General features: G+C 39.5%; 1 protein-coding gene across 1 annotated transcript; it reads right to left on the bottom strand.

Annotated features, from left to right (window-relative positions):
* Nucleotides 1-59022: 59022 nt before the first annotated feature.
* On the bottom strand, nucleotides 59023-111313 carry pudp (pseudouridine 5'-phosphatase). The gene is made up of 4 exons (XM_084103864.1): nucleotides 111028-111313; nucleotides 110440-110658; nucleotides 109682-109911; nucleotides 59023-61642 (listed from the first exon to the last, which is right to left on the bottom strand). The coding sequence occupies exons 1-4, from the start codon at nucleotides 111080-111082 to the stop codon at nucleotides 61466-61468; spliced, it is 681 nt and encodes a 226-aa protein (XP_083959990.1). The 5' UTR covers nucleotides 111083-111313; the 3' UTR covers nucleotides 59023-61465.
* Nucleotides 111314-144179: the final 32866 nt, after the last annotated feature.

A 144179-nucleotide genomic window follows, 5' to 3' on the forward strand; every position in this document is an offset into this window, starting at 1 on the left:
TTAGCTGCATAAAGACACCTGTCCACCCCATACAATCAGTAAGAATCCAACTACTAACATGGCCAAGACCAAAGAGCTGTCCAAAGACACTAGAGACAAAATTGTACACCTCCACAAGGCTGGAAAGGGCTACGGGGAAATTGCCAAGCAGCTTGGTGAAAAAAGGTCCACTGTTGGAGCAATCATTAGAAAATGGAAGAAGCTAAACATGACTGTCAATCTCCCTCGGACTGGGGCTCCATGCAAGATCTCACCTCGTGGGGTCTCAATGATCCTAAGAAAGGTGAGAAATCAGCCCAGAACTACACGGGAGGAGCTGTTCAATGACCTGAAAAGAGCTGGGACCACCGTTTCCAAGGTTACTGTTGGTAATACACTAAGACGTCATGGTTTGAAATCATGCATGGCACGGAAGGTTCCCCTGCTTAAACCAGCACATGTCAAGGCCCGTCTTAAGTTTGCCAATGACCATTTGGATGATCCAGAGGAGTCATGGGAGAAAGTCATGTGGTCAGATGACTCCAAAATAGAACTTTTTGGTCATAATTCCACTAAACGTGTTTGGAGGAAGAAGAATGATGAGTACCATCCCAAGAACACCGTCCCAACTGTGAAGCATGGGGGTGGTAGCATCATGCTTTGGGGGTGTTTTTCTGCACATGGGACAGGGCGACTGCACTGTATTAAGGAGAGGATGACCGGGGCCATGTATTGCGAGATTTTGGGGAACAACCTCCTTCCCTCAGTTAGAGCATTGAAGATGGGTCGAGGCTGGGTCTTCCAACATGACAATGACCCGAAGCACACAGCCAGGATAACCAAGGAGTGGCTCTGTAAGAAGCATATCAAGGTTCTGGCGTGGCCTAGCCAGTCTCCAGACCTAAACCCAATAGAGAATCTTTGGAGGGAGCTCAAACTCCATGTTTCTCAGCGACAGCCCAGAAACCTGACTGATCTAGAGAAGATCTGTGTGGAGGAGTGGGCCAAAATCCCTCCTGCAGTGTGTGCAAACCTGGTGAAAAACTACAGGAAACGTTTGACCTCTGTAATTGCAAACAAAGGCTACTGTACCAAATATTAACATTGATTTTCTCAGGTGTTCAAATACTTATTTGCAGCTGTATCATACAAATAAATAGTTAAAAAATCATACATTGTGATTTCTGGATTTTTTTTTTTTTTAGATTATGTCTCTCACAGTGGACATGCACCTACGATGACAATTTCAGACCCCTCCATGATTTCCAAGTGGGAGAACTTGCAAAATAGCAGGGTGTTCAAATACTTATTTTCCTCACTGTATATAGGTGAAACTCGAAGAAAAGTTATAATTTTGATGATTATGGCTTACAGTTTATGAAAACCCCAAATTCAAAATCGCAGAAAATTAGAATATTACATGAAATCAATAATAAATAAAAAAAAAGATTTTAAATACATAAATGTCAGCCCTCTGAAAAGTATAATCATGCATATGTATATAGTTATATATACTAAATATATTAGTTTCACCTTTTAATTTGAATGACTGAAATACATTAACTTTTGCACGATTTTCTAATTTTTCGAGTTTCACCTGTACACAGAGTTTGTGGTTTTGGTTCTTGGCATGTTTAAATAAAGTAGTTTTTCTTCATAGACATTTACTGTTAAATGCACACCTGACATTCCATTTTTTATTAAGGCTGTTCATAGAAAACCTCAGAATTGTTGGCAGGCACTTTCCATGGACAAGGGTACAAAATAGGGCCTGATACTCTTACAAAGAGTTACCCCCATTTTTGCACAGCAAAGTTGTTTACTAAAATTAATAGAATATATATTCAACAAAGAATGCAAGAACTGTGACATTGTATGATTTTATTTGTTGGGTACTGTATGGTCATCATGACCTTGTTGGTGGGACAGGCCAAAATCATTATTTAAAAAAAAAAAACTAAAAACATTCATGCTCTCTTAATTTAATTTTATCTTTGAGTTTATACATATTTATCATTTACATAGTTCTCAGAACAGGATAAAAACATGGAATGTATGCCTCTAATGCTTTTAACAAATGTCAGTGGTCAACAAAATGTGCTCTATTCTTAGGATATGTACTTTGCAGACTGCTGAGGGAGCACAATCCACAGCAGTCAAACGTCTTTCCATTAGTGAGAAGAAAAACAGGAATATTTGGGATTATTTTAGTTCACAAAATAAAAATCGTTGTCCACTGCATAGACACATCATGGTGACCTCCAAAATAAACCTATCAAATGCATTACTTTGGTGTTGTGCCATAATCTACTGTTAAACATAGAGAAACAGACTAAATTCTATATCAATTCTACACCCCATAAAAACCTGTACATTTTCAATACTGCCATGGTTAACTAAGCTGTATGTACTGCAATGAAATCTAATTGGAACTTGATTGCTGTTGATCATGTGCCACCCTGTAGTTTGAAAATTAATTCCTGCAGCTTGCATGCAGCCTTCAGCCAGCACCCCTCAATTTACATAAACTAACAACCATATTTGTTTGGTGTAGCATTAACACTTCAATTCAATTACAAAAACAATCTGCTTTATGAAGTGAAACTGTCTCATGTGCCCCCTGACATCACTGTGGTTTTAGTCCACCATCATGCCTTCTCTCCTCATAAATCTGACTTATCAGCTTAGTGTAAACAACATCTTCAAACAAAGACTTAGTCTGTAGAACAGGGATTCGTAGACTTGAAGCTTCATGGTGGCAACTGCATCTTTGATAATAAAACTCTATAGTATATCTGAACTTAAGAAGTGGTTGCCTTGAGTTGGAATTTAAAGTGGAATGACAGGAATTGGAATTTACCTAATTGCAATTCAAAGTATCTTTTATAAAAAAAAAAAAAAACAACAATAAATAAATAAATGGATACTTCACTGCTGGAAAAATGGGCTTTCAATAAAACTTGAACTTCAACAAAAAAAAACACTTAAATCAGTGGTACTTGACTAGAGAAAATAGAGCAAAAAGGCCTTCCCTTTTGCCAAATATGTAGGACAACTTCAACACCCATAATGCACTAAGCATGTTGCCATCCAAGACCGTCACATCACTCTGCTATGGATACACTTAACCAGAGTCAAGTACCACCTTGATTTAGTAGGAAACTTCATAGCAAATTCTTAACCACAATAGCGTCGACTTGTATTGTTCCTGGGTGCAAGAATTCAAAGAGAAAACACCATCACTAACAAGTAAGAGAGTTGTTGGCATAGTGTTCAATGTTTATCATTATACTAATACAAGTTCTGTTAATAACCCTCTGTTGATCTGACTGTCCTTGGGGGGAAATTTAAAAATGTGAAAGTATAATCTGATATTTTCACAAAAGACCTGAAGCTGTCAAAAGTCCTCCAGATGACGCTGTCACAAACTGCTCTGAGACACAAAGGTTGAGGATCCAAATGCAGTATTTACTGAACAGGGTAATCCAAAAATGTAATCCAAAGTACAGGCAAGGTCAAACACAGGCAGGCAGTCCGTACAAACAAACACAACAAGGCAGGGAACACGGGCAAAAGAGTAATCCACGGAACAGGCAAGAAATCCAAAAACCAAGAGACATGAAACCAGGGAGAATGCTCAGAATTGCAGTGTAACACTAAACAAGACTTTGCAGATAATAAATGAGAAAACCAGGCTTATATGGGGTGAGCTAAACAAGATAATGAGACACAGGTGAATGTGATAATGGATGAAGAGTCCGGGCAGTGAGTTATGGGAAATGTAGTTTGTGAGGGAATGACAATAGTCTGATGTGTAGAGCCCTCTGGTGGCTCTCAACTAGTAAACATTGTTCATTTACATACTACCAAGATTTTAACAATACAAAGCGGGTTAAAAGTTGTCTTAATAAATAATAAAAACTACACTTACAGCAGTTGAATGAATGAATTCCATTCCTAATTCCACTTTAATTCTACTTCCTAAAATCAGATTACAATTGAAATTCTGCATCCTGTTTACTACCTCAATTAAAATTGAAGAACTCAACTGTAATTGAAGATTCAAGTTCAGTTTAAATGGCTGTCCACCACCACACACTGATTTATGACATCAGACACCTCCGATGCATATTGGTCCAAAAGTAGTTAGAAATGTACTGTAATGTGGCCAGTTATGGAGAGCAAGTGTATGTGTGTGACTGAGAGAGAGAGAGAGAGAGAGAGAGAGAGAGAGAGAGGGTGTATTACATTCATAAAGCACCATGTCATTTTCAATCCCCTGCTCCATTTTTGGTAATACCACAGCAACATGTCCTTGGCTTTGCAAGGTGCTGATAAAATGTTGCGTTCTGGAACAAAGGCTTTGCCATGGTGACGCATCAGAGTCATATCTGAGGATGTGAATGACATTTTAAAGGCTCCGCAAGAGATGTCACTGGTACAGCAGCTCTCGCTACATCCTTCAACTCCAACGACAATAGACTGACAGGGATCTCTGTGCTTTGCAGAAGTAATTTAGTTCAGGACCATACACATGCCTTGGTATAATTGCTGTCCGTGCCTCTTTGGACTAAGTATTGATGAATTACGCACATTGCTGGGATTGCAGAGGCTGCTAACAAGGCGTGACAGTGAAGAAATGAGTTATTGCGACACTGTAGTAACAGCATATTGTTTAAGCACTTTTCACTTGTATGTAGTTTCCACTGGAGGAATAGTGGTCGACAAGTGCAGTTTTCTATTTGCAAATCTAAAAATCCAATCTTTAAATAAACTCAATTTTGGACTAAAAGCCCTAATGGATGTTGTTCACTCTGTAACCATTCTAATCATAAATAATGGTCAAATATCAAAGCTACAGTCCTAAATTCATCTACTGATACAAATACAACAATCTGTAGCCACCCTTTCTTAGTTTTTTTGTTTTGTTTTGTTTTGTTTTTTTGGTTACACTTTATTTTAAGGTGTCATTGTTACAGTGTAATTATATATTTAAATACTGAGTAATATTAATTAATTACATGTACTTACTATAGGGTTAGGGTAGGATTAGGATTTGGTTGAGGGTTAGTTGCAGCAATTATGCATGATTTACTGTTATTACTATGGTAAGTACATGTAACATATGTAACAAGGACACTGTAAAATAAAGTGTTACCTGTTTTTTTTTTTTTTATTATTTTTATTGATGTTGGTTTTGTTGTTGTTATTCTGTATACCATTTATACCGTTTACACTATTTTTTTTTTTGGGAAGGTTTCAATGTAATGGCTCTAAAAATTCAGATCTTAGCGTAGCCATGATGATCAGGGGTCCTCTTTCTTCCTCTCTTTGTAAGAAACAATAATAAAACATAATTTGTGTATAATAAAAAAGCTTTCTTTCAAAGCATACATTTTTATGAAGTTTTTTATTTTACTTTATTTTCTTCATTATGCTATCGGTATAGGTGTATCACCATGACACTTTTGACCCTACACTGAAATTTCAAAATATAAATATTATACAGATCAGATCCCCAAGTGCTGGATAATGCACATTACAACTTAGTGCTAATACTAAAAGCATGTTAGGCTAATTGATGCTGCACAAGCAGGCCTGCTGTAATGGGGCGGGACACTATGCCATGTTCAAGCACAGCGCTCATCGAGACTGGTCCTTCACAAATAGTGCAGAAACTATTATTAATAATAATTTAAAAAAAAACATTCTCCCAAAAAGAGCTAAATTCAGCTAGAACCACCCTGTTCTTCCCTATTCCAATGTTGCACTTGCAATTTAATAATCCAGCAGAGAGTGTCAAGCAAAGCTATTCTCTGTCAGGCTTAATGAACACCAATGGGCTTTCTGTTTTACACTCTGAGAATTCCCAGTGGAAATGTATCTTAACAAATCTCTGCACACAGGGATGAGTTTTGTGGGCCACAAATGTCTGCATTTTAATGTGTACATTCCTACAGCTCTAGCTCCATTTTTAAATGAACACTTACACAGCAATACAAAAAAAAAAAAGAGTAGTTACTGTAGCCCCTAGCATTTGCATCAAACGTGTTTTCATGCATGCAGAAAGAAAGAAAAGTTACAGATTCAGTGGCTTGTATGGACTTTAGTGTTCTTGATCCCAGCTGTCTTCCCATTGTGATGGCTATTTATTTTCAACCTTATTTTCACAGTCATACAAAATCAGGTTGGTGCTCTGGCTGCACATGAAATAAGTTGGTTGAAGTTTCCTATTCATGCTGCCTCTGATCCAAAACCTGTTGTTCTTGTTCTCCTCTCACCATGAAGGTAAGATTTACTCAGGGGAAGCCGTTCCTAAATCAGCTTGAAAGGACAAGCTCTACCCAGAGGAACAGACAGCATGATATGCCTCTCAGAGACGCCGCTCCCATTCCCTCACAATCCTGCTGACCTTTAGAGAGGTATACAGTATTCAGACTTCACTGCATTCATCTGCAAATCATTCCACTACTAAAGCCGTTACAAAACACCCATATATATGGCTCAAAGAGCTTGACAGAACTTTACTGTAAAAAATATGGTTGCACCATTTTAGGTTCTAAATAACATATATTTAATTAACTGATACTTATATTCCATCCTACAGAAGTACTCAAATCTAAGGGTGCTCCGATTAGGATTTTTGTGGCCAATCACTGATAACCGATCACTGGAAGCAGTATTGGCCGATATCACCGATACCATTCACCACAATAAATAACTGATCTTAACAACAATGCATTTTAAGTATAAAAAAAAAGTGATGGGAAAGTATCATGAATTGACAACTCTTTATTTATCGGCAAGCAACATATGTAACAAATCCCATTTCCTCTATTAGAGGTAATTTGGAACAACTTTAAATGGTTTAAATATTTAAAAACAGGTTTAAATATTCCGGTGTGATCGTAATTTCAAAGGTTTAATAGGCATGGTGGTATCATTGTCATTTAGGAATAAGATTGTGTGTGTTTGAATCAAGATCGCAATCTTTTAATGATTAATTGTGCATACACACGCCCCAGGTTTCACAGACAAGGCTTAAGCTAGTCCCAGACTAAAATGCCTGTTTGAGCTGTTTTAACTGAAAGCAACATGCACTGACATATCTTAAAATATGTGACCCGTGCTGGCAAAATGAGTTGCAATGAGCAAATTTTATTTTATTTTTATGATCTCATTCTCTGAAACCTTCAAAATGGTGTATGCTTTTTTGGAATCAGACCAGTCTACACCTGTTTGAGTCAACAAAGTCAATTTTGAGAAAACATTGAGTAAAAAATGTTTCTGAAAGGTTCCAAAACAAAATCACCAAGCAACCATACTTTAAAATCCCTGGCAATAACAAAAGCAAATATATATAGGAAAATAAATTCAGCTTTTTTTCCATGAAACCACAATTGTTTGATTAACATTAATGAAACAGACAGCCTAGATATTAAGACCTACTGTACCGCACGGATCTAATGTTAACTAAACGTTCACATACGACATAACAGATAATGTTTGCGTGAATACTCAACCAAGACAGATATTTTGAAATACTGTAATTCTGTGTATGTGTGTATATCCGGAACGTGTAAGATCATTTTGTTCACATCAGCATGAGTTTGAAAATCACATTTCATTGGTTCAGACCCATGCCATAGGGAATTCGCTACGAATATTCACAAAGTTGGAATGCTGCACTTTAAAACGATACCAAACTTGTGCTGAGGGGAATTAAACGCCAGTTGTAAAGAAGCGAGCAGAGAAAAACGCCATTTTTCATGGGAGGTACTGGGTAACTTTTCAAAAGAAAGGTAAGCTACTCCTCTCAGAAAACATACAAATAAATATACTTTTAGATGTTTAATTTCTATTTGGAGCATTGGGATTGCTAGATGAGGGCTTAATTAACTCATTTTTTTTGGTGAAAACCTATTCGACCAAAATGGACATATTTTACTTGTCTGTAGCTCGTAATTAGCCTGTGCGCATTCCGACTCATCTTGCCAGCACGGGTAACATCAGTGCCATAGTTTGGTCTCAAGATGCACACCAGTCATTTTTTTATTAAGGTATTTTTATAAAAGCTACTTAAATGTCCTAATTGAACTAAGGCCTGATTGTAATGAGGAAGTCACATGTAGAATTAAAGATAATCACAAGTAGCTTTTCAACATGCTGAGGTAAATACTAGAAGCTGCACAGTGTAATGCATACAAATACAAAACATGGTAACACACATGACATTAAAATAATGCAATGAACATTCATTTAACAACATAAGATGTAACATAAAACCCTAATGTTCAAGTGATAAAAATAAATAAAATAAAAAAATAAATAAAAAAAAAACATCAAATGTGAGCTATCACACAGATATTTACGGAAGAGGATTAGGGCCAGGCAATAATAAAAAAATAAAACCATCTCGAGATTAAAGTCATTATAATGCGAGATTAAACTTGTTAAATTTCGAGAAAAAAAGTCGAAATACAATCTTGAGAATAAACTCATTACATTTCGAGAATAAAGTCTTGTGTTTCGAGAAAAAAATCGTTAAATTTCGAGAAAAAAACTCGAAATACAATTTTGAGAATAAACCCATTAAATTTTGAGAATAAAGTCGTTGTGTTTCGAGAAAAAACTCGTTGTGTTTCGAGAAAAAACTCGTTAAATTTCGAGAAAAAAAAGTCGAAGTAATCGTGAGAATAAACTCATTAAATTTCGAGAATAAAGTCAATTGTGTTTCGAGAAAAAAAGTCGAAATGAAATGTAGAGAATAACGCATTCGATCAGTGTTCATTGCATAGCCTACTGATATCAACCTCATCGAGGTTTCATGGTTTCCCTGGATACCATAAGACGCATTATTAACCGTTGTTGGTTGTGTACGCCTTCATCCACAGAATGTAACGACTGTAACCATCTATACAGCCATTAATGGCAATGCCGTACGGTTTTAATTTATCATAGCTGTCCATATGCCAGAGTGCATTTGGGCCAGCGCAAGTGTAGGCTACTGGCGTCTTCTCAAGCGTCTCCTTCGTCGAAATTCCACACCTTGAGGATCAACAAGTTTAATAATGCGTCTTATGGTATCCTGGGAAACCACGAAACCTCGATGAATTTCATGTTGGACAAAAGCGAGTAGGCCTACATCGCGCAAATTGGACTGATTTTTTCTTCTAAAAAGACCTAGCCGACCTAGACCTAAGAATGTTTTATTCTTTGTTACTGAAAGAAAGTCTAAAATATAGCTTGACTAGGTGATCCAACAATGCCATGTCCTCGATCAGTAGGCTATGCAATGAACACTGATGCATTATTTGCGTTATATGCGTTACAAATGCGTTATTCTCTACATTTCATTTCGACTTTTTTTCTCGAAACACAACGACTTTATTCTCGAAATTTAACGAGTTTATTCTCACGATTACTTCGACTTTTTTTCTCGAAATTTAACGAGTTTTTTCTCGAAACACAACGACTTTATTCTCAAAATTTAATGAATTTATTCTCAAGATTGTATTTCGAGTTTTTTTTCTCGAAATTTAACGAGTTTTTTCTCGAAACACAACGACTTTATTCTCGAAATTTAACGAGGTTATTCTCACGATTACTTCAACTTTTTTTCTCGAAATTTAACGAGTTTTTTTTGAAACACAACGACTTTATTCTCGAAATTTAATGAATTTATTCTCAAGATTGTATTTCGACTTTTTTCTCGAAATTTAACGAGTTTTTTCTCGAAACACAACGACTTTATTCTTGATATTTAATGAGTTTATTCTCAAGATTGTATTTCGACTTTTTTTCTCGAAATTTAACGAGTTTAATCTCGCATTATAATGACTTTAATCTCGAGATGGTATTATTTTTTTATTATTGCCTGGCCCTAATCCTCTTCCGTAGATATTTCTAGGAACTCAATTTATGTTTTTTTTGTTTGTTTGTTTGTTTGTTTGTTTGTTTTTTTTTGCTGTAAATTATGAAACGCTTGTACTTTTTCACTGTAAGTTTAACAGTATTTAATTTTAATGAAATGTCCTATTATTACAGTTTTTATTACAGTTGTCCACTGTATATATAAGAGAACTTACTGTCAACCAATAAAAAATTTTACCATTTACCATTTTATCTTTTACCATTAAAATTACACACATTATTTGAAGTGTTTTTGATATCAGGAACTAGTGAGGCTGCTTCACTGTTTCACCACTCTTTAGTCTTGTATTATCTAGTGGCAAGGCTACTTAGGAGCATTTTATTTGATTAGTGACAGTTAACAGAGGTCTTTTACGGTTTTATATGGTTGTTGAGTGGACTAGCAAACATGGGGACACAGAATCACATGCAATCTTTTTGCTGAGGCTGTAAATGCTCCAGCCGCTGCAAGAACATGTCCTCGAGTTATTTTTGGCCTTCAATCTTTTCCGCAACCAGAAATCTGATTTGCACAGTAGGCAGAATGGGTTTACGCTGCAGAAACTGCAACAAGGATGGAAAAAGACATTTAAAACTTAAGTGTCTTAATGTTGGTCATTTAGAACGAAACATTTGTTCTTCTGAAAGATCAGACTTGCAGAGAATGTTTTGTTCTGCCACTGTTTAGTCTGATATCAATTCGTCCAATCAGACATAACCAGACATAAGGCATTTCCATTGAGGCAAATCTGAATAATTCTTATTTTCTTGAGTAAGGCTGATGTGGCATCACATAAATTATAATATAGACTCAAACCTCTGGCTATTCCTGTGCATGACATGGTGGTTAGATCAGCATTGCTTCGCCATTGGCACAAATCAGCACATTCTGACATTCCGAGCTCTTATGTAATGTGTTGTGGATAGGCTCTGTAAGGGCAGTGTGATAATGGGGTGTTTCTCAATATTATTCTCCTCTTCTTCCCTCAACATTTCTTTTTTAAATGTATCTTTATGTTCGTTTTACAAGGGGTAAATGAGCTATGTATCAATTAAGAAGTCTCCATCCTTTGGCTTTCACTCTTTTTTCTCCAGATGAAGAAAGAAAACATGGCAATTGGAGACATTAAACAGCAGGAGATCACAGAATCAGTCACAAGCCTCGACCTAAACGCCAAGGGTGGTATCAGTTCAAGACAGTCTAACAGAGCAAGAATTCTTACTAATAATACTCTGCTTTGTTTCTTGTTCAAATGTCCAGACAGGATTATTTAAATTTACATGACAATTACACTTTACATAAATGTCCACATTTGAAATGTCATGTAATTTTTACATTACATTTTACATGACAAATTTAAGATGTGAGTTCTGAAACTGATGATACCACAATAAAAAAAGAAATAAAAAAGTATGAACCACAAAATGGTAGCTCATTCCAGGAATGACGCTAAAGTGACTGGTTGTTCTATTTTATATATAAATATTTTATTCTCATTCAGCAACTCCATGTAGCAGCATGGTTATCGCAACTTTATGTTCCAGCAGACTGATAAAAAATGTATGTATTTCGATTCTGGAAAAGCTAAGTTAAAAAATAAAGAAAAGAATCAGATATAGTCAAGACATTTATATAAATTGCTAGATTGAAGGTAATTTACTTTGGAAAGTTGGCCTTTAATTTTCCCACAATCAATGAGAATTGCATTCCTTATCATAATCCATAATTAGAAACTGAATCGCAGTGCATCATTGATCAAACCATTTGCCCCCTTCTCCAGTTCATGCTCTTACGGCTTTTAGTTTTCATAAAGCAGCATATTTTTAGTACTTTCACAATCCTCTATCCTCTATCCAAGACTCATGATTTGCTGTTGTTATGAAGTCTGTCTTATCTCTAGCTCAGGGGCTCAGAGGGAAACTCTAGGGTCGACCAGCCGAGGCTTTGATGCTTCCCGAGCCTGCAGGATCTGATCCTCTCTCTATGGAGCACATCGCCTTGCCTGACCTAACAGGCCACATGTGGTGAGATGCTGCAAGCAGACTTACTAGATAATAAATGCACCTAAGTCATGTACATGTCTGTAACTCTAGATGAGAGCAAATAATGTATGATAGTAAGAATTCATGTCATGTTTCAAACTAGCAGAGAGATTGCTCTTTACAGACAAAAAGGAAGCCATTGATTTGTGCATATGGATGAAAAAAACTGTGTGAACAGGAACGTGGGGAGATGTTTGCTATCACACAGTGGGTAGCCATTACTCCCCACTGGACTCTATCTGCAAATAACTGTGCAAATAGGCTGCTGGCGAAAACATAACTTTTTGATGTGTATATTTATTCATGTCTTTAAAGGGATTTAAATTGGTTTGTTAAATCTTATTAAATTGTTAAATTGATTTGCTTAGATATTTAAACAATGAATTGGATGTTTTATTTTAATCCTATGATACATGGTGTTAACTAGGAAATATCTTTAAAAGCTGTTTTTGACTTATTTTTTTTTAGATTTTTTATCTTTCTTTCTTTTCTGATAACAAATTCAACATGTATGATGAGTAAATAAATATTTATTTTATTTTATTTATTTATTTTAGTAAAAAAAATATCTAAGCATCTGTAAAACAAGAAGCATTTATTTAAGAAGAAAAAATATTTTTCACAAAATATAGAGGGGCTTAAAACAATTTTGCCAATGGGAAAAGTCAAATAAACACATTTTACATTTAGCATTATTTTTTTTTATTTATTTAACATTCATTTTTCTTACCATTTTTGTAGGTTATATATATATATTATCTAATTTCACTGAAATGGCAATGCAAATTACCTATGAATTGTCATTTAAGTGAAATTACTGAACTTAAATATACGAGCTTGATAAAAATGATCATTCTAGAAGAAAATTTCAGATGGCACTTAGAGGCTTTTGCATAATAAAAGGATGAGGATGATAAAATCATCTTTATACTTTTTACAATGCATACATTAATTAATGTAACATTTTCCACTCAGTGAGAGAACATAATTTATTTCAGTGTGCTATTTTATAAGTTCATTACAATTGTTGTTAATGGATTTAAAAGTGTATATTCTTTGCTTACTAACACCAACTAATTGTCTTTGTGTGACTCCCATTAAAAATGTAGTCATTACAAATAATTTATTTTAATAATTAATACCACAGTGTTTTTATTAGAAGCATTTACAGTCCCAGCCAAGATGAGAAAATGCTTGTGCATTTAGCATCCACACACATACATTTAATCATGTAACCAGTGGTTGAATGAAAATTACTCTTGGGGCTTTATTCTGGCTGCTGCCACTAGGACGGACAGAAATCAAAGGGAGCAAATGTTTAGGAAAAAAAACAATAATAAAATGAAATGACAAAGTCTTTCTGATTTCTTTGGTGTGATTATTTGGTATGAAAGACAATTGATAAAACAAATTGAATGAAGTCAAATTAAATTAAATTAAATGCATTGGAATAATTAAACACTCCAATTGAATATAGTACAAATACGGCAATGAAATACGGTAGAGGATAATACACTGTAAAATCCAATTAGTAAACCTTACTTAAAAAAAAAGCATGCAAACTGATTGCCTTGAAAAAAAAAAAAAACGAGTAAAGTGAAATAGGAATAGTATGTAGTACTAACAAGTGCCTGTCTAGTAGTGTAAACTTACTTCCAGTAACTTAAAACTAATTTGTATAGTATACTTGATCATTTACTTTAGATGTACTTGTCTTAGTATAGACTACTCAGAATTAGTATTTTTAACAACTAAATCATTTCAAGTCATACTTCAAAAGCAATCCAGTTTACTTGTTAAAACCATGCAAACCGATTGCCTTAAAAAGAGCAAGTAAGCATTACTCCAATAATTTAAGTTCTATCAATCATCTATTATAAACCATTAAGAATAGTTTCACAATTTTACAAAGATAACATTTCCAACTGGACAAATACATTTAAGGCAATGATACAGTTCAAAGGTAAATTTGAGTAAACCTGAGAAAGACAAAGACCCTCCCCTAATGGCCCTATCAGGTGCTATCAGGCCCTATCGTTCTGAGCAACCTTGCACAAAGAATGAGGAGATTTAAAAAAGAATGGCTTTTTGATTGTTTGGATTTATTTACAACACAACATAATCCAAAGATACACAACAAATGACAAAAAAGCACATTATTTAACACACTGATCTAAAGACACAGACTTGAACAGTCAAACATTTGTGCCATTCCTGAAACGTACATACCTGTCATTTCCAAGGTGTTTGATTTTTCACTTTACCATGTTCATGTACAGAGACTCATGTGAATGTTGAAGTCAGCAGGACTCATCAGTGGCACCTGGTCCCTGTAAAAACAACAACAACAACAACAGCAACAACAACAACAAAACAGCTGTGAACATGCTGATATCAAGAGAAACTATAGGGCTGCACGATTTTGGGAATACATTTTTGATTTTTCTGGTTAAAATTGCTTTTTAAAAATCACAAAACACACACACACACACACACACACACACACACACACACATATATATATATATATATATATATATATATATATATATATATAATGAACACCAGGTTTGTTGTGCCTTGTAGGCATAGGCTGCAGTGCTGCATAAAATAATAACAACAATAGCCTATAGCAGGCGGCTTATACATCGTTAAAAAGGAACATCAGTAACACTACACTAGATACAAATATATTGATTATCATATGTCAATTCAAATGTTTCCATTCATTATGACATTATGAAATGAGATTGGAGTAAAACATGAAGCCCTCATGTTTGGTGCGTTTTGCTTTTCAAACGCACAGCGCGTTATTTACTGAAGCGATCGAGCCGCTCCAAACTATGAAACATTATAGTTACCATATTATACATATCTACGTTTGAGCAGATATCCACAAACACAGTATTTAACAGTGAACACGGGTCTTAACATTATAATATTCAGCATATATCTAGCAACAGTTCAACTGCAATGTGAAGTTTATGCAACAATAACATTAACTATTAATTCAGAATACATTTCTTACCTTACATCTTTCTTGTCTTCAAATTGCGTTCTTCTTCTTCTGAGGTAAATCCAATGTAAGCTGACTAAGCTCACAGCGTGTCTTCCAAACTCGATGAAAAGCATAGACTGATGAAGTTTGGTGCTTTGTTTTTGAGGTAATGAGCTTGTTTGCGTTCCTTAATGTGGAGATTTGCATGTCAATCTCTTATGCGCGTGGGCGTGGTCACATTAAAAATAATGAGCAAGGGTTTGAGAAACTGAACATCTTGTTGGTTTTATACAAATTACTTAAACAGAGAATATTTGTTTTCATTTTGAATCCGATCATTTAAAAGTACACACTTAAATGTTTATAAAGATATATGGCTCATAAATGTGTGACAAGTATTCGCTGAGTTTTGTTTCAGTTTATAGATGTGCTCAAGAAAAAAAAGTTCACCGAGACGGAGAGGCAGAAAGCACACCCTGTTTATTTTCTTTATTTTACAAAAGCACAATGTTTTGTTTTGATTGTAAGTGGACACACACAAAAGTAGACATCTCACAGATTCTTTTTCCATACTTCTTTTTTCTGTATGACCATAAATGACGGAGTAATTAAAGTTTATTGTGCTACTATGTGAAGAAAATCCAGCAAAACGCGCCGGCGCGTTTGCCGACCCCAGAGGGTTTATCATGAAGGGGCCTAGCAATCCTAGAAAAACCCTCAATTAACTTTCTGTAGTAGCTACAAAACCCTAAGAACGAGCGTAGTTCCTTCGCTGTGTTGGGGACTTTCCATTGCTTTACCGCCTCAATTTTCTCTGGATCGGTAGCAACACTTTTTGCTGAGATTCGATGACCTAAAAAGGTTACTTCTTGCTGCAGGAAGTGGCACTTTTCAGGCTTGACATTAAGACCTGTTTCCTTCCACCTCTTAAAGACTATTTCCAATCTCTGCAAGTGCTCTGGAAAAGTGGCAGAGTACACCAGTATATCATCCAAATACACTAGCATGATCTGAAAGATTAGGTCACCCATTGTAGTCTGCATCTGGCATTGAAACATTGATGGCCCATTACACACCCCAAAAGGCACACGGGAGTACTCAAAGATCCCAAATGGAGTTGTAAAAGCAGTCTTATGCCTGTCATGCTCGTGAACTGCAACCTGATGGTATCCGCTTGCCAGGTCAATTGAAGAGAAGAATGTGACCCAACACTGGGACATCATCAGCCACATGGATTTCATGTTTCACCTTATCGGTAAAACCAAGGTCTTCATCCTCGAGCGTGAACACATCAGAATACTGCATTAACAAATCACTCAGCGCTTCGTGCTGTTCTCCAATACCTGACTGCATTTGGCATTAACCGTGATCTCCTCCATATTAGCTGAAACACGCTGGAATTTCACCTCATACATCTCATAACTTCATACTCTCAACATGCGTTAAAGTCCCAAGCCTGGTTTGGGCCTGTAACCAGATGTCTTCTGGGGTAAGATTCACCACTTGCACAGGAAACAACGATGTCTCTGACGATACCAGAGAAGGAACAACAATGAGTCCACTCGGTAATGGTGTGTTCATGGGCTCCAACAGGTAATCAGATTAACCATCATGAAGCACATCTTTCACACTTTTGGCCATCACCATGGCAACTGAAGCAGCAGGTATGTGGACCACGTCTTTTCCAGCTACCCGTACTGCTATTCTCTTCTCTTGGCTATGGGCACTGTGCAACTGATTGCAATTTCCCGCCAAGCGTGGTATCAAACTCTGCATGGACCAGTTGCCTGCATCTGCTGATAACGTTCATGCCAATTAGCGCTGGTACTGGAGAGGAGTTCTGTGTGTCTCTGACAACAAGGAAGCCACATTCTGGAAGGACAATATCCATGGTTTTGACTTCCAGCTCCAGGTAACCAAGATAAGGTATGTCCAAACCATTAGCTGCGGTCAGCTTCAACCAGCCAGTTGTTTAAAGTATATCTTCATCTTCACTGGACAGGTGTTCCCTGAAGAACTCTCAGAAATAGTGCTGACTTGGCTCCCTGTATCCAGTAGACAAGCGACACTCACTCCACTGATACTGAGGTTAGCAACAGGACATTTTCCCTCAGCACGCTCAAGTAGTCTGTCACGGCTAGTATCCATGTTAGTTGAGCCAATGGATTGCCCCTGAACTGCCTGGCTCACAGCAACCGATGGTGGGCGTTTCCCGGCGGTACAGAGGTAGTAGCATTCTCTGTGACAGCCTGTCTGTTTTTCCTTACGCACCTCCTAGCAATGTGTCCTACAGCATTGCAACGGAAACATGGGTTGCACCTTGGGTCTGGTTTGGTTTATAGGTTCTGACTTGCTGCCCTGTGCTGTGAGTTTCTCAACTGCTCTTGTAAGCTCCCCTATAACCTTTCCTTGTTCTGCTACAATTTTCAAAACGTCTTCCAGATTAACTGGTTTCGTTTCAGGTACATTAACAGCAGCACACTGAGCTTCAGCGGTCTCAGAAACGACATTTAGACTGCTGACCACTTTTGTGACCGAGGCTTAGGATCTTCTAAAGACCACGAGGGCTTTGTCACACACTTCAATAAGTGTGAACTCTGGCTTGTCTCTAACAAGCTTCTGAAGTTCTCTTCTGAGGCTGGCATCTCTAATGCCCTCAATGAATTGGTCCCGAATGGCCAAACTCACGTTTACCATATGGTGACTGTTTCAGGATGGAGTTCTGAATCTGACAACGCATGCGAGCATGTGCGGATATCCTCACCTTCCATTTGTTTACAACTATAGAATGTCTGCAATAGCTGAGATATGCTACGCTTTTCCCGAAAAGCTGCTCTCAGATCCTCAAAAAGTTCACGTTTGGTTTGACTCATTCCCCATTCGTAATCCGGCCTCCTCTAAAGCTGCACCTCTTAGGAGTGACAGGACAGTCTAACTGATCCTCTGTTCTCTGATTTCTGACCAGTAGCACCCTCTCTACTTCTTCAATAAACTCGTCAACATTCCTCCCATCTTTGTTTAAATCGCACTAAATGGTTGTATATTACGTTCTCTTGGTACATAAATATAAGACCTGGATGGCTTTCTGCTCAAATTAGCAAGTGATGCTCTAGTCTCTTCATGTTTGTAGCTAAGTTGTTTAATTTGTCCCTGCATGTCATTCATACTACTTCCTGCACCCTGTGCATCATTATGCTCATGTGTAATTGAAGCATCATCATCTGACTGTGACATTTTTTAAATTTACAAATTATCTCAGCTCCACACAACAAAAATGGCTGACTGAGAGCAAAACCAGTCTCTTAATCACTTTGTCACTATTTTGGAAGCAAAAGGATAGGTTTCAGTTCTTTGGATAATACTTCTGTATCTCTTTTAGACAGTCTCTTGATAGGTGTCTCCGCACACAGCACTCTGTGGATTCCGGTGGGAATAAAGCACTCTTCCTCTCTCTTCCAGCAGTATCGTCACCACCAGGTCACCTCCAGCCGACTTCTGTTCACTGGACTACTGCCTGGTCCTCGGAAGACAGCCTCCACTCCGTGTTCCACAGACACCTATCCTCACCTCTACCGTACTTCAAACCGAATTAAAAAAATTTACCTATAAGCACCCAACAGCCAGACACCCCACTCCTGGTACCAAATTATGTAACAAGTAGATGAATGAAACAACACAGAATACAACAATTACTCTTGGGGCTTTATTCTGGCTGCTGCCTCTAGGATGGACAGCGATCGAAGGGAGCAAATATTTAGAAAAAAAAAAAAAAAGTCTTTCTGATTTCTTTGGTGTGCTCATTTGGTATGAAAGACAATTGATAAAACAAATTGAATGAAGTCAAATGAAATAAAATACATTGGAATAATGAAATACTCCAATTGAATATAGTACAAATACGGCAATGAAATACGGTAGAGGCTAATAGTCAAATGAAAGAAAAACAATACATTAGTCTTCCAATCAAACTTCACAGTTATCTACATACACTTTAAATAAAGATAAATGAATACACTGTTCAAACAGCATTCAATAATTTGCAATAGTTCTTAACCAGATATTAAATGTTTTAAAAACTCACTGTTTTTAACATGCACATTAAATTTAAACATTCACAAACACTGGGCTTTGAATAAGGCGAACAAAATTGAATTAACATCTATTCCAACACATATGCCCAGTCTTTGCACGTGTCCCACGTGTGATCAAACCAGATCCAGCTCACACATACACCCACAGTCTATGGGGCGCCGTTTGTAAAGCGGCTCACGCTGAAAATAACAGCAACATTTTGTCACATTTAGCTTCAAACAATGTTTAAAAAACTGGTATGAATTTTTGACGGTCACAATATTTGTCAACTTAGAGATATTTTAAATAGTTAAATCTAAATATTAAATGTTACACCTAAATGTTAAATGTTAAATCTAAATGCTAAATCTAAATCTAAATGTTAAATCTAAATCTAAATCTAAATGTTAAATCTAAATATTAAATCTAAATGTTAAATCTAAATATTAAATCTAAATGTTAAATCTAAATGTTAAATCTAAATCTTAAATCTAAATCTAAATGTTGAATCTAAATGTTTCGGCTGAAACTAAATATTTAACTAATATGCAAATTCAAAATGCCGGTAACCGGATTTAGATTCAACATTTAGATTTAGATTTAACATTTAGATTCAACATTTAGATTTAGATTTAACATTTAGATTTAACATTTAGATTTAGATTTAACATTTAGATTTAACATTTACATTTAGATTTAACATTTAGATTTAACATTTAGATTTAATATTTAGATTTAACATTTAGATTTAGATTTAACATTTAGATTTAACATTTAGATTTAGATTTAACATTTAGATTTAACATTTAGATTTATATTTAGATTTAACATTTAACATTTAGGTGTAACATTTAATATTTAAAATATCTCTAAGTTGACAAATATTGTTGTAAATGTGCTAAAAAGTGACCGTCAAAAATTCATACCAGTTTTTTAAACATTGTTTGAAGCTAAATGTGACAAGATGTTGCTGTTATTTTCAGCGTGAGCCGCTTTACAAATGGCGCCCCATAACAGTCGTCCTTATTAGACGATCTATAAAACATTTCCCATTAAACACACATATGTAATAAATATAACATTCAAACATTTTGTTTACTGGTATGAGAATGTATATTTACCACCTCACCAAACCTTAAATAGGTGTATATGACCAAAACCAGGAGTTTCTTCACTGAAACTACCATATGGCAAGCGTCGCAACACCATCTCTTAAAGGACCAACGACCAATTTATGCTTAGTGTAATTTTTGTTATACTCATCCCACTTGGCTACATAATAATTTAGCAGACACTTTTATCCAAATCGACTTACAAATGAAGAGAGTAATAGAATTAGTCAAATCAACAATTGGGCAACAATATTAAAATGTCGTGACCAGTTTCAGCTAGACCAGCTGTAGTAATGATTTTTTTCAATATAATAGATATAATAGTATGTGTTAGTATTACTGAGTCAAATGTTGGCGAAAGAGATGCGTCTTTAGTAGATTCTTGAAGATGGCTAAAGACTTAGCAGCTTGGGTTGAGATAGGCAGATCATTCCACCAGCTTTGAACAGTCAAGGTAAATGTCTGTAAAAGTGATTTTGTGCCTCTTTGGGATGGTATCACAAGGTGCCGTTCACTAGCTGAACGCAAGTTTCTGGATGGCACGTAGGTCTGAAGTAATGACTTAAGATATAGGGGTGCAGAGCCAGTGTTTGCTCTGTAGGCAAACATCAGTGCTTTGAATTTGATGCGAGCGGCAGTTGGCAACACACAACTCATCAATCTGTCCTTGCCAAACTGAAATACTAGCCTGAGACCAGTGTAGTGCTTTTCATTGTTTGGCTTGATAAATTATATGATATTCAGGTAAAGTTAAACCTGAAACAGTTTTCATGAAGGACATCCATCAGAAGCACCTCAAGGCAGACTCAGCCTTCAAAGATGCACAACGGGTTGCTTTACACAAAAATACATCCTTTCATTGTACAAAACGGAGGATTTAAAATTTAATAAGGTTTTCAATTAAATATTACCAGGAGCAGGAATTCGGAAATGTACCGTATGAGTGGGTGAAATGGAGACCAGCGTTCCGAAGCTGAGACAGATAACTTATTTTCTGTGTTGGTGAAAAAAAAAAGAAAAAAAAAAAAGTTGTCACATTATGATTGTTTAGGGACGTGGGAAGAATTTGATTATTTATGAAAGGGTCTGATTCAATAAGTGTCTCACAGGTTCATATAGTTATTAGTGTAAATATTAAAGGGTCATGAAACCCTAAACCACATTTTCTGAGATTTTAAAAGAGGTATGTGTGTTGAACACCATTGAAGACAATGCAGCATCTGTTAGATTTAATAGTAGGGAGAAAATGGTTAAATTTTAGTTTTTTTTCCACTATTTTCATCTTCCGGGTTTAAAATCTTCATTGTGTCCACGTCACAGGCTGTGACGTGGCAGAGCACTATACTTTGATGTCTCATCGGTGGCTCATAATTATTCATGAGACTGAGTTTTCTTATCCAATGAGAATACACTTTCTCTTAATTATTCACGTGGACCTTTCCAATGACAGACATGTCAAACTGTGATATCGCGTAGTAGATGAGAGAGGCAATGATGGGATGCGCGTTTGTGGTGCAAAAGTTCCAGTGCATCTTCCCCGCGATGCTGCCAGGGCTAGACTCTGGCTGTGGGTGGTTGGCTGGCCATCAACCACGGACACATCTAAACTATGTGTGTGTAGCAACCATTCAACTGGAGAATGGTGGACTTCGGCCTTGTACAGCAATGCAGGTTGCGTCTTGCGAGTGATGCGGTCCCGAGGACTTTTCTACCGCTTCAGAGGTGTGTGTGTGTCTAAAATGTAACCCTGACCGTTTTACTTGCCTTTTGTTAAATAATCACTCGTTATTAAGATTTAGATATTTCGATAATACTTCAATTGTATGAAACGTATGCTTAATTTGTACAAATTTCTATGTCACTGTCCATCTTTATTATGTGGGTTTAGGGGGCGAGTAGATCTAGGCTATGTACGTTACGGAAAGTTTTTTATTTATTTATTTTTTTAGTCTGCGTGAACCGGAAGTTGCAAACGACCTTTCTCCAGTGTTGTGACGTATTTCCCAGTGAAACGGAATATTGAACAGAGGGCAGGGTTTTTCACAGCAGACAGCAGACTAACGGTTTGAGGGTAGTGGTTAAGCGTTTCCCAACCCAAGCCGTCAAACCTACATCATCAGAGAAGGAACGCCATTCCAGACCAGAAGTAACTTTTCAGACTTTGATTAAAGATTACGACGGCAAACAATTTTTTTCTGTGTATTAACTTGCACGGATTCATTTTTCACCACAAGACTAGTAATATGCGCTAACAAAGTAAATTGATTTCAGTTGGACTTTAAGCGGAAAATTTATTATTTTCAAATACATGTGTTTATAGTGTGTATATAAAAAAAATATATATTTTATAATGACATAATTATACATATGCATGCGCATTTATATGTTTTAAATACAATTATGATTACTGTAGGCTAATATGTAGCAGGGCATTCAGTTACTTTTGAAAGGACAAAAATAAGGTGTCAGTGTATTTCATTAGACTTTAACTTTGTCAGCTATAAAAAAAATCTAGCATTTCCTCACGTTTTACCACTGATTTTTAGTGACAGTCGATATGCATGGGCCACTTGCGATGACAGCCCCCTCCCCTCTCCCCTGCCCTGCCATACCACACCCACTCCCCTCTTCTCACAGCCATCCACGCCCATTTAAGTTGCATTTTTCAAAAAGATTGTGAGCTAGACTTGAGCTGAAAGAGGGGGGTTTCATGACCCTTTAAGATCAAAATTAGCTCTCCAATATTTTTTTTTTTTTTCACCAGAATGGTGCTGGCTTATTCAGTCGGGGTGGTCTGTGAACCTATTGCAAACCAGGTCACATTTCCACTGACATGAGAACCAAACAGCATTGAAACCTTATGTGATCCCTGTACATGGTGGTTTTCCAGTCCACAAAACAGCTGTTATTGAATTATAGACACACACACTATCAGTTTGGTCAATAGGTGTCATTTTTTTCAGTGACAGTTAGGCCTATATCATTACAATAATAGATGGCAGCAAGTTAATCTTACGAGTGAGTCATTGAATCATTCATTCAAGCAAACTGTTCAAAAACACTTGCTGCATCCCAATTCACCTACTTGTAAAAGTATGTATTCTTTTTGTGAAGAAAATTATATATTTTTGAATGTGTAGAGGGATAAAAGTCAAGTATCTTTATAAAAGTTCACATTGTTGTTGCAGATGAAATATAACATGGATAGCTTTAAATAAATATTTTTTTATTAGGTTAATTGTAAATTATTGTTAGTCACTCAGACCCCTTTATCTAAACCTCTCTACTTGACTGTTGGTACACTTTTTATTCATGTTTGTAGTATTAAACCAAATCCTTCTCCAAAGCACAGTGGGTTGTGGGCAATATTAGACGTTAGAGTGTGCACAGATCTACACTTGTACATTGGGATGCAGGGAATGATTAAATCAGAAAAAAAAGAAAAAAAAACAAGAAAAAAAAAAACAAGTAACAAATCATTGAACCATTCAATCAAAAAAAAAAATGTTTTTCAAAATGCTGATTCATACAGGAATGAAACAAGTAATGAGTCAAATAATTATTAATTTAAACAATTAGCTCAAAACCCTGTTTCATTCAGGAACTAAATAAATGACTTTGTCTTTATGAATGAGTCATTGAATAATTATCTCAATCAAGTTGTTCAAAAATACAATCATTCATGAACAAAACACCACTACTGTGTGTTGCTTGGTATTGAAATGGTTCTGATGTGACCTTGTTAAAAAAAAAAATTGTTCCAGTAACAGGAAATATACTCTTTCCAAAATGTAAGTTACTAAATTTTGACTTAAACTGTTGTATAAAACTCTTGCTCACGTGATATTGATTCAGGAGATTTATATTAATACTGTGCAACAAGATTATACCTACTTGCAACACAAGCCATTTGCTGTGAACATGTTCACGATATGACAAAATTTAGCCAGTCCGCATCCTGAAATGGGCGATTATTTTATCGGCCCTAACAAGCCACTGCTCGATTCCGGACATGTCTGATTAGGGGCTGGATAAAGCAAACTAGTGTTGTAAAGTTTTGATGGATGACGATTGTAAACAAGGTAAAGAGTAATAACAGTGACATATAGGAGTCATACATTGGGCACACATGAGTCCGTTATTATTAATGTGAAACAAACCGTATATGTGCCCTCTCTGCATGCTGATACTTGCACGAGCACATTTCTGTGTGGTTGCATGTCGGGGGAGTGTTTTAGATTCGCTGAAGAAGCGTATTTTTCTATAGGATTTTTAATTTTAAAAGTTTTGTGAGGATCATCCTCAAACTTAATCCTGTATTTAAAACAATTTATCTTTATTTAAAGTATGTTTCAAGCCTCTCAAATTCTAGTCTTAACCCTGTAAGGCCCACTGTTGTAATATTACAACATAAATTTTAGGTCTACTAAAATAAACCTGCATTATTTTTATTTTCTCTCTCAAAGACCACATTTACACAACTAATAGATCATATTGTTCTGTCTTGCAATGCTGTTGCATTAAAATTACCACAGCTATACAACAGCAGTTTAATCTTCTGACGATTGCTTCTCAAATCTCCTAAATGGTCTAAATGGGATTTACAAAATGCTTATCCATTAAAGATGGGTCAGTACCCACTTTATTTGGTTACTAATGGTTATTAAGGACTTTGCTGCTTGCACCCAAAAATGAAAATCTGTCATTAATTACTATGAAATCTGAGAGCTGTCTGTACTCTCCATTGACAGCTATGCAACAACCACTTTGATGCTAAAAAAGTTCAGAAAGAGATCGTAAAAATAATCCATATGAATTGAGCAGTTTAGTCCAAATTTACTGCAGAGACTTGATCGCTTTAGCCCTTAAACTCATACCTTGGGTCTTTAGTGACCCAGGACATCATTCACTACCCTCCTCCTTCTCAGCATACGCACCTAAAGGCCAGCTTTAGCTTATGTGACAATCAAGCCTCCAGATGGTTTGTAATATATTGTAATGTATGCCATTTGTGTCCAACTGATTGTGATTAAAATAGACAGAGGAAAGCTGAACCTAGATTAGACCCCTGATGCTAAATATATATATATATATATATATATATATATATAGACACAGTCCTACTCTTTGCCTAAATATAGCTGTACAACAATATTTACTCCAAAATGTGAGAGCCAACATGGCCTACAGAGGTGAGCCGACATTGAAAAATACCACCAGTCTAGGAGCTGAGAGAGCTCTTACTCCTGCTGAGGAATTTCTATTTGTGGTGCGCTTTGGACATGAATTAATTCATGCTGATTTAGAATTCATGAGGAAAGGTTGGCAACATATTTCAGCAAGTCAACAAGGCCTGTCGCTTGCTCTTCTGATTGCTCTCTTCTGCTTGTGTTTTACCTGCCTGACAAATGAAAGCGCTAATTCATGCAGATGCAATAGAAGCCTGCTGGTGTGTGTCGGTTTGCTTCCATTACCACAAAAGTTCAATAAGATAGATGTATTAACACACAGCTAGAGTTGAGTTTTAAGGGCAAATTGTTCTGTACTGAGATGAAATGGATTATTCTTCTTCTTATTATTATTCTTATTATTATATTTACTTATTTTTATTATTATATTGACTTATTTTATTTATTTTGGAAGAGGAAGACTTTGAGAAGGACGGACTCTATATTGTTGCTCGGTCTCCTAACAGTATTTCCTAACAGAAATCTGATCAGTGTTGCACTATAGCAGATTTATTTTCTTTTTTTTGTCTCATTCTAAGTGAATGTTTTCTTGTCAAATCTTCGATCACCCTGAGTCAGTCTAGCCTTAACAGAGCACTTGTGGTCTTTTCAGTTTTAGCTGAATTGCATTTTTGCGGTGGTGTCAGAAATGTGCCATAAACATTTCCTCCAGTATTGTAAGTGCATCATTGTCTAAACATCCCCCCATTAAAGACCTGCATTACAACCATTGTTTTGGTTCTTCCAACCTTTCAGTGATTTGTTCTCAAAAGATTTTTTTTTTTCCTTAGTGTGAATAATATTTTAATTTCCACTATAAAGAACCTTTTTTGGTTTTATGGATGTTAAAGGTTCTTCAGGAAACCATCAATGCCAAATAACCTTTATTTTTAAGAGTGTCTGTCTTTATTTACGATTCCTGAATCACAATCATTATTCAAGCAAGTTCAATTACATAGTGCTTGGAAGTAACAGATTATATGTAATCTGGATTACATAATCAGATTCCAAAAATTAAGTACTTGTAATAAGACTATTTTATGTTTTAAAATGCTCATAAGCAGTTACTTTTTACTGATTACACGATTAAATATTATTCACATTAATGGTCACATGACATGTTATAAATATGTTTTAGTAAGTGTTTTTGATTGTTTTTATTTATTTATTAAGCTTTTATGATTAAATGAATTATTAGCTATTCATTGACTCACAACCCCAGCAGTTCCTACACAGACCCCAGTTTGGGAAACCCTGATGTTGTTGATAAAGAATGTTCTTTTATCAAGTTAGTACAAAATAATCCTGTGATAAACAAGTTAGATCAAATGTAATCTAACAGTAATCAAAAAGTAGATATTACCTACAATTTATAATCTAATAGATTATGTAAGGTTACTAATGTAACCCCTGTTCCCTGAAGGAGGGAACAGAGACGTAATGTCAGAAGAGACCTGATGAATTGGGATCTCGTCTGAGAGCCCAATCACCATTGAGTGTAAACTAAACGAGCCAATGCACACTGGCGTGCGAGATTTGCATCACACGCCCCCAGGGAAGCGGGTATATATAAGGACACGCGTGTGCGATCACACTTCAAGTTTTGCGTGGTGTCCAGGCCATTCAACGATGGTACAGCAATTGTGGAGACAGGATGTAATGTTACATTAGTAACCACAAAGTTCCCTATCAGTCAGTCACATTCAACGTTACATCAGAACTGACCTGACGAATTGGGATCCCTACCAAAACGCCACAGTTGCTGCCCCTTCCAGCGCCCTGTGTAAACCACCTTATCCCCCCGCACCTGCCGGGGCAGAGAAAGGACAGGGCTTCAACAAATGTCTGCTAGCGAGGGGCTGTGCACCAACGCCCAGGAGGAGGACACACTCCGAGTGGAATGAGTCCTCACCCCCAGGGAGCATGACAGTGGGCCATATGAATTCAAAAAAGAAATAGAGCGCACATCCAAAAAAATGTTTGGAGTTTGATACAGTGGGCCAGCCTATACTTGGAGACAGCCTTTCCCTTCTGCTGTCCCCCATAACAGACAAAGAGCTGTTCTGAGGTCCCGATGCTCTGTGTCCGGTCCACGTACAGGCGCAAAGCGCGGACGGGACAGAGCAGAGCAAGGGCTGGGTTTGCCTTCTCCAGGTTCAGCGCTTGCAGGTTCACCACCTGGTCCCTGAAGGAAGTGGTTGGAACCTTGGGCACGTATCCGGGCCAGTGTCTCAGGATTACGTCAGAGTTGGCCGGTCCGAATTCCAGGCACGATTCGTTGACCAAAAATGCTGCACCCGGCGGCGGGGTGGAGACAGCAGCGGGTCGCCATGGCAGGATGTGCTTGATTGCCGAGAACTGTTGGGCGAAGTTCTCTACTACGTCGCCGAAGAGGCCAGCCTGGGAGATTGGGGAGTCTCCTTCAACCAGGTTCAGCTATAGATGACGTTCCTGGACCACAACGTTCCTGGACCACAAGTGTGGACATCGTCTGACCCAGGGACCGCACAATGACTTTCGTCGCACGTAAGGTAAGGCCTGTCACTGTGAGCAGTTCCTGCATCAAACCTGGGTCAGAACTACCCTGGGGTGTAGGACGGAGACAGTTAGTCCAGCGGCACTGTAAACCTTGGCCGTAAGCATGGATGAGAACTTACAGGCCTTGGATGGGATATGCATCGCAACTGCATACTCCACCAGGGGGATCTCCACGTACCCCTTGGCCACCCCACCATAGAGGGTAATGAGGGCAGAGGAGAAACCAGCTCGATTTCGAGCTGAAATAGGTGCCTTCCACGTTCTGGTAACCTCTTCATGCACTTCCGGGAAGAAGGACACTGGGGTGGGATACTGTCAGCGTCGGCCGCCCTGAGACACCAATCATCCAGCCTCTAACGTTCGGGACACGGTGGTGGCCTCCACTCCAGCCCAGCGCTCTCAGTGGCCCGGGAAAGCATAGTGGTCAGCTCTGGGTCAGACTCGAACAACGCTACTCTCCCCGAAAGGGGCAAAACAGCCGAGTCTTCATCCGCGGAGGACTGCAGCTCACCCTCCGATGCAGCGATAGACATCTGGTAGACACAAATCTCGCACACCAATGTGCATTGGCTCGTTTAGTTTACACTCGAAGGTGATTGGGCTGTCAGATGAGATAATTCGTCAGGTCATTTCTGACGTAACTTCGAATGTGACTGACTGATAGGGAACTACAATTTTGCCATGTTAGTAATCAGTAACATACTGTCAAGGACTCAGCGGTACCATCAGCGCCAGATCCTGCAAGTTCAGATCTATTAATAAAAAAATAAATAAAAAAAATTAAAATCAAATCCATACATACGAGTTTAATCCACCTCTTTAATTATGATATTTTTAAATTAAAATTCAATTTGATATGTTTTGGTGGATGTCAAAAATAGGATGATACGACTGTCCTGATAATGAATAAAAAAGTATGCAATTCTTAAAAAGGAAAACCTTATTAAGTAGTTCATCATTTTTATTATTATAACAATATTTAAATGAAAATGCTTCACTGCTTATTAATATTTAAAAAAATAAATCATGTGCTACCAGGCAAAAAAAGGGATAAATCGCCATCATCATCTTCATCAGTGTATTATAGTACACTAGAATACACTAAAATAACAACAATAATGTATTTATTTATTCTTTTTTGGGAGCCTCATGACTGTGTTGAGGCCATTCATTCTCTCAATAAGTCAGATAATTTGACCTTTTTAGGACAAGGCAAGGTTAGTTCAAGGTGTAAAATATCATGTGGTTTGACTATGATAATGATATAGATGATATACATTTAACCTTGAAACCATATTTAAAACATTTTGAAAATAATCATTTAATACACAGTAAGATGCAAGGAAAATATGTCATTAAATTTAAACTTTTCTTGAAAATGGAATAACGTTGTTCACTATTTGAAACCAACATGAATACATAGAGTATGGCACATGCTAGATGTTCCTTTTCTGTAAGACCTTTTCTTTTTTATCAAGGATACTCTCCTGCCATAAACTGTGTTTTCTTTCAAGACATGCCAGAAGGTATTCACACTCAAAGAAGGGCTTCAGTTTCCTGATGTCCTGCTACTACAACAAGAGACACTCACACTTAGTACACACTTGCCAAAGTAGATAACACAAAACAACAATGTCCTATTTCTTCAGCCCTGCGAGAGCATGGAAACCTGGTATGCCTGTTAGAAAGTGTGTCACCTGCCCTCAAAACTAAAAAAGAATTGTGCATCTGTTACTATTCAATATGCTAACATACAGTAATGTCAAATAAACTATTTATAGGCTTGGTACACATATTTCTTTACCTGTTCACTTTTTATAAGGAAATTGGCCTCTTTATTTGGTGCATTAGGCCTATATAAGCTCAGAGGAAATTCTATTTTTCTAATTCTATTTCCTGGAGATGTAACTGAATGCTATTACATCAGGCCCCAAGCATTCACAACCTGTCTGTCCGTCCTCTGCTCTTCCTCCTCCTGTATCTCCCTCTTTCTTCTCATGTGTGGGGAATAGAATATGTCCCAGGGGGAATTTTGAAGTGCCCTGGAACCAAATCTCCTCTTTCCCCATTTCACCGTTCCCACCATGAGGAGGCTCCCCGGCTGCCTTTGATGAGTCTGAATTCCGTCTAATTAATGAAGGGAAATTAAAGGATATGGCTCTTTTTTTTTCAGTCTTAATATGTCTGATGGTTCATTAAAAAACGTTCTGTCCATGGCCTGTGATTCGATAGCTGCTTCTACTGGGAGAAGAGAGAATCAGCGTGGAGAGTCTCTAATCTCCCTCCCCTCCTCCTCATCCCTTGTTAGCAGCATGCGCATGTATTCTGATGGGGGAAATGAAGGAGAGTGGATCCACATGGCTTCTTTTGACTTTCTGCAGAACAAAGGGTCTCTGTAAAAATGCCACTCTTTTTGCTTTGAGCCACATGGGACATTGCTATTTTATCCCTTTGATAGTTCCGTTTTGTCTGGGTCCCTGCGAGTGCTCCCATACCGGATCTGGAAGCTGTGAGGTCAAGAATGGAACAAAATCAATGGTGCTGAGCTTCCTTGGAGACTTTCAAAGTACTTTCCGTGTGTTTTTGTTCCTTCAAATCGCTATACGACTAACAACTTGAGGGACTTTGGGGACTGTCACAGCAACAGAGCATGCATTTATTTACCAAAGCCTTCCTGTTGCCTGTTTAAACTTTTCAACTTTTAGCACAAGCGATGGCATCTCCTACACAGTTTTTAATTCAGACAAACCAATTTATGGAAAGGTGCTACGAGAACTGTTTTCCTGCTTTTACAAAATGTTCTGAAATAGAACAGAAAAGTACATTTGTACCTTCACTGAACCCAAGTTGTTTTTGTGAAGAAGGCTTGACTGCCTATTTATAAATGGCAAGCAAGAGCAATGTGGGTAGATATGCATCATCCACTCGCAATTCCTTTGTTACCAAGCATAATAAAAATGTGGATCAATGACAGATTAAGGTGCATGCAAGTGTAATATTAGTGTTCATGTTGGTTTCATATTTGTCTAAAAACATTTGCAAGAAAGGTTTAACTTTAATGGCTCAAAAATATCATGTACAAAGTACATATTTTCCATATACCATGAATACCTGTTAGGGCATCCCAAACTTTTCTGCCAGCCAACTAATTAATATTTCAATATTTCAATTGAGACATTCATATGTCCACGGTTCTCTGATGTTGATATTATTATTATTATTATTATTTTTATAAAAAATGTTGATGATGATAATAATGATTATTATTAGTTGTAGTTAAAGTTGTTTTTAGTCTAATTATAAAAATGAAGACAAATATTTTATATTAATTTTCCCTCCATGTAACTTGCACCGCCTTTTTTGATTTATCAAACAAAAGTCATTCTAAAGTCACTGCTTCTTCTTCTTCTTTTCTTTTTTTTTTCTCACCTAAGAAATAATAAAAGATGATGCCACTAATAAGGTTCTCTTTTCAAGCATTTCTTTCATGTATTACCTTGACACTTGACCCTAAAAAATAACTAAATGGATTTATATTCAAAAATTAAAAAAAACATATTCATCATATAAGCTAAGAGGTTTGTTTAAATCATTGTATGTATGAATTGCATTTTTAGTATATTTCTGCTTAAATTCAAAGATCCAAACAAGAGAATGAGCATGTCATTGACCCATGAATGAAACAAATCTCTGTCAATGACAATATTCTTTTCAGTGTATGTCGCTTCATCCTTTATTCATTTGAAATGGATTAAAAGTATGTCTCTACCCTGATAAACGTTGAAAGGGTGATTGTTGCTACTGAATTAGAGTCAGTCGACATACTGTAGGGGGAATGAAAGGATTTGCGGTTTTTAGATAACTGTTGAAATACCTTCCTCACCAGATGCTCTGGTTGACTGTGACATGACAGAGCTTAATTGTGACTCATGCATGTAAAAGCTACTCATGGCAGTGCTTCCTTTTCTGTCTCTGCCCCATCACATTCCCCACTTCCTGTCTGCATTCACCCTTAAGAGACACTTAATATTTCCACCTTCTTGTATTCTCAATTCTGTGTTTATCAATAGCTTGTAGATGGAATAGTTTGCCTCTGTGCTCCTGATGTAATTGATTCTTTTATCCTGCAAATATGTAAGGCCGCTTGCTGAAAAACTTCCACAAGAGGACTGGGTGTTCACAAAAGCAAAGCAATAACTCGACAAAACAAGCAAAATAGCTCCCCACCTTGTAAATGATTTCATTGGGGTTTTTTTTCTTCCCACTTCTACTTCTTCTCCTTTGTTTATCCACTCATTTTGGGCTGACTGATAAATAACAGTTATTATATGCGTTTTGCAGGTGTAACTGAATGAATAGGACATAAATAGAAACAGATGCATTCCCATTTTCACTAATGTAGCCTAAATTTCACCTCACTCTTGACAACAAAACCAAATAATACACAACATTATGGCAGTTTCAGGATCACCAGTCACCATGCCTGTTTCCTTTACACACTACATTTCTCAAAACAGCATCAATACAGGATAAGGACCAGACTGAAACTGAGGTCTTAGGCAAACAAAGGAGCAAACAAGATAATTAAAGAGGTGATGGACAAGGCACAGGTGAATGGGATTAATGAATGAAACTCATGGGGAAAACTGGTTCAAAGGAATAACACAGAAGACAAAAATTCAAAAACACAAAGGAAAAACAAACATAACCCTGACATTACTCCCCCCTCCCTGAAGGCGCGACCAGAGAGGGAGTCCTGTAGGTCACGGGCAGGTGAGAAGGGTGTACAGGGAGGATTATGGGAAATGTATTGTGTAAAGGAAACAGGCATAGTGACTGGTGATACTGACAGGCAGACTGGGATTTTTTTTTTTTTTTTTTTTTGCTCATTCATCAGACACTGAAACCTGTTTTGTAGAACAGCTCATTGGATCTGTCAGAAGTTCTCCAGTGCAATGAAAACAAAACTTCTAAGGATTTCAAAATGGTGTGTCTATAATGGATAAGACATGCTTGTAGAGCATTTTTTTAGTAAAACTTCCTTTGATCTATTATATACTTCCTATGCAAGCCTGTTTTGGATAATATAAAGGTACAGTAATTGTGACTTCACACAATCCACAGTCTCACCTTTTATCTTGTAATTGTGACTTTATACTGTATCTCCAATGTGACTTTATACTGTATGTTGCCATATCACTTTATATCTTATTACTCATAAAGTGACTAAGTATCTAATTAATGTGACATTATATCTCACACAAATACCTTCTATCTTGTACTTGAGACTTTATATTTCACAGTGTGACTTTACACAGTTACCAGAAACTGGGAAAAAAAAAAACAGTATCTCTTTGCATCTCCCAGCTGTGACTTTATATCTTGCAAATGCAACTTTATTACTCACAAAGGGATCAAGTATCTCTATAATGTGGCATTATATCTCACAATGAGTTTTTATGTCTCATACTTGCAAATTTACTGTATATTTCTCAGTGTGACTATTTATTTTTTCAAACTATATATCACAGTGATCTCTAATCTGCCCGTAGAAAGTTTCTAACAGCATTTAATGTATAGGGGTATTGCAGTATACCGGTATAGATGATAATCATAAAAAAAAAAAAATAATAATAAAAAATAATAAAAAAAAATAAAAAAATCATTGATAACGTTATTACTACACACAAGGTAATAACGTAAAATCAAGATGGTTGACACTCCAACACAGTAGGTGGCAGTATTGCACCTTAATGTTGACTACCACCCATGATAAAAAAGAAGAGGAAACCACAATGGCTGCATCCGAAATCACACACTCTCTTGAGTTGGTACTTATTTTGAATAAGTAATTTCTTCGTGTCCACTAAAAACAGACGCACTACATTCACCATGTTGTGATTATCATGTGACCTACCAGTGTCAGTTGTGTCGCTTCACTGCCATTCCTCTCCCGTGGCCTCATGGCTTTATATTAGGGAAGTATGCGATTTCAGATGCAGCCAGTGTGTAGCTAGTGCCGCACAAAAAATACAAAAGCGAGATACTCTACCCGCACCTGAAAAAAGATACCAGCAGAAAAGTTCGCTCACCAGTGTGAACGTTTTTTGCATTTTATAAAAAAAGACGGGAATCTATAAGTCTGCAGGAAGTGCTGATTGACAGTAGGTTATTTTTTATGCTTTTGTACAGTTATACAAACTCTTTCTCCATTTCCTTACACTCGTATGAGTTGAAGACACATTTGACTGTTAGCATTGTTTTAATTTATTTATAGACATTACATTAATATCGTTATTGTTCATTATTTTGGCCATGATGATCATGTAGTGAAAATCCGATATTGTGACAGCCCTAGATACAACAACTGAAACTACACAGACCAAGGCTCCAATGCCCATTTGGTGGAGTGCAATGTTCGTGCAGCATTTGGACAGAGCCAGAGGACCATCATTCACAATGAGCTGTTTCAGCACCTCGGACAGTGACTCAACTCAATACCTCCTTTAGACTATAGATTTCTCTCTATAACCTGTAGTGTTTTTTTTTTGTTGTTGTTGTTTTTCAAAAAAAAAATATAATAATAAATTGGTTACATCCTCTCTTAGTGAGGAGAAATTGTCCGTTTTAACCTTTTACTCATTTATTCCAGTCGATTCAAAGCATTCACATGGCCAACACCTCATCCAAATGGGGTGTAATTGTAGCATTGGGCTTGATTGGCCATGTGTGATATATTTGTAAACAGAGATGCAAATGTTTCCAGAAATTCTGAATCAGTTTAGCATTCTGCGTTGTTGATGTCTGTGTGCATATGTGTGATTGACAGAAAAGCTCTCTAAAACAAATTCTCCCTTAAATTGTTGTCTGAAATAAACTTTAATTAGGCTATACATAATGTTTGCTGGTACAATAACTTAGTGTGCAAACTAAAAACGGTATGCTTTTGAACCCTGAATGGCATCAATTAATTATTTGACTGTGTGCAGGTGTGCGTGTCTGTGTGTTCGTCCATCATCGTTCCACCACATCCGTTTCCTGCTCTCTTTTTCATGACATTGATTAACAGGCTAGTTTAAATTCATTTCTCAAGCATGAGTGCTGATATACATTCATAACACACCCCCGTTGTAAACACCCCCACTGATTAGCCTTGACATCACCCTTGCTCGCATACACACAATCATATTTTTTAAGTGTCTTTAAGACAAGGATTTTCAAATAACATTTTCTGCATGAAAATCAAATCCCCTTCATCAAGATATTCCCTTTGAGAAACACAATGTGTACCGTGGCTTTGATGACAGCAAAAAAAATAAAAAATGGTTCCAATCCAAGATACTAATGTGCTTTATCAGTGCTATTAGTTGAAAAGTATAAATAAGAGAATCACATGAATAGGTTGCACACACACAACACACGCACACACACACACACACACACACACACACACACACATAGAGGGATAGAAAAACATGCACACACAAACTTGTAAAATGGCTGTCAGCAAGAAGGACCATTATTTTAAAAGCCTAGACAGTTTGCCAACCCTGTTCAACAACACTCTCATGGTCGACAATCTATTGATATCTCAGCAGGCAACAAGACCCAACAGCAACAAAGCCATCGACCTGCCCCTACCCCCTCCTGAGCCAGGAGGCAGCGGGACGAGGAGAACAAACGTGGATGGAGAGGAAGGGATCATTTTTGAATAGTCACAAGGGAAAATACTGAACTAATTGGGCATCATTTTACTGGAGAATGAACACTGCTGGGAAAAGAGTAAAGACATTTAAAGGATGGAGGAATGGGCAAACATTTCTCTTACTGAGACTGTGACAATTATAAGAAATGCCTACAAGAAGTTATTTCTGCCAAAGGGTCAATACCAGCAAAGTCTAAGGGTGCACTTATTATTATATGTTTTTTTCTTCAGAGATTATTCAATTCCTTCAGATATTTTTGTTGAATAAAATATTTTTAAAGTCAAATTTAATATAAATATTGTCCAAATATTGTGCAAATGTGCTGAGAAAGGACAAATGTACACTACTGTTCAAAAGTTTGGTGTTAGTAGATTTAAAAAAAAAAGAAAAGAAGAATTTTGTTCAGCAAGGGTGCATTAAATTGACTAAAAATTCATAATGTTTTCTGTTTCAAATAAATGCTGTTCTTTCTAACTTTCTATTCATCAAAGAATCCTGAAAACAATTATAATCCGTTTATAATATATATATATATATATATATATATATATATACACACACATAGGCAGCACAACTGTTTTCAACTGGGATGATAATAAATGTTTCTTGAGCATCAAATGAGCATATCAGAATGATTTTTGAAGGATCATGTGACACTTAAAGCTACACTGTGTAAGATTTTCTCCCATCTAGCGGTAAAATTGTATATGACTTCCAACTGAATATTACTTTCTAGCCCCTCCCATTCCGAGGGCGTTTTAACTCCTACAGTGGCCGTATTATTCCAAGATTAACATGGCTTCCAGTTCGACTTCGTCCATGAGTGTTACAAAGTAAAAGCAATGAAAAATACAGTGAGGAAAATAAGTATTTGAACACCCTGCTATTTTGCAAGTTCTCCCACTTAGAAATCATGGAGGGGTCTGAAATTGTCATCGTAGGTGCATGTCCACTGTGAGAGACATAATCTAAAAAAAAGAAAATCCAGAAATCACAATGTATGATTTTTTAACTATTTATTTGTATGATACAGCTGCAAATAAGTATTTGAACACCTGAGAAAATCAATGTTAATATTTGGTACAGTAGCCTTTGTTTGCAATTACAGAGGTCAAACGTTTCCTGTAGTTCCCTTTCGTTGTCACTCCGAGTTACGTCGGATGACGACGAATGGGGTTTCGCTTAGAAATCCTATCATCTTCGAGTATTAAAACACGAGCCAATGGCAAAGAAATGCCATGGGTCTGCGGAATTTGCATAGCGTAACTCCGCCCCACCCTGGGGGTATATAAGGAAGTCGCGAGCAACATGCAGATATGTTTTCGCTTCGGAGCCAAGTTGATGTACTTCACTCCACAGCCAAATCCTGAGTTTATCTCTTCATCTCTTCGAGACGAGCCTCTCTCCAGGTGTTGGTGTGACAGCGAGTTCCAGCGAGTGCACATTCCCTGCTGATCTGTGCAGTGATTTGCCAGAGTTTGTGTGTTCTCTCCCTGGTCGCTTCAACACTCTGCGGAGAAATCTCCTTTCACAAAAGAGCATTGCACGTGGCACGTCTTTTTAAAGATGCCTCGCCCGTGCACTTCTGTTTGCGGTCTATTCGTGTCTGACTCTGATGGGCACAATCGCTGTCTTGTGTGTCTGGGTGTTGAGCACGCTAAGGCAGCGTTTGTGGATGAGTCATGTTCCCACTGCGGGAACATGCCCATCGCACGGTTGAGATCGAGACTCAATGATCTTCATGTGAGAGTCCCCTCATCCGCACCCCGATCTACTGGTCCCGAGAGGGCTGGTACTTCGGCTGGCGGCCAGGGTGATCTGAGGGTTACAGTGTGGAACAAAGCGCCGACTATTCCACGCTCCACACTTCCCTCTGTTCCCGTGCAACCCGCGAGTGTCCGCGTGGAAACCGCTGTACAGTCTTCTGACTTGCCGCGAGTTTCATTCGGCGCTCCAGAGGAGGACGTGATGTCGATCGCTGCATCACAAGGTGGGCAGGAGTCCTCGGGAAGTGAGGATTCGGCTGTGCTGCCACCCTCGGGTGTCCCAGCATTGTCCGAGTCTGATCCCGAGATGACGGCCATGCTTTCCCGGGCAGCCGCGGCGATCGGTCTTGAGTGGTCCCCGCCACCTGGGCCGGTTCGTTCGCGGCTGGACGATTGGTTTTTGGGTGCGGCTGCTGATCCGCGTCGGCGGCCAACCCCAATGCCTTTTTTCCCGGATGTGCATGAGGAGGTCACGAGGTCCTGGAAGGCACCATTGTCTTCCCGTGATCGCTCGGCGACCGCCTCCGCCTTGCCTCCCCTTGATCAGGCAGCCGCCAAAGGGTACACTGGGGTTCCCCAGGTTGAACGCTCTGTTGCGATGCAGCTGTGTCCTCAGAGTGCTTCTTCCCGCGGGGACCCAAAGCACCCCTCCAAGGCCTGTAGGTTCTCCTCCACCCTTGTGGCGAAGGCCTATAGAGCTGCGGGGACGGCGGCCTCCTCACTGCATGCCATGGCGACTCTGCAGGTCTACCAGGCCCAGATGTTGCGTGATATGCACGAGGGGAGGTCTGACCCAGCACTCTTTGATGAGTTGCGTGCCGCCACCGACCTTGCTCTCCGAGCAACGAAGGTGACCGCACGCTCGCTGGGTCAGGTGATGGCCACTTCGGTGGTCCAGGAGCGACACCTATGGCTAAACCTGGCTGATATGCGGGAGGCCGAGCGGACCCGGTTCCTCGACACCCCCATATCCCAGGCTGGCCTATTCGGCGGTGCAGTCGAGGACTTTGCCCAGCAGTTCTCGACTGCCCAGAAGCAGACTGAGGCTTTAAAACATGTCCTGCCCCGGCGGCCCGCTGCTTCGGCGGCGCAGCCGTCGGCACAGGTGCCTCAGCCCGCTCGCCGCCGAGGGCGCCCTCCTGCGGTTCCCGCCCCTCCCGATCGGCCCCAGCAGTCCGCTGCTCCCGGGTCGCGTCGTCGAGGAAGCCGTAGGAAGGCGCCACAGCCCTCTCCCGCCCCGCGCCCCGCTAAACGCCAGGCTAAGCGGCGCTCCTGAGACGGGCTGCTCAGAGATGGCGATGAGTTCTGCACAGGAGCCGGTAGCAGGGCCGCTCCTTCCCCCGGTGGAGGGCCGGGGGAGAATCCTTGGTTTTCCCATCCCCGCTGCTCGTCCCACGACGGGCAGCACCCTAAAATGGTTAAAGAAAGAACTCACTATCCCATCTCTGAGCACACGGAGTGTGCGGATGAGAGCATGCGCCGCCCACGGGCCACGCTCCTCTCATCCCCCTCTGTCGCCAGACCCCTGCCAGAGCACGCCCCCGTGGGACGCTGGTCCTCCCCTGGCCTCCTCTGGCAGGACGCGGCTAATGACCGTGCCCCCGCACCGGGCCGCTATGCCACCCACGCCTGGGCCGGTCATTCCGCCTCGCTGCACCCCCGACGGTACGTCTGTGGTTCGTATGACCCCGCTGGTGCACTTTCTGGAAGCCTGGCTTCCCAGACTGTCCCGCTGGGTCGCGAGAACCATCAGGCTCGGCTACGCGATTCAGTTCGCGCGATCTCCTCCCCGCTACAGCGGAGTCCGCTTCACTATGGTCGGTGGCAATGCCCCGGTCATGAGAGCGGAGGTCGCCACCCTACTGGCGAAGGGTGCGATCGAGATTGTCCCTCCAGCCGAAATGAGGTCCGGCTTCTACAGCCCTTACTTCATTGTTCCGAAGAAATCGGGTGGGTTACGACCGATCTTGGACCTGCGCGTCCTGAACCGCTCCCTTCACAGGCTGCCGTTCAGGATGCTCACGGCCAAACGCATTTTCGAGTGTGTGCGGCCACAGGATTGGTTTGCAGCGATCGACCTGAAGGACGCCTACTTCCATGTCTCCATTTTACCTCGACACAGACCGTTTCTACGGTTTGCTTTCGAGGGGCAGGCATACCAGTACGCGGTTCTCCCTTTCGGGCTAGCCCTGTCTCCTCGCGTCTTCACGAAGGTCGTCGAGGCAGCCCTTGTTCCCCTCCGGGAACACGGGGTTCGCATCCTGAACTATCTCGACGACTGGCTGATCCTAGCTCACTCTCGAGACCGGGTTTGCGAACACAGGGATCTGGTGCTCCAACACTTAGCCCGTCTGGGCCTTCGGGTCAACTGGGAAAAGAGCAAACTTTGCCCCGTGCAGAGGATCTCTTTTCTCGGTATGGAGATCGACTCGGTCGCCATGTGCGCGCAGCTTACGAGCGAGCGCGCGCAGTCACTGCTGACTTGTCTTCGCCAATTCGAGGGCAAGAGTGCGGTTCCACTGAAATTATTTCAGAGGCTCCTGGGGCATATGGCATCCGCAGCCGCAGTAACGCCGCTTGGATTGCTTCATATGAGACCGCTTCAGCTTTGGCTTCGCGATCGAGTCCCGAGGTGGGCATGGCAACACGGCAAGCTCCGGGTCCCAGTGACTCCGACCTGCCGTCAGACCTTCACCCCGTGGTCGAACCTCAGCTTTCTACGGGCCGGAGTGCCCCTGGAACGAGTTTCCCGGCATGTTGTTGTCTCAACAGATGCCTCCACCACGGGCTGGGGCGCCATGTGCAATGGACATGCTGCCGCGGGCTCCTGGACAGGACCCCAGCGCCTATGGCATGTCAATTGCCTTGAGTTGCTGGCTGTACGTCTCGCCCTGCACCGCTTCCATGCGCTGCTCAGGGGTCAGCACGTATTAGTCCGATCAGACAATACCGCGACAGTAGCGTACATCAACCATCAAGGTGGTCTGCGCTCCCGCCGTATGTCACAACTCGCCCGCCACCTCCTCATATGGAGTCAGAAGCATCTGAGGTCGCTTCGAGCCATTTATATCCCGGGACACCTGAACCAGGCGGCCGACGAGCTGTCTCGAGTTCGGCCTCTCTCTGGAGAATGGCGACTCCATCCCCAGACGGTCCAGCTGATTTGGGATCAGTTCGGCGACGCACAGGTAGACCTGTTTGCCTCCCACGTCTCGTCCCATTGCGACCTGTTTTATTCACTGACCGAGGGCACGCTCGGCACGGATGCACTGGCGCACAGCTGGCCGCGGGGCCTCCGCAAGTATGCGTTTCCCCCAGTGAGCCTTCTTGCGCGGACCCTGCGCAAGATCAGGGAGGACGAGGAGCAGGTCATATTGGTTGCCCCATACTGGCCCAACCACACCTGGTTCTCAGAACTCATACTCCTTGCGACAGCACCTCCCTGGCCAATTCCTCTGAGGAAGGAACTCCTTTCTCAGGGACGGGGCACCCTGTGGCACCCTCGTCCCGGTCTTTGGAACCTCCACGTGTGGCTCCTGGACGGGACGAGGCAGGTTTGAGTACCCTACCACCAGCGGTGGTGGCTACCATCACTTCCGCTAGAGCATCGTCCACGAGACATGTCTATGCGTTGAAGTGGAACCTCTTCGTCAACTGGTGTTCTTCTAAACATCAAGAACCCACAAAATGCCCCATCAGTGTCGTGCTTTCCTTCCTGCAAGAAGGGTTGGAGCGAAGGCTGTCTCCCTCCACCCTGAAAGTGTATGTTGCCGCCATTGCCGCACATCACGACGCAGTTGATGGTAAGTCCTTGGGAAAGCACGACCTGATCGTCAGGTTCCTGAGGGGAGCCAGGAGATGAAATCCTCCTCGTCCTCCCCTCGTACCCTCTTGGGACCTCTCAGTGGTTTTAACTGCCCTGCAGAGTGCTCCCTTTGAGCCTCTGCAATCAGTGGAGCTTAAGTTCCTGTCTATGAAGACAGCGCTCCTGGTTGCATTGGCCTCCATCAAGAGGGTAGGGGACCTGCAGGCATTTTCGGTTGACGAAGCGTGCCTGGAATTCGGGCCGGCTAACTCTCACGTGATCCTGAGACCCCGGCTTGGATACGTGCCCAAGGTTCCTACCACACCCTTTCGAGACCAGGTAGTGAACCTGCAAGCGCTGCCCTTGGAGGAGGCAGACCCAGCCTTGGCACTGCTCTGTCCAGTACGCGCCCTTCGTGCTTACGTAGACAGAACGCGGTGTTTCAGGACCTCAGACCAGCTCTTTGTCTGTTATGGTGGGAAGCTGAAGGGAAAGGCTCTCTCCAAGCAAAGGTTGTCTCACTGGATAGTGGTCGCCATTGCTTTGGCTTACCAGCAGCAAGGTCGACCGTGCCCCCTTGGTGTGACGGCCCACTCCACTCGGAGTGTGGCATCCTCTTGGGCTCTAGCGCATGGCGCCTCGCTAACAGACATCTGCAGAGCTGCAGGCTGGGCGACACCTAACACATTCGCGAGATTCTACAATCTCCGAGTAGAGCCAGTTTCTGCTCATGTACTCGCTTCAACTAGCCGGTACTAGATTCTGCTCAGGTGTCTTCGCTTGCTCGCCATTCCTCTCTACGGACGGGATACGTGCGATATTCTCCTCAGGTGAGCCTAATAAGCCCTGAGTCTCCTCCAGCACTGACGACGTCAACGCCAGAGTTATGCCACTGGCAGCTTCGCGCTTGGCTAGGTGCCTCCATGTGCATGGTTCCCTTCGGGCGACCCCCACATGTGTATTCCACTGTAAGCCTCTTTTGAGCATGTGTCTTTCCCTTGGCAAGCCACCTTGCCACCCCTGGGGTTGAAATATTCCACCTGTGGCTGGACACCCCAGTGTTGCTCTGTATGCAGCCCTTCGGGGTCATATGTGTATTCCAAGTCCCCCCCTTCGGGTTGGGCATGATTGCATATTTCCACTGGATATGCTTCCCAGTGTACCTTGGTATTCCTGTGTTAAGTAGGACTCCTTCGTCCGTGCTAGTCTCACGACAGGGAGCTCAGACTTACGCAGGGCACTGGAAGACAGTCGAGAGGTGGCGTGATTATACGGGAACCCCATTCGTCGTCATCCGACGTAACTCGGAGTGACAACGAAAGGGAACGTCTCGGTTACGTATGTAACCCTCGTTCCCTGAGTAGGGAACGGAGACGTTACGTCTCCCTGCCACTTCCGCTGTACCGCTGGAACGCCTGAGTTCAGTCTCGGCTCCTCAGCGAAGACATATCTGCATGTTGCTCGCGACTTCCTTATATACCCCCAGGGTGGGGCGGAGTTACGCTATGCAAATTCCGCAGACCCATGGCATTTCTTTGCCATTGGCTCGTGTTTTAATACTCGAAGATGATAGGATTTCTAAGCGAAACCCCATTCGTCGTCATCCGACGTAACGTCTCCGTTCCCTACTCAGGGAACGAGGGTTACATACGTAACCGAGACGTTTTTCACCAGGTTTGCACACACTGCAGGAGGGATTTTGGCCCACTCCTCCACACAGATCTTCTCTAGATCAGTCAGGTTTCTGGGCTGTCGCTGAGAAACACAGAGTTTGAGCTCCCTCCAAAGATTCTCTATTGGGTTTAGGTCTGGAGACTGGCTAGGCCACGCCAGAACCTTGATATGCTTCTTACAAAGCCACTCCTTGGTTATCCTGGCTGTGTGCTTCGGGTCATTGTCATGTTGGAAGACCCAGCCTCAACCTATCTTCAATGCTCTAACTGAGGGAAGGAGGTTGTTCCCCAAAATCTTGCAATACATGGCCCCGGTCATCCTCTCCTTAATACAGTGCAGTCGCCCTGTCCCATGTGCAGAAAAACACCCCCAAAGCATGATGCTACCACCCCCATGCTTCACAGTAGGGATGGTGTTCTTGGGATGGTACTCATCATTCTTCTTCCTCCAAACACGTTTAGTGGAATTATGACCAAAAAGTTCTATTTTGGTCTCATCTGACCACATGACTTTCTCCCATGACTCCTCTGGATCATCCAAATGGTCATTGGCAAACTTAAGACGGGCCTTGACATGTGCTGGTTTAAGCAGGGGAACCTTCCGTGCCATGCATGATTTCAAACCATGACGTCTTAGTGTATTACCAACAGTAACCTTGGAAACGGTGGTCCCAGCTCTTTTCAGGTCATTGACCAGCTCCTCCCGTGTAGTTCTGGGCTGATTTCTCACCTTTCTTAGGATCATTGAGACCCCACGAGGTGAGATCTTGCATGGAGCCCCAGTCCGAGGGAGATTGACAGTCATGTTTAGCTTCTTCCATTTTCTAATGATTGCTCCAACAGTGGACCTTTTTTCACCAAGCTGCTTGGCAATTTCCCCGTAGCCCTTTCCAGCCTTGTGGAGGTGTACAATTTTGTCTCTAGTGTCTTTGGACAGCTCTTTGGTCTTGGCCATGTTAGTAGTTGGATTCTTACTGATTGTATGGGGTGGACAGGTGTCTTTATGCAGCTAACGACCTCAAACAGGTGCATCTAATTTAGGATAATAAATGGAGTGGAGGTGGACATTTTAAAGGCAGACTAACAGGTCTTTGAGGGTCAGAATTCTAGCTGATAGACAGGTGTTCAAATACTTATTTGCAGCTGTATCATACAGAAAAATTGTTAAAAAATCATATATTGTGATTTCTGGATTTTTTTTTTTAGATTATGTCTCTCACAGTGGACATGCACCTACGATGACAATTTTAGACCCCTCCATGATTTCCAAGTGGGAGAACTTGCAAAATAGCAGGGTGTTCAAATACTTATTTTCCTCACTGTAACTAAAATCTACAGTGCCCTTTGATATAGCCTACAAATGGTGCCAGTAAAACTATTCATCGCCTGTGATCCGTTGCAGCACACATATTTATGTTACAAGGTAAACAATCCTTTTTCATCACTGACGCGAGGAAAAATATCCTAGACGTCGGTCTGGCGTTATGCACAACCATGCTATAGTTAGCCAAGCAACTATAAAACTTCGGATTTACACAAATAGGCTGAATTACCTGTAGAGAAGAAAAGCAGGCAACTTTGGCTCCTTTTTTAAAATCCTCTTTCCATCTTGGAAAAGCCACTCCAATATTGACTTTGGTCTTGTTGATTTGCCTGTCACGTTGTTGCTTTACTTCTCTCTTTTGCTTCCTTGGCGACTCTGTTACATGTCCTCGAGAATAGGCGTGATCCTCCATCTTCAACAGGCTTTCAAATCTGCCGGCAGTCGCGAGTAATCTCCCCCTCACATTCGTCACGGTGCCACTGAGTGTAAAAGGGCGAAAGGCGAAGCTTGAATTTCCAGGTATGTCCCTCTTTGGCTAATGTATTTTCAAGATGGAGGTGCAACATGGCTGCTGCCATTCGAGCGACTCGCTCGTATGTATTCTGAATGGCAGATTCTACTCTTACGAGAATACTTGATTAGTTGATGGAAGTAATGTAGTACACATGAATGAGCACATATAATTTTGAAAGAACAAAGTGTTTTTTTTGCTAAGAATCAACTTAAAAAATTACACAGTGTAGCTTTAAGACTGTAATGATGCTGAAAATTCAGCTTTGCATCACAGGAATAAAAAAAAAAAAAATATTAAAACAGAAAACAGTCTGTTTAAAATGTGTAATAATATTTTACAATACTACTGTTTTTACTGTATTTTTATTAAATAAATGCAGCCTTGGTAAGCATAAGAGTTTGTTCAAAAACATAAAAAATCATATTGATCATAATATATATTTATATATTAAAATTAATAGGATAAGCATATGTTTCTAGAGGAATGTTGTAGTGAATTGGTTAATTTAAAGATAAGTTTTGATAAAATGAATACATTGTAGTAAAATAATGCTTTATATGAACTATGTGAAATCATTTTGTCATACATACTTTATACAATTAAAGCCCCCTGCAGAATTACATATTTAAAAGTTTAAATACATTAGTGTTTTTTTCTTTTTCTTTCTTTCCTGTGAATAACTTCTTCATGCCTTAAAATAGCTTAAATGTAACTGCAGCCTTGCTTCATTTAATACATGGATCCATGAATATGCTAATTAGCCCCGCCTTCACTCAAACACACCAGCCCGGCCGGGACTACCTGATCCACTTACTCAACTGTAGTAAACGCTACATGATGGCAAATATAAATATTTATTTAATTCAGCCATACATGTTTGAACCAGGAACTGATTCAGAAGAAAAGGAAGATCAATTTATACAGGGTCGTCTACAAGTCAATGTATCCGAATGGTAATGTGTTTTATCGCTTTCTGCAATGTCGGACACATAATGATAATTTATATGATTAGCCTTTGGCTTGACTACGTTATCAAACAACTATCAACAAGAAGTGATTAATATGAAGCACAAACCAGCAGAGCAGTTCTGACCTGCTCACATGTACAGTAAGAGAAGGAAGGCAGGCTTGCAGACCCAAATATACATCTGTATTTTTAAGAGCACCACCAGCTCTTTTGCTGGCTGAGCAAGAAAAAGTGTCATCTCTTAGACAGGCTTTCTGGTGATGGAGAGAAAGTTATTTAGGTTTTATGTCGTGTAGTGGAAGAGAGACAGAGACAGAAAAACTGTGTGTGAAAGAAATGGAGAGTAAGTAACTGCTTATACCAACCACATGCATGTTTCTCATTCATATGGCAAATTCCATATAAGCCTATACTTAATAGTTTTAGAAGCACAAACCTCAAGGACATTAAATGGCATCAAACTTGTGTTGTGACACCAGTACATGCCTACAAGCAATGTGATGCTAAAGAAACAGCAATACCGATCACCCTTTTTTGTGTAAAACTAACTTAAGATTGTATTATTCAGCTCTCAATAAGCAAAAATAACTTCATAAAATACTGATTTTAACCTTTATAGAGATTCTGCTTTCTCTTCATAGGAGAAATAACTAATTCGCTAGAAACAATAGTTCAATCTTAGGCAGCAGGATTGTTGCTGAAATCTTCCTGCATATCTAAATGCGTCTTTTTTATCTCTTCCCCATCATTTCTGCTTCACCACCTGCAGTTGTAATAGAATTTATAATAGAATTCATTCTCTCATCAAGCCTGTATGAATAAAGGATGCTGCAACCTCATGTCTGATTTCTCTGGCTGCTTTTCACTTCCAGAAAAATTGCAAAGCAATATATTTATTTTTTTCATAAGTAAAGGCAGATCATCCAAAGCCTGTGAGCATTTTCTTTCCTTCCATATTGCATGATGCTTTGTGACACAATATTGTGGGACAAAATATATGATCAGTTGAGAATTGTTGCAATCTGATCTTGGTGATCTCAAGTTTTTGCTTGCAATATTTCATATACAAGTCTGTTTATGAGAGATATGAGGCTTGTGTAAGTATATGTCATCATTCCTTCTGGATGATTATTCAAAGTGGGTTGGAGACCACATTGAAAATGGATTCGAAGTGAAATTTAAACCTGGAAACAAACATTCAAACATGTTCTCTGTTTCAAAACAAAACAAAACAAAACAAAATGTAATTCTTATTATAATATATTAAAATAAGATAAATATTGTGTTATACTATTAATATTTATCATACCCTATTTTTGCTGATATATTAAATTAAATTTCCTTATATTTATAATTTTCTAAACTGACTATTTTCTTCAAGTCATATACTGGCATAATAACACTATTTTTGGATACTATAGCATGGAGTTCATTTAACTATAATTAACCCCCATGCTAAATGAGAAACATCACCTATGAAATACATTTCAATTAATGGGGTACACTGAGAGGCCTTTAAATCTCAAGAGCCCCTATAGTTTTATTTCATAGTAGAACATATACCCCTGGTTTCACAGACAAGGTTTAAGCCTAGTCCCAGACTAAAATGCATGTTTGAGCTGTTTTAATTGAAGCTTTAGATCAGTTTTAGATCATCAAGGACTGTCAGTCTTATCCGTTTTATTTTTTTATTGTAGAGTTTATTGTCCAATAGGGCTTGACAGTCTCTAAGAGGATACAAAAGGCTTTCATATTTGCAATGAGGTCATCTATACCAAGAATCTCTTGGAAGAGCATGTTCTGCTGGTCTACGTAAGAGCCGGTTCCCTGAGTGTTGATAAAATCCTGACAAAGACTGACATTGAGGATGAATGTAGCCACGCACTCTGCCCCTCTGGCATTGCAGTGAATAGATGAAGAGAACGTGTGAAAAGAGCCATCTCTCCTGGTTTCTGCTCCTTGCTCTTTTTCCTATATATCACTGTCACCTATCCTGCATTCTTTCCAGCTCCATTCCCTCTTTCCTTTCCTTATCATTTTGCTTTTGCCATCTTCTCTTTCAGCTTTCCTTTTCCATATCTTTACTAATCATGTATTCTCTCTCTCTCTCTCTCTCTCTCCAACTCTGTCATTTTGCTTTGACCCCTTGTTTCCCTGGCCATTTAAACCAGCCTCAAATAATGCAGACTGACCTCCCTACAGACCTGAATATTATACTCTGCCTACAGGCGGTCAGGTGACAGCCATATTCCTGACCAATCAAAGTATTCCCAGGATGGATTTTCCAGTGCTCCGGTCAGGCAGATGTGGCTCATTTTTACATAAACTGAGGATATGGCCGATGGCCAGCTTAAGGCATCTCCCCCTCTCCGTCTGTTATGCTGTGCATAGACAAATGCAACAGCTTCTACACCAGTGCACAGTGGCACTATGGATTTATATTATTACGTAATGTGAATATTTTGATTTTTGGGGGGTTTTCATTTCAAGTTCCAGTCAGACATAAAATAACTCCTCGAAGCACTGACTTTGTAGGTCAATTAAATTATGAAGTGTTGTGAGGAGTGTGAGGGGCCTGTTAATAAAAATAAAAATACAAACGGTTTGCCCATAGGAAAAACACTAGCCTATAATTTAAAGTATGTTCTTATACTATTCAAAATTACATGGAAATCATTCCACACAAGGTCTATGCATTGGGGAGGACACTCCTGAGTGCTTTTTCAGTCCCAGGTGCTTCCGTCCTGGTTTGTATTGGTTCAGCACTGCCATCATATAGAGTCATGTGGTTTTCATATAAACAATTTAATCTGAGATACCAAAAGAAAAGAGCAAGACACTTGCATAAATGTATGATGTTTGTCATGCTTGCGATGTTTCTCATGATGTCTTTTCAAATAAAAGCACCTGCTAAATGAATAAATGTAGATGTAAATGTAAGTATTCCCATGTAAGACAGTTTCTACGCAACATTTTATAAATGAGGTCGGCATTTTAAAGCCTGCAAGGTCCAGTCTGCACATGAAGAAACACTGCATATGCAGGTTGTTGCAGTGTTTATGCATGTACAGTGCTTTTTTTCTTTTTTCTAATCACAGTTGAACGCAAGGTATATCATGAATGTTTAAGGGAAGACAGTAAGAATTTTTAGGACATTTTAATGCAAATTAAATGAGAATTTAAGATCAATCTTACATTTGCAAAGTAAGAAATAATAAGAAAGAAAAATAAATTGTGAGGGAAACAGCTTCAAGCACTGTAATGTGGGGCCTTCATTCATAAAATGTGCGCACAAATTTGAGCTTAAGAGTGTGTGTAGCTAAAATCTACACCAGTGTTAATATTTATAAAAACAGTGGAAAAGTGATTATCGCCATGTCAGGGTCTAAGCAGACTTATGCACTTTTCCTTGTGGCAGAGAGTCGGAGTACTGCAGGAATTTGGAAATCTAAGCAATTCTTGCCGCTCGCCATTATCAAGTAAATGATTTGCAAGTTGATTGGCACTCTTTATATATGTTAATTACATTAATAAGGCACCGTTTATAAGGCGGAGATCTGAAACCACTCAGCTGCATACAATTTCAAAATCATTTGCAATTTATAAATTTAGAGGCGTACGCAAGTTTTTTGACCACGCACATTCATTGAATCACATGTACGCACATTTGACAAATGTAGGACGTAAACCTTCCTACATGTCTCACATTTGAGACATGTAAGATGATTTCTACGCAACATTTTATAAATGAAGCCGGTGATCAACTGAACGTCTCGGGTTACTGGATGTAACCCTGGTTCCCCGAGAGAGGGGAACGAGACGCTGCGTCATATCAACGCTACGGGGAATGCCTTCGGCATGCTCTATCTGAAGCCACTATTCAACTATCCCAATCTGGATTGGTGCGCGTCATCGTGCGTCATGACGTTGCATGTGACGTGGACCCGGACGCTATATAAGGGTCACAGGAACAAGGAAATGACAGCTTCGACAAGGTTCAAAGCAGCTGTTCTCAGGGCGCCCCGAATGTGGGGAGAGGGGACGCAGCGTCTCGTTCCCCTCTCTCGGGGAACCAGGGTTACATCCAGTAACCCGAGACGTTCCCCATCATTACGGGGAACTCCCGCTGCGTCATATCAACGCTACGGGGAACGAGTACCAGCTAGCCCCCACAGAGAACAGGCGCCCCGGTGTGAAACATCTGGCACACTCAGAGGCGCTACACCAGGAGTTGACAGATCCCACTAGACTAAGAATCATAATCCTTATTTGGTGTGGTAAGGGAAAGATGCCTCAGCAGCTTCAAAATTGAATTTTAACCTGTAAAATATAAGCAGGCCCCTTTTCAACTCCTAACCCGTCTAGAGGGAGACTCCTTTCTTTGGAAGCCCAAAACCAGGCTCTCTTGCACCGTCCACGCAACAGAGGATAAATACCTGAAGAATTAAAAGCCTCCGGTCCCCTAGAGGCCGGGGATGCGTGAAAAGCTTATAACCCTAAAACACCCTGCAGAGCCGACAGGAGCCAGGGGTCATCTGTCAGCCTGCAAAGACAGGATTCATCCAAGAAGCTACAGGATCAAATGGAGGTTACGGGACGGTCCCACGTGCCCACCCTCAGAGCATACGGAGGCAGTATGCGCCATAGAGGCTCCGAACATGGATGAGAGGTCCCGGAAGGGTGTAGAAATTCCCGTACTGAAGCCAATGGGCAGTAAGACTGGGTTCACCCCCCCTTAAACTATCCTGCATAGCCAGGAGTTCCGGAAGAATTTAGAACTAAAGAGATCTAAACCCCCTCAAAGGCCAGACCCAAAGATTCCAATCTTCAGGACGCGGGTAGAATAAAGAGCCCGCCGCCTGAGTCAACAGATCTCCCCTAATTGGTAACTGCCATGGGGAGCCTGCCAGGAGACTAACTAGGTCGGAAAACCAAATCCGTGTCGGCCAGAATGGAGCCACAAGAATAATATCTACTCCATACCTCCTAACTCTTTCCAGAACTCCAGGGAGCAAAGACACCGGGGGAAAGGCGTACAGACGTCGCCTCGGCCACGTCTGTACCATAGCATCCAGGCCCAAAGGCGCAGGGTGCGAAAGAGAGAACCAGAGCGGGCAATGAGAATTCTCATGAGAAGCGAATAAATCCACCTCCGCCTGGCCAAATCTCTCCCAAATGAGCTTCACCACCTCAGGGTGAAGCCTCCATTCCCCGGGCCTCGGCCCCTGCCTCGACAGGGTGTCCGCTCCCACATTCTCAACCCCAGGTATATACATGGATCTCACAGAGAGAAATTTGTCCTTAGACCACAGTAATATATGATGGGCTAACTTACACAGAGGTCGAGACCTCAAGCCCCCCTGATGGTTGATATAAGAGACCACAGATACATTATCAGACCTAACCAGGACATGATGGCCTCTGAGATCTGGGAGAAAATGCCTAAAGGCGAAAAACACTGCCATCATCTCGAGGAAATTAATATGTCGAGAAAGATGGCGGTCTTCCCAGACCCCCCGGGTGAAACGGCCCTCCATAACCGCACCCCAGCCAGTGCGGGAAGCATCCGTGGTCAGAATTTTTCTGTGACCCGAAGTCCCCAACACCTGGCCTTGAGACAGGAACCGAACATCTTTCCAGCTGACTAGAGCACGAAGGCATCTGGACGTAACTCTAATCATACGGAAGGGGTTCCCTTTTGGGGAAAACCCCCTGGTCCTGAGCCACCACTGTAGGGCCCTCATGTGGAGCAAGCCGAAGGGAATTACCACTGAAGCAGCTGCCATAAGGCCCAAAACTCTTTGAAATCGTTTTACAGTGATGGCCTGACCTAGCCTAATCGTCTTGACCTCAGTTAAGATACTGTCGATACGAGTTTGAGTCAGATGGACTCGCATGGCCTGCGAATCCCACTCCGTCCCCAGAAATGTTGTTCTTTGCTGGGGACACAAGGAACTCTTCTTAACATTGAGTCTTAACCCCAAGCACTGAAGATGACGCAAAACAACATCTCGATGTTGGATTGCCAGGCTTTCTGATTCTGCCAGAATTAGCCAATCATCTATGTAATTAAGAATGCGAATCCCCTGAAGTCTCAATGGAGCAAGGGCTGCATCCATGCATTTCGTGAACGTGCGAGGAGATAAGGCTAGGCCGAAAGGAAGAACCCTATATTGATAAGCTTTTCCCCCAAAAGCAAATCTAAGGAACTTCCTATGATAAGGAATGATGGAAATATGAAAATAAGCATCCTTAAGATCTATCGTCACAAACCAGTCCTCGGATCTAATTTGTTGAACGATATTAGGTATAGTAAGCATCTTGAACTTAAATCTCCTCAGAGATCTGTTCAAAACCCTAAGATCTATTATAGGACGAAGTCCACCATCCTTTTTAGGGACGATGAAATACCGGCTATAGAAACCGAATTCCCTCTCCCGAACGGGGACAACCTCTATCGCCTCCTTTGCTAAAAGGGAATTAACTTCATCTTCCATCACCTGGCTTTGGTCAGCAGGAACCAAGGTGTGCAACACTCCCTGAAAATGAGGTGGTTGAATTTTAAATTGGATCCTATAACCCTTCTTAACTATATCCAGAACCCATTTCGATATATTCGGAAGGCCCTTCCAGGCGTCTAAATAATCTGAAAGTGGGATGAGTCTTTCTGGGCTAGTCTCAGGTGGTAAAGCAGATTTCATAGAGACCTGAAGCAGTTTACTGGCAGGACGTAACTGAATCTTTTTCTTCTCTTTTTCAGCAGACCTCAAGAGGGTCGAATGAGACAGGGTCTTTGATAATGCCGTACATTCGTTAGAAATGGGTGTAACCAGAGTCTGGTTACATCGATTTCCTGAGGGCTCCGTGGAGCGAAGTTTTAAAAATGTCACACGGAGGGGGACACCCTCTGAGGCCTGCGGATCCCGTCATGGCCTCTTGGCCGAAGCCTTCCTGCCCTGAATGACGGTCCTCAGATCCGCCTTCTGAGCCGGGGCTTTCGACCGAGCGAGTTGCCTCCGGAGCCAGGCCTTTTGCGGGGGTATCCGGGAGGCAACACTCTCCTTTTGCTGTTGCAAATGCGAGGAGCTGGAGGCGGCGCCCTCACGAGATTGCCCCCTGGCGGCAGGCTCGCGAGGTTTGGGATGACGGCGGGGAATTAGCTGTTTAAATGCGGCTGACTGCCTCCTCGTCTCCTGGAACCTCTCGACGACGTTATTAACGCCGTCGCCGAAGAGGCCACGAGGAGAGAGGGGGGCATCGAGCAGACAAGCCCTGTCCTTGTCGCCGATACCCGCCAGCGTCAGCCACAGGTGCCTCTCCGTAGCCACCAGTGCTGCCATAGAGCGGCCGATAGCACGAGCCGTCTCCTTGGTGGCACGGAGAGACACGTCTACCGTACGACGAAGTTCTCGAACATCGTCGTAGGAGACTTCCCCGCTCTCATCCACTTCCTTAAGCAGGTCAGCCTGGTATGCCTGAAGCAGCCCCATAGTGTGCAGGCAGCTACCAGCCTGACCCGCCGCCATATATGCCTTCCCCACCAAAGCTGATGTTGTACGGCAGGGCTTGGTGGGGAGCGCCGGAGCCTGCAGAGATGACGCCGCATCGGGAGAGAGATGAGAGGCGAAAGTCACCTCCACCCGCGGCATCATCCCATAACCCATCTCCCTCGCTCCCATTACATCAGAATAAATGTGTGTATTGGGACCGGAAACACGGGAGGAGAAGGGTTTATTCCATGTCCTCGACACCTCGGTGTGGAGGTCATGGAAAAATGGCAGACTACGGCGTGGAGGTTGTGACCGGGTTTGCAGGAAACGTTCATCCAGCTTACTCTTAACAGCCGTTTCCTGCACCTGCGGTGGCCACTCAATATTTAATTTTGCCACCGCTCTGGTCACAACATCCAGCAGCTCCTCAAAAGCAGGGGAATGGGATGGCGGTGTCACACATTCCTCTGCCTCGATGCCCACAATATCTAACTCCTCGGAGCTAGATAAGTGAAGCATCGGGCCCGTTTCAGGGACGGGAGAAGCCGCAGCGCGGGCTCCCGAACCCTGAGCGGGACAAACGGATTCAGCCTTGGAATGTTGAGAAAGGACCTCGGTCGTCTCAACATCCATTGCTAAATCCTTCTGTGATCCCCATGAATGCAGTCGCCGCGCTGCCTCAACAGACGCGGGTCCTGATCCACGGGGAGCACGTGGTTCGCCTGACTCTTTATCGAATAGAGCCAGGCGGGAACGGAGCTTTCTTAGGGGCAATTTTTCACAATGCTCGCAGGCAGCACCCTCGAGTGCTGCCTGAGCATGCTCCATTCCCAAACAAACCACACAAAGAGCGTGAGTATCTCCTTCACATAAATAACGTGGGCAAGGAGGTACACATTTCTGAAAGCTCTTTTCCGCCATAATAACACTCTTTTTCAAGACAAACAACACCAAATAGAACGAACAGTGACACAGAACGCTGCTGAAGAACAGAAGCTGTCATTTCCTTGTTCCTGTGACCCTTATATAGCGTCCGGGTCCACGTCACATGCAACGTCATGACGCACGATGACGCGCACCAATCCAGATTGGGATAGTTGAATAGTGGCTTCAGATAGCGCATGCCGAAGGCATTCCCCGTAGCGTTGATATGACGCAGCGGGAGTTCCCCGTAACGATGGGGAACTGTATGAATAGTAAAGGGAAAAATGTAAATAAAATACTGATACTGGTCTTCTGAAGATAATTTGCTTTTGCCCAAATGAATTGTATCCATAATTTGGATCAATACAAAAATACAGTAAAAATCAAGTTAAAAAATCAATGGTTTATTTTTTTAATCAATTATTTATTTAAGAATAGCATTTAATCTTGCTGATATATTTTGTTGTAAAGTTTTCTTTCATCGAAGCAGAGACCAGGAGACAGTTGGGATCGCGTTCAACGGAAGTTATTCTTTATTGAGAACTCCGCTGTACGTTGCTGTAGTACTTCCAACATGATCTAACTCTAATACAGTATGCATTGTAGTTATATACATTCCAAGGGGGAGGGATTACATAGAGGTGGAGATTCTGAACAAAGCATGCAAATTAAGTATACAGGTTAAGGTAACACCCTAGACTGAGGGTCTGGCCCATCCTAATTCAATCAGCATAAGGCTCCAAGAGCCATTTGGGTCTGAAAGCCATTTGCAGAACAAAAGGTGAGATTCTCAGTGAATCATTCGTGTGCTAATCCCATCAGTCTGACAATAAGAAGAGAACAGAAATTGCAACTTTGCTGAGATCTTAACCTTAAAAGATTCTTTACCATGATGTTATGTACAGAAGCATATTTGAAATATATTCTTAAATTTGTAACCCTTCAGTCCCCCGTTTGAGAGTTCTTAAAAACTCTCACAAAAATACAAATTTAGACACTTAAAAGTTCATTCTTGTAACTTGAAAAAGTTACAGGCACAAGCATGATCTGTGTTGTTCATCTGTAATTGCATGCTGACAGAAACAAAACATGCAATTTAGGGTCCGTGAATTTTCTGCGTTGTGTATTTTTCATTTTCTTTTGTGATAGTTCGTTCAGCACAGAGCATGTGAGCGGAGTGGAGCGGTGAGAATCTCCGCTCATCGCTCACGGAACTGTTCACCCCTCCGCTCCCCCGCTCAAAGCTACATCAGGCCGCTCCGCTCATTATCGCTCAGCGCTCAATTCGCGCTCCACTCAAATCGCCCCCCACTCGCTCCAAAAAAGGAAAAAAATCTACATGTAGGCTATATCACTTTTAGCTTAGACCACAGCCTTACCTCCTAAAGAACTAATGAGTAACATTTTTCAAATTGAAATGTTTTATTTCAAATTACAGGCCTATGTAAGAAGGAATATAGCCTACACAAAAAGTCCTGTAAAATTAAACGAATAAATGGGCCTAATAATATAAATAAAAATTATATAAACAAAAATATGCATACATTTTTTAAAAGTAAATTAACTATAAGGCCAGAATTTTGATAAGTGAACTTTTGCGCAACGCGCACGATTAAAATTTAAATTGGCTTCCATACACACAAACTGCTGTAAAATTAAACGAATAAATGGTCCTAATAATATAAATATTATTACGGACGACACAAATTCGGCTAAATAAAACGAACCATTAGGTCTACTTGAATGAAAAAACGAATGTGTTTGAATATTACGCTATATTTAATTTACACTTTGTTACAAGTTACCGTATTCAATTTGCTAACCTTTTGTTTTCTTCCCAGCGTGTTCGCGTAGTTCACATTCATGTTTTCGAGAGATGTGTCTTTTGAAATTCCAAAATGAATCTTTGCTGACTGAAACGATGTCTCCACATTCGTTTTATTGTACCACATTATCATTGTTAGTTAGTTTTATTATATTAATAGTAGCCTAGACCTGTGTGACTTCTCATTTTCCTTTTTGAAGTAGCCTACTTTTTGAACTCCATTATTGAGGCGAGTTTTGACTGAAAATAGTCTACTGTTGATGACTATGCAAGACAGATGGATCCTGGTTTAGGTTTGACTGAGCATGCTTCAGACTCGTGGTGTGAGCTGAGCGAAATTGGAGCAGAAAATAAGGCGACGCTCCGTCCTTTTAAAAATGCCGCTCTGCGCTCTGTCCAAGATCCGCCCGTTCCCGCTCCCCGCTCGCTCCCGCTCCACTCCGCTCACATGCTCTGGTTCAGCAGTGGGTCTGGTTGTCTTCTTGAGGTTGGGGCTTCATACGCAGATGAGACGGTCGTTGCATATGGATCTTGGAAAAGCCATCAAGTTTTATCTGCACACTGTAAGACAGAAAACAGAAAAACAGAGAGCAGTATTTCTTCAAACACTAGAGTTGTATGTTTTTTTTTTTAGAGTCTGCTGTTGTTGTTTCATTCTTTCCCTATTTCTTAATTTATTTGACACCTATGGACCAGTGAGGTGGGGATAAGAGGGGGGATGAGGAAATCTTCACCACATGGCTGACCCCCAAGGCCTGTTGCACTTCGGTTCTTCCATGGGCTCCGCACTGATCTGTGTGTCCTATTCTGTCCCTGTTGTGTGCACACTGTAGAGTGTGTGAGAAAATTGGCACATTTCCATTCTCCAGTGAAACATCAGTCCTAGTAGGCATCATAACAGAGGATGGTTGTCTGATTGTAATGTTCTGCAGTATAACATTTAAGGCTGTGAGTATACTGAATGTCCCCCAAACAAAGGCTGTGACAGTCAATAAGTCTTTCATCTTTGTTGTAAGTTACTGGGGAGATTAAGCAATCACAGCCCAAATGGTTAACACCTCAAAAAGCTTACCCACGAGTCCAATGACGAGGGGAGGGGTTGCTTCAAAGTAGCAAACAAATGTAGTAAAAGCTGCATAACATTGTTAACTTGTCTTAAGTTATTTTTGTTTTTTCTACATTCTTTTCCAAAATGTCCATGCTTGCCACAGTAAGAACAACTGGCTTCTCTAGGACTTTTGCGTTTCTTTTTCTTCTCTGAGTTGACCATAACAGAAACTGCTGCAATTATTACTCTCTCTTTGACATCAGAGTCTCTTTCCCAAGTAACTAAACTGTCCAAGTTGTCTTGCAGGGTTCTTGTACACCATGTGATGTTTAAGTAAGGCAACACCTTTCTGTGTTCTGGCAAAAGACAATGAAACCATGTGCGAACCAAAGGGCCATTATCACCTAACACCTTCTCTGGCGTGTCAGCAATTCCACTGTAAGCGGCAGCGGTCTGGCAAAATCTTTCTGTGTACTCACAAACAGTTTCACCCTTCTTCTGTACACAATTGGTCATTTTCGACCAATCGATTTTGGGTCCTAAGATATTCTTTAGGATTTTCAAAACACCTTCTCTCAAATCACCTTTACTGACATGTTGCAGTTCGGAATTGCTTACAGCACTTTCAAAATCATTGAATTCCGACTCAGTCAAGATCTGTGATATTAGCTGGGTGATTTCAGATAGAGACATTTCATAGAGCCGCATCTTTTTGGACAACTCTCTTCTAAACTCAGAAAAAATTATTTGCACTGATGGCAAACTTTCAGCAAGTCTCTCTATGTCTTTAGGACCTAAAGGTGTTTTGACTGCTTGTACCTGAAGTATGAGGGTTGCAAATGGAACTGTATCAACACCTTTTCCCTGAGGCTTTTGTCTAGCTCCACACACTTCAACTGCATTTACATCTGCATTGACATTGTCCTCTATTCTATCAAAAGACTGTAAATCAGGATAGCTTTCATCTGACTGTTGGTCTTCTAAATCACATTTGGTTGAGGCTTTGTTATGGCCCACCTTTGTCTTGAGACAGGACATGTGAGTCTGCAATTGTTTGTTCTGATCGTTTAACTTAGCAATACACTGAGCTTGTTCTTGTGCAATGGATAAGCTAAATTCTCTGACAACAGATAATGCCTTTCACATTTTTCTTCCTGATACATGCACCCAACACTTTCTTGCAATCTTCAATTGACCATACTTTGTCTGGATCAATGCCAAATTTCTTTGTTAAATTCAATCTGACTGGCTCAGTCACGATGGAGTCCATGTGCTCTGATAACAAAGACTTGAATTCACTATCTGTCCAAAAAGGTGTAATCTGTCTAGTACTTTTCCTAAACATTTTGTGAATTTCTGTTACCACAAACAAACACTAAAAAAACTTCTCTCTACTGTCTTACAAACAGAGGGTACAATCTTATTAGCACATGACGCTAAATTTCTCTAGCTTACAGATAGGTCTTCTCTAGCAAGAGCATACACACAATATTAACATGCAACTGTTAAATATACGTATAATTCAATTTATTTATCGTTTAAAGGTGCTCTAAGCGATGTCACACGTTTTTTAGGCCGAAACATTTTTTTCATCTTTAGTCGTTGTCTAGGACATCTCTCCTCTAGCTAACTTCCCTGCCAACAACAGAGGATAAATTTCATCTCTAAAAGAAAAACTTTTTTAGAGGCTCATCTTTAGTTAACCAAACTCTACAGCTGTTTGTTAACTACTTCTCTGAACGGCGCAGAGGAAAAACACATTGTACTGGTCTGCATTGGTTCTTTGAATGGAGTGAAACTCACCGAATCGTTGGTTGTACAGAAAAAATTTCGTCTGGAACTCAGTCAGCTTTGTTGAGATCTTTGAGCTTGAAGTTTCAAGATTCAGTCTGGAACTCAGTCAGGCTTTGAGATCTTTTTGGGGCTTGAAGTTTTCAATCTGGAGGAAGCTGGAAAGATTCAGTCTGGCAATCTTTGTCAGATCTTTTGTTGAGCTTGAAGTTTCAAGATTCAGTTCTTTGAGCTTGAAGTTCTTTGAGTTTCCTTTTTCTCCATCCGGGTCACGGCACCATCTGTTGTAAAGTTTTATTTCATCGAAGCAGAGACCAGGAGACAGTTGGGATCGTGTTCAACGGAAGTTATTCTTTATTGAGAACTCCGCTGTACGTTGCTGTAGTACTTCCAACATGATCTAACTCTAATACAGTATGCATTGTAGTTATATACATTCCAAGGGGGAGGGATTACATAGAGGTGGAGATTCTGAACAAAGCATGCAAATTAAGTATACAGGTTAAGGTAACACCCTAGACTGAGGGTCTGGCCCATCCTAATTCAATCAGCATAAGGCTCCAAGAGCCATTTGGGTCCGAAAGCCATTTGCAGAACAAAAGGTGAGATTCTCAGTGAATCATTCGTGTGCTAATCCCATCAGTCTGACAATAAGGAGAGAACAGAAATTGCAACTTTGCTGAGATCTTAACCTTAAAAGATTCTTTACCATGATGTTATGTACAGAAGCATATTTGAAATATATTCTTAAATTTGTAACCCTTCAATGTCTACAAATATATCATTAAACAGTCATATTTACCAACATAAAATGCCAAGCAGAGGCATTTGTGCACACTTACTGAGACAGTGATTTTGAATTAATTGGTCAAATGGACTGTATTGTAATATTTAATCAAAAGTAATCATTTAAAGCCTTAAATTTAGAAAAGCCAATTTTAATACTTTAAAATGTGTTTTTAAGATGGTCTCATTAAAATAATAAATGCAATAACTGAGAAGGAAAATGCTACAGTATATGTTCATTTCTCCTTTTAGCTCAGATTTATTAGTTGCATGTCATACTCCAATATGCAGGAGTCATATGCTACTGAAATCTCAAGGGATCAATGTAAACAAGTCGTTTAATTTGTTCAGCTAGACATTTACAAAACATAGAGAAAAAAAAAAATGCACAAAGTGTGCTTCATTCAAGTACTGTATGCTTCATTACAATGGCTGCACAGTCTGTATTAGACAGACATATGTATCCACACACAGTGTGCTCACAATTGGCACTACAAGGCCTGCTTCAAATCTCATCCAATCAATCAAATAATCACCAACATAATTGAATTATTGAAACACCATACAAATATTCTCCATGGCAACGCATTTAAATTAATGCACTGCACACAAAAGTGCTTCCAATACACACACAGGAATGTGTGTGTACCAGAATCAGAAATTAGGAGGCAAAAGTGTCCCATATAACACAGTGACTTTATCTGCCTACCAACATTTGGTATATTTAGTGATATTCGGTTTTAGGCCTTTTTAATGATCTGTTTGAAGAGTAGAGACCTGTATAATCTCACACAGGTAACAGGAAATTATTTAAATTTCAGTTGAAATATTTAACAAATGGATGACAGGTTTTATTTTTGTATTCAACTGAAGAATTTGACAAATGGGAAATACTTTTATTTGTATTATATGTAATGTTTTATGTTTTATATGTAAAAAAAAAAAAAAAAACCTTTATAGCCTTTACTTTAATAGAGGTAAAAATGCCCATGAAAATCAATTTCACCTGAGGAAATTGCTCTTTAACAAAAAAAAAAAAGTTAATTTTTAACACTGGTGCAGTAGTACGCACACTAACAAATGCCCCAGACGCTCCTACCCTGAGCCCTAGATCCTTCAGGTGTGAAATGACATGTAAAAGACCTTCATGGAGTGAAAAGTCCTAAAGAAGGAAAAGCTTTCCAGATTACCCCATCTTTACGGATGAAAGGACATGGCATATGCGGAGGCTGGCAAAACCCCTTTTCCTCTTACCAGAGGGGAAGGCTGAAAGAAGACAGGCTTGATGTTGGACAGCGCTGAAGTGAAGTGAGTGAACATGCTAACTCCAGCTCTGTGAGGGCGGACATTGGAAGAAAGATGAAAGACGACTGCGGTCTCGCATCCCCTTTATTGGATTATGCCACATGGTTCAAACTCAAAATGTCTTTGGTATTTTAATAGACCTTTGCAAGGAGGAAAGGTAACGCTAATAGAAAACACGACTGGTTGAGTGGGATTGTTAAACCGTCACTTACAGTAAATTTAAACCATGACAGGAAAGTTGTGAGCTTGCATCGAACTTGAGATTTATACACAGAGACACTCGAAACAGTACCAACTGCATTTGAATTAGATGAAAGAAAGAAAGAAAGAAAGACCTTGTAATATGTTGAAATGCAAAATGTCAATATGGCCTAATGGTTCAACAGAGGCTAATTGAGCAGCATAATCAAAATTTGCCTCTGTGTCATTCAAGTGGTCAAAGGAAAAAGACTGGCTTAAAAAAAACAAAAAAACACAAAACAATCAGCATTCTGTTTTGTCCCTGAACAACAAATACATGACTGACAGAAATAATGGTAGAGATTAGTTTCTACTGGTTTTGATTGCAGAGGCTACACTGCAGCCTGATTCCTTTTTTTTTATTTTTTTTTTTATTGACAGGATATAGTGGAATTTAAATCACTGCTGTGATTTCTGTCCTTATGGGTAGGCTGGAAGACCAAAGAGTTCTGGTCTGAACTCTTCCATGCTTCTGAGCAGCAAGGTGGCCTCCTGGGTGAGGCTGCGGTCCAGGTTATCATCTGGGATCATCACCACCTGCATTCCAGCTGCCAGACCCGCCTTTACTCCATTTGGAGCGTCTTCAAAAACCAGACACTGTGAAGGCAGAACCAGAACAGACTAATCAATTAAAACACACAAATGTTCAGAGAGATTTGAACTCAGAATACTGAATAACTGTGTATAGAGAAGATCTAAAAGCAGAAGATGGAAAAATCCAATACTCAAAATGCAATTGTACCCTACGGTAGGGTAGGGTAGGGTAGGGGTAGGGGTAGGGTAGGGTATTTATCCTTATAAAGGATTTCCCTTTATAATACACTGGCAAATGCATCATCATCCTAAACTTATTCTACACTTATATCTAAATATGGTACAATTTAAAAGTAAATGAACATTGTTATGTTCGCTCATATTCTCCTAATTCTTAGTAGGATATTACAGAGACATATTTTCACGAGCCAATCATCAGTTTAAAAAGATTTTCTTATTCTTATACAGACAACTTTATACAGGGCAAAGGAGGTATCAGGGTTAAGGTTTGAAAAAAAGCTTCAGTGATTTGTTAAAGAGTTTGACAGCTGCTGTCAAGTGCATTTCAGAAGTTTAAATGTCAGGCAATCTCTCTTGATCTAGATCTCTCCCTTTGGTCCTCTCAGTCATTCATTCATAGCATCCAAGTTCAACGAAACCACAACAAAATCAAGTTCAATGAACCACATCGTGGGCAGGAAGTAGCCAAATATCAGCCCACAATGTCACACAAACCATCCTCCTTCCACTCTGTCATAGGGACCATTTACCACTGACAATTTATAAACACCACCATATGACACAGCTTAAAACAGTAATGTATCACGTATACTTGAGCAGGAGTTTTCGTGTTGGTAGTGGATATTCTAATGATGCTGGAATTTGTTATAGTTTTGTTGAGCAGTCCTTATGGTTGTTATCAGTCATGGATCACACAGACGGCTCTGTGAGATGGACACTACAATTCTCTATTGCTTTTGCTGGCTTGCTATTGGTTTTCATGAAATCATTAAACAGAATGCAGACAAATGTGTTCTTGCTGCTGATATACATGCACTTGATGTACAGCTGCATAAAATGCAAAAATCTTATGTTACCACTAGACCAACAGGTGACCTTTAAAATCTTGAGACCAATTAAAGGTGCTCTAAGCGACGTTGGGTGACGTCACTTCTTGTTGACATTCAAAGTATTCTCAAACAAAACGGAGGCTAGCTCGACCCTTCCTCCTCCTCATCCCGTCCCCTCTCCCTCCCTTCCGTGCTTTTCCGATGTAAATTCTGGACTTTGCTTTTTCCCTTTTCTTTGCTATTTGTTCATCAGAACGTCGTCTCTTTGGTCGTATGGCAGCCATATCAAAATTCAAGAGAATATAATTCTAACGTTAGTCGTTGTCTAGGACATCTCTCCTCTAGCTAACTTCCCTCTGCATGCTTCTCTCTCCTCCACTCCCCACACCCCCCTTCATGTGCTAACCCCCCAACCCCCACCCCCAAATCATTATTGTCGGTTATTGGCTGGAACACTGTTTGTTATGTTTCGTGGTCCAGGTTGGCCCAGTTTGTTTTTGTTGCCGTTTGTGGAGCCTGGACTGTCTACAGAGACCACATTTTTTTTACAGTGTGTTCAGGGGACAGGCAGCTAGCGGATAGTGAGGAGATGTTTGCTGTATGTGACAAAAAATGTTTCGGCCTAAAAACGCGTGACATCGCTTAGAGCACCTTTAAACGATAAAGAAATTGAATTATATGTATAAAGGTCAGGAATCTCAGGCTTTACAGGTAATCTGTATTTCAATATTTTCCTGGTTAAAATTTGTGGTCGGTCAGCATTGGTTTGTCAAAGTCAGATGCTGATATCTAAAAATCAAGGCGGCCAATGATCGATTTAATGCTGATAACTAATACAATTTAATGATAACAAATGAGATGTACACAAAATTACACAACCATTAAATGCACAATGTTTACTTACAGAAAAACACAAAATATGTATTATCCTTTTACATGCTCTCAATAGATTTTGAAACAAGGGGGGACATGCGCTTCCATGCAATCAACCAAGTAAGCATGTTATCTCACACATTGGTCTATGTAGTAGGGATGCACCTTAATGAAAATTTTGGGCCGAAACCGAAAATACTGGATGCACTTAGCCAAAAACCGAAACCAAAGATGCTTTTAATATTAGACTTTTTTTAAATGAAATGAAATAATTTTAAAGATACTGAATAAAAAATACAAGCCAATAAAATAAAATCACACTTTTATAAAAAGTAACGCTAAAATTGGACAAAAATTGGATCAGTGAACGAGAGGGAAGCATCATTAACAGTGTTGCCCAGCACAGCTAGACCTTATGCGCCAGAGAAACAAGGGCGTAGCCATCTTTAGAATATTGGATGCTTTTAACTTCCGTTTTTGCGGTCGCTCTGTATATTTCTATGGTATTGCTGCCCAGGAGTAATTAGCTTTTGAAGTGGATTTACTTAATGTAAAGTTAACGGAAGTTATCATGAGGACTGTAATGTTTAAAGCAGATGTCTTAACAAATGTCAGTAGACCGGGAAGATTTTAAAACGAGCCGTTCATTCATAAATACGCAAGATCGCTGTGAAAATACAGACCGGAAGACAAAAGACAATGTGCGCAGCCCTGAAAAGGGGCGGGGCTACATAAGGTCTATACCACACCATGTTGCAGCACAGTAGGGCTATTGTAAACAGAAACAAGTATACAAATAGAAATGTTATGTCTGCGCGTTATTTGAGCAGAGTTTTCCAATGAGCCGACGTTTGCATGGGCCGTGAGCAACTGAGTGTCACACCGCGCTGTGATGATGGCTAGAAAGAGAGAGTGAAACATGAGCGCTGAACACTGAGGGGAGGGGCAGCATATATTTTCAGACGTTTTTCTTTTTCGACCAAAAAACAAAAATGCCATTTTCATCACCTGAAATTTCGGTGCATCCCTAATATCTAGAGTCATAAAAGTCATCAGAGAGTCAGAATGTTTGCTTAAGAGCCACCCAGTACATATAATTAACTCTCAAGAACAGAGACTCCACATTTTTGTCCACTCATCACATGGACGAACAAATAACAAAAAAGGCACTTGAGATCCCATGAATGGCCCTAATTGACTGATGTCACTAAGCCAGTTGTATGATGAGTGAAAGTGCCTCACAAAGACCAGCGGAAGCATGGGGCTTACTTTGGAGAGTAAAGCTTAGCTAATTCCCTTGAACCGGGGCACAATTACTTCTAATTACGCAAAGAGCCCAGCAAATGACCCATAATTACTAAGGCACGCATTTTTTGTGAACAAAGGGGGAAAAAAAAAACAGAAAAAAAACAAACTGGAGGACAAAAGCTAAGCGTAGCACAAATGCTGGATTTTTCGCTGTCAGCAATTTGAAGTGAGCATCTTGTTGGATTAGAAATGGTCCAGGACATCTAACACAAGAGAGATTCAGTAATTAGTCATAGCTAGTGTATGAGAAGGCTTAAGATTCACACGTCACTTGAGCAGACAGCTGGGGATGAGAGGGTGAGACGACTGTCTCAAACACCTCTAATTAAGAGAGTGAATCAGCGTTTTACAGTCGGATTTGCTTCTCACCTCAGAGCATGTGGAATGTTAGAACGTAGATTTTTTGTTACCAATTTTATTTGAAATGTATTACATTAACATAAGAAGAAAAAAAAAAAAATCTCAAATATATAAATAAAATATAAGCCAAACTTAGACTTGGTGCAAATAAGCAATTGGATGAGAAAGAAAATGCTTGAAAATAAAGATAGAACTGAAAGAGTGACACCCTCCATGATATACCCTTTCCGTCATAAATCATCCATCATACACCTCCACAAATCTGTCAATTAGCATTTGCGGCAGAGCGATTCAGGAGCGGAGCTGCGCGGCAAAAACATATAGCTATTTTTATTATGTAATATGTATTAACTTTAACTAGTCAACAAAACATTATATTACACTGTTCTCAAAAATGTGCAGTCCAACTGCCAAATACATTGCTTGATTTGTGCTGTTCTTTTTAATGATTCAGTCAAACTGATTAGCGAAACAGACTTTCCTGATCACAGGAGTCATCAATCTGAGCCTTGGCTGAATCGCTCAGTTGCGGTACTTCCTTCCTGGTTTGGATAACTCACATACTCAACCGCAAGTTACGTATGAGAACAGTTACTGTGTGTGTACATCTATATCCATATAAGCAGTTCAATATCAAAATAAAAACTTCTAAAAACAAAAACAACACACCCACAAAAACTATAAAAATAATTTTACCTTTCATAATGAAGCTGTAGGTAAAAAGGTTTTTGTAGGTCAAAATATTATCAGTGCGACAAACTTACCGTTTTGAATAAAAAAATATGCAAATACGTGATTTGTACAGAACTGATGATTTTTTTGTGGGCAGGTGGCTGAGGGGCATCTACATTTTTACAAAAATGAATGGTCAACACAAGAACTGGGGAGTTTTTTTACATTTATGTAAAAATGCCTTTTGCTTTTTTGTGTTTTGTCTTTTTGATTGCGAGATTGAGAACAGCAACATGAACGCAGAAGCACAAAACAGAAATCAGGCCTTCAACCCAGGTCCAATTACATACAAAAAAACAAAACAAAATTAAAACATTTAGGATGCACTGATGTCTGCTGCTGTACAACAGAAAAAAAAGAAAAAAAGAAAAAAACACTAAAATGTCCAAGGCAATAAATTATAAAAACCTGTTGGACTATGGACTTTTGGATCTCTCTCAGCAGATGCCAGCCAACTCACATCTCATTGTTTTTAATGTGAGTTGACGTTGTACTCACCATCACAAAGAGTTATAACAGTAATGGACATTGATGGGGAAGGACTGTGATCGGTCCTTTCACAACAAAGCTATTGCTAATAATAGTTACCTCCCAAAAAAAAAAAAAAAAAATGATTTAGTAAACTGAGATATCCCAGCAGGTAGGCTAGATGTTTACTAATTTCAAATAAAAAGCATGGTGGGTTATGAACAAGTGGCAAGGGTGACATAAGAGATCATATTTGGCCCTTCTACAGGATGGCCAAAAATTTCTTGCACGCATATGCAAACGTGCCACACTTAATGACGAGACATGAATTCTAGGATGATGCAAAGATGACCTGACACAGTGGAGTCCATCTACAGTCCAGCGCTCTAGGAAATGTCAGGGGCCAGATGACCATCTCAGCTAAGCAACATCGCAGTGACTAACATCACGTGTTATAAAGGGAAGACACATAACTGATGTGTTTCTCAAGCTCACAAGCTACCACACACAGACTTAAATTAAACTGACAGATTATAAAATGTCTTATTAAATTACATATTATTGTGAGATCCCACAGAGGGAAGTATGCCTATGAAGCACAACACAGCTCATATGCGCATGGCATAATGCAACCAAGAAGGAATACAGTCGTGGTCAGGATTATTGGCACCCTTTGGTAAATATGAACAAGCTTGTAAAAATTCTGCACTGTTAATCCTTTTTACTTTTTTTTTTTGTTTAATCACAAAAACCTAACCTTTCTTTGAAGTAAAACAACTGAAAATGAGGGGGGAGGGGGAGGTAAAGTAAATGTTATTCTCTACTAGACATTGGCCACAATCAATAGCACCCTTTTATTCAATATTTTTGCAACCTCCTTTTGCCAAGATAACAGTTCTTTGTCTTCTCCTTTTTTTGAGTTTGGAGAACACCTGACAAGAGATCAGAAACCATTCTTCCATACAGAATCACGCCAGTTCCTTCAAATCCCCAAGCCTATGTTGATACACTATCCTCTTCAGTTTTCTAAAGGATCAGGCCAGGGGACTGGAATGGCCATGGAAGAACCCTGATGTTGTGCTAAGTGACCCATTTTTGTGTTGATTTTGATGTTTGTTTTGGATCATTGTCCTGATGGAAGATCCAACCATGGCTCTAACAGAGGCCATCATGTTTTGATTTTTTATCTGTTGGTATTTACTAGAATCCATGGTGCCATGTAGCTGAACAAGATGTCCAGGACCTCCAGCAGAAAAATAGGCCAACAACATTAAAGATCCGGCAGTAAATTTAACCGTACACATGGGATTTTTTTTTTATCCCTGTGTGCACTAAACCCATCTTGTGCCAAAAAGCGTTTTTTTTTTTCCTTTTATTTTCTTTTTCTTTTTAAGTTTCATCTGACCATAGAACCATGTCCTGTTGAAGTTCCAGTAGTGTCTGGCAAATGAATATGCTATACTATATATTATTGTTAGACTTTCTGACCTCAAAATTCCATTATTTTCTGCAGTTCTCCAGCTGTGATCCTTGGAGAGTCATTAGCCACTCAAACTATCCTCCTCGCCATGCATTAAGACAATATAGAAACACGTCCTCTTCCAAGCAGATTTGTAATATTTCCTGTGGACTTCCTGGAACTTCTTAATTATTTCCCTGATAGTGTAAACGGAAATTTTCAGTGCTTTGGCTATTTTCTTACAGCCACTTTCAATTTTGTGAAGCTCAACAATCTTTTGCTGCACATCAGAATTATATTAATTGGTTTTACCTATTGTGATGGACAATTAAGGGATTTTGGCCTTTGTGTTTCCTCATATTTATATTATTGTGAAATAGGAAATCATGGCTGGGTAATATCATGTTCTTAGTCGCCCTGGTCTGCTAAAAAATTGTAACGAAGGGGAATGTGGAATGTGGCCGGCAGGAAATGTAGGTGGGGGGAGTGAATGTACAGAGCCGCAGCAAAAAATGGTTGCCCACCGCTCCGGGTGTGTGTTCATGATGTGTGTATGTTCAATACTCACTGCTGTGTGTGTGCACACTTGGATGGGTGAAATGCAGAGCACAAATTCTGAGTATGGTACACCATAATTAGGCTTAATGCCTTGTCACTTAATATTCACTTATTAAATATACTTCAGGGATATTTTACTCATAATAATTTCTAGGGGTACCAATAATTGTGGCCAAAGTGTTTTAGAGAAAAACATTTATTTCATAATATGAATTGTTTAATGGGTGGACAGATGGATGGAATATGGATGGAACAGTAGTGTACATGTACTGATGGAATTTTGTATGGATGTAATAGAAAATATTTAAATGGATTGACGTATGGATGGAACATTTTAAAGGATGTATGGAATATTTTAATGGACTGATGATGGGTGCAAAATTGTCATTAAATCAAGAGCATGTGAATCAGAATCTAAGAATTAGCCAATGTGTATCAATACCCTGCCCTTGTGGGTGTAGCTTTTTCTTAGCGAAGAGGTTTTTCATGGTCAGTCGGTCCATCAAGGAAAATTTTACTACATTCAATTCTAGGATAGGGTGGGGTTGGGGTTGTACTGTAGTATGCCCAAGTGTCATGCTAAACAATGCATATGACAAGTAAACAAAATGTAATGGCTCGGCGCTAGTTTCATAAGGCTGTGGTCATTAGCCCAAGTCCATCTGCCCTGATATAGAGCCAAACCTCAGACATGACAAGGCAGAGATGACAACAGGAGAGAGAAGCATGTTCTCATCAAGTGGCTGAGCATGTGAGCCTGATGACTGTACAAATGCCACGTGACTATAGGTACTTGTGAACATATGTACCAGTAAATAAAGTTCTGATGAGACTTTGACAGATTGCTGACAGCATCTTCTAAATGATCAGTGGGCCTGTGGCTGGCCCAAACAGAGATGACGTGTAATGGAGAGAAAGCTGACTGATAACACCCACGCTTGACACAGAGCACTTTATTTGGTCCAAGACGACCAAAACACCATGACTACTTTTTCACTGTAAAACTCAAACATCATTGGATAAATGCAATCTTCACCCATCACTGCCTTGGACTCAAATGGCCTGTTCTACCAAATATGAAAAAATCATTTTTAATAGAACCCTCAGAGATCAGAAAGGCATCTTGGTCAGCATTTTTGTTTTTTATAGACGACAGTTTAAATAGGCTTTCACAAGTTCTGTGCTTGATGACAACGTCTATTCAAAAAGCACTAACTTAATTTCTCCATAGACATATCTCTACATATTTCAAGAGATTCAGCAAACGACTGGGGCCCGTCGTCAGATGATATATTTGGCTTAATCTTAAACTGCATTTCTCAACACCCAGTTGGCATGTTCTTCAGAGGGACTTGGGTGGGTGATCGATACAGCAAAGCACCTCAATAAACTCACACACACCACTTCTTCAGCCCACTCACACTTTTCATGAGGTCTTGAACTCGGCACTGTCTACTCTCTGCACAAAGCTGTGGTTTGATAAAGTGCTAAGAGGGATTGTGAAGCACTGCTTGGTTAAGGAAGATCCCAGTATCAGTCTGACACACAGACATAAGCAAATAAACATGCACACACACACACACACACACACTAAAATGCAATATTACTGACTTCAGCAAGTCTTAAAGGCAGGGTAGGTAGGAATGGTCTAAAAAAATTCTTTTTCAAATTTGTTTAGACTTTATGTACATATCAATACATAATTAAAATGTAAGTACTCTGAAAAAGAAAGTATAAAAATCGAGTGTCTGTAGACCTCTCAGGACTGTTTTAAAGACAGTTCATTATTTCCATTCACTCCACCCCCTCCCTTCTGGGCTCCTTCCAAAGCCACGCCCCCAAAACACATGAACGCGCGACTCCAACCGCTGAGCTGAAGACGCATTATTTACCTGAGACAAGCAGAGAGGAAGGAGCACAGTGCATGTAGTGACATCATGTCAGAATCACATGTAATAAAAAAATCTAACGTTAATTGCTTATGAATATAAACAAATAAGATGTATTTTAGTACTCACTATCAAGCTAGCATATTGATATTGGTAAATTTAAAATATATATTTTTTGATTCGCTAACGAGCTAGTTATATAAGCTAAAAACAGGTTGCATTGATACACTTTTTTACATTATCATCAGTAATATTGTGATGAAGATGAATTTCGTGTAAGATTCATAACATATATGGTGTTCTGCATGTAGGGGTGGGAGATATTGACAAAAATGAATATCTCGATATTTTTTTCCAATATCTAGATATCGATATTCAGGCGATATTTTTGCCATCCTTCAAAGAAATGTGAGCAAACTGGCAAAGAAGGTCCAGTTGGTCTTTTGACTTGCTGCATTTGACCTATATTATACTAGGCTATAGAAAAAAACAATAAAGGAGCTAACTAAACAAAATCTGTGGCAGCCCCTACTTTTTCCACTTACAAAAAAAACAAAAAAAAAACTTAACTAGGCACTTCTTGCAACAGTGATTATTAAATCAAACAACAATATGGTTGATGATCAATTCAAAGTAAAAAAAAAATAACATTTTCAAAACGGTATAAATCCATTAATTTTTTCCCCAAAACGCTATAAATCCATCTTTTTTTTTTTTTTTTTTTTCTAAATTTATGGTTTGTCTTTTTAAAAAAGTTTTTGTCTTTTATTTTTCGTGTTTGCATTTATGAAGAAAAAACAATATTACTTGACAGTTCTCCATTATGGACGCGAGCGCTCTGAAAGCTGCACTAAGACTTTCAAACTTTAACAGAGACCTCAAAACAGAAAGCACAAAGCCTTTCTTTAAAACGAATTTCGTTTTGTATTAATTGTATCTTAATTTTAATATATTTTTTTTTTCATTAATTCATTAATATTTTCATTCCTGGATTAAATACATAAAGTAAATATAGGCTATCAATCACAACATAAGGTGCTTGAACTGGAGATTATATCATCGTGAACCGAACCGTAGCCTCGCCTCACAGGCCTAAAAAATGTGGAATATATTTACAGAAATCTGGTTCTAAACAAAACCATCCAAAACAAAATAAAACTATGTAGCCTAATAAATGTGCATTTCTCCAGTGCATGCGTTCACTAGCCTACTGCGAAGATCGCGAGTCAAATATCGTCAACTTCATCTTTGCAGCCGACACAGAAATTAATAAACAATTAAAATGTCTTATTGCAATATTTTACACATTCATAATCATTACTGTAACAGACTTTGTTGAATTCTGTTATGATGCACTAATTCTGGATGTACTGGCGCTCGTTGTATATGCGTGTATGCAATGTATTTTTCCCTTCGGGGCTTGCCGTAGATAGGCATGTGTCATGCGCACTGGGTACTGGAGTGTCGCGGGTTTTTTAGGGTTGGTGATCTGAGGTGTTGGATAATAAAGTGAAGAAGAGTGAAGAGTTCACACTGCTATCGTTTATTGTTTTCTTATTTCTAAGTGTTAGGCGAACCCTGTTTGAACGCTCGGTCACATTGGTGGCAGCGGTGTTGTTTTGATTTATTTGCGTTTATGTGATCCAGTGTTACGGCGGGTGTTTAACTAGTTAGTTTACAGTGAAAAGAGTTAGCGCGCGCGGGTTCAACGTCGACGCGGCCATCATGTGGTGTAAAGACGATGAGGATTTCTATTCGAGACGGGACCGCGACAAGATCAACAGGCACGTGAAAATCGAGCTACCGCCGCCGTTCTCTGGTGACGAGAAACAGAGCTTTCTGTGCTGGGCGCGGCAGTTCGAGGTCGCCGTCAGGGCGCTCACAGAGGGAGATGGTCCTGCGTCGGTTAATTATGAGCTGGTGAGGATTCTGCCGACACGTTTAAGCAACGCGGCATTTCTTCTGTGGGACAGCCTTCCTAAAACTGTTCAGGCTGACTATACAGCTGTAAAGGAAAGACTAAAGGAGGCTTTCGGGCAGAGGCAGTTTATGGATCGCTTCAGAGCCAGTTTATCAGCCCGCCCTCGTGCTCCACGGGAAAGTTTGGAGGTGTATGCGGCGGAGATAAGCAGGTTAGTGGACGAGGCTTTTCCTGAATATGGCGACAAGGCCCAAAGAGAAGAAAAGTTTCGTCGTTTCTTGGCTGGTTTGGATCCTGTGCTCAGAGCTAAATGCCATGAACAGGGAGCAACAGATTTGGAGGAGGCCGTGATAATTGCAGGTCGGTGCGAAAATGCCAGAGACTCAATAAAGACTGATTACATGCCTGTTAATGCTGCCTATGGTAATGATGGTGGTGCAGTGGCTGCTGTCCACTCTGTGACTGATAATGGAGGACTATATAGAGCAGTGGATAGATTAACAGAAGAAATGAGAGATATGAGAATGGAACTGAGGCGCTTGGGTGATGAAAACCAAAGACTGAAGTCCAGTGTGAGTCCTAGAGCAATGGATGAGTGGAATGGAGGCCGCTCTCAGCCTAGTGGAATGTGTCAGTGTGTCTGCGGGGGCCGTGGATGCCAGTCACGTGTCTTTGACAGTGCGCGGAGGGGCCGTTCACCTGAGAGGAAATCATTCCAACACTTTGATGAGCGTACATCAGGTATGGATGTTCGTGGTTATAAAGACTCATACTCTGCTCAGTCTCCTGCAAGACGCAGCCCTAGCCCTGGTCCTCGCAGATGGAACAGCACTGAGGATGACTCGAGAAAGCGGGGAGTGCGTTTCATGTCTCCTGGCGGAGTGGAGCGCCGCAATGGGCCGGGAAACGGACTTTAGCTGATGTTGCGGCCCAAACACCAGCTATGCGGCCAGTGGGCCCTGTAATGGACAATGTTGAGGATGGTGACTCAATTTCAGAAAACATCAATGTGATTGTGGATGCTGGCCAGGAGCTGGTGTCGTATGTGAGAGGAATAATTGAAGGTGTGGAGGTTCAGATCTTAGTGGACTCTGGTTCCAGTGTATCTCTCATGAGTGCCGATTTCCGTATGTCAATTCCAACACTTCGCAATCGGCCATTGAAAAAGGACTATGTGTCAGCCCGTGCTGTGAATGGACAAATGCTAGATACACTCGGCACCATCACAGTAACATTTCAGCTGGGAACTGAGTCGTGGCAGCATGTATTTCATGTGCTAAGAGAAACCACACAGACTATGTTGCTGGGCTGGGACTTTTTGTTGAAGAACCATGCTTTACTGGACCTCAGCCGTGCTAAGCTACAACTGTGGGACATCTCAGTTCCTCTCCTTACCAGCAAAGATTTTGTTCCACTGTGCTGCAACGTGTCACTGGCCACCGCTATGAACTTGCCACCCCTCAGTGAGTCAGTGGTGGCAGTTAAAGTGTGTACACCCAACGCAGCCCATTTGGCGAGTGACTTTGTTGGCTATCTGGAACCCAATGTGGCGGAGTCTTCCGGTCTCGTGGTTGCTCACACAGTTGCCATGGTTCACAACGGACTGACAAAAGCTCGGGTTTTGAATCCTACTGGACAGGACATTTCATTGAAACAAGGTATGCACCTGGGTGAGTTTTACACAGTTGATGACTCAGATGTTCAGTTGTTTCATGCTCCAGTTGACGTAGCTGCAGCGACCTTTTCCAGGGTCACGCCTCCTGTGTCGTTGGATGAGTCGCCTATTTCTGAATCTGAGAGAGCTGTGCTTTCAGCATTGCTGTTGGAATACAATGACATCTTCAGCTCCTCCAAACAGAATTCCAGTAGATGTACACTGGTAAAACATCACATCAGAACTGGTGTGCAGACTCCTATCAAACAGCGTGCATATCGTGCTTCCCCTGAAAAACGTGCTGAGATAGAGAAACAAGTGGCTGGCCTGTTAGAGGATGGAGTCATTGAGGAGAGCTGTAGTCCCTGGGCGTCACCAGTCGTTTTGGTGAAAAAGAAGTGTGGCACATGGCGTTTTTGTGTAGACTACAGGCGATTAAACAGTGTGACTATTAAAGACTCTCATCCTCTACCCCGTGTTGATGACACATTGGATGCGTTATCAGGTGCAGTGTGGTTCAGCACGCTAGATTTTTCGAACGGTTACTGGCAGGTGGAAGTTGCTGAGGAGGACCGAGAAAAGACGGCCTTTACAACGGGACGGGGCCTCTATCAGTGGCGGTCCATGCCGATGGGCCTATCCAACGCCCCCGCCACATTTCAGCGCTTAATGGAGCTTGTCCTCAGAGGGCTCCCGTGGCACATCTGCATGGTATATCTCAATGACATTTTGATTTATAACAAAACATTTGAAGAACACCTGTCTAGCATGAGAGAGGTGTTTTCAAGAATCCAGTCTGCTGGTTTGAGACTAAATCCAGTCAAATGTCACCTTGCCAGAGATCACGTGGTCTTTCTTGGCCATGTCGTTTCTCGAACCGGTCTTCAACCTGATCCAAAGAACACAGAGAAAGTTTTGAACTGGCCAATTCCCCGTTCTCCTTCTGAGGTGAGAGCCTTTGTGGGCCTGTGTTCCTATTACAGACGATTTGTCAAGGATTTTTCTAAACTTGCTGCTCCACTAAACCATCTCGTCGGGAAAAATGTGCCCTTTGTGTGGAACGCTGAGTGCGACAAATCATTTAACCTTTTGAAAAGTGTGCTGTCATCTGATCCTGTAGTGGTATTGCCTGACTTCAGTGTGCCTTTTAAAATCTACACTGATGCATCCAACCTGGCCGTCGGTGCAGTTCTTGCCCAGGACAGAGATGGACTTGAGCACGTGGTCGCATACGCCAGCCGGGCATTGAATTCCACACAAAGGCGTTGGTCCACCTTTGATCGTGAGCTGTGGGCTATTGTGTGGGCAGTAAGGGAATTCAAGCATTACATTGGACTTGCCTCCTTTACCATTATCACTGACCATCGACCACTCTTGGCACTTCGGCGTATGTCCATTGATGATGATCCAACAGGAAGAAGAGGGAGGTGGATTCTGGAGCTTGATCCATTGAATTGGGTCATTGTACACAAAGATGGGAAAAACCATAAGAATGCGGACGCGCTTTCTCGCCGCCCTGAGACACCTGGTCCTAACGAGGCAGAGGCCAGTGTTAAAGAGGTACTGGAAGTGAATGTCGTGAGTTCTAATCAAACAGATGACATTCCATGTTCCTCTGAAGTCACTGATTCGGCAGGAGATGCGACTGCTGTCAACTCACATGACAATTCAGACTGCATGTCGTCCATGAATGTTTTGTCACACAGCTTATCAGACATTAGGGCAATGCAGCATGCTGACCCTGATATTAAGACTGTGTTGAGCTGGGTGATGCAATCCCAAAGACCATCCAGGAGAAAACTTCAAGAAGCTTCTCAGTGCTTACGGAAGCTTTGGACTGAATTCAACCGTCTTTCTATAATTGATGGACTGTTATGCCGCTCAGTTTTCTGTCCCCTCACAAGTGCCCCTGTAGTCCAAATGGTTGTACCCTCTGCTCTAGTATCGGATGTTCTTTTGCAGCTGCATGGGGCCCCAGCTTCTGCCCATTTCTCTTCGGAGCGTGTGTGGGAACGGGCGAGACAATTTTGTTACTGGCCTTCTATGTACAGGGACATCAAAGCATGGTGTGAGCAGTGCAAGGCGTGTCAGACACGGCGCGGTCCGGTTCCAGCCCTCTGTGCACCAATGGGGGGGTCCCAGTCTGTACGGCCATTTGAAAGAGTGGCTATGGACATCTTAGAGCTGCCTGTAACTTCAAAAGGAAACCGGTATGTGCTGGTTGTTGAGGACTATTTCACCAAATTTGTCAACCTGTATGCTTTGCTTAATCAGTCAGCACAGACAGTAGCACGTTGTCTGTTTGAGGACTATGTTCTGATTCATGGCGTTCCAGAGATTTTGCATTCGGACCAGGGTCGTCAGTTTGAGGCGGAGGTGGTTCAGAATCTCTGCAATCTGCTGAGCATTAAAAAGACACGCACCACTCCCTACCGTCCGCAGTCGGACGGTATGGTTGAACGATTTAATCGGACCCTGATTGATCAACTGGCTAAGACTCTTTTGACCTATGGTGGGGAATGGGACAATTATGTGAAACATGTGGCTTTTGCTTACAACACAACGACTCACTCCAGCACTCGTTTCACACCTTACTTCTTGACCCATGGTCGGGAAGCACGGGTCCCTGCTGATGTACTGTTACCCACCCGTGCTCTTGTTCCTCAGATGTCAGCATCACATGCTGAGTTTGTTTCCAAATTGCTGACAGAACTGAACTCTGCATTTAGCAGTGCACGGATGCACAGTGAGGCAGCTCACGACCGCCAAAAACTATACCATGATGTTGGATTGCGTCACCAGCCCTATGATGTAGGTGCCATGGTGTGGCTCCACAATCCGGTGGAGAGCCGCATGAAACTGGCACCCCATTGGAAGGGGCCGTATAGAATAGTGCAAGTCATGGATTCATGTGGGGAACAGGGACTGACTTACCGGATTGTAGATCCTTTTGACTCTAGTGAGAGGTCGCAGGTCGTGCATTACAATAGGGTGCGGCCTTACACATTGCCTGTTTCTCTTGTGTCACAGAACCAGACATTGTCCAATGTTTCGGACTCACAGCCTGAGTCTCTTTCCATAGAATCAGGAGTTTCTGGTGGAGAGGAGTGTGTTTCTTCCCAGAAAGATCTGAGTGCTTTGTCTGACTCACCATGTTCAGTTAAGGGGTCTGAGCAAAACATGAGTAGGACTGGGAGAGTTCATAGGCCTCCGGGCCATTTGAAGGATTTTGTTTTGTATTAAAGTAACTGTGTACCTATATGTATGGGAGAGTGCAAGTTTGAATTTGTTCTATTGTAGAGCCTGTAGTAACAGAGAAAAAGTGTGTTCTGTTAATAGGCTTGTTGCAGTAACAGTGATGTGCTATGTACTCTGTTTTGTGTTTCATTGTGTTCACAGCTGTTTGTTGTTTATGACGGTTGATGTTATTATTCTGAAACATAAACGGGGACGTTTATTTTGTGAGGGGGGGACGTATGTAACAGACTTTGTTGAATTCTGTTATGATGCACTAATTCTGGATGTACTGGCGCTCGTTGTATATGCGTGTATGCAATGTATTTTTCCCTTCGGGGCTTGCCGTAGATAGGCATGTGTCATGCGCACTGGGTACTGGAGTGTCGCGGGTTTTTTAGGGTTGGTGATCTGAGGTGTTGGATAATAAAGTGAAGAAGAGTGAAGAGTTCACACTGCTATCGTTTATTGTTTTCTTATTTCTAAGTGTTAGGCGAACCCTGTTTGAACGCTCGGTCACATTACTTTTGCTGGTTCTTTGAGGCAGCTTTTTAGGTTTATGGCGTTTTGGAAAAGAGCTCTTCACGTACAAACATCGTTTCACCAAGGCACAGCAGCCCTTCAGCACATAAGAACAAAAAGAGAAAAAGCACGGACTTACTAATTACGAAACTTTGATGTGGTTGAACAGGTGAAACAGTCACAAATTCCTCTGCAACTCAAACATTCTCAGTACGAGTTATGAAGGAAGAGAACAGCATTTCAGTTTTCAGCGCGTCCTCCTTTGATTGCTGTGTTGTGACTGGAAAAGTGCATGCAGGAGCACATGCGCAAAATGTAGGTTTGTAAAATGTCCTTTTGTAAAATAAAAAATAATTTTAGGGCGAAGCAGAGGAGGTCGTGCAAGAGGCCGTGGCGTGCAACTAGGGTCCGAGGAAGTAGAGGCTGAGGACGGGGTGGTCGCTGGAAAGCCACGATGATATTGACACGCGTTTTATTTCTTTGATTATCCAAAGACTTTTTGTTCATTACCTTTTCTTGTACTGTCTTCTTTTTTTGCCTTGTTTGCCTTCACTAACTGCATGCCGGTAATGTGAATTTTGATTGCTCTTTCTCTGCCATTGTTTTGCTATTCCTAGGTTCCGTGCCTCTCGAATTCCTCAAATCAAACGTGCGCGCGCAAGTGGGCAGATCCCGTGGCAAAAGGGTGGTTGCCATGGTTGCGAGAGAGAGTGACAGTCGCCTAAGCCAATCCTTTGATTCGTCCCGAATCGAAATAATGAGCTGTGTTTAATACAGATTAAACGGTCTAGAGTCACTTGATTTTTATACTCTTTTTTTCAGAGTACTTACATTTTAATTATGTATTGATATATATAGAAAGTTTTAACAAATTTGGATCTTTTATTTTTATATAGTCCTACCTACCCTGCCTTTAAGACTTAAGATTTATCTGTAAACAATACAATTTGCAATGTGTACAATACAATACACATTTGTTTTCATTCTTAGTTCAATCATTTTTAAATTTAACTTACCAAAATTGAAAAGTAAGACACACTTTTCATGCAAATTTGTTCTAATTAGAGATGGATCACGATGGCCGACTAGTAATCCTACAACTGATTAGTCAATTAGCGAGACTGATCAAATCAAAATGTTTCAATCTTAATTTACCTTAAACTAACACTGTACGATGTTGGCCATGATTTTGCCACAGAGACAAATTTGTGTGATTGTAAAGGATTTCTCGTTGAAGGGCAAAATTGTCTTTGAGTGAATATTGTGACATGTTTGTACACCGATGACAAAATAATGGTCTTGGCAATGACTCTTAGTCTCCGACAATGTTCAGGTAGTGTGAAAAAAAATAAAGGTCACACTCTGACAGCTCTAACTGCTTGCATTTAAAACAAATAGGACTAGGGCTGTGTGATTAATCAAAATATTAATAAAATTGTGATTTCTAAACTGCAGAAAGCATGATTTTCTGCCACACTGTAAAAGAAGTAAAACATTTTTAAAAAATTGTCAAATGACTGGCAGCAATGGCTGCCAAACAAAACCATAAAATTAAAGTAAAATATCCTAATTTAAATGAAGTGCAAACAATTTTTACAAAAATGTACATTAAATGTTTTACAGAAAAGCACTGTTATTTTAGAGGTACTTCCTGAATTATTATTAAAAAAATAAATCTAAAAAAAAAATTACTGGTAGCAATGACTGCCAAACAAAAAACATCAAATTAAAGTAAAATATCCTAATTTGATGGCTGATTCCACCTACATGCCGCAGAGGTCTCATGCTTTGTCTGCTCATCGCATAAGGTATCCGCCTGGGGCAGCCACACCAACTCTGCTGTCCTGCTGTCCATAGTCCATAGCGAGGCTGCAGAGTCGAGCTTCCCACAGAAGAGCGATGCTGCCCCTTCATCAGGCGAGAGCCGAGAACCGGCTTTTGAAGCGCCCTTGTTTCTTTTGATTTTGACGTCTGCCTCTTCTCTAGACAGTACCAAAAAGGGGAAAGGAACAGCTTCGCTCTTCTCTAGGTCACACAGTTTCACAGTCTGAACATGTTGGCGGTGAGTGTGCCACCTCCTCAAGTTCAGCCGCGATACACAAATGACCACTCAAGTCAGTTGATGCGTCATGAGGACGCGCAGCTTTCTCACCTGTCACAGACCGGTTCCAATCTGGGTACACAGAGAAAGGTAAGTGTTTCAGAGCACTCACAGGCTCGACCACAGGGTGGAGACGTGATACTTCCCAAAGTGCCGTCCAACGCTCCTCATCGCCGACGATGTCAAGAACGATTGTCCCGCTGATGCCACTTGCACAGAGCTTGGAAGCGTGGTTAATGCTCCTCAACCCGTCGCACTGGCTCTTCAGAACAGTCTTACTCGGCTATGCGATTCAGTTCACCAGGCACCCGCCCAAGTTCAGAGGCATCCTTTTTGCCTCAGTGGCAGGCAAAGACGTCCCTGTCCAGTGTGCAGATAATCTTGGCAAAGGACACAATAGAGCCTGTCCCTCCAGCCAGAGCTCTAGACAAAATGATGTAATCAAATAAGGAGCCACTGGCTCCTACAAGAAAAAAAAAGGCGCAATTGTTTGTTTTTTTTCTTGAGTAACAACGTTTTAGTAAAGCCTGATTTGTACTGACCCTCATTCACAAAGCAGTCTGATGTAAAATGATTTGCGCAAACAAACGCATTTAGGTAGATTGGGGGGACTCATTCCCTTCAAAAACAAAAGTAAGCCACTGCATCTTCAGTGGCTCAGATGTTGGGAGTAAATGACGACTGCTATGTTCATTCTTACCTCCAACAACAAAATACCTCAATCGCTTAGGAGACATTCTTGTCTACACCTGCTCCAGCGTCGAAACCATGGCGGACTGTGTTCAGCTCACTCAGGGTGGGTCTATGCTGAAATGGCAGTGTCCGTCAACAGTCGTGGGAGGGGCCTGTGCAAAGTGACGTCACTTTGTCACGTGCAGAACTCAGAATACACTCACCCCTCAAAACAGTGCTAACTTAAACATCTCTGACAGGGTTCCCACACCTTGGTTAACTTCTAATTCAAGGACCTTTCAAGGACTTTCCAGGTCCAATACCCTCAAATTCAAGGACTTAATGTGGGGACACATTTCAAGTGAGAGCAAGGTTACATTGCGTTACCTTGTAAGATACATTGTTACAGTTTTGCGCGTGTGAACGTCATGGCAACGTACAACACAAAGTACCTCACGCGGGAAACACTTAACGTAACGCGTAAATGTGTGTAACTAACGTAAATCAAGCAAGCTAGTATGCATAGGTCACAAAGTGTTGACAAAATAGGCCTAACACATTAGCGGACCGGAGGGAATAATATGGAATTTTTTACAGAAAACTTATTGCACAAAAAATAAATTTAAGCACTTTCAAGGACTTGTATCTATGTATGTTTATTTTCAAAAACTTTCCAGGGCCTTGAAATCTTTTTTTTTCATATTCACAAACTTTCAAGGATTTCAAGGACCCGTGGGAACCCTACTCTGATTAGCCATTGCGTTCAATTTAACAGATATGGTGGTGACTGGCTACATTGCTCAATGCTGCAAAACACGTTGCAAATAGAAACCTGACGTTATTCAGAGCACAAACACAGAGAAACACTGGATTGTTTGCAAATCTGTTTCGCCAATATGCTACTATTATGGAGAAAGTATTTCCCTCTAAAAGCAATCAAAAGCAACAGCAGTCAATGGTTAGAGTGAAAAACATTCTACGCTAGTCTAAAGTCCATGGCCAATGGAAGGCTAAGCCTTACCCAGCCTTACACACACTCTGCCTATGTTGGTAATTTATTTGCAGTCTGTGTTTTTCTCTTCACGAGACACAGATAACTTTTTTTTGTAATGAATTCATCAAGGGCACCATCACACAGAGAGAAAAACAGTACTCTAAAAAACTAACACCAAGTATAATTAAATATATTGAGTAATGAGCATCTTAAAATGTATTAAGGGGCATTTGTTGCATATGTATATGTCACTTTGCTTAGCCCAGTTATCAAATTATCATGGAAAAAGGTGAATAAAGATGTTTATATTTGGTTGGTAATGTACAGTATTTGTACTTGCAAGTTTCCAATAAACAAAAATAAAAGACGTAGGTGTGTTTGTCATCGAGGGTGGGGGGTATGGAGTGTGGGAGCATTATATTATTTTACATAGTATTATAAAGTATTAAAGTGTTTGCATTTCTATTACTAATAATATACCATTCACTTTCTTTGTTTAACAGTTCTATGCTTTGTTTAACAGTTCAATCTAATAACGTATTAGACAGAACAATTAAACAGAGACAGTAAACTAATAAGAATGATGGAGAATGGGAGCGCTGTGTGGTCAGGTAAAAGTAAAAATAAAAGTCTTGCTTCCGACACATTGACCAAACGTGACCCGTGCTGGCAAAATGAGTCGTAATGCGCATGGGCTACTCACGAGCTACAGGCATCTACAAATATCTTTATTTGTATGTTTTCTGAGAGGAGTACCTTCCTAAATCTGTCCTTTGTTTTAATAATCCATGAAAAATTGCCGTTTTTCTCTGCTCGCTTTTCGAAGAATGGCACTTCCCCTCAGCACAAGTTTGGTATCGTTGTAAAGTGCAGCATTCCAATTTTGTGAATATTCACAGTGAATTCTCACTGGCATGGGTCTGAACCAATGAAATGTGATTTTCAAACTCATGCTGATGTGAACAAAACGACCTTACTCACGCTGACCGACACGTCCGAAGCGTGTGCACAAAGACGCCTCTCAGACAGCACGCTATCCCGATATAGCCTTAAAAACGTTTTGAACAACTTCAGTGGAGAAAGGCATATAGTTCATCATAACATCATTATATACATCATATACATAATTCACCCACTATATTGCTAAATGTACCTGATTTTTCATATCAACAGGAAAAAAAAAACGGTCTTCTCTTGAGAACTCCCTGCTTCAGAGCATAGTGATGATGATATGCTAAAGCCCGCTAGCACACTGATGTGATTGGTTGTGACGCAAGAAACATCGGCGACAAACCGTGTTCAAACTGTGTCTTTTTTTTACTGCAGTTTTAAGGAAAGAAAATACTCAGCAATGGTGTTGACTTATAAATTTGCGCATGGTTTGTCTTAAAGCATATTAAAAACACCACATAGACATATAAACAACATTAAAAACATGATTTTCACCACAGGGGGTCTTTAATTTATATGCTGTCTGCCTCAATAGCTATGTTTACATGGACACCTTTTGGTTCAATTGGAATGAAATCAATACGATTGATGAATCCGAACACGGTGTTTACATGAATGATAAATAAAGTAATCGCGTTTATATGTCACAAGTTTCAAATCGGAATAGATTTTTTGACATGCGCACACTGCACAAATATACAGTTTCCCGCTGTTCGCGCATAACTACTCTCCTCTATTGGTTCTTTATTTGTTTTAAACAGCAGACGTAAGATTAATCCGTCTCTGGTCATGATTTGGAGACAATGAGCATATTAACCGTTTTGCCATAAAAAATGCCCCTCCCCACGGCCAAAACCAGTCGTCTGTGGATGAGAATCCAAAACAAGGACTGGTGGGATGTTGTCCTGCTTCACTTCACAGACGCGGAGTGAAATGAGAATTTTAGAATGACGGGACACTTATTTATATGACACTTCATTCAACAGGAAGAACAGCTCGTTCCGTGCATCATACGTCATTACGCTATTTAACATCATTGCACATGCACAGTTTCGGTTTTCAATCCGGTCAAGTGTTTACATGTCCTCTCGATTGGATTACAAAAGGAATAAACCAACCCTTTCAATCCGATCGAAATTTCATTCGGATCGAGCTCAATCGGATCGATTAAGGTGTTTACATGAAGGTTTTTTAGTCCAATTGAGCCGTCAATCCGATTATAAGTGTCCATGTAAACACAGCTAATGTTAATTAAAACAATTGTGGTATCATGAGAAAAAAGTTGAATGTTTGATTTTTCTCAAAATTGACTTTGCTGACTATCGACTTCAAATAGGTGTAGCTCAGTCATTTCTTGTTTGAATCAGACATCATGTTGAAGGTTTTTAATAAAGAATGTGAAAACAATTCAAACAAGCTCATTGTGACTCAGTGTGCAACCATTTTGGCTACAAATTATCATACAGTCTGACATGAAACACTTTAAACTGCCTTGTCTTTGAGACCATATCATACAATCATTGCATTATATTAAAGGTTTCAAAAAGCCATACGGTATATAATGGGTTTTACAACTCTCAATTTTCTCTCTCAACATGTCTCACATGTGTAACACTTTACCGCACTTGTGTGAATGTTTCTGTCTTGGTACCTACTATACCTCTTAGACAGTTTCCTCTTGGAAATGTTGCACCTTGTAATTAAACCCCTTTGAGTGGTCTACTGAACCTGTTTAACCGTTTTATGCAAGAGTGCAACTTATGTAGGCTAAATGTTGCCAAAGAAAATAGGGCCAATTATACAGGGCTTTATTAAGACTATCATTAGTCTAAGCCATAGGACTGAACCCACCTTTTATAAAGCTCCACTCCCTTAAGTGCACTGCTCAGCACTGAGGGATGCAAAATGCCTGACCCTTCTAGAAAGAGGTGGTCCACTTCCTTGCCTTTGGTCACAATTGAGACAGATGACTGGGCATACATACATTAGTCACATGCATGAGAGGGCTTCCATGCCTCTGGAAAGACTACTCAGTATTCATGTCATGCTGGCCTTCCTCACATCACCACGTGCATGCAATGGATGGAGATCAGAAAGACGTCTTTAAAGTCGCCCTCTAATGCTAATCTGCTCTTAGCTAGCATGAACTTAAAAAGGTTCAGCTGATTAATGGCCCTTATCATGTGGTGATCTTTGGGCCTGATCTTCTTGCCACGGGAAATACATGTGTTTCCATGTGCTCGAGACTTACCGAGTTCGATACTGAGAAGAAGAAAAAAAATATCTAAACACCAAAGCAAAACGCACGTTTTTTTTTTTTTTTTTTCAAAGGGAAACTATATATTGACCATGTCCAAGGCCAATACATGCACAATGGAGAGGGATTAATTTTTGATCTGAGGTTCCCTTTGAAGAGCAGGAACCCACATATATTATTGAAAGTATTCTGGTGCAGGCTGATGAACAGTCTGCAATCACAGACAGACATCCCTGCTTGGAATATTTTTCTCATTGATACACAGACCTTTTCTCAGATGTCAGTGTTCTGAAATAACATGAATCACGTTGGTTTGGTTCTGGTAACTTTTGTTACCTACTACGCCCTTGAGCTTTGATCACAGATATAATGTTTTAAATCAGCAGCATCTTTCAGAGGGTATTCACCTTTGCAAGCTTCCACGTGAGATGATAGCACAAAGTAATGATGCCAGTTATTTGAATTTCAATGTCTTTTCAGAGGTTTTAAAGGTTGAAAGATAATTCAAGAGCAACTCCTGAACCGCTGACCTCCTAAAACGACAGCTACATTATCACTAGCAACTGCCTTAACAAAGAGGTGCCATTCTGGCATTTCTTCTAGAGCTTTTTCACTTTGCCCCAAGGACATTTCATATAGTGTGAAAATACATGGCACATAATTAATCAGTTGTCTTTTAAATGCATAATAAAAAAAGTTAAATGGGTAGTTCATCCAAAAAATAAAATCCTGTCATGATTTACTCAGCCTCATTTCGCTCAAAACCTATGTGAGCTTGGCAGAATGTTCATGCTGCTCTTTCCTATATAGTTAACCCTCTGAGGTTGGCAAATGCGCCGGCGCATTTTGCTGGATTTTCTTCACATTGTAGCACAATAAGCTTAAATTACTCAGTCATTTATGGTCATACAGAAAAAAGAAATATGAAAAAACAATCTGTGATATTTCTACTTTTGTATGTGTCCACTTACAATCAAATCAAAACATTGTGCTTTTGTAAAATAAAGAAAATAAACAGGGTGTGATTTCTGCCTCTCCGTCGCGGTGAACTTTTTTTTCTTGAGCACGTCTATAAACTGAAACAAAACTCAGCGAATACTTGTCACACATTTATGAGCCATATACCTTAATAAACATTTAAGTGTGTACTTTTAAATGATCGGATTCAAACTGAAAACAAATATTCTCTGTTTAAGTAATTTGTATAAAACCAACAAGATGTCCAGTATCTCAAACGCTTGCTCATTATTTTTAATTTGACCACGCCCACACGCGCAAAAGAGATTGACATGCAAATCTCCACATTAAGGAACGCGATCGCGCTCATTACCTTCATATTTTGGAGCGTGCTGTGCGTTTGAATGTTTCATATTTTGGAGCGCGATCGCATTTGAATGTTTCATATTTTGGAGCGCGATCGCGTTTGAAAAGCAAAACGCACCAAACATTAGGCTTCATGTTTTTACTATTATCTCATTTCATATCATCATAACGAATGGAAACATTTGAAGTAACATATGATAATCAATATATTTTTTCTCTAGCGTAGTTGTTACTGAAATCTTTTGGAAGATTTATAGGCTGCTATAGGTTATTGCTATTATTATTTTATGCAGCACTGCGTGTAGCCTATGCCTACAAGGCACAACAAACCTGGTGTTCATTATATTATATATTGTTGGAAATATTTGTGTGTGTGTATTCTGTGAATTTTAAAAAAGCAATTTTAACCAGAAAAATCTAAAATTTATTCCCAAAATCGTGCAGGCCTATATTTCTCTCTTTTTTTTTTTTTCAGTGACCAGATGCCACTGAGTCCTGCTGACTTCAACATTCACATGAGTCTCTGTATATGGACATGGTAAAGTGAAAATCAAACACCTTGGAAATGAAAGGTATGTACAATGTTTTTAGGAATGGCACAAAGGTCTCTGTCTTTGGGTCATTTTTTCAAAAATGTGCTTTTTTGTCATTTGTTGTGTATCTTTGGATTATGTTGTGTTGTAAATAAATCCAAACAATCAAACAGCCATTCTTTTTTAAATCTCCTCGTTCTTTGTGCAAGGTTGCTCAGAATGACAGGGCCTGATAGCTCCTAATAGGGCCATTAGGGAGGGTCTTTGTCTTTCTCAGGTGTGAAAACAATACATATTAATGATGTGATCACGCCTCCTCGCATAAAGCTTTCTTACACAAAACACGTCTTACAAATTTTAAATCAATATATTGTCTTATCTGAATGAGCAGTCAGGGTGATTTTCACATAGTTTTGGAGCAAATATTCTAGGCTACGTGATACAATTTTCAAAAGTCTTGTGAAGAAATAATCAGTATGGGTTTCATAAGCTTATTTCAGTGACAATTTCTTTTGTATTTTCACAAACCACGCATACATGTCATTATCTCAAAACTACAAACTTTTACATGCATGCTGCTGATATATTATTGTAGCAGAGTTTGTGCTGAATACAGTGTAATCAGACTTTAGCCATAAAAATGTCACAAGTAACAGAAATAAGCACAAATGTCAGAGCATGTCAGAACACCTCCAGGGCCAGAAAACAGCTCAGACCCCAGAGGGTTAAAATGAATGGTAACCAAGGGGCTCCTAAGTTTCATACAGATACATATATGATTTATAGTGGGTTCACTTTTTTGCTGTAGATAGAGTGTCTAGCTTTCGCCTGCCATGTTCCCCGACAAAATCGTGTGTAGCAGTTGTAGCAACACAGTGCATCTTTTTTTTTTTTACTTTATTATAGGTGGCAACCAGTGTTAAGGTGCAATACCACCGCCTACTATATTGGAGTGTGAACCAGTTACTGGAGCTTGATTATTTACAATATTATCTGTAGTATTAACATGATATCAATATTTATTAAATGTAACAGTGTACTGCAACACTTCAATGTATCTTTGACAAGAAAAACAAGAACGACAAACTAATATTTATTGAACCAAATGTAAGCATTGCATTAATTTCCAGCACAGAGGCTATGCATATATTCATATGCATCTTTCGTGATCAACAGCTTAAAGAAAATGATACACATTTGGAATTACATGAGTGTGAATAAATGATGAATGATCTCTTTAATATAAAGTTATCATAGGGATATGGAAAAAGAGATAAAAAAGAAAGAAACAGATGCTTCTGCATTATATATATATATATATATATATATATATATATATATATATATATATATATATATATATATATATATTATTTTTTTGCAACCATTTAGAAAAGGATAAGAATGCATGGTGCATGATCATGAATGGCCACTCTCCTTCACTTTTTCTATGTCCTTTTCTCAGTCTCTTGGATCCTTCCTTATTCTGAATCTTCTTCCAATGCTGTTTCATAGTTCCACTCCTCTTTCTTTTATATACGCACACAAACAGACTGAAAGTTGGAGCTCACAGTTCACTTCAAGGCAGGCGTGTGATGCAGCATCATTTGTTATTCCCTTGATCACTCTGTAGATTCCCTCTCAGCGGCACTTTCATATCTTACCGGGAGAGATGACGGTTTTAAAGGGGTCATGAACTGCATTATTTTATTATTTTATAGTGATTCCTGAAGTGCACTTATAATGTTAGTATGATTTTTTAATAAAAAATTGTCATAATTCAGAAATAAAAGGCATTTTTCCTATCCTGATTTTAGCCCTCTGATTTAAAGGGGTCATATAATGGTACATGCACTTTTACAAGTTGATTGTACTGAAATGTGTGTTGGCAGTCCCTGTACACAACCATCATAAAATGATAAAAATCCATCCAGTGTTTTTTTTTTAATCTTCTTATATGTTTCCTCCTGTCTCAAATCAAGCTGTTCGATATTGTGACGTCACAATATTGACGCCCCTCCCACGATGGGTGATTGACAGCAGCGTTTCAAACACAGACCCGCCCTCGCGCCCTCGTGAGCGAGCTGTCAATCATAGCACGCGCCGACGCGCGTTCATTGTTGATAGCTGGAGTGCTGAGTAGAATGGCGTCTAACGATTGTGGTGTTCTGTTCTTGGGTGTAATAACGAACACAGCAGTCATATTGATGATGTTTCTAAATCCGTACAGCTGAAGACGCAGTGGCTGAGTTTGCTTTCGAAGGGAATATTCCCCACGATCAACGTCAATGCTGTCATGTTTGCGCGAATCATTTCACCAGACTCGAGACTGCTTTACAAACGAGGGTCAGTATAAAGCTGTTTTTGCTAAGAAGCTGCTCCAGAAAAAAGGATCAGTAGGCTACCAACTATTCGTGTTCCTGCTGAACCTCCAGAAGAACAAGTGAGTGTAACATTTTATTGACCTTTATATTAATTTTTATTAATCTTTGCAAATAGCTTGCACGCTTCACGATGAATGTGGCTATTTTTACACTCAGGGTACATTATGGCATGTTTTCTATGTACGACGTTCTCAATATAATTCATAATCCCGCGTTTATAATGAACAACGTGTTATGGTTTTTGTATTATTATTTTAAACGGTGTACGCACAGAACAGAGGGCGGGGTGAGCAAAGCTCATTATCATTTAAAGACACATGCACTGAAACGGCGTGCTGAAAACAGAGCTGTTTTTGACCAGGTAAAATTAGTGTTTTCTTACAATACTAATGAGAATTTTTAATTAAAGTATATTACAAACTTTTAATTTAGACCCTAAAGAATCATATTAGCTTGTACAAAAATGACATTATATGACCCCTTTAAATGCTCTGTTTGAAGGGGCGTGTCTGCTGTGAGACTCAGTGTAAACGCCCACTATTATGATTGGCTTACATATTTGTTAATGAAATAGTTAAATATTGCATTTGGAACTCTCACGAAAACATTCAGCATGTTTTTATTATTACAGCTCTCAAGGTTAACTAAACATGAAAATTGTTGATTATTGTATTCTATTTAGATCTATAGCATAATATTTAGATTGTGGCATGAAAGGTTAGCCTAGAAATCTAGACGCACCCTAGTGGCAGCAAACGTACACTACCGTTCAAAAGTTTGGGGTCAGTAAGATTTTTTAATGTTTTTAAAAGAAGTATCTTCTGCTCACCAAGGCTGCATTTATTTGATAAAATAATCAATGTTGAAAACAGTTATGTACAATTTTTGTTCAAAATTCTTTGATGAATAGAAAGTTCAAAAGAACAGCATTTATTTAAAATAGAATATTTTCTAACATTATGAATGTCTTTACTGTAACTTTTGATCAGTTTAACTCATCCTTGATGAATAAAAGTATTGATTTATTTTATTTCTTTCCTCCAAAAATAAAATTTAAATTCTTACTGACCCCAAACTTTTGAACGGTAGTGTTTAATGTTACAAAAGCTTTAGATTTCAGATAAATGCTGTTCTTTTGAACTTTCTATTCATCATAGCATCATGAAATAAAAATGTAAATAACTGTTTTCAACATTGATAATAATCATAAATGTTTCTTGAGCATCAAATCATCATATTAGAATGATTTCTGAAGGATCATGTGACACTGAAGACTGGAGTAATAATGCTGAAAATTAAGCTTTGATCACAGGAATAAATTACACTTTACTGTATATTCACATAGAAAACAGCTGTTTTAAATTGGAATAATATTTCCCAATATTACTGGTTTTGTTTGTATTTTTAATCAAATAAATGCAGCCTTGGTGGCAAAAGATACTTATTTTAAAAACATTAAAAATCTTACTGACCCCAAACTTTTGAACGGTAGTGTAATTTGCAGCCAGTGTAGTCTAGCAACTCTCCGTTGACTTTCGAGCTGGAAAAAACAAACTCTAGTCAGGCCAATCACATCGTGTATAGAGTCGGTGGGCGGGCTTAACATAATGACGACAGAGAGTTGTGACAGTTCCGTGTGAATTACCTGAAAACAAAGAATTGCTGCTGCTGGCGAACAGCGGTCTTTCGAATCGGCTTTGGCCGCGACTCTGGGGGACTTGGGAGTTAAACTTTTCTTTGAGAAAAGAACAAAGAATGGCATTGAAGTCATTCTTAAAAAAGGAAGATGTGTTCGTAGTTTTGCCGACCAGATACGGCAAAAGTTTAATCTATCAACTAGCTCTGCTGGTGGGAAAATGCTCTGGTTGGTTGTAGCGCTATCCTATTGCGTGCAGAGGGAATTTGAAAGACAAACGTTTATCCCGCCCCTTGGATTGAGCCCTGCCAATGGTGAGTGTCCAGACCTAACATCTTGATGTGGGTCTGCCTTGCCAGGCTAATGAAAGGTTGCAAAGATTAGCATTGTAGCCGATCACAGACATGTTGATGAATGCAGTGATCTTGTCATTGCATCTCGATTTCTGCACTCAAAAATGCTTTCATCATAGCTAACAGTACAAACACGATGTAGAGATTTGTGATAAGAGATTCGTTGATTATTATGGGAGTCTTGGCGAGAGTCAAGAACTCAGTCACTGATAAACTCATGCTGTGTGATTGACAGCTTCAGGGATTGTAAAGCAAGTTCTTTGATCACGTTCTATATATAATTTAATCACAGTTTAAATAGCATATTATTTTAATCCTCCTAAGAAACAATGTGAAGTTGACCGTTTAGTCACTGGTTTGATTTACTGACACACAAACAGCAATAAATGATTTTGAGGCAAAGAACATCTGACTGTACATGAATCATTACATATCAGACATCACTGGTCACTGGTGATTTTGGTTAGATATCAATATCAAAATATCTTTAACAATAGTGACTTTTTTTACTCACATAAGTGTGTTGCACCGTTCCTGTCGGATCCAATATAGAAGGCACAACATAATTTTTTAAATTACAGTCTCTCTGCAAATCCAACGTCAGAAGGAAGGTTATGCAGCGACTGTGTTTTTACACAACCTGGCACTGAACAACATTTTGTACTCTTCAAAGGCATATTTATTGCTAAGTTGCTCGATCCAGTGTTAGCGCCACGAATGTTATTTACCTACTCCTTGTCATTTGCGAATAGGCACATTCCAAAACGAGTCGTTCTCTGGGCTTGGTTTTCTTAGCCCAGAGATAAAAAAAAATGTACAAAATGTAATCACATTTTTTTCCAAAGATGTTTTCTCTCATTTTAGGTAGTTTTTATCACGCTGATGTAAGTTTAAGTGTTTGGGTTTTTTTAAATAAGTTTGGTCTAAGTTAGTTATTTGATGGTATAAAAACGGGAATGTGACGTCATGATTGACAGCTGTGATTGACATCTGAGGCACCAACTGACTTCGAGGATTTTCGGGAGGAGACTGGAGGCTTTCTACATGTCTGTAACGACTGGGCTATTGAATCATTCGTTTGTTTGGTCTGAATTAACAAATTCGGACTCTCTGTGTTTTCTAAGCAAATCTCTTCCAAACACATTCTCTGCAAAGCTTACTAAAGCTTTTAACCTCCTGACTCCCAAATACAAATCATGCTTAGGCTCCAGCTAGTCTGCAACAAATGGTCTTTCGCAACACTTTATGGCACCCTGGAGTATTCCCAGAACCTAAAATCAACATTCTCTTGCGAGCTCCGCAAGCCTTTCTATGTGACATTACACACATGCCACACACACACACACACACACACACACACACAAACAAACAAACAAACATCCTTTGTGTGTAACTTAGGATAGAAATATCCTTTTAATGTATGTAACTCAGACTTGTATCTGGCCTTCCTGTATGCATGTTTGATTAGTGTTGTTTTGATCATATAGTTATGATCTTCGAGTGTTTGGCTCTGAAATGTATTTTTGAAGAATGTTTCTCCCAGTGGAATCGCATCCCGTAACCCGATCTCATTGGCAGGTCATAAAGTTTGACCACCAAGCTTCTGCAGCTCATCCAGCTCCTCTGCAAGAGAGATAACGGGGAGCGCAACATTCCAACACACACATTAAACGCACACACATACACGAACTTTGAACATTAAACTTAGAATATAAGCATGTCATATTTCATATACTCCTGTGTGTTTCCTAGGTTATATTAGCTTCGTTTATGACGTTTATTTGAAGGAACAAACTTTAAATGTGTGTAATTCTGCATATAAATGTAACTTTTTGTTTCTTCTACCTTTACCTGCCATTCTTGGTCTCTCTTTAACCGTCTTGTTTTGACTGAACCACTCATACATAGGAGATTACAGTAAAATGTATTGTTCTGTGTGTACAATCTTTCTGGGTAAAAATGACGAAATTTTATACCATCATAAACTATGCAAATAAGTTCTCCTGACAAGACAAAGAATAATTTCTCCCGCTCGAGATACTCTAAGGCGATTGGTCCGCGTACGCAAAGTAGGCGTACGTTAAGTCTTTCCATAAGAACACCGACCTAGAGTTCTTCAGTGAGCACTTTTTTCTGTGAGAGGTTTTTCAAGATCCATGGCTCCTTCGGGAGCTTTTCTCTGTTTCTCTTTTATTTTTCTTTAAGTATTTTCTTTATTTTCGTCTTCGGACTTTTCCTACGTTCAGTGAAATGAACAGCCGGCAACTTCAACTTTAAAGAGATTTGAGCATCCCGCGGCCGCGCTCTTAAGGGAACACACGCACGCTGCTCTTAAGGAAACACACGCACGCTGCGCTTAAGGAAGCACGCCCGAGCACATGGCTCTTTAGGGAGCTCTCATCTCCGTTTTTCTTTTCTTTACTAAGTTTTATTTTCATATTCGCCTCTCCTTCCACAAGGGAGATGAACTCTGAACTGAATGAACTGAATTGTTTCGTTGGTAACTTCACGTTTGGTGAACCTTTAAATCTTCCTGCGACCGCGCTCGCCCGGAAGACACGAGAGAACTAGCTGCAAGATAACGACACACGTGCCTTCTTTCCTCAAGCAAATACAAAGAGAACCATACGCAAGTAATGATTTGATTTGATTGATGTGATTCCTTGTTGTCTCTATCAAAGGTTAGTGTCTGTGATTTTTGCCATACTGCGATGTCTGATCGCATATTTTTCTTTCACTTTCGCTCGCTCATCCTCTCTCTCTCCCTCTCTCTCATTCTTTCTCAATTCTCTCATCCTCTGTTAATTCGTGTTCTGTTTGTAATGTTTTTCGTTATCTTGTATTGTTTAACCGTATGTACATAGACATATAATCCGTGCATATTGTGTAGTTCGTATATTCTGTAGTTTTGCATTTATTAAAACCCAATATTCCTGATTGATTCTGTCTGTCTGCTCATGTTATGAAGTCAATGAAAATGTTCGATCTTAAGCTACAAAGCTGATTTGTTACTTTTCAGTAACCTACATTTTATAAGGACAGGAGAATGGTTTCATGGCCAGAAACTATTCTTCCTGAAATTATAAGAAGTGATAACTTGATTGAGAAGTTGATAAGTTAATCTTACGGCCGTTTTGCTGGACAAACAACTGTTTGATAATTACATTAATTTCCATTAAGGGTTATCTCATAATCGATCTGAAATAAGATTATTCGATATATGAATGAGGAATTATAATTCGTTGTGATTGATTATTCATATATACAAATTGATCTATTTTCAACTTCGATAATTTAATGTAACTGTAATATACAATATATTAATCATATTCATGATTAATTATTAAAATTCCCTATAGATCATTTGAGCTAATGTTAATGTACTACCCAGTGCGCTTACATGTCCATTACTGTTTATTTCACTGACACGATGAGTTGCTCTGCAGTAAACTTTGTATTAACCATTTCTGCAAGAGTGTGAGCGGGACCTTGATATCGCGGGTTCACGTCATGCTCACTCAGTGTTTCCCACACATAGACTAATTCGTGGCGGTGCGCCACAGAATCAACACCGGCCGCCGTTTCGTTATAAAAAAAAAAAATTGTTTTACGCTATTTAAAACACGCGTTCATTCAGCTGCATTTCCTTTCCCAACAGGGGTGGGGTGTTGTGAGGTTTTCGCGTGCAGCCGTCATAGGCAGCCGTGCACAAGCGCAAAACCTCACAACACCCACCCCTGTCAGTGATTGATTGGAACACTATTTATTTTGGTTTTGAGTGGTGGTGAAACCAACTGTTTTTGTGTGCAGATTTCAGAGCCTAGGCTGCCTACAGAGACGCGTTTTTTTTTTTATGGCATGCTTATGGGGCGGGCAGCTAGTGGATCATTAGGAAAGATTAGATGAATGTGATCATTTATGTTTGGGCCTGAAATCGCTGATACAACCTTTAAAAGCTGGTGGATATCATTGACCACTGCAGAACTCTGGTCAGGGAGTCGGTTTCATAGAGTTTAGCCGTTTATTGCACAAGAGTGACCATTTATACATAATAGTGTACTTGAGGTAGTTTCTGAAATAAATAATATAACAGAAATAAATACTCACTGTCTAAATATATTATATGTCTAATAATTCAAAACCTTAAGACACTGCAAACTCAAATCTAAACATCTCTGTAAAGTGCACTGATACATGAAATATAAATCAAGAAATATATTAGTATGAGTCTGCAATAACAAACTGCATAGTGCACTGAAATTGACAAAAACACCAAAATAAGCATTATAGAAATTTGACTTATTAATACAGGCAGTAATAAATCATAATCAGTGAATGATATTATCCCACGGAGAAATGCACTTCAAGGTAATAACTTTGTAAACATTAACAATACGAGCCGCGATGCTAGCGGGAGTCGTTAAGCAGGATCAAATTACACTTAGAAAGATAGCTAAACATCAACTACATTACAAACATGGTCTAAATTAGCGCAGTTGGGATACAGTGTGACAATCTGCGATATTAACAATATACATAGAAGGAGTGTGCACGCGATATGATCGCTCAACTGGAGTAGCTTATTGAATAGGCAATTACACTTAGTCCGTACATGCTGAGAACGCTGCACTACGTTATTTGCATACAACACAACTTAAAACGTCACACACGTAGCCAACTTAATACTTAAAGGGAGAGAATCCACAACATGTCTGATGTCATAAAGAGCAATAGCATTGTGCAGTTTTTACTTTACTTCAGTAAAGTTGACCAAGTGGATCTCTGAGCTTGTGCGATTGAGTGGAGGTGGGGCTAATTTGCATATTCATATGTCGGTGTATACGAAATGAAGCAAGGGTGTAGAGTTAGTCAAGCTATTTTAAGGCATGAAGAATTTATTTTCACAAGAAATAATTACTCCATAACCAATCACAAACAAAGCTAAAAATGAACTTCCCTTTGATACATTTGCTTATAGCAGTTGCCCATTACTGAACTTTGAATTAGGTTAAAAGTTACATCATGCATGATAATGACTGATCATTGTTTTTATGATCAATCACTGGTGTCACTTAAGCATACTTGAGTTCTCAGGTAACTTGAGCTACAGTAAATAAACCCTCTCATTAAAATTATCCATTTCTTCTTTCGCTTTTGATGGTTCTTAAATCTATAAAACCAAAGGATGGAATGCCAGCAGCCTGTTACGGAATCAAATTCAAGAGAAGAAGATTGAAGTTAACAGGGAGTTTATTGAGACAACAACTGAGTGGATGAACTGAATACAGGCAAGTTGGAAGTGCAATGATACTTTGGAGAGCGGAGTGCTGGTGATGAATAGAATGGTTCTCCTTACAGGAGTGGAGTTCGGTGGAAGACTGGATGGAAGTTGTGGACGTAGAACACAGGGATCACGGTAGACACGGAGACGCTGGAGGAGAAACACTGGAGAGAATGGAGACAAGAGGCTGGAGTGGAGAAGGATCGCTGGAGACAGGGAGATAGTCCTCTTCATACAAACGAGCCCGGACAATGAGCTGTGGTGAAGTGTGTGTATAAATAGTGGAAGTGATGAGGGTGATGATGAGGTGCAGGTGTGTGGGATTATGGAATGACGTGGCAAGGAGGGTGATGGGAGATGTAGTGCAGATCTGTGACAGTAGCCCCCCCTCCTGGAAGGCGCGTCCTTGCGCCGTGTAACATCCCAGGGGTGGAAGGGTGCCCTAGAGGCTGACGAGGAGCAGGAAGCCTCCAGGGCAGTGCTGGTTCAGGCAGCCAGGGCGGAGCCGGCAGCTCGGGAGACCAGGGCAGAGCCGGCAGTATGGGTATATGCCTCCCCAAAAAAAACTTTATTGGGGAGCTCCAGGCATCGCTGGAATGGACTCTGAACGGGGACAGAGACTGGAGCCCCCACTAGACTCTGGACAAGGACGGAAACTGGAGTCACTTTTGGGCTCAGGATGAGGACAGAGAATGGAGTCACCTCAGGTCTCGGGATGAGGACGGAGACTGGAGATTCAGGCTGGGTGGCGGCCATCTTAGCTGGAGGCTCAAGAGCAGTGGCCATCTCAGACGAGGGCTCAGGTGCGGTGGCGGCCATCTTGGCAGAGGGCTCTAGAACAGCAGCGGCTGAACTGAATGCAGGTAAGTGGTAAGTGCAATGATACTTTGGAGAGCGGAGTGCTGGTGATGAATAGAATGGTTCTACTTACAGGTGCGAAGTTCGGTGGAAGACTGGATGGAAGATGTGGACATAGAACACAGGGATCACGATAGACGTGGAAACGCTGGAGGAGAAACACTGAAGAGAATGGGGACAGGGAGATCGCTGGGAGATCGCTGGAGACAGGGAGATTGTCCTCTTCATACAAACAAGACCAGACAATGAGCTGTGGTGAAGTGTATGTATAAATAGTGGCAGTGATGAGGGTGATGATGAGGTGCAGTTGTGTATGATTATGGAATGACGTGCAGGCAGGAGCCAAGTAGGGTGATGGGAGATGTAGTGCAGATCTTTGAAACAGTCAATAGCCTTTCATCATTAAAGGCATAGTTCACCTATAAATAAAAAAAACTGTTATAATTTCCTCAGATCTATGTCATTCTCTCCTATTCTGAAGAATGTTTCCTAAACTATGTTGGATGCCATTGTATAGACAACAAAGAAAAAAAAATATTAATAATAATTCTAAATATCTTTTTATTCCACAGAAGTAAGTCAGTCATAGAGGTTAAGAACAATATGAGGGTGAACAAATTATGGGTGTTTATGAATAGTTAATAGATCTGTAATAATTATTAGACAAATAAAAATACTATTAGAATTTTGCTACATGTTGCTTTGCAAAATGCCATGAATCCATGATAAATCCTAAGAATGTCATCGCCTGCCTCTAGGCGCAGCAAAGTTTGGAATTACTTTGGTCAAAATGATTGTGGCGAGCAGGACGAGGCCAAGGGCCGTGAGAGAATTGTGCGAGGTCAGTGGCGTGATTACTGATGAGTGACACCAGCGTGACACACCGGTCTCGTATCTCTCATGGAGGAGCGGAAGCATAAAAGGAGGAGCGAAGACAGTGAAGAGCGAGAGAGGACCTGGCCTGGACTTGTGCTCACAAAAATAATCCATCCGGCTCCAGGGGGATAAACGAAGGCCTTCTGAGGGTAATCCGTGCGGTTTTGTCGTAAAAATATACATATTTAAAACTTTATAAACGAAAATAACTGGCTTCCGGTGGCGGTCGGCGCGCGTTCATGGAGATGGATGCATGCGTATGACGTAGGACGTAGCGCAGGAAGCGTCGTGACGTAGAATAGTGTTGTCACGATACCAAAATTATTGTTTCGATACCGATACCAAGTCAAGTATTGCGATTTCGATACTTTTTCGATACTTTTCCTGAAAAGGGAGAAACACTCTCAAATATCATTGCTGTGCTTTATTTTAAAACCGGGACAACATTCTAATCATATAACACACTAATAAATGAACATATGAACAGCAGATATATTAAACATTTGAACAAAATATGAAATATCAAAATATAAAAAAATACATTAGAGCAATGACATTCAAGGTAAAAAAAATGATAAATTTAGCAGCATTATCTCATTTATCATAAGAAACATAAGAGCTTTATCTTGATTCTGAACTTTGAATAAAAATATGAACAGCGATTATATTAAACAATGTTTAATATTGGTAACATATGATAAGCCTCATTGGTGATATATTTGACGTGGGAGAGAGAGTTGTGGAAGGCCTATACTTCATGTTAAACATAAATAGCAGCAAAGACAACGTCGGCAGTGTTGACGGCAAAATAGGCTACAGAATAATTCGTTCTGTATTGAGAGGTGCAATATTTGAAAATCGATCATATTTTTTTTTAAATTACATTTATATTTATGTCAAAACTTTCAAACATCAAAATGTCATTTATTAATATGTATTTGTGTCAAAATGACATGACATGACAAATGACATATTTTGCCTGGAAACGCTTCCAACACGCGTGCGTGTCGCGTGAAAAATAGGCGTCGGTTCTATTTCTAGCATGCACACGTTTTCCGCGCGTCTCGAGCTGCGCCCAGACGCGTGTGTCACGCAGGCAGTTAACATGGGAGCCGAAATAAAAACGGACACGACACGCAGCCAGTGTGTCGCCGGCCTTACGAATCTTGAACGCGGTCATTCTTAGAAGTATCGATACTAATAAATTAAGGAATCGTGACGTTTTTAATTTCCGATTTACTTTTGAAGTATCAGTGCACCGTGCAACAGAGCAAGGTAGGCAACGTACTTCCATATGTCACTCCTCGCGTCATCTTTTTCTACGAGTCGTGGGCCACTTGTGCTCGCACATGCAGCCATCTCGCTGTAGTGTTTTGTCACATGACACTGACAGCGGCAGGTTCTTTGCTGCGTGCGTCAGGAAAAAAACACAGATGTCCATAGGGAGGCGTTTTTTTTTTTTTTTTTTTTTTTTAGTATCGATACTGATAAATTTAGGTATCGTGACGTTTTTCATTTCCGAGTATCGCGATACTTTTGAAGTATCGATACACCGTGCAACACTAACGTAGAACGAGCGTGACAGCGCAGCCAGAGAGCAGAGCAAAACAAAACTCTATGTTCGTTCTACGTCACGACGCTTCCTACGCTACGTCATATGCCAGCATCCATCTCCATGAACGCGCGCCGACCGCCACCGGAAGCCAGTTATTTTCGTTTATAAAGTTTTAAATATGTATATTTTTACGACAAAACCGCACGGATTACCCTCAAAAGGCCTTTGTTTATCCCCCTGGAGCCGGATGGATTATTTTTGTGAAGGATGCATGCACAATTTGTGACTTGAAGCAGCTGGACCCCATTGCTTCACATTATAACCACTGAAAGATCTAAGACATTTTCTAAAGTAACTGAAAATGTGTTCGTCTGAAAAAAGATTGACATATGCATCTCGAACGGCTTGAGGGTGAGTAAATCATGGCGAACTATCCCTTTAAAGAGAATGACCTGTTTAGTTGGCTCAAAGTTCATTAAAACAACCATTTCAAAACTTGAAGTGATTTTCTTTTTTTTATATTATAGTTAGAATATGTATAACTCAGTGTTTTAACTAATTGAAAAAGCTGAATAATCGTTCCAAACTTACTGATTAGTCTGTGAAATAATCGACAATTAGTCGATTAATCGTTCTAATAATTGTTAGATTAATCGATTATCAAAATAATTGTTTGTTGCAGCCCTACTGGGCGGTATATCGAGTTGTATGATATATCATTTTTTATTTTATTTTTACGACATGGAATGAGGCAATACCGTTTATATCGATACAGCAGAGGTGGAAAGAGTACTGAAAATTTGTACTCAAGTACAAGTACCGTTACATTGCTGAAATAATACTCAATTACAAGTAAAAGTACTGGTGTCAAAAAAGTACTTAAGTAAAAGTACAAATTACTCTTCTCAAAAACTACTCAGAGTACTATTACTAGTTACTTTTTAGCTGGCGATAGTTAATGTATTACCAATAAATATTCAACCAAATCATAGATTTATGTAGAAAATAGCTACTTTTAACACGTTTTACCTTATTGTCGAAGGACATTAGTGGTCATGATACTGGAATTTCTAACTTCAATATGACACCTTGAAATATGTCAGTATTCAGTAGGCCTAGCCTATAATTTTTAATACCATTGGGAAAACTACCACATACTAAATATTTTAATATATACATTTTTGTCCATCCATTTTGTCAAGGCAATCATTATTTTCAAGCATCGAAAAACACAACACTCATTGTAACAGTAATCTATTTGAATGGAAAAGTTTAATTCAAGTCTTCTGAAGAGACGTCCACTTTATATGGTGAGATTTTAATTTAGGCTTTTGTTTACATATTTAAACATTGATCAATAACCATTACAATAATCTAACTTAAATATTTACTCACTCAGTGTATTTGTCTTTACAATAGGGTAACGTTCACTGTTGCAATAGCTCACACACAGCACAAGGAAGCTTGATTTCAAACTGAATTTAATTTGCAAAAAAGACTAGATTTTTCATAACTTTTGACAGCGTTTAATTCAAGAGCATGGAGAGATTGGAGCTGGACGTCATTTGAGTCTGCAGTGAGAACCACTTGGAGAGATTCGCGATTGCACATGATATGACACAGTCCGAGAGCGCACACGCAATATCCGAGTCCAGTTCATTCGTATATTTGAGAGCTCGCGTCCAGTTTTCTGCGATTACATGAATGTGCCCTCGCGTTACAATATTGCACTCGTGACATTTGCCATTAAAAAATGCCATAGAAACTTGCAGGTATTAATAAAATTATGCGTAATAGGCCTACCTGCAATCCCGCGCTGAGAGGAGGCGGGTGTCAATCTCGCTGTCGTTGAGATGAGAGAATGCGAACGCGCAGCTGGTATCGTATCGGTGTATAGGCCTATACGCCTACTGCAGAAAATTAGTATTGACTGACAGATATTTAAGTATTGATATGTATCAAAATATAGATATTTTTACAATACTACTATGTAGTTTGTTGTTTCTCCAAATGTTCAGTCCAGCCATTAATCACTCTGAGCTCCTCGCCTCCTTCACTTATGATCAGCTCTTCAAAACCTGCTGCGACTGCGGCGGCTTTAATTCAGTCCAAATATCAGGGGTTATTGGTCCGTTTACGATCAAATATTTGTATTGGCTACCGAAATGCCGGTCTAAGATTTGAATATCAATTCAAATTGTACTCAGTAACGAAATGTGATTTTACAAGTAACGAAGTAGATTTAGCTTAATATGTAGCCTACAAGTAAAATTACAGATTTAAAAATATACTCAAAAAAGTACAAGTACCCAAAAAAACGACTTAATTACAGTAACGTGAGTAGTTGTAATTCGTAATTACTTCCACCTCTGCGATACAGTAGTTTGATACGAGCACATCTGAAAAATAGCCGAGGACGCAGTGTGAGCTGCAGTGAAAGTCCATAGTACAATTTGTCCTATACATGACACAAGCTTATATTAAGGGCTTCAAAATAACTGGTAAGATAGTTAACAAGTTTAAAGCAGCTGGCCCAGTCAGATGCTCAGACAGATTATTGTTGCTGACTGACAGATAAATACTTGCACTGTTGAATGCGTTTGAGATGTGGTGCTTCCTCAGTGCTTCACTTACATTTCACAGGTATATTCTCCATCTGTAAATGTTAGAGAGTCAAACAAATATGTCCATTTCACTGTCAGGAGAGGACGAGCCTTCTGCAAGTGAATCTCCGCTAAAATTCAAGCTTCCGTGAATGAGCGCCGAATAGTAGAACAATAGAATAGTAGCGCAATAATTCTGACTAAAATATACATTGCTAAAATATTTGTTGTTGGAGACAATAAATGCGCCATATGTGGAATTGTAAACGTACAAATATTTTATGAAAGTGACCATTTATAATGGGGTAATCAAATGCAGGCTAATATAATTAGTTGTGCTTTTGTTTTTATTTTCATTTTTTTAGTTTAGCCTTTAGTCAATTTAAAAACAAAAGCATTATTTTTGTTTATTGTAATGTTACAGTGTTAGAATGTAATGTGATTTTAACCACCTTTTTGCACATATATATTGCATAGCCTACATTACATTCATTATTTGTTTCCATATCCTTCAATATCAACATTGTTTGTATGATATCATTGGGCAGGATTTTTTAAAAATAAATACAGATTTTCTTTATCCAAATAGAAAAACCTAGAAAGTACCGAGATGTATATCGTATATCGCCATTTAACCAAAAAATACAGAGATATGATTTTTTGGCCATATCGCCCAGCCCTATAACAAAGTACATTTTTCATCAATGCATCAACAACAAATTAATCATTATACCCCTAACAATGGTATGTGAAGCTGGTACACACTCTAAATCAGTACTTTCCAAACTCACATCCACCTGGGTGTCCATCTCAAATAGCATGAATTCATGAATTGTGAACAAATTATATCTGGAAAACCATGGAAAGTAGTATGACAGAGTAAAACAATGGTGTAGCTATGTATTTTTCGAAACATGTCTTTTTTAAGTTATTCAATAAAGAATCCAAACCAAACAACAAAAAGCCTTGAACCAAACCAACCAGATCCACAAGAAAAACAATGTTACAAAATGTGATTTAAAACCAAAAAAAAGTTTTTGATAACAATTACTTTTGATGTTTATGTTATTGCCCCTTCACTTTATGTAGTGTTTAATATTTTGTGAGGATTGGTAGTTGGAGTGGTGAAGTGATATGAGAATTGAGACTCATATTAAAGCTGTTTAAATTGCTGAATAGTTGCCAAATTTTGTATAAAAAAAATGGTCCTTTTGTGTTTTTATAAAAAATATCACAAAGAAAAACATATACTGAATACTTCAGCAGCATACATAAACAGGCAGATGGTCTTCTAGTACGCCCTCTGTGTTTTCCATTTTGAGCTCAGATCCTCATTCACTCTCTTATTAAGGGCTTTATAGTGCAGGAGGAAGTTGATCCAAGAACAAAATAAAAATAAAAAAACTCCTTCCTGAAGGGGCAAATATCAGTCCCTCAAGGACAAAAGAAACAAGTCAATTAATAGTCCTGTATCTTCATCCTGGCACCTTTCAATGCTTATTTGTACCATTTTAAAGGGAGGGGTTTCATGGCAGAATAAAATGAAACATGCATCTAGTTAATCCCCATTTGTGGTTTATTATTTCCTAGACTTTTTCAGCAAGCGTCATGTGAGGTAAATAAAGAACAAAAATGAGCAGCTTGCCACAAACAGACAAGCGGCTTTAAACTGTTCATTATACAGATTTTCGAATGAATTAATGACACTATCATTTGCATTTTAATACTACCATCTACAAGGCATGTAAGACATAGAGAACTCAAACATACGGTTTCGTAGTTCACAAAATCCCAGCACTTTGGTATGTATGTCGGACTGAACGATTAATCGAAAAGTAATCGAAAGCGAAATGCAGAACCTCTAACTGATGTAATTGTTCCATGTCAGTTATTTCATTGTTTTTTTTTATACTTTCCCCTTAAAAACATACTACTGCGTATTCATGTGACTCCATCATGTGACAGGTCAGCGGCATGGAAGCAATATGGAGGAGAACTCAAACACAGAGTCATCTCACAGTAGCTCGCACATCAAGTGCAGTTTGCAGGCACACGGATAGATTAAGGAGCAGTTATCTTTGTTTATATAATCTGGATGCTCTGTATTGCTATGGTAATTGCATGTTTTCAACAGGTAATTGTAAAGGTAAGTTAATCGCCATTCTTATGCGCTGCTACACACATACAGACAGCAAGCGAGCCCTGAAGCCAGACCACTTTCGCTTGCGTCCACACTAAAGTTTGTTGTCAGTTGTATGTGTTTTGAGGCTTGCCAGTTTGAACATTCAAGCGATTTAGACCATTGGATGTGTATCATTATATTGAACTAGCGTGGCAAACGCACATTCATACAGACAGTAGCTCACACATCACATGAAGATCACGCACAGAGAAACATTCAGGAGCGCAGAAACTCATTGTCAACGCTGTCATGTACTCTCTGTAAAGCTGCTTTGAAACAATCTGTATTGTAAAAAGCACTATGTGACTTGACTAATTTATCACTAAAGTAGCTTAGAAACTCAACAGTTAAAGTATCGGTATATATTTTTAAACTTTTGAAGTAACTACAACCAACAGCTTCACAATTAATAGAGAGATGGTATGACTAATTCAAACAGGCAATCGCTCTCTCATTAATGCATTCAAATAAATGTACTGTACTGTGCTAATTTATCTGTATCTGAGCAGAAATCAAGAAATGTTATGACCCATAGACAAAATAACTGCTGAAAATGAGCTGTTCTGTCGGGGCAATAGCACTGTGGGCAGCGCTATGACATTTGCAGTAGCTCTGCACTAGGCGACCTGAGTTCGAGGCTTAGTTCAAGGTTTCAGGTTTTCGCAAGCCAACATCAAAGTTTGTTTCCTTCAATTATTTTAAAATCACAAAGATAAGTAATGCACACTTTCATTAGAAAGAATATCCCACCTTTAATAGCTGTGCATATTTACAGTACAAACCTTGTCAATGAACTATGAGGGCAAAAAACAGCAAAAAACTAAACAAAACAAAATAATTGTTCATTAATCGTAATCGAGGTAAAATGTTCAATTATATTTTGATTTTAGGTGCATGTCTGACCAAGAAAAGAAAAAAATGGAGGTTCAATAGTTTGCTTATTCTCTCATCTCACAGTTGGGTTTAAACTTTAAAATCTTATATGGAATTAGTTGCTGACTTGCAGGACAAATTAAAAGATGAAGGAAGGAGCATTATCCACTTATTTTAAACAACTGAAAATCTAAACAGAGGAAATAAGTTTACCTTTGTTTAAAATACACAGCACACACAGCGCTTGGGGCAATGTCAAACAAAGGCCAACAAATTTGACTAGTTTACTAATTCATTTTAAATATATTATATTATGTGTATATTTACTTGCCCCCTAATGTGATTGGTCAAGTGGTAATATTAATTCGGCTTGATACCTTGATACATTTTAAAGGATTCTTTGATGATTATACATTTCAAAAGAACAGCATTTATTTGAAAGAGAAATCTTTTGTAACATCATAAATGTCTTTAGTGTCACTTTTAAACAATTTTAATGTGTCCTTGCTTAATAAAGGTATTCATTTCTTTCAAAAAGAAAATCATACTGACCCCAAACTTTTGAACAGTAATGCATAATATCTGTTTCAAAAAATGTAACTGTTTCATCAAAGAAAAGGGGTCAAGGGGTTAGCATCACAAAATAGGCTAATAAATGAATGAACCTTATTGATTGTGGTCTAAGTCTAAGTTAGTGACATGGCCTGCTTACGCTGAACAGTTTATCTGGCAAAGTTAAGATGCCTGTGACTCAGGCTGATAAATGGGTTTGACGCTTGGACAGTCTGGCTTGTGGTGTTCGCCCACTGTAATTTGCATTCAGGTTGACTTTGAAAATGAAAATGAAAACGATAACTGTGAAATAAAAAAAAATCTAAACATTACATTTTAATTTGAATTGTGTCACTATTATTGCACGAGCATTAATACAAATTAGGGTACTTTAGTCGTTAGTCTGTCAACTTTAGTCGTTTAGTCGACTAATCGGTCGATGCCGTCTTGGTCGACTGACATTCTCATTGGTCGATCAGTCGCATAATTTCTTTTCACCAATAAAGAAATTTTCATTGATTTACTCCTTGATATTTATTCCTTTATAAGCAGTTATATATTACTGTATTCTAAATATAATTAGCCTATGTTTTATCCCCAACTTTAAATGCTTTAATTTAGGCTATTTTGTAACAGCGCCACAGTTTAGCGCACCACGTAGAACACTCGGGAACCGCACCTGTGGCTGGCTGCACTGCTGCTTCGCGCTCAGTAAGGAATATATGTAGTAATCTCTATGTGTCTGTCTGTCCATTTGCATTTAGATTATTTTGAGAACCGTTCATCCAATCGACTTCACAAGGGAGTGCAGTGTCGCATTTGGTGCAATATAGACAAACACGCGAGACACGACATGTTCAGAATTAAAGGACAACTCCAGTGAAAAATGAACCTAGGGGTAATTAACACATGGTTACTGAGTCGATCGTTCCCTGGGATGCGTTTTCATGAAAATCGAATGTAAAGAGTTTTATCTTTAAAAACAGATTAGCTCATAACACTAGTATATGGGGCACAGAGTAAGTAAAAGTAAATCGCTAGTTAAAGGCACAATATGTATTTTTTTTGCTTTAAAAATATAAAAAATCACTATATCTATGTTATATATTTTTTAAAGTTGTGTATTTACATTATCCCGACAGTTCCAATTAACTTCTAAATCCAGAGAAATTAATATTTTAATTCGAAGACACGGACCGTGTCTTTATTTCCGTTATGTCGCAGTCAATGGCGTCATATCCGCGTTGTCCCTGGTTTCCGCTCGTGCTGCCATGGTAACCAGAGCTATGAACCAGAGCCCTCTGATAGTAACCAAGACGACAGACGTGGACCACTGTAGTTCGCAATGTCTATCTGCACGCTGTTGTTGTTTCGTTCAAACATTATGGACCATGGCAAGCAGACTTTGGATAAAAAAGGAGAACTAAAACGAGAATCAATATCAGCGCGGTGTTTTCGAGATGCCGAGAGCTCCCATAGACAGTATATAAACGAGAGCTCCACGTCCGAGACTTCGACCGCTCCTACTACTTTATTAAACAGGTGAGCACATTTACATAAAACTAATCAATGTTTTATAGTTCAACAATGATAAAATGTCAGAATATGATCTGTATGTTATTCTAATGTTGATCTAGCTTAACGTTACTGCTAACGTTAGTCTCATACAGACAAACTAACACATAAGTTGCATTTCAACACATTCAAATGCAGTTTAGTGTGATAGTGTAATGTTAGACCAAGTGAAACAGCGCTGTGTTACCTCACAAGTTTAATTTGTCTAATAAACTGACCTGTGAGTAGTGATTCTGCGTGTAGTTCGGTAGAATGAGATGTCCATATTCCTTTTATATCCGCGGGACTCGCGTCACGTTTGGAGCGGTTTGGAGCTGATAGCTGTCTCTTAGCAATCCCGAACTGCTTCATATCATAGTCATGACAAAAACATCGATGTATTCAGTCATCCATAAACATTATTAGATCGGTCGGCTTGACGTTGACGACAAGATCCATAATTCTTAGCAAATGTTGCGTCATCAAACTACGCCTTTGTTATTGTAAATAGGTTAGCGACCCCTAGTGGAGAAAAAATCCCATACTGTACGTTTAATACCACTAACAAGGCTCAAAATAGCCTCACACTAACAAGGTAGCATAATGAAGGTCCCTACATGCAAACCGAAGCATTGAGAACTTTGTAAGTGTACAGACAGTTTAATAAGAAGATAGTTTATAAAGACAGTACATTACGCGTTTACAGACAGGATCCATCTTGGAAAACAGTCTCGAACTTTCATCTTGGAAACAGTTCGAGTCACGAACGCCGTGCTACGTTAGATTTCACAAACGTAATTCCTATCAACAAGCTCACTTAGCACGGCGTTCGTGACTCGATTAGTTGAGACTGTTTTCCAAGATGGATCCTGTCTGTAAACGCGTAATGTACTGTCTTTATAAAGTATCTTCTTATTAAACTGTCTGTACACTTACAAAGTTCTCAATGCTTCGGTTTGCATGTAGGGACCTTCATTATGCTACCGTGTTAGTGTGAGGCTATTTTGAGCCTTGTTAGTGGTATTAACTAGCGATTTACTTTTACTTACTCTGTGCCCCATATACTAGCGTTATAAGCCAAACTGTTTTTAGAGATAAAACTCTTTACATTCGATTTTCATGAAAACGCATCCCAGGGAAAGATCGACTCGGTAACCATGTGTTAATTACCCCTAGGTTCATTTTTCACCGGAGTTGTCCTTTAATAGTAAACTACAGAACAGCGCGAGCGGGAAGCGGCGCACCTCACGCGAGCAGGTTAGGCTATATCCTCTGAGAACGGACACTGCACTAGTGATATAAAACGCACAAAGTCTGTTAACTTAAGCAATACTTTTAAGGTAGTCTAATATTTTTCTGACTAACAAATTACTGACACAGTAAAGGGTAGATTTAAATAAAGAAAAACGAAATTTAAATAAAGAAAAACTAAATTTAAATAAAGATAAAAACTAAATTTAAATACAGAAAAAACTAAATTTAAATAAAGAAAAACTAAATTTAAATAAAGAAAAACTAAATTTAAATAAAGAAAAAACTAAATTTAAATAAAGAAAAACGAAATTAAGTTAGCCTAAATTAAAAACGAGATTAATTTAGATTGATAATAACGGGTAAAAAGTCTAATACATTTTGTTTCTATTATTCTATTTTCCACAATGTCAAAGCAACAGCAGCAATACAAGCTCAGACATGCGCTTCGGTCCATACAAACTCCGCTGTTCTGCGCTCTAGCCAGAGAACACTCCCGTTGCTGGAACACTCAGGCGTCGGTTCTATTTCTAGCATGCACGCGATTTCCGCGTGGCTCGAGCCGTGCCTGAGACGCATGTCTCACGCAGGCAGTGTGCAAACTCCAACCTATTAACATGGGAGCCGAAATAAAAACAGACACCCAACGCAGCTGAGACTCTCACGCCAGCAGCCAGTGTGTCGCCGGCCTTATTCAAGCGCGAATGAGAACCGTTTCGCGGGGGATCCCAGGTGTAAAAAAAAAAAAAAAAAAAAACTTTTTTCGTTGTTGTTTTATAAATGCTCTGTGACAATTGTTTAATAAATGTTCAATCAAAATGCAAAACATCGCGTCTTTTTTTTCTTTTTTTTTGTCGACTAATCGTTGTGCAGGACAGGACTTTGGTCGACTAAGCATTTCTTTGGTTGACTACAGCCCTAATACAAATCTTTGTAAAAACTGTATTTGCAGTTTATTTTTCACGTTTGCCTTTTTATTTTAATATTGGCAGAAAATGTGTTCTATAGTTGGGAAGCCTGAGCATTTAATTACGCATATCATCATACTTCAGAATGCCAGCAAACTGTTTAGGTATGCTCTTCATGTACAAATCCACTCTTGCTAAGGATTTACCTTTTCAATAGACACTACTGTTTGTACTTGATTATACTGTCAAAAAGAGGTGACAGCCAACAAACAAGAATAGAATAGAATAGAATAGAATAGAATAGAATAGAATAGAATAGAATAGAATAGAATAGTGTCAGTGTAGTTTCACCCCTACCTGTTCAGGGTTGGCAGGGGGAGAGAATCTCTTGGCACACACCACAAAAATGTCAGGGTGTGGCTTGCTATTTTTTACTTCAGGATCATCTCCAAGGACAATGTGACTGAAGAGGCTGAAGAACTCTTTATGACGGCTAGTCTTCATCTCAAAGGTCAGACCTGCTGAACTTGTGCCAACAGCAATAGGAATGCCATGCTTGTGTAGATGATTGACAATCTTTGCTACACCTGAAAAAACATCAGAAAATTGTCACTTATGGCGTGTTCACACTTGGCAGGATTGGTTAGATAAGAACAAACTGTGGTTGCTCTGTTGGTGTGGTTCATTTGAATAAGTGTGAAAGCTGCCATCCGAACCCTGATTCGCACCAAACAACAAACTCTGGTGCGGTTCGACTGAAATATGAACGCAAAACAGACCAAAGGCATCTTTGGTAAGTTCCGTCACAGAATACATCATAAAAGCTGTTTTTTGTTTTGTATCTTTACTTTAGGTTCGGTATTAAAAATGACAGTGTGAACCAGGACTATCAGTTTCTTTTTTTTTGGTCCGGACCAAAAAAGGAGCCAAGAGAATCGAACTACAAGTACAACACACCCCAAAATTAATAACCAAGCCGTGTGACCTGACCTTAAACCAGCTTATTTTATTCTAAGTGACTTTGAGGAAAATATGCTCTAAAATAGATGATGCATCTCGCTGTCACCTTTTGTTTCAAAATCAACTTCCAGTTCCAATCTTACATAAAAAATTACCTGGCAACAGAGAGGCTGTGGGGAATAATCGCTCCTGAATTTTTCTAGTCTCCTCCAGGAGCTCTTCGGGGGTTATGGGGAGTTCAATTTTGTCTCTTATGATCCTGGCAGCCTCCAAAGCCTTTTTTCCCATCACAGAGGACTTCACTTCCCATGTATACTGCTTATTGAACCTGTCACAGACCTCCTGGTATGACACAGAGTACAACCTCTCTGTATCTGCAAGAGATTTACAAATAAAAACATGCAATAGTGCAGAGCAAGCTGATGGAACGGTACAAAAGGGAAATAAATTATTGACTTATTATAATGAAGAAACTGATGAGTATTACTAGGCTATTCTTTGCTTCAGAGTGGTAACCTGCCAAATCAAATGTGTAAGTCGACTATTATAAATGTGCAACTGACATTAAAAGGCACATTTTGATTACATAAATATAAAAAATAAAATAAAAATCGTTTAAACTATTAGAAACATACTCGATGAATACGTACTGTCTTTCTGATTTTGTTGAATGCAAACAAAAAGACAAGCGCTGATTTAGTTAAAACAATCTCTTTTTTTTTTTTAACAAGATTCTCACCCACCTAATAATAATCCGTCCATATCAAAAAGCACGTGTGTTACTGGTTTATAAGACATGTTTTAATCTATACGTTTGCTCTACTGTGTGGACACACGAAACTTCATTCACCCAGCAGACACACAAACACGAAAACTGCTGGACAATCGAAGTTACACAATAAAAAACAAAAAAATAAAAGAAAAACACAACATCACCTCAAAATTCAGAAGACCTTCAGTTCAAATCTTACTCATTATATTTGAAAGTCAAATTTATGTGTTTTGATAAAATATATAAATATATTTATCTTGTCCCGTTCTCTTTATAAGATCCACTTTCGAGTAATAACAACTCAGGGAAACTTTTTAACTCGCCATTCTTGTTGCAAAGGTTTATGGGAAATGTAGTTTTTCAAAGCGCACATGGAAGCGCTTACATAGAATTGTCTTTAGAGAGAAAAAAATACAAAATGTATATTAAAAGTAAAATAAAAAAATAAAAAATGCATATTATATTATTATTATTATTATTATTATTATTATTATTATTATTATTATTATTATGTATTTATTTGTTTGAAAACGATGTTGTATTTATGATATCACTATTTTCAGAATAATGAGCTATTAGGACATAAAAATGTATGTCTGCCTTGATATTTTAAGAAGGGGTTCCCTCACAAGGGGATCATCTTATTTGAATCCTTGGCATTAAAATTCTTTATATTTATTATTACTTTCTTTATACAAATGTTCTTCTCAAATAAAAAGCAAATAAACAAGTAAAAAATAAACACATAGATTAGAAGTGTGAAGTAGCCTACCTGTGACAATACAACAGCTGGTCACATTGACTAATTTGAATTATAATTGTATAATCAGTAGGTCATATTGTTTATTCCTACGTGATTTGTATAGTGATTTGGCAGTTTTTCTTTGTATGAAACCTTGAGCAAAGTGTAAGGCTGGGAATTAACATCATTAAATAATAATGGCTTAATATCTCCAGCTATAACAACTACTAGCATACTTGTCAATTAGATGTTTTTTGTTTGTTTGTTTTTTTCAATGCTCATTAAATAACTATCCCTGTGCATTTAGCCCTAGTTCTTTTTCCGGTATTGTTTATGGTTTTACATGGTTGTGTTCTCCTGAGTTTCTCTCTGGATTTATTATTAAAGACTGTTTATTTCTCTGAATCTCGGGGCGTCATGTGCATAATTGCAACCAAACGTGACAGATGCTCTTTTTTATATGACAGGAAAGTTAACAGTTAACCAGAACAGAAACAGTTGCGGAATAAATCAGAAACTAATGACCAAAGAACAAAGGCAAACTGGGAGCAAACACAATAAAAACTAAACAGACACATAGAGGAAACTTGAAATGCCGGCAATAGAAACCAGGAAGGCGATGACAGTGGGAGGAGCCAGAGAGGAGAGGAATGCAGAAGGAGCCAGGCAGGGACCAAGACCACAGCAATACAAAGGCCCACAGCGGAGTTGAAGGAAGAAGCTATAATGAAGGTTTAACCAGGGGCACGACAGACGGAGGTGGAGACCATGCAGGGTGGACTGAAGAGCCGATGAGACCATGCGACACTGATTAAAAAAGAAAAGAAAAGAAAAGAAAAGAAAAGAAAAGAAAACTAATAAAAAATGTCATTGTCATTAATCAAATAATAAAATCTGTGCAATATTAATCTAATTTGTGCAAAAGGTCAGTCTCCTTGTGTCAGAGTTCTGTCACTTCTGTTTGGGTTACATCTTGGGTTGGTGACAGAGCTCTGGCATTCCCGGTCTGTCATGCGTTGGGTATAGTCTGGTTTGTTGTGAGCACATGGCTTGTCATGTTTTTCCTTGTGCCATGTGCTCTCCTGTCAATTGTCTATAGTGCCTCCCATCTTGTTACCTGATTATTGATTCATTTGCCCCACCTGCCTTTCTCGTTACCCTCTTGTTTGCTTCCCTATTTAGTCTCCCTGTGTTTGCAGTCCTGTGCTGGCTTGCTGTCTATGTTCCCTTGTGTTCTTGTTTGATGCCATATGCCTGTCTTGTTTTCCCCCCATGGGGAGTTTTGTTTTTGTAGTTTTGTTTTTGTAGTTTTGTTTTTGTAGTTTTGTTTTTGTAGTTTTGTTTTTGTAGTTTTGTTTTTGTAGTTTTGTTTTTGTAGTTTTGTTTTTGTAGTTTTGTTTTTGTAGTTTTGTTTTTGTAGTTTTGTTTTTGTAGTTTTGTTTTTGTAGTTTTGTTTTTGTAGTTTTGTTTTTGTAGTTTTGTTTTGTTTAATAAAGATCCTGAGTTTCCTGCACATGAATCCTCACTTCACTATTTACCATTCCGTGACACCTTGCTTCTATTGAAGCAAACAGGATGCTTTTTAGAAAATCAAGCTCAGATTTAAAGGACAGTTTACAGTCAAGTTTAGGCTTACAACCAGGGTTAGTTGCTTCTACATCAGTGCTATACACCTATCATTTCCCTCTGATTTTAGGGATAACTTATGGGTAGGGTTACGTTTATAGGTTAGGATACAATTTCCACAGGAATGTTGTTCCAGGATCAACAAAATATGTTATATATATGTCTTATATATAACATATACAATATGTTCTATATAATATAACTCAGCAAAATCAGGATTCTTTAAAAATCACTAGTGAACATGTCTTTTCCCCTAATTAAATTATACAAATAAAGAAAGAATTTCCTTAGTGTTCGATTCCCCTTTTGCAGCACACTCTTCAAGCTAGCATGGACTCCTCATGTTTGTGCAAAACCTGATTAGATGATTGAAATGTTGTTCCAGGATCAACGAAGATGCACTTGGTGAAATCAGGTTCTGCATTTTTAGACATATTTAAATGCCTAGTTGTATTTCAGCCTGGTTTTTGCTCTTGCTAAAATCCACACAAAGCATCATTGAGGGTCATCACAGAAGCAGACACCTAGATACACACACCAGGCCTGCACTCCATCCACATTTCACAAGGTAATTGGAAGCGCAATGTAAAGTGAGAGAGCTTTGTTAGGAGCAGAGGCATGTTTGGGGAGTGGGGTTTCCTCCAGCATGGGGCAGCTAATGAGGCTATGGATTCCAGATCTAATTGGGTGTAGCAGAAAGTAGTCTATTGTCTATTGTACCGACTGCCTGTTGTGTCACAGTCACATCAAATGCCCAGCCAGACAAGGTGTGCTCTTCATGGACAGAATGAGAATGCACATCCAAAGGGGTGCATTGTGTTCTTTCCCTGTACTACAGGAGGGCTGTATTTTGAAATGGCAGTCTAAGGCCCCGATCACACCTGACGCGCTTTTTGCAGTGAGAGGCGCCTATTTTCAATTGATTTCCTATGGCAGTGAACGCTCTGCGCGCTGTTTTTGCAGTTGAAAAAAAGCAAGAGGATAATGATGATGGAGGATAAACTTGTGGTGCTCTCGCGGGTTACCAGGAGCTTAATGACTTGACGAACCGTAACTACCACAATGTTAACAGAAAGTAAATAAAGTTAATAAAAGGCTGATTTGCCGTTTACTTGACTGACAGGACAGCTGTTTCGGTGGTTGCCTAGCAACATAAAAAACGAAGCGCACTGCTCGTTCTGTGTGATCAGGGCACTGCTGTGCACCTCACATTCTCGAACCTGAAAAACGCATTAGGTGTGATCGGGGCCTAAGGGTTTTATTTTTATTTATTTTAATACATACGTATCACATAACATAACACACATAACACGTAAGTATTTTCACCCCCATATATCTTTTGCTGTAGTGTGTCAGTAAGAAATATCAGTTTGCATACCCAAACATTCTTTTTGCCATTAATTGTAATAATCCAGTGAGATTTTGGTATTAACAAGGATTTTGGTATTGTCTAAGGCATTTTCACATATTCTTTAACAATTATAGGTGGATCCTATCACATAAAAAAGATACAATTCCACATCCAGGCACTGACATCAATTTTCGATTTAAAAAAAAAGTATTTATTGTAGGGCAGGACTATTAAATCACCCACATTTTCTTTTTCTATTACTACATATTACCTGGTGAAACTACTGGGTGAGCAGCACATTTTTTATTTGATATTTACTTTTCTATTTATTTGTCACTAAAATGCAATATAAATGCAATTCAATCATAAAATGACTTGAATGCACCTCTTCTATGAATAAATTAAAATTAAAATTATTTTTTATATATTTGGAGGACATAAAGTAAAAAAAAAGTGTGTAAATGTCGTAATAAAGAAAAAAAATCCTCATTAAAACAATGAAATTCTTCTCTAACTTATCTATTTGGACATAATATTTTATTATTTCTTTTATTATTTCTCTTTAAAAAAAGTCCACCAAATAAAGTACCACAGTATATACATACACACACACACACACACACACACACACACACACACATATATATATATATATATATATATTAAAATGTTTTTATGTCAGATAATTTGACCATTTTATGATAACATGGAATATATATTCACAAAACATGAGTGTTAATTTGTTAATTCATTCATTTGTATTTTTTTTTTTTTTTTTTAGCACTCGCATGTCATTTACACTTCTTTCTCTGGAACCGCACAGTAGATTGGTCCCATAGTGTGGGCTCTTATACGTCCTTCAAGCTTATTTTTATTGGCTGCTTATCAATATTGGTAAACATACACATTACACTGACATGATGTGTGATATTGACATAGCCCTAAATGATTACAAGGCCATCAGTCTTTGGATAAACAAACAGCATAGATTTAATCTACAGCATTCCATCATGTTGAAAAACTGTGCTGTCAGTCTGAGACATGCTAGACTGTGCAGTTATACTCAGTTCTATTTTTAGATAAACTCCTCTGGAATGAGATATACTGTTGTTCTTTGCCACAGTTTGGTGTTCTGTTTGTTATACCATGCATTTTCGACACTTGTGAGAAATATGAATAATTGACCTTTAAGGTAAACTTTTTATAACACTCTTTGCTTGACACATCAGTCTTTGTTGCTAATGGGTATTTGCGTGTGTAAAGGTCAGAAGTGACATAGCCTCATCCATTAGTCAAATACAAAGATTACAACAAACACTGTATGGGAGTTACATCTCAGTTAGTGACTCATGTTAATCAAATTTAAAGTTTTGTGTTGGTACAGTAAGACAAATGAACAAGAGAGACAAATGAAGGGACATGCAGTGATTAAATATGTGAGCTGGATAAAAATGGGGGGGGGACTGATGGAGGTTAAGGCAGATGTGAGTCACAGAGCAAAAAAACATTAATGTCATCTAATATGGAAAACAGACAACAATGTTTTTTCCCTTTGAATAAGATGAGCAAGTGGAGATTTGGGGGCTCAAACTTGATTAGTGAAATAAAGGAATAAACGTTTTTCCCTTAACATGTTGCTGAAACTGCTGGTTTAAAAAATATAGGAATATCATATTCAAGATTCAAGATTTATTTATTTGTTATATAGTTATAGAGAATACAACCTGGTCAGCTACACATACTGGGCATTAAATAAATAGTAGATAAAATATAGTAGAAATAGAGTAGTCATATGTGTAAAAATAAGCAGGTACAAAACTGCAGGGTGTTACGAGGTAGTTATAGTAATAAAAACAATAATAAAAACAACACAATATGCTGTGTGTAGATTGCAATGTTCAAATATATATATAGTTTGGACTAATATTGTTGGCCTAGTTTTGTTTTAGAAAGAATATTCCAGTTATGTGCTAATATCAATCCAACAACATACAAGAATAGATGGATCATATAACGATCTCTGGGAATCTTGCCTAAAATTAATTAGCAAATGTACTTTTTGTCCATGTTGGCCATCCTGAAACACTTAACAGGGACTGTCCTGCACTTGACCATCTGTCCATATTCCTCTCTGCAGTCCATTGACAACAAATGATGTCAAGAGTAGCAATTAACTTGTGTCTGTTCCAGGGGCACTACAGTGTATGGCCACTCAAAAGAATATGGATATACACAGAGCAAGTACCTTTGCAAAACAGATACAGATATTGCTATTGCAATTTATTGGAAATAACCTGAAACCTGAAAACTTTAACAGAATGAGTATGCTATGGACCAGTCATGGCAGCTAAGTGAATGTATCTAAAGCTGGAAATAACATGGGCTGTCTCTATAGTGTATTACAACATAAACCACTAGCTGATGTCATACTGCTGTCACTCAGTTCTATTATGTTATATGTATAACAATGTTAGTTTGCAATAAAAAATTGCCAGTATGCCTCCTTTAGAACATGCATTAGATGGCTCACGTCCTTTTTTTTTTTCCAGCAAGGGACTATTTACTATTATCCGTGCTTTTTATTATAGTATGTCAAATAGTTTTGTTAAACAAATGGCTTCAGAATCCATATAGTCTATAGGATTCAGTAGCCATCGGTAAAATAACAAAGCAGAGTTGTTGTCTTTGTTTAAGATGTTTCTCTTAATAATTATCAATAAATACATAACCTGACTGTAATACAATAAATTGCTGTAAGAAGCATTCCACATTATGTAGTAATGTCAAAGTTGTTTTGACACCAAGTGCACACATGCTATTTATAAACTGCTACTCCTACAGCTGAAACTGTCACATTCTCAAGTTACCTATAGAAACTTGACTCTGCCATGCTATGTTTCTAGAGCACCAGAGGCTGTGCCCCTATTATACTGATCTCAGATCAGTCAGTTTTTCTCAGCCTTCTCTCATTTATAACTCACAAAATGCATCCTGCCTCTGTGTGAAAAAGTTGAGTAAATCCATTCAGTAAAACTGCCAGGTCAGTTTGATCGGTTCAGTGTAATGTTTGAAGAGCGATCAGGAGTGAGTCAAATCATGTATGAAGGTGTGGATGTTCTTGGAGAGGGATTAATTAAAGACTATGGTCTACAGCAAACAGATTAAGCACAAATTATTTGGGTTGGTTTGATGAATTTACCAACCTGGTAAATTTACATAGATTACACCTCCTGAGCTGACCTTGACCTTGCTATACCTACACTGAACAAAATTATAAACGCAACACTTTTGTTTTTGCCCCCATTTTTCATGAGCTGAACTCAAAGATCTAAGACTTTTTCTATGTACACAAAAGGCCTCAAATATTGTTCACAAATCTGTGTTAGTGAGCACTTCTCCTTTGCCGAGATAATCCATCCACCTCACAGGTGTGGCATATCAAGATGCTGATTAGACAGCATGATTATTGCACAGGTGTGCCTTAGGCTGGCCACAATAAAAGGCCACTCTAAAATGTGCCGTTTTATCACACAGCACAATGCCACAGATGTCGCAAGTTTTGAGGGAGCGTGCGATTGGCATGCTGACTGCAGGAATGTCCACCAGAGCTGTTGGCCGTGAATTGAATGTTAATTTACTATAAGCCATCTCCAAAGGCGTTTCAGAGAATTTGGCAGTACATCCAACCGGCCTCACAACCACAGACCACGTGTAACCACACCAGCCCAGGACCTCCACATCCAGCATCTTCACCTCCAAGATCGTCTGAGACCAGCCACCCGGACAGCTGCTGCAACAATCGGTTTGCATAACCAAAGAATTTCTGCACAAACTGTCAGAAACCGTCTCAGGGAAGCTCATCTGCATGCTCAACGTCCTCATCAGGGTCTCAACCTGACTGCAGTTCGTCGTCGTAACCGACTTGAGTGGGCGAATGCTCACATTCGATGGCGTCTGACACTTTGGAGAGGTGTTCTCTTCACAGATGAATCCCGGTTTTCACTGTACAGGGCAGATGGCAGACAGCATGTATGGCGTCGTGTGGGTGAGCGGTTTGCTGATGTAAGATATTTTAGGCCGGGAGCCAGGTCCACTCCTCAGGATGTTTTTTGCTACCTTTTTTTCACTATTATTTCCTATTATCTTATACCTTTGGGCCATCACAAGTTGATAATGACCACCCCCAACTCGGCCCTGTTTGGTCTCAGGGGCCAAAAAACACCCTTTTTGGGAAAAGCTTTTGGCGGAATGATGTAATTGTGAATATAAAGGTACTGCAGCTACATAAATGGCCATATAACCCTAAAATTTTGCATGGTGTATCCTGACACATAGGGGAAACTAGCATAAAAAGATTCTAGGCATTGCTGCCTTTTTTCTGTCAAATATCACCCTCAACATACCCCAAAAGACTAAAAAATGGCTGTCCGCCTGACAAATTGTCATCAAAAGTGATCACTTTCAAGCATTTTATTATATATATCACTGCCTCAAATGTACATGAAAAACTTCCCAAGTTTATAAGCTTCAATTTAAGTCCAAGATGATCTTTCTATCTAGAGGATTATAGCTGGTATAACCAAAGTTCTCCACTGTACCTCAAATCGGAGAAAACAGAACTTTCAAGCATTACCATTCCATATTGGATTAAGCATATTTTTTACATATGAACAATGTCTTAAACAAGAGTTGAGACTTGACTTATGAGCTATACTATATGAAATGAATTGCATAAAAAGTGAGCAATGTTATGCCCCTAGGTCAGGGCTATTCAATTAGCTTCATTCGAGGGCCGGATTATTAAATCGAAATGTTGAGGAGGGCCGGTGGGTTTAGCTTATTTATTGAAACATTATTTATTACTTATTGAAACATAACAGTATCAATAAATAAGCTAAAGTAAACCTAAAAAAGTATTGTATTTACTTGGAAATGTGGTACCCAACAGTATGCAGATTTATGAGTATTTAATAAATAACTTATTTACAGCTATGTACAAAAATATGAATTATACAAGATCATAGCTATTGGTAAGAATTATTTTATTTATAATTATTATAGGCTTAAATGAAAATATTCTAACAGTGAGACTTGATAACCACAGGTAAAACCATACATGGTTACTCACTCACTACCACTGTATAACAAAATGCCTAAACACAGGTAAAAACTATACACAAAATGAATTGTATATTCCTCTACCAACCTAATTAATCTAAAGTCGTGTTGGGAATGTTGAGGCTGTTTCATATGATTTAAAACTAGTTAAATCATCGAGTGATTTGTGGTTTGTAACAGAGGTGTGTCGAATTGAACCACTTCTCACTGGATGTCGCAATGCTGTTTAATAATAGTGTCCAGGGGCCTCATTTATAAAACTTTGCGTAGGATTTGCATCAGAAGTGGCGTACGGATGAAACATAGGACGTGCGTACGCACAGAAATATTCGGATTTATAAAACCGTGCGCACGCACATCCTACGCAGTTTTCCCTTAATAAATCACAATCAATTCTAAATGTAGTGCAGCTTTTGCGGCTTCATGTCACGCCCATAGTTGCCCATAAATAGTCCGTGAAACGCCCACAAGTTAATATTCATCGATTGCGAAATCATGGCAAACACAGAGGAAAACCAAGAAATGTAACTTCACTCACGCGCAAGCGTGAAGCACATGATCAGCCATTGTGCGTCATTGTGATGGCATCATTTTATTACCATCCATTTGATTGCATCTGACAAGCTACAGATGTGTTATGAGGATGAATTGCATAACATGCTAATATTATTGCAGAACATATTTATATATTTTTGCAAATATGTGTTAATTTGCATTTCTGTTGTAATCTTCGTTTGATTTTGTTTGTTTTACACTGCAGATCGATCAAACGGGTGTTCGTGTAGGCTGTTAATTGTAAGACTTGCTTTGTGAAGTCTTCATGTTATTTATGAGAGGCAGTATTGCCATTTCTTTTACACAACGGTCTACAGTTTCACACACTTTCACGTGTTTCTTCCATCTGCCGATGGTGTCGCCATTTCTTATTTCACCCGTTTTTGTGCGGACGCCTGGGTCAGAGTTTGCGTGAAGGACTGCACATTCCGTTATCCACTGGGCGGTGCTGCGTAGTTCAAAGTAAACTAAACTGTGAGTTGAACTGAAACTAAACTGAAAACAGCGCTATTTGTTCTATATTTGTTGTTACTGACCGAGAAACAGCTTCAGATGATTCAGTGACAGAACGGTCCGAACGAATCTGAATCGTTTCAGACCATAATGCAAGCGCATTTTGCCAATTCATGGAAAGGAAATAATTGAACCAAAGATCGAACAAAAGATTCGCACCATTCACAAATGATTGGTATCGCTGGTTCAGTCGACAGAAATACGGGACACACATAATAACTGCTGAAATATTCGGACTGACAACGTATCTCAGGTTAGTCGGAGCGTTCATGGTATGCACAGTGCGTATAGACGTACAGCTGCACGCGCCACTACGGCCACTTGCATATCTAACCAAATGTAGCCACACCGCCAGGAAAAGAGGCAGAGGGAGGTTGGAGTGCCTTTGGGACAGATAGAGATGATTGGCGGGCCGTATGTGGCCCACAGGCTGCCAATTGAATAGCCCTGCCCTAGGTGGACTGGGGTCAGGGTGCAACATAGGGTACATTCACACAAAATCAATTAGCCAAATGTGAGATTTATTAAAGTCCATAAAGTCCTCACAACACAAGGAATAAAGATGACCCTAGTGTGCTGTCTGTTATCAAAAAGCCAACCTTCAATAGAGTAAACGTTAGTAACCTTCTGTACAGGTAAACATTGTTTACAGCCAAATGGCGAAACGTCTCGGTTACATATGGTAACCCTCATTCCCTGAGGGAGGGAACGGAGACGTACGTCGTGACCGACTGATAGGAATCTCGATAGAGAGGCCAATCTACTTCGAGTAAAACTAAAACGAGCCAATACACATTGGCATGCAGTCATTTGCATCAACTGTTAAGCCTTGCAGCGCAGGTATATAATGAGCAGCAGGTGCGAGGTGAGCTCCTTTTTTGCTGAGGAGCCAAGCCTGGTAAGCTGGCCGCCCCCGTGGGCAGCAGCAGATGTGATGATGGGATGTACGTCTCCGTTCCCTCCCTCAGGGAACGAGGGTTACCATATGTAACCAAGACGTTCCCTTATCGGTCAGTCACTCTCGACGTATGCCTTGACCGACTGATAGGAATCCCTACCAAAGCGCCATAGCTGCTGCACCCCATCCAGCGCCCGGTGTAAGCCTGTACCCCTTCTTGGACGATGGACGATTGGAAAGGGCTTACACAGAGCGTATCCATCACTGTTGTTCCATGATAACCCATACAGTGAGATTATTGGATAACACTGGGAAAGCGTGCCCATTCTATGGAAGGGGAACGCTGCGGAAGCCACTTTCTTCAAGGGAGTTATGTGGAAAAATACATATGGACTAGCCCGAAGGTTGTACTGCATATGAATATTGGGTAACTTAGCCCAAGGGAAAGACACGGGGCTTCGATTAGGAGCAGCCGTGGAAGTATACACATATGGAACCCAGCCTAACATCTGATCTCTGAAGGGAGTAGTAGGAACCTTGGGCACATAGCCAGGCCGGGGTCTCAGTACAACATGGTTGTCACCCGGCCCGAACTCTAGGCATGATTCGTCGACCGAAAATGCTTGCAGGCCCCCTACCCTCTTGATAGAGGCCAGTGCAATCAGCAGCAAAATCTTCAAAGAGAGACTTCAAAGGCTCAAAGGGAGCATCCTGAAGAGCTTGAAGCACCAGGGAAAGGTCCCAAGAGGGTATGGAGGGGGGACGAGGAGGGTTTAACCTTCTCGCCCCCCTAAGGAACCTGACGACCAGTTCATGCTTTCCATAGATGGCACATAGATGGCAACTGATTTGCCATCTATGTGGTCGTGATAAGCTGAAATAGCAGCAGCATGTACTTTGAGGGTGGATAGAGACAGCCTTCGCTCCAACCCTTGCTGCAAGAAGGAAAGCACGGACCCTATTGAACATCTTCGGGGGTCCTCTCGGTGAGAAGAAAACCACTTGATGAACAGGTTCCACTTCAAGGCACACGTCTCGTGGACGGCACCCGTGCAGAAGTGATGATGTTAAGTACCTCTGGGGGTAAGTCACCTAGAACCAGAGATGGAGTTTCCAGAGGTCCGGACGCGGGTGCCATAGGGTGCCCTGTCTCTGAGTCAGAAGATCCTTCCTCAGAGGAATGGGAGGGACTGTCACGAGGAGCATGATTTCTGGGAACCAGGTCCAGGTGGGCCAATAGGGGGCCACCAGAAGGACCTGCTCCTCGTCCTCCCTGACTTTGCACAGGGTCCTACCTTTGAAGGTGTTCAAGCAGTTCAGCACCTACTGAGCGTGTTTGCTCTGTGAGGCGTGCTGTCTGTGCGACCGAATCCAACTCCATACCGAGAAAAGAGATCCTCTGCATGGGGGCGAGTTTGCTCTTCTCCCAGTTGGCCGGAAGACGCAACTGGCTGAGGTGCCTGAGCATGAGGTCCCTGTGTTCGCATAACTGATCTCGAGAGTGTGCTAATATGAGTCAGTCGTTGAAATATTTCAGGATGTGCACGCCCTGTTCTCTCATGGGAACAAGGGTCCCCTCCGTGACTTTTGTGAAGACACGGGGAGACAGGGACAGCCCGAAGGGCAGGACCTTGTATTGATATGCTCGACCCTCGAATGCAAAGTGCAGAAATGGCCTGTGTCGAGGAAGAATCAAGACATGAAAGTACGCGTCCTTCAGGTCGATCGCTGCAAACCAATCTTGGGGACGGATGCATTCGAAAATGCGTTTCTGCATGAGCATTTTGAACCCACCACATTTCTTGGGTACAATAAAGTAGGGACTGTAGTGCCCTGACCTCATATCGGCTGGAGGGACTGGCTCTATCGCATCCTAGTAAGACTGCGATCTCTGCTCACAAGACATGGGCATCGGCTGCTCTCACTGTAGTGGAGTGGATGGCCCGATCCATCTCCGGGTCGCCCGTCCTAGGGCTGCTTGCTCTTGGCTTTACCGCCCTGCTTGGCAGGGGCCTGGACGGGTGTGGGGAGCCTGCCTGCGACTGGCTCCTTGGCTCCGCTTAGGTGGAGGCTGCTGCTGCGGCGCAGGAGCGAGGGCAGACACAGAAGGCCGCCCCGGCGACGAGCAGACTGAGGGGCTGCGGGTAATAGGATGGAGGCAGCAGCTGACCACCGCGGCAGGATGTGCTTGATGGTCTCAGTCTGCTTTTCAGCCAGTTTCTGCTGGGCAAAGTTCTCGACCACGTCGCCTTTGAGTGCTCTCAAGCGCACCTTACCAGCTGTGAGAACAGCTTTTGTTTGCTCAAGTCAAAACAAAAGCAAAAAGAAAAGAAAGAGAGAGAAAAAAGACAGCTCGCGCTGCTGTGCTGTCACCTGCACCAGTGTGGAGAGGTCCGAAGAAGAAGAAGCTCGCTCAGTTTCACAATCTCCTTGAAGGTATGTAGAACACATCGAAGTGCTTGGCTCCAAAAACTGATGAAATCCATACAAATATAGATGAAGATGAGGAAAATGATGATTGAGAGTTTATATTCTACACTAATACAACACACTAACATGACAAGTCATCGAAGTACAGCATGGATAAGCAGCAAAAAGATCTAAGAACCAAATAAATGTTTTCTATTTTATGTTTGAGCTGTATTTTAGTTTCGCCATTTGGCTGTAAAGAATGTTTACCTGTACAGAAGGTTACTAACGTTTACTCTATTGAAGGTTGTTTTTTTTTGATAACAGACTACACACTAGAGTCATCTTTATTCATTGTGTTGCAAGGACTTTGTGGACTTATGGAACCCAAAAGGAATGGTAATGCTTGAAAGTACTGTTTTCTCCGATTTGAGGTACAGTGGATAACTTTGGTTATACCAGCTATAATCCTCTAGATAGAAAGGTCATCTTGGACTTAAATTGAAGCTTATAAACTTGGGAAGTTTTTCATGTACATTTGAGGCAGCGATATATATAATAAAATGCTTGAAAATGATCACTTTTGATGACAATTTGTCAGGCGGACAGCCATTTTTTAGTCTTTTGGGGTATGTTGAGGGTGATATTTGACAGAAAAAAGGCATCAATGCCCAGAATCTTTTTTCTGCTAGTTTCCCCTATGTGTCAGGATACACCATGCAAAATTTTAGGGTTATATGGCCATTTATGTAGCTGCAGTACCTTTATATTCACAATTACATCATTCCGCCAAAAGCTTTTCCCAAAAAGGGTGTTTTTTGGCCCCTGAGACCAAACGGGGCCGAGTTGGGGGTGGTCATTATCAACTTGTGATGGCCCAAGGTATAAGATAATAGGAAATAACAGTGAAAAAAAGGTAGCAAAAAACATCCTGAGGAGTGGACCTGGCTCCCGGCCTATTTGTATTTGTAGTGATTCGTCAATTTAGCTCAAAGGAATTATTAATTAATTTATAGGGAATTCGAAAGAGTCACTTATTACAACCGAGCAAATGACTCGTTCGCGGTTCATTTGAACTGGCTGTAACTATCAACTCTGCAACGGATATAAATATCCGAACTATAGTGAAACACTATAGTTAGCAAGGTAACTTAGATCAGAAGTTTAAGACATTAAATTCGTAAGCACATAACACAAGTAATACTTCTCTTTAAAATACAAACAAGACTTTATTGATTATTCTAACACATAAAACTAATATCTAACACAAACACACGCACACACATTCATACGAGTTGCAGAAAGAAAGAGAGTGAGGAAAGATTGAGTTTTAAGAGTGAGTTTAAGAGTGAGATGATGAAATCCCAAGTTTCTATATGCACTTATAAGACATGACCTGGAACGAACCATCAAGCATTAATTTAACCCTTCTATCGTTTCTTAGACAGGTTATTACATTTATATCAATACACCAGTTCAGCTTAAGAGTCTGGAGGCAGTACTTGCTTGTCTTTGCTTTGGGGATTCCCTTTGTCTGCGTAACAGAGGTTTCCAGAGTTCGTAGGCTGGTCTCCTCGTGCCTGGGTCTGGGGCGGCAAATCACGTGGTGTGCTGGCGGATGGATTGAGAGTCTTTGTCTGAAGCTGGTTTTGTCGAATCGTGGAACGAAACTTTGCCGTAAAACTTAACTTAGAACCGAGGCTCACAACAGAAAAGAAAGGAAAACTTAGAAAAGAAAGAAAATTGAGACGGGAGTAGTTAGATGGCTTGAATGAAGTTGTTTAACCCATGTTCTTCTGAACTTGATTTGGGTTCTTTCATCTGCGCGTTTACATGGTTACTAGCCTGTCTGGTCTCTTCTCCCTTCGCGCACTTTTCTAACCTTGTTGAGAACTCTTTTAAAAACTTTGTTCGGGTCTTAAGATTTTAAACTCACATGTTTGTCCGGCCTCCTGGATCAGTTCTGACCAATTAGACACTGTCTTTATTTAGGAGGTGGCGTTCTCTTCACTTCTTATCATAAATCAAGCTTATCTGTGCTCTCCTTACTCTCTAAGCTCTAGCAGAGAGGACAGAGGCCACAGTTTAGACATTATTACTATTATAAGAATACGAAACATTTTACACAGATTTCAATCAAGCCATCTTTTGAATTAAGAACATACGATCATGCTGACAGGAAGCACGACACACTTTCATTCAAGCATCTAATAGTTATAACAATTACATGAATTGTATGGGATCTAAGCATATTAGACACACATATATTGTAGACGCAAAATAGAATCATGTAGTTGCATGATGTTTGATTATAAGTCCATTGAAAATTGTTCTTGAATGATTTTATGTATAGTTAGTTATAGGTAAAATCTCAGTTCTCTGGTTTGAAGAGAAGAGAACTCTGGTTTGGTCATTCAGAGGTCCTTAAGGAGGAGGGGGTCTGGAATGTTGTGGGCTTGAGCAGCTTCTGCTGTTATCTTGATCGGGCACTGAGCTGTGCCATCTCTGAGCCAATGATTCTTTTCCAAGCTATCTCACATTGACAAGTTCTTCCTTTAGTTGGGCTCATAAAAGTTCTTAGGTAGACTGGCTGGAGCCTTATTTTATGGTTCTGGATTGGTGATTTGGGGTCTGGAATGTTGGGTTCTGTGTGGAATTATGTTTGAACAAATCACCCTGAAGATTCATTTGTGTTTTGGTTCGCACTCAATCCTACACTGATGTCAATGTTGTTGATTGAGTGGCCCATGGTGGCGGTGGGGTTATGGTATGGGCAGGCGTATGTTATGGACAACGAACACAGGTGCATTTTATTGATGGCATTTTGATTGCATAGAGATACTGTGACGAGATCCTGAGGCCCATTGTTGTGCCATTCATCCACGACCATCGCCTTATGTTGCAGCATGATAATGCACGACCCCATGTTGCAAGGATCTGTACACAATTCCTGGAAGCTGAAAACATCCCAGTTCTTGCATGGCCAGCATACTCACCGGACATGTCACCCGTTGAGCATGTTTGGGATGATCTGGATCGGCGTATACGACAGCGTGTTCCAGGTCCTGCCAATATCCAGCAACTTCGCACATCCATTGAAGAGGAGTGGATCAACATTACACAGGCCACAATCAACAACCTGATCAACTCTATGGTTAGGAGATGTGTTGCACTGCGTGAGGCAAATGGTTGTCACACCAGATACTGACTGGTTTTCGGACCCCTTGCTAAAAGTGTACGTGCGCCCAAAAGCCAAAAATGGCATACACCAAAAAATATTCAGACTTATAAAACCGTGTGTTTGCCAGAACCTGCGCTAAATTCCCTTCATAAATCCCAGTCAGCGGAAGATTGTGCGCACATGCGTCTCCACCGCGTTTCCTACCCAAAATAACTATATATGGAGCTTACAACGCCTAGTTTTACTATGCATATCCTCATCTGCATATCATTTGCATATGCATATTCATCCACCTGATACCATGTTTAACGGTACAAGACATTAGGAAAATATGAGATACGGATGTGAGTCACATTAAATTGCTAAAAATCATTTAGTAGCCTAGCCTTGCCTTGTTTTTGAATAAATGAAACAAATAGTATAAAATATATTTCAGAGAAAGTTTTTCTCAAACTTTTCCACTGGCCAAATATTTTTCATTTATTTATGTTTTTAATGGAAACAGCCTTATTGTGCATTATTTGCACGCAAATATTTTCTCAGACAATCTGCTATTATCATGGTAAGCAATCCTCTCTGTAGTTAAAACATTAAAACACAGCATGCCACAGGAAAAGTGTTCAAAAGCATTGCATCCACTACAAATATTTATATTTATTAGAATATAAAAATGTTGTAACTTCTCAGTTATGATTTCATGTAATTTAAGTGTTTAACTCCAAAAAGCCATTTAACTCCAGCTCACTATGCACACACCTTTCACCAGTTCAGGGTCTGGTCTCGTTCATAGATATCGTTTGGACTACCTACCTCAATCGTGCGATTTATTAATGTTATAATCCAGCGATTATTCCCCTAGGACTATGTCATCCATCTCCGAGTTTCTCCAGCATCTCATCCATTTGTGTTTCCTGGTGTTCTCACCTACCATCCCATCCAGCGAGGTTTGTGCTTCCATCAGCTATCCCGTATGTCATCCACTATCTCCTGCACCAAATACAAAAAGACAAATACTTTCCATTACCATCCATCTCAAGTCAATGATAACTCTCATTGTCCAGTTCACTCACCTGTTTTCCACCATTATGCTCCGTGCTGCCGAATAAAGAACCTGTGATTGCATTTCCCTGTTTCCGAGTCTGTGTTCTGTAACACTGTCAAAAGTTTGGAAAATTATTAAAAAATATGTTTTTGAAAAGTATTTTATGCTCACCAAGGCTGCATTTGTTTTCTTTTTTTTTAAATACAGTAAAAACAGTCATATTTTAAATTAGTATTACAATTTAAATTTTTTTTTTATTTTTTATTTTTTTATCTTAATGCGTTAAATGTAATTTATTACTGTGATGACAGGGCTGCATTTTAAGCATCATTATTCCAGTCTTTATAACAGACATAGCCTACACGGATAAATTCCTTTCTGATTCAATAGTACGGCAGAGAATATCTCTCTTGCATACCTTTCCATAAAACAGAAGGCAATCAACATCTGAACTATTTACATAATGCAAATGTGCTCATTAATTTGAGTTGCTGATTTGTATCGCTACTTCAGTTTGTATTTAGACCTGTGAGAGGTATTGGCAATCATACACTCTGTGGAGGAAAAAGTGAGGTGAAATGCTAATTCAACAGATACAATCAATATGAAGAACCAAAGTCAGGAGAGAACAATGCCAACGCCTGCCTATGAGTCCTTTGTGAAGGGGATATCCATGTGTGAGTGTGTATACAAACACTGTGAAAATGTCATTGTGAACACACAGTCTCTAAAATGGAGTGTGCTAAACTGGGCAAGACAGGTTAGGCAAGTCTTTAAATTAGTTCAGATTTTCAACGTCTGTGTCTTATCACTGCTACAAATTTGACCTGATCAGGAGTCTTCTCTAGTCTCTGTGAAAAGTAAGAGCCTGAAGTGCATAAGACCCTTTGATACCCTTCGAGTACATTGGAACGGAATGAGAGGATTCTCAATTATAGAATGTGGGTTAGTTAAGGTCTTCTTTTTCATTAATTGGCAAGAGCTGGGAAAAAAAATCCTCAAAATTCAAATCCACGATTGTGCCAAAACATATTTAACAAAGTAGGGTCAATACTTCTTACATAAAATTTCACATAATTTATTGATTTATATTTGTTCTTGTGGAGGCCTTTTAACCTTTTTTTTTTTACACTCAACCCTTACTGCATACAGCCTGGAGGGTGAAAAGAGAACTTCCTCTAATTTTCTCAAATGAAGAAAAACACTGTGTCATTTCTAGTATACATAGGGGAAATTAAGGCAAAATTTGCTTTATTTTTTCATTTAAAAAAAAAAAAAAAAAAATTGTAGTTAATGATGTTTCAGCACATTTCCCAGATTGTTCTTTGTGTTTCCATTCATGCCCATTTTATAATTTTATGTAAAAAAAATAAAAAAAAAAAAAAAAAAAATATATATATATATATATATATATATATATATATATAACAAAGGGCTATTTAGGCTATGTTACGAACAGTTTGAGTAAAGGTGAGGGAACGGATATATTCGCAGCAGTGTATTTTTAACAGAACTCAAAATACTCAAAACACTAGAAACTAGTGAAAACCCTCCCAAACTGCCTTAATAACAACAAAAAAACTAGATTCAAAAGTTTGTCAAGAAAGTTTAAACCAGAAAGTAGTTTGAAATTTAAAGTAGTTTGAAGTCTAAATTAGTTTAAAGTTTAAATTAGTTTGAAGTTTAAATTAGTTTGAAGTTTAAAGTAGTTTAAAGTAGTTTAAAGTAGTTTAAAGTAGTTTAAAGTTTAAAGTAGTTAGAAGTTTAAAGTATAGTTTGAAGTAGTTTTATGTTTGATAGTGTTACTAGGCGGTTGCTATGGTGTTCTGGGCGGTTGCTAGTGTGTTTTGGGTGGTTGCTATGGTGTTGCTAGGCGGTTGCTATGGAGTTCTGGGTGGTTGCTATGGTGTTATTAGACGGTTGCTATGGTTTTTCTCGGCGGTTGCTAGGCGGTTGCTAAGGTATTTTGGGTGGTTGCTAGGGTGTTCTGGGTGGTTGCTATGGTGTTGCTAGGTGGTTGCTAGGGTTGTCGCCAATTATGACACACTATACGAGATGAAACGATCGAATCTTGCGTCCCGACGCCCGTTGTCATTTACGAATCCCCACGACACCCTACGTCAAACGGATCGTGCCAGAATCGTGCTAAAATCGTGTAATCTGAACCAGTTCAGAGTTTATTCATTTATGAGTTTAAGAATTCATAAGTGTATGAATTCATGAGTTTCTAAGTGTACGAGGTGGTTGCTATGGTGTTGCTAGGCGGTTGCTATGGAGTTATGGGTGGTTGCTATGGTGTTATTAGACGGTTGCTATGGTGTTCTAGGCGGTACGAGTTTAGAAAAAAAAAACAGAAAGTTTGAAGAAGTTTAAAGTAGTTTGAAGTAGTTTAAAGTTTGATAGAGCGAGGAGTCAAGGCAGAGCCAACTGCTCGACAGGCCGAGGTGGAGTTATGGGTCTGGAGGTTCTAGGCAGAGCTAGTAGGTCAACACTCCAGGGCTGGACTGGCGAGCTAACAGTCTGAGGCGGATCCATGATGGGTAGATCAGGTAGAGACAAAGGGCTAGAGTGACACAGTGCAGGTACTGTAGGGCTGAAGGACTGGGCAGTGCAGGCAGGGGTTCACAAAAAGTTTTCTTGGATGATACAGGGCATCATCCCCTCAAACTCCTCCAAAATTCCATCAGAAACAGACTTTGTTGTCGGCTCACACACCTGATCAGAGGATTTGTTGGGCTTCAGCTCCGAGACGATCTTTGCTCACTGACACTGTTATCGTGATGGGCTCCGGCTCTGCGTCTGCGGTGGACTCAGGCTGGTCTGTAGCTGGGCTGGTGGTTGCGGCTGGGTCACTGTTTCTCTTCTCACTCTCCTCAATGGTGTAGGGGGATCCACACTGCAAAAACACCCATGTATTTCTGGAAGTTCCCTTGAGGTTCCTCTACGGGCAGGCGTGCACGAGTTTGATGATTCAAACACGCACAGAAAAATATGCAGAAGCTATCATCGTCATAGTAAACAAAGGGGACCAGGTCTAAATACCTATGTGTATGGCCATTGAGGGACTGATCCCCATGAGAGAGGAGAATAATTTTCACTGTTTTTTGTAATTATATTTTTTCTCCAACAGCATAGGATTTTATATATTCTCCAACAACTTATATGCATATAGAATGGTGCATAAAACAAATTCATAAGTAAAAAAGGGGGTTAAATAATAAATCAGCTCCATTGTGAATTCCTAGTGAATTCAAGGGCTTAGTGCATTCCATTTAAACTTTTTGCACACGTTCCACCAGTAGTGGGCACTCGTGCAACGTAAGCAATGGCGCACATCCGAGTCCATGAGACGAAGGGAAGTTTGCGAGTGATGGGCATACAAATTTGGAGTGGAACGCAGCCTTGGTCTGGGTTTAGGTTTTACATGCCTGCCGAATCCATGCGCTTCATTTTAATATATCCTGCTCACTTTACAGCTTAAAATAGTCTAGAAAGTCCGAAAAATATTTGTTGCAGAATGCTGAACACATTTATAATTTATTATTAATTAATTAATATAGAAGTCTATTTCTGGATGAATATTTTGGTATACACAGCCACCCTTACAGATTTGCCACGACTGTCTAAAAGAACAATAACAACATTCCAAACCTTATCTGGCCTATTTTACCTGATATCCCCTGGCAGAAGACATATATTTCCCAGGCATATGGGAAAACATAAAAATAAGAATGACTTACAATTTAAATGTGTTATAACTTGATGTTTCATTCACTGATAGTGCATTTCATTTTGAGAAAATGAAATAGTCATAATCTGATTTTGTACACGCATAACCACTTGCTTTAATACAGCTGTTCAAGAAGCCACAATTTCACACGGGCCGATAAGCAGAATGGAAGTGTGACAGGAAACAAACAGTCATTGGGCACATGGGAAATCACAGGCATGTCAGATACGCCTCATACCACATCCAGAAGAGAGTGAAATCATAAAGATGTGTGGAGTTAGGGCTTAATTCAGTGTATGAGAGAACACAGAGGGCAAATGACACGTGACCTACACATATTAAAAACTGCTGGTGCATTTAACAATCATCTCTCACTGCGACAGATTGGAGATGCAGTAAGATTTTCCAAGGAATGCATGTTTTGCGTAGTTTGTACACACACGTATACTGACTTAAAGGCACACTATGCAAGATTTGTACCTTAATATAACAGCTTCGAAGCGAGGGGGGGGGGGGGGACATGTCTGTGTCTTCCAAATCTTACACATGCCAAACATTTGCAAACACACATGAATACACACACTGCACGTACATGCACACACACTCCTTCAAACTAATTGAACAGACGGAGGTCTGTGGCACTTGAAATTTAAGAGTACTTTCTCTACACTAATGATAATAATGGTGATTATGACTCTCGACTGTGGCTTCTCTTGATTTTTAATTACAGACTCTCTTCCCGATTAAACAACATGGAAGGGAATGAGGCAGAGTGTGAGCCATGTTAAACAGCACTGGGGAGGAGTGTGAGGTGCTGGGATCTCGGAGGGCATGTTATAGGACATGAACTCACATGAAAACAAGTGCACTCACATCACTGATGTTAATAGAGGAAAGCACACAAGCAACAATACATAAGGTACATATAGTCACTTTTTTCAACAGTAAAAATTGTTCCCAAAACAGTATGTTTATAATCATGACTTATATGAAATGAAGATTCCAGTCATAACATGGAGCCACCATTTTGAAATCACATGACCAGCTCAATGATAATTGGTTTATTTTGTTAATCACTACGTTAGTTAACAGAATTAATTAATCATTGCTGAATGATCTTATACTGCACCATTTCTACAACAGCATAGATCATCTTTTTTTTTTTTCTTTTTTTTTTTTTTTTTCATGGAGTCATGAATATTTACACCAAAATGTAGGCTAATTTCTACCAGATCTCCAATTATACACTGAGTGTCATGGTATTCTGCTGTAGAAATGATAAGTTTACCCATACAAAACTGAGTACTATGAGTAGTAGAAATCATGAGTAAAATAAATTTGTACTCATATAAAATGAGTATTATATTTATAATATAATGTAGCCTAATACAAGCTACTTAATTTTACATGGAGCCACCATTTTGATCCCCACATTAGTTAACAGAACAAATTAATAATGGCTAAGTGTTCTGGCCCATTTCTACAATAGCATCTGGAATATGTAAGCAATAAGGTGCGAGAGGCTGTGCTGTATCGTGAATAAGTCACGGCTCTAGTCACTAGTGTCACGATACAACACTAGCCTCGAGTACCTTTTAACCGGTAAAGCGGTTACCACACAATAAAAATATTAAAGCCAAAAAATATGTATCAATGCAACTTTCATTAAGTAAAATCACTAAAAGCCTTCCTTCCGCTGAAAAAAAAAAAAAGTCCCTGACCATGAACAGCAACAGAAGTTACATTATTTCGCCATTAGATGGCGGCAAAGACTGTCTTTATGAGTGAGTCAGTCAGTAGAGAATACTTTTATATTGAAAGGACTGAACTTGTGCACACAGAGAAGCAAGACGCAACTGACAAATTATATTATTAATATTAAATTAAATTAAATTATAACGGAAAACCCTGTTAAAAGGACAAGATATCGCAGCGGACATTCAAACGTATTTTTATTATGAATATAGGACTGACCTGAAGGAAAATGCTATATCTTCTGTCAGAAGATACAGCATTTTCCTTCAGGTCATCCGTAAATACAGGTACACTTGCTTACTCGACTCTCATAATACTCGGCCCTAAAGGGGGTCGCACACCGGATGCGCAGCTCAGCGCCACGTCTTTTAAATTCGAACACATTAGCCGTTTCTCAATATGCGTTCTTGTCTGTACTTGTGTTCTTGTGGACTTGTGAAACGTCATCAGTCGCTGCCCAAGTACTGTTCCAATTCAAAGTTCACATCTAGCCAAGTCCAGTTCAAATCCCCGGATGTGTTCTTGATCCGCCCCTTTTACCGAGGATGCATCGAGAGGTGACTTGTGCGGACTTGAGACAGCCAGGTATCTCAGAATGCATCTCACACTAACCAGTAAGCATCAATAGCAGAGGAGAAACCCCGCGTAATTAAAAATACTGCTGTAATTGTGTCACAAAATGTAGTTTTAAGAGTATTTCAGGCGAGAATGTAGTTGTTTAAAGCTCAAATCTGACGTTTTCGGAGTTGTGAGAACCAGGCAATCGGACGCTCGGTGCTCATGCCCGCCGAGAACAGCCTTTCCTCGGTTAGTGTTGCTGACGTTTGCCGCTGGCTCGGATGTCTCTAGTCTAGTGGTTTAACATGAGATATGAATCATCTTTTGTAACGGACGATTTATTTATTTATTTTATTTGTCTCATTAATCTATAATTTGTTCCCTGGCAAAACGTTAAGCTGAGAGCAAAGTGAAGTTTCATAGCTTTATTTAGTCTATTTAACTTTAACGTTGTAGCAGAGAGCTGACTTGTTTTACTGAATCGTTTGCTTTATTATTGTATAGCTTCTTATACCTTTTAGGCTACTTATACTTTTATAATGGCTATTATTGATCATTAAAACATAGAACCGTTGGGTGAAGCAGTCATAGCCGTGTTTTATCGTGAATAAAACACAGCTATTGACCAATCAGAATTAAGGACTGGAACTAGTCATTTTATAAGTGTATTTGTGCAATTGTATCATGTCATCACATAAAGTGCACATAGAGTTTGAAATGGGATATGTATGTGTTTTTTTTTTCGTAAGATGTCTCTTTCTTGTTAACTTACACCCATACACACTCCACAGAACTGCATACATTTTCACATTAAATGTTTGTAAAAGCCCATCAACCTTGAGATAGAAAGAGAGCTCACTTACCATACGGGATCTTGTTTCCTCCATATTGACTTTAATAGGGAACAGAGACACAACAGAGGTAACAGTAAGCTGTGTGCCCAGGGCGGGCCACATTTTGCGTTGCAGTCATTATGGTGTCAGACTTCACTAAAACACAGCCAAACATATTGGACAGCCCACCATGTATTCATTCAAGGTCAAGTATTATGATGTCAAGGTCAAGTTATATGATCAGTGCTAGATCTTTTCTCAGAACTAACTTCACTTTCTGTATAGCGTTTTTTTGTAGATACTGTATATAAAATCAGTTTCTTTCAGTAAGGGTCCTGTAACCTTAATTGGTCTTGTTCTTATGTTGGTGACATGATCCCCATTCTCCTGTGTTTGTGTGAGATTTGCATTGCTTTGCCTTTTTTTTTTTGGTTTGTTTGTTTGTTTTGTTTTATTTTTGAATAATAAAAGCCCATATTACTCTGCATCTTTGAGTCCTTGCTCCTCCTTCATCTCAACTTGACAGCTTCATGCACCCTTTAGAGCATTACATATTGACAACCAGAAAGTTGTCAATTATAGTTTTTCTTTGTTTTACTTAATTTTAATCAGTATGCATGCCAATTGGTTTGATATGTTATTTTTATGCAATTACATTCAAATATGTTTTAATTCTGGATTAACTGTCTCAAGTAATTTTAGCATCCCTGTATATTGTATCTGTCTGCAATACATCAAAAGCTGCAGTCTCTAATTAGACATGTCCATTAGAAGTGTAACAGTTCAGCACTTCACTGACAGATTCAAAACTTACACCCACATATTAACAAATGCTCTACACATTCATGTGACTCACATTCTTATATACTTGCTTGTCTCTGTTGGTTATACTTGTAAGAATTTTTTTGTCTTCCATGTGAAACTGAACTGATTAACAGGTCAGTTCACCCAAAAATGAAAATTCTGGGATTAATTACTCACCCTCACGTCATTCCAAGCCCGTAAGACTTTTGTTCATCTTCGGAACACAAATGAAGACATTTTTTGGTGAACTCTGAGGGCTTTCTGTATTCTCCTTTGACAGCCACGCAACTAACACTTTGACGCTTCAAAAAGGTCATTAAGAGACTCGCCTTATATGATGAACAGATTGCACTTAGGCTTCTATTCACTTATAAACATTGATCATGAACATAAACAGAAGCTCAACTGAACCTGCTAGATGCGCAAAAACAAACCTTATTGGTTCTTGCGGAAGCTCATGATGGAGCTTCCATTTTACCACAACTGATGTGTGAGTTGATGAATGTTATATGTGAATAAATGCCTACATTCAGTCTGTTCAGGTAAGTTATACGATCTTTTTATGAACTTTTTGAAGCTTCAAAGTGGTAGTTGCGTAGCTGTCAATGGGAATTACAGAAAGCTCTCAGATTTCATCAAAAAGATATTCATTTGTGTTATGAAGATGAACAAAATTATTACAGGTTTGGGATGACATGAGGGTGAGTAATTAATGACAAAATTTTCATTTTTGTGTGATCTATCCCTTTAATAACACAGCCTTCACACTCTGATACCTCAAGCCAGATTATTTTTGCGTAGAGCTCAGTGATGGCTTCATTTAAATGCAAAGGCTGCAGATTGTGACAATGCACAAAAGAGCAGCTCTGGCCTCAGCAAACCGTAAAACACGATAGACAAAAGGTTTGACAGGCCTCTCGAGCACCATAGGAGTGTGGGTAATTGGTTACTGTACTGAAAACTGTTGCTTTCGCCTCAGCCCAATTAAGTCCTCATGCTCTTGCAGGTACACACACACACGCTCTTATACCAAGGCATCTGAATAAGGCTCCAGAACTGCATATGAGATAATAGTGGTGGATGGATGGTCAGTCACTTGAGGTCTCACAGACAGTCATGTACTGACCAGAAACATAGACACACTGGAGCTGCAATAGAATAGTGAATCTACTTTATATTAATGGCAATCCAATGGCAAAGGACACTGAACTTTTGATTGTGGTTTGCCTTTAAATTGCTGATTTGTTTGATGTTGTGGATGTTGGATGTTTGTTTGTTTTTACACACAAAATTAAGAAATTAATACTTTTATTGGTCAAAAGTGTCAGTAAAGACTCATGTTAATTATTACAAAAAATGCATTTCAAATAAATGATGTTCACTTTCTATTCATCAGTGACCCCATATGAGATTTTAAAGGTTGGAAACAAAACTGCTTAAAATTCAGCTTTGCCATGACAGGAATAAATTACATTTCAAAACATAATTTAAAAAGAAAGCAGTCATTTTTAATTATAATAATATTTCACAAAATTCCCAATAGAGCAGTGTATATTACTGTTTTTACTGTAAATGCAGCCTTGATGAGCATAGGAGACTTCTTATGTAAGCATTAACAAATCTTGACTCCAAAATACAGACTTTTGATCGGCAGTGTATATCTTTTGAAGACAAATGATTTTACCTTTTACCTTTTATATAAGAAACAAACTATAATTTAAATCATTATTCAACTGATTCATTTCAAGAGATCTGACTAAAAACAGTTTTTTCCTGAACCTCCTTCACTGTGTTTTTGGTTCTGTCCTGTGACATAGTTTTCCAGTCAAGTTATTTATTTAGTCATTATATTCACCTGTGTCCTATTAATTATCTCATCAGCACTCTCATTTGTTCTAGTATTTATGCTTCCTGTTTCTTTCAGTTGGTGTCTGTTCTGGTCAGTGTTAAAGTATGTTATGTCTGCTTTCCTGAGTTCTCCTGTTGTATATTTTTGGATTAAAGGCTATTTTGTTTGAATCTTCATGCATGTACGCAACCAACTTGTGACACTACTTTTCTCACTAGTGTTAGGGCATATGTCAAGATTTTTAGGCAATAAGTTGTATTATCTAATCTTGTTATGCAGATTTTATATAAAGTTAGGTGACTAACTTTTTTTTTTTTTTCACACATTTTAAGCTGCCATAAACACTATCCCTTTTACCAGTCACCTAATGGCCCCAACCCATCATTTTATAGCAGTGTCAGTGAAGCTATAACATTAATTGACTTGAGTTCCATTTACTCATGAAGCTCAATTAATTTTTGCCAGCTGGAGATGTCATGCTACATCCGTGGATCAATGCATTTTAGCCTTTGTTCCTTGGATTTGATTGATCATGTGTGCATTGACTTTGGATGAGCTCTCCATCAGAGCTCTGAGGGTGGTCGTATATGGAGGGGTCTCCCATGGGATTTGATGTGGGTAATGCTTTTTCATTAAATGGACTGGGAGAAGAGTGACATTTTATTGATGAAAGTATTGGGTGGGTGGGGGTATTATGATGATTGTGAACTTCCATGAATCAAGTGTTTTAGAACATGCTGTAAAATAAATAAAATTTTATTCAGTTGAAATTTGAAGACTTCAGATGCAAAAGCCTCTAAGTGCCATCTGAAATTTCCTGAAAGTGTGTATGTTTATGTTCAGTTATTTCTCTTTAATAGCAATGAAAATGACCTATTAATTGTCATTAAAGTGAAATTACTGAACTTAAACATACAAGCTTGAAAAAAATGCTCATTTTAGAAGAAAATTTCAGATGGCACTTAGAGGCTTTTGCATCTGAAGTCTTCATTTGTAACCTAAACCATGGAATTCCATTTCTTGTTCCAGATTTTATTCTCTGGCTTTTACTCAAATATCTCCCATCTCTTCTATCTTTAATTTCAACCATTTTGCACTCAAAAGACCAACATTAATGAGTCTGGACACATACCCAAAATTCTGTTCAGTTTACACATGGGGCAATAACCACCCCCCCCCCCACCCCCCCCACCCCCCCCCCCCCCCAAAAAAAAATGTCTGTCATTAATAAACAACTAAATCAGAGAACTGAAGTTTCCTGAAAGGGATGCAAAAGCAACAGGGTGCCTTGCAACGAGGGAAATGCAGCTCCTTTAAAGTCCCTCCAATACACATTAATTTGCATGCAGAAAAAAAGGTTTTGATCATTAAACCACACAGATTTCTTTGGGAAAGTCAGTTGGAGCTGTAGTCTTCATGATTTAATGCATAATGCAAGTAGGCAAGGCAAGTTTATTTATATAACACATTTCATACACAATGGAAAAAGTGTTTTACATAGAAAAGGAATTAAAATAATCACCACATAACAATTGTATTTAACTAAAGGCTAAAATACTACTACTAACTACCTGAATCACTACATTTGGGTTCCCCAGTCTGAATTGAGTCAGAAAGCTTTGACACTATAGCAACTTCCGGTTTACTAGTGACCTCCTACCCTTCAATAGTTATTTCGAAACATTCTGCCTCTGATGGCTTCCAGTGGCCCTCTGACCCCTCAATGGAGCTTGTTCAAGACTTAAGATTTATTTTCTGCTCTTATCAGTTGAAAAAACTTGAGATTTTATAATGCTTTAAACCAAGGTTTAGTCTAATTTTAGGAAGTGAGCAATATTTAAAAGACGTTGTCTTACTCCTTGGAATTTTTTTTTTTTTTTTTTTTTTACCAAAAGGCAGTTGTGCTAAACATTTTAATACCAAGGACAAGGCCAAGTCTTCAAGGTGGTTTATATCAGCATAAGAGGACATGAGACTACTTATCACATGAGCTATATCTCAGTGTAGATTTTGTGTCAAAAGTCCAATCATAAAAATAGTGTCAGGATATACCAACCTGATCTCACAGCAATTCGACAAATATGACCTACCCCTGACCCCGCCCCTAAACCTACCGATCACTGTGGTTTAGACAAATCGTTCAAATTTGTACGAGTGAGGTCATACAAATTCGTACTAATTGGTTGTGAGATAGCGTTGGATATACATACTGAGCAAGGTGAGTTAATCCAAACAAGCTGTATTGGATCACACAGTGGTTGCAGGAGACAAACAGGTGAGTAGATATATGATTATGGCAGTTGATGGATGGTAGAACGATGTCAATGAAAGTCTAATTTGTGCATCCTCGTTTCCCTTCCTCGCGTCTCAGCTCCATCCCCTGTAGGATGTGAGGGAAGGCTGCAAGGAAAGAGAATTAGGAATCGAAGGAAAGCTTATTTGTATATTGGAATATTCTTGATCATTTGAGCATCACTTTAAAGCATCATCAGTTGCGCCCTTATGTTTCTGAAGATTTGTTATAAATAATAATAATAATAATAATAAGAAAGCAAGATGCCTTGTGATATATGGTTTATTTAAACTGCAAAGGTAAAGCATAAATTAAAATTGTGACGTGAAGGGGGAGGATCATTTATAAGTGTGTAGCAAATTAGCTCTAAAGAAATATTAATAATCAATCATAACTTGTTATAATTGACTATGAATATTTGCATCAGTTAACAGAATTAACTTAATGTTGTAAAATTAATTTTACAATCAATCCACCTGTTCGTCCCGTGAACACTCAGTGTTAATTGTTTATTAATTCTATGAAATGTTCATTTCCAGGGAGGGAAATGTCTTTCTTACTCTACAGTACTGCTGAGAGCCTGTAGTCAAAATCTAAATTGTAAAATAAACTTTGTTGCAAGCAGAGAATCATAATCAAATATGTATTGTGCACAAGTTTTATTAACTAAATCACAAACATAACTAAACAAAACACACATACATGCATAGGTAAAATGGTGAGTGACAGAATTAAACCAGAAGCAGGAAATGGAACTATGGAAAAGATCCATTTAATTATGAAAAGAACCATCAGCTTATCATTTTCAGAGCACCTCATTAAATGTATACTTGCATGGCCTTTGCAGTGAAACATTTCGTTAAGTTCCTGAAAAAGGCTTTTGATGGTCCCATGAGTCTCATTTGATTTATTCAGCATTGACTGAAGAATTGGTGATGAACTTGCATGGTTGGTTTGACTTTGTTCCCATGGCTGGAGTGCCGATTGTGGCCTGACAGCCCTGAGCCAGAGAGGACACGCAGAGCAAACAGGAGAAGGGAGGAAGTCGGAAGAGTTGATAGTTGGAGATGCGATGAACTACTTCTGCATTGAATGAAAACGTGTCTTTTTATAATGTCAACCCTTAAATGCTGTTTTGCCAATTATCATTATATATTTGGGTCTTTAGTGACACGGATCTATATCTAACAAGGATGGATGTCTAACAGTATAAAATTCCCCAGAATATTTTGTTCCCTTTTGGAACTTGGGTTCAATTTGAGCAGATGCTTTGTACCATCATCACTATCATAATCAGAGCTCATCCCCAGTATATTCAATATCTGGCTCATTTGTGATCTCATCCATATTCTCAAAACTCTCAATAACGTTCTGGGAATGTTCTCTTTAGGTTATAAAAATAAAAACCCCAAAAACCTGCAGGGGAACGTTTAGGTTAAAAAAAAATAGGAATAGTTCTAGGAAATGTTCTTATTTGGTTCCCCCAAAAAATAACCAAATGGGAACCATATGGGATTGTTAGGGGAACATTTGTGTTTGCTGGGTGCTCAGCACATGGTACCACATAGAGTAAGCCCAAAAAGTTGGGTTTCTTTTTTTAGTGTCTTGACATATGGGGTTTGTAGTCCAACTAATTTGTAGTCCTACACCTTGTACCCCATTGCACTACAATGGATGTATCTTGTTTTAAACCTTTAGCTTTAAACCTATTTAAGTAGACTGTCAACATGAAAGTTGTCTGTATATTTACTTTCACGAGTTTAGATCTCAGAAAGCGGACCATGATCTCCCATCTTCTGTAAACAGGATTCAAATTAAATATGATTAATACATTACCATATTAATGCAATCTGCAAATTAAAACTCTTTAGCCTTTGTAGGGAGGGAAAACAAGGTAAATACTGAGAGTAAGAGAGAGAATAAGTGATGCATGTGGTTCTATTTTGCATGTAGATTTCAGCCCACTCTCCCTCTTATGAACTTGTGGACACAAGAAAAATACACATTGGCATTCTCAACACATAATCAGTGTTTTTCAATGAGGTGGGGTGTGTATTTGAGGTAGATATTTGTATTCATTACTGCACAGGCATTTGCTTTAAAAGCATCTCAGCAACATCAACACTCTCTTGTTTAATATGTCACTGATAAATTCTGTCTTTCCTCTCCAATACACTGTCGGTTCCATTGATTTTTCATTTAGGAGATCAACCTAGTACCTGTTCACACTCGTCCTGCGCCACATCATAGAAAAAAATAAAAATAAAAAATTGGCCTGGAGGCAGTAGATAAGAGTGGATGGAGAGAGAAGAGAGAGTTTAATGATGTTTTTACCCACTATGTACATTTAGCTGAGGACTTTGTTATCCCTGTGAACAACCCTCCATCTCTCCTCAATGATGTCTGTCATCAGCCCTTGCACTGGCCATCTCTCTCTCACCATTACGGGCTAGAGATAGTCATAAGTCTTTCTTTGAGAACTTCCTCTCCACCTTGTTACTTATCAGCTTGTGGAATCTGTGTGAGAGAATAAACCATCAGTGTTTACTGATGGAAGCATGTTAACTGAAAAATCTAATTTCTCCTATGTTCATTATTAGTTTGATGAAAGCCAAAATATGTTATATTTTCTTCTGAGACTAAAATCTCTGACTCTAAATCAGTGGTTCTCAACTCCAGTTCCCGGGGGCCCACCACTCTGCACATTTTGTATGTCTTCTTTATTTAACACAGATCATCAGCATTTTAGAAGAGCTCCATGAATTAAACTGTCACATAAGAGAGATGTACCAAATGTGCAGAGCGGTGGGTCCCCAGGGTTGGAATTGAGAATCACTGCTCTAAATCCTACTAGAACTTTCGAGCTACATCTACCAAACTTAACACAGACCTTTGGATTGGTCGGAATCATGTTGCTATATATATTTCTAAGTGATCCGGCTTCCGAAGCCAGAATTTCTATAGACTTAGATTATGCCTTGCAACATCCTAGTAACATGTTAGAGCAGGCAAGCAACACTTCACTACATGCTAAAAATGCCTAGCCAGATGCTAAAACATGCTGGCAACATGATAAAACATACTAGCAACATTATGACCATTAAACTTTTGTTTATTTGATATACCTGCATGAATTTCTAAGGCCTCTAAATTGCCAAAAAAATCAAAGCTGCTGAAAGCCTGTTCTAGGCTACGCAATCCTCTACATGTCATCTGCCCTTTGATTAATAGTTCATACTTTTTTACTAAGTATATTTATAAAAATTGCCACCTTCAAGTGATGTCACGATATCCCTGTGTCTCTTTGTTCAATGACTTTGATATCCTTGTTTGTTAACATGTCAACTAATCACCAAAACATGTCCTTCATTTAGGCTCTTGTTACCTTTGTGTATACCTTTAGTTGTCGTCTGTTCATTGTCTTGTATTAATGTTTTGTGCTGGTGTTTCTTGTGATGGTTCCTTGTGTTTATAAAATGTGATTTCATCGTTCATCTGTGTCAAGCCTCTTTCATCTGGATAATCAACTTAAGCCAGCATGTGGCAAGTGATACATGCATCCTTTTTTGTTGTGAAATCTTAAATAGTTCTTATAAAGTAAATGTAACAATAACTTTTATATTGTTTTCACTATTTCAAGATGAACACTTACTGGACTAAAGCAACTTAGGTTTACTTGATTAGCCATACATAATTTTTAGAAAAATGTTAAAATGTGTGTATCAAATATGATACAACAGGCTTTTGAGGATGTTTATGTGTACATCTCTCAATCATCAGTGTATTGCATTGGTTTTCCCCCCATTCATACTTTGCAGTCACGTGACTACCATGGATACCTGGCGGGCAACAAATGGGTATTTTCA

Source organism: Abramis brama, assembly GCF_963993115.1.
Source record: "Abramis brama genome assembly, chromosome: 2".
NCBI lineage: Eukaryota > Metazoa > Chordata > Actinopteri > Cypriniformes > Leuciscidae > Abramis > Abramis brama.

Coding starts and splice junctions, on each gene's coding strand:
- pudp (XM_084103864.1), bottom strand. CDS start 111,082: ATGTCTTATAAACCAGTAACACACGTGCTTTTTGATATGGACGGATTA. Junction 110,659..111,027: donor TATGGACGGATTATTATTAG/GTGGGTGAGAAT, acceptor AATCTCTTGCAG/ATACAGAGAGGTTGTACTCT. Junction 61,643..109,681: donor CCCCTGCCAACCCTGAACAG/GTAGGGGTGAAA, acceptor CTGCCTTCACAG/TGTCTGGTTTTTGAAGACGC.